The sequence below is a fragment of the Prionailurus bengalensis genome, chromosome A1 (assembly GCF_016509475.1).
Source record: "Prionailurus bengalensis isolate Pbe53 chromosome A1, Fcat_Pben_1.1_paternal_pri, whole genome shotgun sequence".
NCBI classification, from domain to species: Eukaryota; Metazoa; Chordata; class Mammalia; order Carnivora; family Felidae; genus Prionailurus; species Prionailurus bengalensis.
In genome coordinates this window covers 15,164,625-15,308,803 of record NC_057343.1, presented here as the reverse complement: position 1 = coordinate 15,308,803, position 144,179 = coordinate 15,164,625, and the positions used below count along the sequence as shown (strand labels likewise).

Genomic DNA, 144,179 nt, shown 5'->3' with positions numbered 1-144,179 from the left:
TCAGTTAAGCGTCTGACTCTTGATGTCAGCTCAGGTTTCATGAGTTCGAGCCCCACATAGGGCTCTGCACTGTGAGTGCAGAGCCTTCTTGAGATTTCTCCCCCTCTCTTTGCCCCTCCCCCGCTTGCACTCTCTCTGGCTTTCTCAAAAATAAATAATAAGTGGAAAACAAACAAACAAACAAAACCCACCAGAAACTAGTTCTTCTCCTTTACTTAGCTTTGGCCAAGCTTGCCCCCTGAAAACTGAGCCAACCAGGGCTTGAGGCAACCAAAGTAGAGACCAAGCCCCAGTTCCAGGCTGCTCCCTTGTCTGCCAAACCTGAGCACAGCCCCAACCACCCTCCAGGCTCTTCCTTAAGGTTCTTGAGAATCTGGTTATGAGCCCTCACAGGGGATTCATTCAAACAATTTGGTGCTTTGGCATCAAAGCTCAAAGCATCCATGTCAACCTTCCAGCATGCCAGTTGACAATTGGCTCCTAGACTCTGCTCTGGTCCTGCCCGATCTCTCATCTTGTTCTGGCATCTCCACACCCCAGCGGCTCCACCCCTCATGCCATGCTTGCCCCCAGCCTCACATAGACAGTCACCCAGCTGGCTGCCTCCACGTAGCTTATGAAAAGAAAGGAAAGGAAAGCTAACCAAAGAAAAGAGAAAACAGAAGAAGGGAGGACAGACTAATACAGAGCCCCAACATTCTTCAGAGTACTCTGTATCTTCGCAAGAGAGACAGGATGGAATTGAGGGCAGAGGAGAGGAATGTCAATAGTTGTTTGACTTATCCACCTGCACATCAGACATCTTAATAGAGAAGAACAAATACAGAGAAATAAAAAGCGTCCTGAGAAAAGTGGGGGGAAATTTTTTAAATTATTTTTTTAAAGACTTTACTTTTTATTATTTTTTAGTTTTTATTTTAGAGAGAGAGACAGCATGAGAAAGGGGCAGAGGCAGAGAGAGAATCCCAAGCAGGCTCCATGCTCAGAACAGAGTCTGATGCGAGGCTCAGTCCCATGAGCCATGAGATCATGACCTGAGCCGAAATCAAGAGTCAGACACTCAGCCTACTGAGCCACCCAGGTGCCCCTAAAAACGACTTTAATAAAGAGAATGAACTTGCATTTATAATTTAAACATTTAATTTCAATTTTTAATCCTCAAAATGACCCTTGGGGTAGGTGATAGTAAACCAATTTCATAAAAAAGGAAACTGAGTCTCAGAGTTGACTGAAGTCTGACTCAGCAATTTTCCTTCCAGTTTTCTATCCTGCTGTGAGATACATGTGCAGAAAGATGTATGCACGAGGATGTTAATGGCAACATTATTATATCAAAAAATTCAAAATAAATCTCCATATATAAGAAAGTGATTAACAGCATACTAAAGGTATTAATTAGTGGCATATCTTGGGGATACCATTTAGCTATATATTTTTTAATGCAGCAAATGTATTTGTAATAGGTAGAAAGCTCTTCAAGAGGCATATGGGTGGCTCAGTCAGTTAAGCATCCGACTCCTGATTTCAGCTCAGATCACAATCTCCTGGTTGGTGAGTTCAAGCCCCACATTGGGCTCTGCACTGACAGTCCAGAGCCTGTTTTGGGTTTCTCTCTCTCTCTCTCTCTCTCTCTCTCTCTCTCTCTCACCCTCTCTCTTGCCCCTCTGCCCTCACTCTCTCTCTCAAGATAAGTAAACTTAAAAAAAAAAAAAAAAGAAAGCTCTTCAAGTCATACTAAGTAAAAAAAGTTGCTGAACAATATGTTTAGTATGATTCCATTTATGTTAAAGATTTTTTCTTCATATATTTTTATCTGTACATATATGTATAGAGATGGTTATAAAAACTATGAAAGGACACACACCAAAACTTCAATATACAGGCAAAATGAAGAGCCTCCTTCACCCAACACCTCCCACATCACCTGAAGTTCTTTTTCTTTTCCCAGAGAAAGCCATTTCCTGTATATATTTCTTTATTGTTTGACTTTTTTTTCAATGAGAATATAGTCACAATTCCTTGTATAATTATTAAAACAAGTTTGTTTTTTAAAACCATATGATCCTGTGCAAATATATCATGCTGCTATGATATTAGTTTTGCACAGGAAACATCTGCTACTTTGCAAAAGCCTGAAAGTAAATTGGCCTTTCTTTTTTGCCTTTTTCTTATGTCAGCAGCAGCAAATTCCTACGGGACCCTTAGCAAAACAGATTACCCTTCACGCTTGCTTCTGACTGATGGAGAGACTTAGTATGCAGACTAGAGACATGGACAGAATTGCCGGGTCACCTGCAAGCAGTATTTAACATCTGTAGGCAATGTAAGGTCTCATTCCATGATGTCCTCAACAGCTGCTGGAAGGCCAAAATTATATTTAATGCAAGTCCGCCTCACCAGTCTAGACATAGGAAGGAACAGATGAGAGCGGGATCCTTAAGCAGCTCTCATATCCTGAGCTGAAATAAGTGACCATCAAAAGGCAGAGCTGAAGAAATACCAAAAGGACACATTGAAGTCATTAGCAGAACTAGCAGGAAGTAGAGTCTATATCTGCCTTAATACCATGAAGAAAACCTGTTCTTGTACAAATTTTAACGAATGCCAAAATTCTGTCTCTCATATGTTTCCCACTTGATTCCCCACAACTATGGCAAACAGCGTAGGCAGTGATGATATTTCCTCAGGGGAGGAAACTGAGACCCAGAAAGGAAAGGTGATTGACTTGAGAACCCAGTCAGTGAAGGGGGTGCAGCTTGTTGCCCCTCGTGTGATTTCTGGGCACAGCAGTTACGTGGCCTGGGAGGCAGAGCCCCCCTCCACACATCAGTTTCTGGCAGGCATTAAAGGAGCCGCAGGGTCCCTTTTCTGGCAGGTTCAGCAGGCTGCGAACATTCCTCCAGTCCTACTCAGCATTCTCTCAGTAACACCTCCGGTGTTGACATCTATAGACCAGGACAATTAAATATGGATGTCTGTGCAATCACAGACATAATATATCTTCCTGGTGAGCTAAATATATATACATATGTATAAATATAATATATATTTAATATTAAATATATAAATATATATTTGTTGTTTTTAAATAGGGCATGCTCTTAGACCTCTCTCTTTCTCTTTATGCCTTAGAAAAAGCCTCAAAAACCTTACTCAAAAAATATGAAGCCTCAAAAAATATGAAGTTATTTTTTAAGTCAAATTTTGTTTCCATATGGAAGCACAGCTTTTGATATAATACTATGTACCCTTAAATTAATAATAAAAGAACATCCAGAAAGATAGGCTGATGGCAGAATGCCAAAATTAACTTCAGAGAAATGCAAGCCAACTGACAAAAGGAATAGAGGGCAGCCGGGGAAGGACAGAAAACCAAACAGACATAGCAGATGGCATGAGAGCAGGTCTGCTTTTCTCAAGTAACCACCAGCTGTGCAGGCATGAGGTGCATGGAGGGGGACGATGAGTTCATTCACACAGCATGGGAGCCCCCTTTCTGGGTGGCCTGGTCTCACTGTCACCAACCAGGAAGATAGACACAATAAGGCTTTCGGAGTGCCGTGAGATCACACTTGTGGATGCAGCAAGAGCATTTTCCCCATTGTGCCTTCACTCTCATTTTCTACCCATGTGACCTTAGTTAAATCGCTTATTTTTTTGAACCTCTTCCTTATCTATACAAGGAAAGCATCACTCTGCCCGACTCACAGAGCTGTCTGAAAGATGCAAATGCTTTCTGCACATAAAGCACAACACAAACGAAAGATTCTGACTCGCACTAGCATTGCCCCGCGGATGAAAGAAAGATTAAATGAGTTTAATCAGGGTTAAACACACAGAACTAAGAGATAACCAGGAAGTTAGTCAGAAGGAAAGCTAAGGCTATTTAGGGAGCAAAAACAGGACAGGATAGTGATATGGATGGCTAGGGCACTTCTTATTTTAGTTTTATTTTACTATTTTACTCCTATGATACGAATGAAAGCAATATCAATTATTAAAGCTACAAATTGAGAGTCAAGCACTGCACAGGTGGTTTGTGTACCTCACTGTTAGTATGAGTCATGGCATGATAAACAATGCTGTTAAATAACAGATGACTCTTTTTACAACAAGTTAGTTATTTTTTCATTCAACAATTTTTTACTAAGGGCCTACCAAGCACTGGACCACTGCTAGGCTATAGTGGGATGAATACTGTGAAAAAAACAAAGTGGTGACAAAACAGTGCAGGGTGTTGGTAGAGGTCAGGGAAGGACATCTTCTTTTCATAAAAGTGGTCAGGGGAGGCTGCCTGGAAGAGGCAGCATTTGAGCAGAGAGTTGAAGAATGAAAATGAGCCTTTGCAGAACTGAGAGTGGAGCATTTCAAGCAGACAGAATGGCAAATTTAAAAGGGGAAAGGATAGGAAAGAACCTGACATAGATGAGAAACATAAAGGAGCCCAATGTGGCTGGAGTTTAGTTGCAGCATATAAGTTTAGTTGCATCTTGTAAGGCACGGTTTTGTGAGTACCTCGCAGATGCCATGAAAATTTAAACAGCAGACATACTGCACTATGAAAGAGGTAGAAATGCTTTGTCCCATCATGAACAATGGGGACCTGGGGATCTGTTCACCCACCCACAGAGAGGGACACATGATGAATGGGTTCATCTTGAGCACAGCACTCAACTATATCTACCGTAGCCCACATTTATCACTGTTAAAGGAGTTGATGTCCTGTATTTTCTGTGCAGATCAAAATAGCATCAATTGAAAAGACAAAGAGGACGCATCTTTCCTCCATTATTATAAGAGACTTGGAAGATACCTCTGGCCAATAAAATACTCTCCATTTACCGTAGTTTTGCATAAGGTGCCATTTTTACTTAATAAGATAGGAGAGTAATTGAATATAATTTAAAAAGAAGACCTTCAGAGGATTGCTGTGACAGGTTCTAAAAACACTTTGGAATTAAATCAGTCTATGAACAAATATTTAGTTTGTTTCTACTATACAATGCACTGTGGAAAACGCAAAGTAACAAAAGGCAAAGCTACTTCCCTTGAGGAATTTACAACTTACCTGTGGAGAAAAGTTGTATTGAAAATAGAAATTTAATAAGAAATTGTATGTCATGAAATACAATGAATGTTCTTTTGTATAGCTTAAACTGCTGTATGAGTCCAGAAAAAAAAAAAAAACACAACAACAACAATCATTTGGGGCTGATGTTAATCACATAAAGTTTCGTTATGCCCAGTGTATGGAAGATAATCAATAAATGCTTTGTTTGGATGAATAAGTGAGGCATATTTGAGTTTGGACTACAAGAATGTGTGGAAAATTAATTGGCAATGAGAAATAGAGGATCTCAAGGCAAGGGGACCAGCAAGATCTTATGCATGGGTGGGAATAAATATGACATATAGAGCGTCAATAGAGGTAGGCTGTGTGAAGAAAAATCATACCAGTTGACATAGGACCAGCAAAATTAAAACTTTGGATTTGACTCAAGAAGCTGTTCTAGGTTCCTGAGAAAGAGAGGAACATGCTGAAAACAATGTTTTAGGAAAATTACTCTCATAGTTGTATTCAAGGGAAAAGAAACAGAAGACAAAAAGTCCAGTTACAAATTACATAGACATTTTTAGAATAGCACAGTATAAAAAACAAATCCATAAATACCTAAAGTTATATATAAGTTAAAGACTTTGTACAGTGCATATATGATAATAGTAAGAGGATGAATGATGAGGTTATCAGAGCCTGTTGTTACACATTCGGAAGATCCAAGCTGTGCCTCTCTGAAATGCTCCCTTGCTGTTGCTCGCACATACACCTGCCATGTACATTCCTGCCTGAGGGCATTTACACCTACTGTTCCTTCTACCTGAACTGTTCTTTCCCAAACATCTGAAAGAGTGGCTCCTTCACTCCTTCATTCCTCTATTCAAATACCTCCTCAGGGGCGCCTGGGTGGCTCAGTCTGTTAAGCCTCTGGCTCTTGATTTTAGCTCAGGTCATGATCTCATAGTTCATGAGTTCGACCCCTGTGTTGGGCCCCGTGCTAACAGTGCTGAGCCTCCTTGGGATTCTCTCTCTTTCTCTCTCTCTCTCTCAAAATAAATAAACTTTAAAACAAACAAAAATAATTTTTTTAAAAAAGAAAAAACAACTATCACCTCCTCGGTGGGCCTTTCTAAACCACGCTATTAGAAACTGCAGCCATCCAGAACTCTCTACTTCCCCTCCTGCGTTATTCTACTTCAGAGCAGTTATTATCATCTCACATTTTATGTATTTTACTGATTTATTTGTTTATTGACTTTTCCCCCCAATTAGAATATTAAGTGAGGGACTTTTGTTTGTTTTGTTCATTGTTTTATCTCCAATATCTGGAACATTTATAGGAGTAAATATGTAAGTTTTTTCTTACTATTTAAATATCCTTAAAGATAATTGGCTTTCTAAATAAAAATAATAAGGAGGCACTGCAATGTTAATATATATAGTTTGAAAATGTATGACAACAATAGCACAAAATATAGGAGTGGAATAAAGGAAGTATGCTTTATTTTAAGTCTCTTACTATTGTGATAAGTCATATAATCTTACCTGAGGCTAAAATGTGACAAGTAAACTATGTGTACTATAGATTACAAGGCAACAACTAAAAAAAAAAAAAAAATTTAACAAAACAAAGAGTACCCACTATTAAGACATCAATGGAGGGGCACCTGGGTGGCTCAGTCTGCTAAGCGACCGACCTCGGCTCAGGTCATGATCTCGCGGTTCCTATGTTCAAGCCCTGCGTTGGGCTCTGTGCTGACAGCTCAGAGCCTGGAGCCTGCTTCAGATTCTGTGTCTCCCTCTCTCTGCCCCTCCCCCACTCACACTCTGTCTCTCTCTCCTTCAAATCTAAACATTAAATTTTTTTTTAACGTTTATTTATTTTTGGGACAGAGAGAGACAGAGCATGAACGGGGGAGGGGCAGAGAGAGAGGGAGACACAGAATCAGAAACAGGCTCCAGGCTCTGAGCCATCAGCCCAGAGCCTGACGCGGGGCTCGAACTCACGGACTGCGAGATCGTGACCTGGCTGAAGTCGGACGCTTAACCGACTGCGCCACCCAGGCGCCCCTAAATTTTTTTTTAAAAAGACAACAATGGAGAGAAAATGAAATAATAAAAAAATGCGTGCAACTAATCCAAAAAAGGGAAAAAAAAAGAGAAAAAAGGAAGCAAAAAACAGATAAGACAAATAGAAAATAAATAAACTGTTAGAGGCACTCCTAAACAAATCTATAATTACACTCAATGGAAATGGTCTGAACATCCCAACTAAGCTACCAAGATTACCAAAATAAAACAGCAAGACCTCACTATATGCTATCTATAAGAAAAACACTTTAAATATATAGACACAGACAAGTTAAGTAAAAGAATGTGAAAAGATATATTATTCTAATACTAACCAAATGAAATCTAGGGAGGCTACAGGAATATCAGATAAAGTAGATTTGAGAACAAAGAATATTATCAAAGATAAGGATCGTCTTTTCAGAAAAAATAAATGGTCAATTCATTAAGATGACATAAAAATCGTAAATGTTTATGCACCTAATAACAGAGCTCCAAAATACATGAACTGATATAACTGAAAGGAGAACTGAAAAAATTCAGTTACAGTTGGAGATGAAAGCAGCAAAACAAGAAAAAAATCAATAAAACCAAATGATTCTTCTGGAAGATCCATAAAATTGTTGAATGTTTAGCCAAAATGATCAGGAAAAAGGAGACACAAATTACTACAATAGGAGTAGGAATGGTGAAAAGAAAAAGAAAGAAAGAAAGAAAGAAAGAAAGAAAGAAAGAAAGAAAGAAAGAAAGAAAGAAAGAAAGAAATCAGGGGGAAAAAAACCCTCAGAAACACAGACACAAAAATTCTAAACAAAATTTAGCAAGTAAAATTCATTAAAAATCCATTATAACCAAGTGAGGTTTATTTTAACATTCAGAATCAATGTAATTCATATATTATTAACTAAAAAAAAAAAAGCATGTGCTTATCTCAGTAGATGCATATAAACCATTTGACAAAATTTAATAACCATTCCTGATAAAACTGTCAGGAAACTAAGAATAGAAAGGAATTTTCTCATCCTTATAAGGGGCATTTGTGAAAAATTTTAAACTAGTATCATACTTAATGGAGAAAAACTGAAAAATTTCCCCTTAAGATTAGGAACAAGACAAGAATTCTACTCTCATTACTTCTATTCAGTGGTGAACTGAAGGTTCTAGCCATTGAAATAACATGAGAAAAAGAAATAAAAGACATCAAGATTGGAAAGGAAGAATTAAACTACCTTGATTTGCAGAAATGTGACTATGCAGAAAACCTAATGGAGTGGCTAAAGACTGTTGCAGAATATAGGATCAATTTACAAAAAATAAATATATTTCTATTCTAGCAATGAATAATCCAAAATTGAAATAAAAAGTAAAAAGCTATTTACAATTTCATCAAAAAATATTAAAGATAAATCTGGCAAAAGATATGAATGACCTATCCACTGAAACCTACAAACTATTACTAGAAGAAAGTAAAGAGGACCCAAATATATGGAGTGACACTGTATCTGTGTATCAGGAAGCTAAAATTTAAGATGTAAATTCTTAATAATAATTATATATATTGATATATCAAGTTGATTGTTATATAGAGTCAACAAAATTATAATAAAAATCTCAGGAGGCTTTTTAAAAATAGAAATTGACACACTTTCTAAAATTCATGTGGAAATGCAAATGACTTAGAATAGGCATTGTTGAATAATCATTCAAACAACATTGAAAAAGAAAAGCAAAGTTGGAGAGCTAGCAATACATGATTTCAAGAATTGTTACAAAGCTACTATAATCAGAAAGCATGGTTTTGGCATAACAGGCAAATAAATCAATGAAACAGAATAGGGTCCAGAAATAAATCCACATATACATATACAATTGATTTTTTACAAAGTTTCAAAAGCAATGCAGTAGAGAAAGAATAGTCTTTCAACAAATGGTATGGGAAAATTGGATATCCAAATTAAAAAAGAAAAACAAGAACTTGGATCTGTACCTTGCACCATGTGGCAACTGACATAAAATGGGTTATAGACCTAAATGTGAAATCTAAAACTTGAAAATTTCTAGAAAATGCATAGGAGAAAATCTTTGCAACTTTAGGTTGGGCAAGGATTTCTAAGAACAATAAAAGCACAATCCATTAAAAACATTTAATTGAATTTTCTGTAAATTAAAAACTTCTGTTCCTCAAAATATACTTAAAAAATGAAAATTCATGCAACTAATAACTAAGATTAATTGTTGAAGAGCATATATCTGATAATGTACTTATATCCAGAATAAAGAACTCTCAAAACTTAACAGTAAGAAAACAACCCAGAAGAAATGGGAAAATGATCCAAACAGACATTTCACCAAAGATATACAAATGGCAAGTAAACACATGAAAAGGTACTCAACACCATCATCCATTAGGTAAATGCAAATTAAAGCGGCAATGAGATACCATTACACATTTATTAGAATGGCCAAAACTAAAAAGATTACACACATCAACTAAGGTGTTCAAGAGACTGGAACTCTCATCAACAGCAGGTAAAAAACAGATTGTCAGTTTCTTTGAAATGTAAACCTGTATCTACTATGTGATGTAGCTGTTCTAGTCCTAGGCTTTTACTCAAGAGAAATAAAAACATCTGTCCATCCAACAACTTGTACTTAAATGTTTATGGCTTCCTATGTAATAGTCAGGCACTGGAAAAAGCTCAGATGTCTATCAACAGGTGAACAGACAAACTATGGTATATCCATACCATATGGATATGCATTCCATATGGATACCAATGGAATACTGCTCTGCCATATAAATAAATTAATGCTTAATATATGTTACAACATTGATGAATCTAAAAAAAAGAAGCCAGACCCCCCCAAAAAAGGGGGGTGGGGGTTACCTACTTTATTACTCCATTTACATAAAGTTCTAAAAGATATAAAGTAACCCTTAGTTTATTAAACAGGTTAGTGGTGAACTGAAGACAGGCAAAGGAGATGATGGGAGGATTTGAAAGTTTACAAGGAAACTTCTATGGGTGATGGATATGTTCGTTATCTTAATTAGGTTATGTTTTCATGTGTGTATTCATATATCAGATTATCAAAATTATATGGTTAGGTATGGGTCATTTATTGTGTGCCAATTATACTTCAATAAAACTTCTTGTAAAAGTTGGTCCCTTAGTCACACTATCCACATTGCAGGCTCTCAGTAGTCACATGTAGCTGGTGGTTTCCAATGGGGCAGTGCTGATGTACAATATTTTCACTGCCACAGAAAGTTAATTTGGAGAGTGCTGCCCCTAAGGTCTTGGGAAGGGGCTTTCTGAAGACAGAATGGAAGCAGATAAAGAAGGGAACCTGAGAAGAGAGAACCCCATGCTGTGCAGCTTGGCAATCTTACAATGCAGCTGAGTAACTTGAGTTACCGTAAGTCAGCTTCAGGACTTCTGGTTCCTTCTATAATTTCTCAGAACTCACAAATCAGCATTTATAACAAATACTCTTGGTCTCTCAGTAGCTCAAAGTACAGCTATCACAACCACTGCAGAACTAGGCAAGAATTATTTGGGTAAAGTTCCATTACTTCAGAGATGGTGTGATGGATGCAGGAAGAAGAATGTGGGGTCCTAGATCTAAGGAGACAATTAAACTCCACAAATTGATAGTCTTAGAGGATAAAGCTTAAGGAAACACTGCTGTGATTAGCACTGTAAATGTATACTGGCAGGAAAACATTTACACACTTTGCCTAAACAAAATTCCCAAGTTTCCAAGACCTGGTGCCAGGTGGCATGTAGCAATAAACTGACATGCTGAGAGACCAGGAATAGCTCAGCCTTTCAATGTATAAGTGATAAATCTGGATTTCTGGGCTGCAGACTTATTTTGATATATAGTTTGCTTCCTCTCTTCAGTCCCTTGTACAGATTTACTTTCTGCTTGTCGGTATTTTTTTCCAGTTATACCCAACCCTGGAAAGTTTCACTGAAACATCACTACTTAAGGTCTTCCTGTTATCACCTGGGGTCTGAGAGGTGTAGAGTCACGTAAACTCATTTGTTTCCCCTCAGAGTGCAACCTTCTCCCTGAACACTAGCTCCTTTAGAACCCCCAAACCACTGCTGTTTACCTTCCCGTGGCTTCTTCTCAACCCAATCAACCCAAGAGCCAAATCACCAATCCTCTGAGAAAGAAAGGATAAGTTATACCTCTAGCTCTAATGTGTCCTTCTCTGAAAAAAATGCTCACTCTCATTAATCAACAGTAAACATATTTGGATGTGGGAAGTGATGTGGTGTATAAGGGACAAGTTGAAAGGGGGCAGACAAGAACGAGATAATTGTGATTTCTGTCCTAATTAACAGAGATAATAAACTTCAGAATTAAAGTTCTCAGGTTGACTTAAAGCTCTGAGTCATTAGATAAGAATTCAATTAAAGGATGAATTCTGTTCCTAAATTTAATGAAGAGATGGTGCTAGATTTTGCTACATTTCATTTCTTGGCGATGTGGACGTGAAAGAACGTGAATGTGTTCCTTGTCTCTTCAGAGTCCATTAGAATGCTAGAAACCTGCCTGCATACTAATGGGGAAGGGAGAAGGTTCTCTGACCCTGTCAACTGAGGTGAAAGCTTTCTCCCTAGTGGGGAGACATTAGGAAAACCTTAATGTATTTTTAACAAATAATTAAAAATTTTAATACTCCGAGTATTTCTGAATCTTCTTCCATTGAAAAGTAGATTCAAATTTTTACTTTGTGACTTGACTACTTTCAGCAATGGCAGTAAACGCATAATAATTTCTGAGGTGTCTGAGGTAAAAAGTTTTTTAAATATGTGTAACTAGCATTTATTGAATACTTATTGAGTGCTAGGCATTGTTCTAAACACTTTATTTTAATTTACTAAATTCTTACAGCTTTTCTTCTTCTTCTTCTTCTTCTTATTATTATTATTATTTTCATTTCAATAATGAGAAAACTGAGGCACAAAAGGTTAAATGACTTGTCCAAAATCACACAAATAGTGGGTGATAGAGCCAGGGTAAATTAAATTCTAGTTCTAGTTAATCTCTACTAAAAATCCAAAATTGACAAAAATTGGTATTAAGCTTTAGATATATTCTGAACCACTTGGAATATCACACCATTTCTCATGACTTATCTGAAGTCCAACTTTAAAAATCCAAGTAGTTTTTCTCCAAATACTTAAGAAAAAATGCACAATAGAGCCAAAGGTTTTTTCTCCCCCTCAGATATGGACATTACTTGCACTTAAAAATTTAAGAATGCAAATGATAAAAATATTGCATATTAAAAAGACTTCATTTTAGTTCAGAAAAAAACCATTGAGCATACAATAAAGACTAGAAATACGCTACAATGTTAATGAGTATATTAAGATTGTGTGACTATTGATAATTTCCCAGTGTTCTGAAATTAAAGTATATATTTAAATGCTTTCAGGACACTCTAAGTTTTTTAGAAATTTTTTACCTAAAACATTTTTTAAAAATCAGATATTAGTTGGAAAGAAGAGGAAATTTTTGACCAACAGAGTTGGAAAACAGTTGGAAAGAATTATAAAAAATCTTGGGAGCCCTCTCGATTCCCAGAGCTCTTCAGGAAAAATACAAACTCTTCCGTCTGTTTGTGTCAGAACTGAGACATTCTCTTCTAATACTACAGTTGTTTTCTAGTGGCTGTGGACATCAACCAGGGAGAGTCATTTTTAGCTTCCATTGGCTCATGCTAAAAGGCTGATGGAAACAGAGAAATTGCCCCACTGAAGAATAAATTTGGACCCCACTTTTTACTCACCATTTGTTCCACTGACATTAAGCTTCTCACAGTTCCCAAATAAACCATGCCCATCTTTCCTCAAAATACCATTTCTCTTCTCTCATATCCACCTTGAATTTTTCTCATCTTCAAAGCCCCCCTCATATGTCACCTTAACCTACGTGAAGTCTCTTCTGCCTGCTCAAGGCAAAGTTACTCAGATCCACATCTAGGAATCCTCCAGGTCCAAGATCCAGTCAAGATCCCAGGAGACAATATACCAGGGGGAAACAGAAAGTGTACAAAATAGTGGGAATCCAAATCTAGCAAGAGTAGAGAAATTGGGAGAAAATAGTCTCTAGAAACCAAGTAGTGGGAATGCTGAAGTCTATATTAGATAGTCCTAGGAGAATTGCAGAAGTTGTAGAACAAGGGGCCAACATGTCAATGGGAGCAGGAATAAGTGAAAAGAGAATGTCAATTCAATTCACACACACACACACACACACACACACACACACACACACCCTTACCATAGCATGACTGTTAGTTATTCAGACTCCAATGGATTGTGACTTGTTACTGACCTTAAAGCCAAGGCCTCTGATTCTTGTTGATTGGGTCCTTCCCTGAGCCCCTGGTACTGTGCCTGATATCTGAGTCTCTGGATCTTAACTTTGCTTTACTAAGTCAGAAAAGCTGCCCACACTTCGCTTAGAAAGTCTCCTTGGACTGGAGCTGGGCCTGGACCAACTTACTGTTTGAAGGATGCTTAGCCAGTCCCCCTCTGGACCACCCCTGACATTTTCCCCAGGGTCCTGGTTTATTCTTAAGAAAAAATAATACATAATGTCTGAAAGATTTCTATAAACCATGTGAAATAAATACATAAAGGAAATAAATCCAGAAGATTCCAAAAATATTTTTGAAGAAGTAAAAATATGTAATCCTCCAGTGACCAAGTTCTGTCACCATGACCAAAATATCTTGCCACTATTCTTGACTCTCCATCTGCTTTGCTATCATCTTTTCTTGAAGACAGTGTTGCAATAACTTACCAACTGGTCTTCCCACCTCCAGTTTGACCTTCTTCTGATCCAAGGGTCTAGTAATTCAGATACTTAAGAAGAAGAAAGAAGGAACACAAATGAATGACCAGAGCCGAGTATAATTACATATGCAAACAGTGCAAATGGGTTGGGGCCAAGGAGAAAGCACTTGTGCCATATATAAGGGACACCCACTCCTCAGCTACAGCTTATAGTTTTCTTCCAGAAATACAGGCCAGTCTTTCTAGAATACCCTATTAAACAAACAAACAAACAAAAAAGACCAAAAATTCAGATTTTCATGTAAAAAACAAATCTAAATGTTGACTGCCTCTCTTTTCTTGATGTAATAAATTCCTCCGTATGCCTGAAACTGTTTGAAGTTGAGTTTCTATCACAAGGAAACCAAGAGTCCTAATAGAGTTCTTTAATGAGCTGTTTACATGACTTCCTCCCAGGGTCACCTGGGTGGCGCAGTTAAGTGTCCAACTTTGGCTCAGGTCATGATCTTGCAGTTCGTGGGTTCAAGCCCCATGTCTGACTCTGCTGACAGCTCGAGCCTGGAGCCTGCTTTGGATTCTGTGTCTCCTTCTCTCTCTGCCCCTCCCCTGTTCATTCTCTGTCTCTATCTCTCAAAAATGAATAAACATTAAAATTTATGTGACTTCCTCCCAAACTCGAGGGCAAGTTAGTCACTTCTGTACCCCTGGTGCTGCACAGGGGCTGGCACCAAACTGGAATTTAATTATTTACAAATGAATGGAGAGATGCATAAATACATGCTCTCTGAAGACCTAAAAGCAGGGAATGAAAATTCCAAAATAATAGGCAGTAAGAGATTGATTCTTGAAATTGCAGAAAAAGCTTATAAACAGATACTTGTGTTTCTTATTCAGGCTCTAAGCTCTTTCAGGGAAGGAGGGCTCGCACCTAACTCCTTAAAGACTGCCATCTGTTTTGACCCCCTCGTGAGAATGGACAGTCAGCAAACCCAAAAGGTCAATGTGTTCAAGCAGAAGGAACACAAACTCACATTTCCTTAGGGTACACATTTACTCAGAGTAAACAGGCAGATAATGACTGAGTCTTTTTAGATCCAAGGACAAATCAAAGAAGCTTTAAGAAACAAAACAAAAAAGCTTTGAGGTTACTATTTTGAATAATGCCTTGGGTAATAAGAGGCAATTATCCACCTGAGCCATCGTCAGGGGCCACTTCCATGCCCTAAGTTGCTCTTCCACTTTGTTAACATTCATTTATTCATTGCCCACAAGGAAGTGCCTCTATATCGGATGACCCTGTACAGTTTTGACCTTGGACAGTTACCGCCAGACATACACAAACCCTTCCTCTGTGTGTGTAGACATAAATATCTTCTTCATTTCCTTCCCCAAGCCCCAGTTTCCTGCACCTGGCATACCAGAACAAATAGACAAGCACCTTTGGAAAGGTGCTGGCATACAGTTTGTTACAGTGGGAGGGCAGTTATCAATTATCTGGTTGAAACTTCAACTTTAAAATGATGAAACCAAGGTCCAGAGAGGATAGCATCCACCTAAGGTCCACAGCTAGTTAAATGGCTGTGCCTGACCCAGCCTGGCAGTTCTCGGTGTATAGTCACAAAACTGAAACTCTACACAGTTTTGCTGACCTTGAGGTATAAAATTGCCATTCCTCTAAAGGGCGTTAGATACATTAGCCAAATTGGAGCAGTTAATTTGCAAATGAGCAATTTTGGTTTTCAGATCTCGTTATGGGGGGGGGGGGGGGGAGACACAACTGAACCTTAAAACCAACTGGCCTTAAAACAGTCAAGTCACGAATTCTCTTTTTCCTGTATTCAATCCACACACTTCAGGACATTGCCCTGGGAGGTGGGAAGTCCCCCTGCTCTGCCTGGAGCTCAGAAGCACTCAGGACTGAGGCAATTCCTGCCTCAGCCTGCTGAACCTTGGGGGTGAGAAACAGAAGATTGTTTTCCAAGCTGAGATTATTTTTCAGCACACTGAGTAATAAGGACGGCTCCAGGGAGGCTTGGGAGAACTTTATGAAAGGTTTTGTTTGCATGAAACCCGGAATCATAAGGCACTGGAAAAGGCAGGGTTTCAAAGGCACTGTTTGCTGCTGCTGTCTGTATCGGCCACCTCCTTCTACAAATTTGGGGCATTTCATTTTCAAAGAGGTTATGAACACTTGCGATGTAAAATGGAAGCCAGGGAAATGCTATTGACTGCTAAGTCCTCAAGCTATTATTTCCGAAAAACAAGATTTCTGCTCGGCTACCCTGCTTGTCAGTGAATTCTCATCCATCAGTCTGCCATAATGCCTTTGGGGATGCCTGGGCGCCTTTGCAATAGGCAGGTACCTAAATCAATCCAGTCTAATGAGTGTCTGTCTTAAGTACAGAGACATCTGCAAAGACATATTCCTTCCTCATCTAAGCTGGCCGTTCACCAATGAGAAGAAAGCCTGCCATTCACCGTCACACCATAGGCAGGCCAGCCCTGCACAGTTTAATAAAGAAAGAAGGATCTTTTCCTCTATGTCCCATGTTGTGACCCACCTCATCTTCTATGCCCCCCTGTGGCCCTAAAACATGTGCTGACATATTTTATCAAATTTCAGGGACCCAAAGACTCAATGGCACCCCCATAATCTAACGTCTCCCCAGCTCTACTCCCACTAACCATACTAACATGTCTTTCCTATATGCTTTCTCTTTGAAGTAACTAATTAATCTGATCAACAAAACTGGTGTCTCCCAAACTTCGGTCATTTGTCAGCCATCCTCACAACTTTTGCATTGTCGGTGAACCACCTGCGCTGTGACTTACCTAACAGTTTTACTTAAATTCACTCACTTTTAAATGTAGATAATTGCTTTAAATTTAACCAGCTATATCTGTGACATTGCAGGTTTGATGCACTATTTATTTTAATGTATATTAGGAACAATATATATGTAGAACTTTTTTTTGTATGTGGAACTATTAAAATAAAAAATATTGAATAAGAAATCCCTTAGGATTTATGTACTTATCTGTATGTAGTTTCTAACAATATCAGTTTAAAAATTAGAATAAGAGGGACGTCTGGGTGGCTCAATTGGCTGAGCACCCAACGTTGCCTCAGATCATGATCTCGTGGGTTGTGAGCCCTGCATCGGGCTCTCTGCTGTCAGTGCAGAGCCAGCTTCAGTTCCTTGGTCTCTTTCTCTTTCTCTCTCTCTCTCTCTCTCTCTCTCCCTCCCTCTCTCTGTACCTCCCCTGTTTGTGCGCTGTTTCTCAAAAATAAATAAACTTAAATAAGAATAAGAAATAAAGCTATAAGTTTTTTGTTTTTGTTTTTTTAATGAAAAGATGATCACTATCCAGGGTTAAGCGGTGCTTCTCAGGTTGCAGTAAGTATCAGTGACCTGGACAGCTTGATGAAACACAGATTCCAAACACTCCCTAGAGAACCTGAGCGAGCAGCGGTGGACTGGGGCCCTTGGATTTGCATCTCTCACAGGTTCCCAGGTGATGGCCTTGCTTCTGGTCTGCAGATCTCACTTAGTGGTGTTGAGGGAAAATAAACTGAGAAAGCACCATCCATTTTTAGATTGTCTTGTGTAAAAATACTTGAGGTATAAAAAAAAATCTAGAAAAAAAAATTTTTTTAAAAAGAAAGAAAATATTTCCTACTCATTATGCATTTACTACAAGCATACCCTATCAAAACAGAACTTTATTAAAAAATTTAAGTTTATTTATTTTGAGAGAGAGAGAACACGTGAGTGTATGTGCTTGGGTGCACATGAGCAGGGGAGGGACAGAGAGAGAGAGAGAGAGAGAGAGAGAGAGAATCCCGAGCAGACTCCATGCTTAGCACAGAGCTGATGCTGGGCTTGATCCCACACAGATCATGACCTGAGCCGAAATCAAGAGTCAGACACTGAACCGACTGAGCCACCCAGGCACCGCACAGAATTTTTTTTTTACTTTTAATTTTGAAACAATTTCAAACTTAAATAATAGTTGAAAAGTGTAAAGAGCTCCTGAATAACCACCAAAAATCCCATTCAGATTTCTCCAGCTATCCCAATGACGTTGATAGCATCTGACAGCTGAAGGACCCAAAGTGGGATCACACATTGAATTCAGTTGCCACATTTCTATTTTCTTCTCAGTGACTCTGACCCTCCTCACTTCATGACCTACAAGGTTATATGTAGGTCATTTTGTAGAATGTCCTTCCATATGAGTCTGTCTGACATTTCCTCATGTTTTAACTTTGATTAATAGGTGAAGAAGGTTCTGTCAGGTATCCCCACTGTGAAGTTCTGTTTCTCCCTTAGTAACTATCTTTCATAGTAAGGCTGTAAGATTTTACCATACTTTCTATATCTATCTATATATATATATATATACACACACACATATATATATACATATATATGTATATATATGTATATATATATGTATATATATGTGTATATATATACATATATATATTTCAAAATATATATATTTTATTATATCTTGAAACTATAATAAAATCCCTTTCTCCATCCCCCTTGTGTCCACTAGCTTTAGCATCCTCAGCATTTCTTGCCTGAATTAATTATTATTATGATGGTTAACAAGTGGTGTTTCCTTAATTCTGTCATTCCTTTTATATTTATTAGTTGGCACTCTTCTGCAAAGAAGCTTTCTCTTTTTTCAGCCACTGACTTATATCAGTTTGAATTCATGTTTTCTTCTATTATTTAATGAATTATAATCCACTGCTGTCTTTACTTATTCTGATGCTGAGGTTGTCCCAGTTTTGACCAGAGGACTTCTTGACCTTCAGGAAGTCCTTTGTGTCTTTTCGACATAGCCCCATCATTCTGTGAGCATTTATTTCCTTAACTTTCTGGTACAAAAAGTTGCTCCAAGCTCTTGTTCTTTCCCCTGCCCAACTCTGGAGTCAGCCAATTCTTTAAGGAATGCTTCCTTTCAGTGTTTTAGTGGAGAGTGCTATTTAGAAACCAAAATGTGTCCATTGCTATGGGAGCATCATTGCTACCAGGTTCTTTCTTTGTGTATAGTTGTACTATTTAATTCTAGCCACTGCTCTGAACAGTATTCCAGTTACTACACAATATAGTTAGCTTTATGTAGGGAAATGTGTGGCTTTTGTTGGTATTTTTTTAGTATGGGTGTTGGCCAGATCTAGGAAATATAGGTACACACACACACACACACACACACACGTAAATACACACACATATACACATTTGTGTATACATATGATGTGTGTATATATGAGTATGTATATACACACACATCCATGAGTTCACACAGATACACCTGACTGAACACCACAGGGTTCATTCTAGCTCTCCTCCTTTCCATACTTGTACCTTCTCTAACAGTGATAAACCTGGCTCCAGTGTCACCAGTATATTTACTCATTTGTTTAATCCCCCTCATGTAGCCAGTCTCCTGATCCCACCAGGCTGCCTCTCCACAATGTTCTTGTGTAGACTCCAGCCCCGCAAGGCCCCCTATCCCCTAAAATACTCAGCCATGAGGGCTCCAGCCTCTGCCCAACAGCCTTCCCACCCTGCTTGAAAGGAAAAAAGGAAGAGAGGAAGGCCAAGAGGGAGGCAGAGAGGGAGGAAAAGAGCGAAAGAGGCAGGGAGAGCAAGGTAAAACTCAATTGCTCTCCCCTCCAACCAAATATCCAGCTGCTCCAGATGCTGGAATCGTCCTTGAGTCCTCTCTTCTTCTTGCACCACGTCTTCCCAAATGGATCTCGAGTCAGCCTACTTCGCACCATCTCCTATTCTCCCACCATCATCTGTCACCTGGATTGCTGAAAAACCCTCAAAAGTGATTTATCCACTTCATTTCTTGTTCTCCTGGAAGTATTCAGTTTTTGGTTTAGCTTCAAACATTAGGATTCCAAAAATGGATTAAATGTGCCAACAATAAGGAAGTTTAGTATCCTTGCCATGCTAGAAATAAATTTCTTTTCAATGGCGTATACTCTCCAATCAAATGTCTTTTCTCATGTCTGAATAGCAGAGTTAAACTCTTTTTACTATGTTCTCTTTTCAAGATCATGTTTCTTTCTATTTATATAGTCTCATGCAGTTAGGATAAGAACCTAAAAGTAATGGATCAAAACAATAATACAGCTCCCAAGATGCAACTGAAAATAATCTGTTCATAAAGTTAAGTGTGTATATCTGTTTTAACAAGCACATATTAAATATCGTAGAATGCAACCTTTGTTTCTTATGCTTAGGTTCTCTTATTCTTATTACTAACTTCTTGTTCATTCAGTCAAAGTAGTACAGTTATATTAAAAGAAAGGAGAAAGGATCATTTATCCAAATAGCAAAGATCTAACAGTTGAAGCTCCTTTCATCTTAGAGAGTGGTTTACAAGTGAGTGCTACTCTTTGGAATGAAATGGATGGCTAGCTTAGGTGGGTACAGTTTCCTGTACATGGACTTACAGTTTCCTTTCTCAGCACAATCTTCTTATTTTTAGTAAAACTCCAGAATGGCTTCCTTCCTCCTCGGAACAGTGTTGCAACATTTGCACTATTAGACTTGTCATCTTATGAGACAACCCTTCTCAGATAGTATTTATATCTGGCAGCACGATGATTGGGATCAGCGTGTAATTAGTTGTGCATATTAAACAGCTGTAATCACACATAGATTCTATTAACCTGGAAGGCTGCTGGGATGCTTACTATTTCAGAAGCCTAGAATAAAAAGAATGCACAGATGTCCCATTTTATTATCTCATTTTCAAAGATAACATTTTAAGTACTTTTAAAATGTGCTAGAAGCATAATTTGTGAAGTTAGATCAGTTTTGCTCTTATCCTGACTGAAATAAAAAAAATAAAAGAAAAAAAGAAGAAATTTGGAACTCCTGGAATACTGGGAGCTGTATATAATATAAACAAAATTCCTTACCACACATATCCCTTGCCTTGCCTCAAGATCTAAAAAGTTATTCAAGGGAAGAATAGAGCCTTTCCTGAGAGGGCATTTTAAATTTTGTCAAAATACCAAGTGCTCTTCAGTAGTTATGGCAGTGGCTTTCTTACCTCATGTAATTTCTCTGAACAGCCACATAGACCTTTATCACAGCTTTCAGTAGATATTAAACCGAGTCACTATAATCCCCTGATGTTTTGCCCTCCACAACATAATTGTACTGAATACTATGATCGTTATGTGTGTTAGCAGGTGGCCTCCTTTCAGATCAGGCTAGGACTTGAGTAGACAAAAATTTGAGCAGCCATCTATCCACTGCTGGGGTAGAACCTGGTAGAATCAGAAAAACCTTCTGGTATATACTGAGGATCAGAATCCTATGTCTCTAAGGATAAAATCTGCAACCTGGAGTCAAGAGGCAGACGATAGGCATAGACAGAGGAGACTGGACTACACACGTCTTTCCCTCTCTCATTTCGTGTAGATATGGAAACATATGATAACATCAGCTTTGACTCTAGAGCATCCAATCTATTCTCCACACTGCAGCCTGGATGAGGTTTCAAAACAGATGCAATCATGTCCATCCCCAGTTTAAAATTATTCACTGACTCTCCACTGTCCTCAGGACCAAACCCCTTATCATTGCTTAAAAGTATTTTACCACTTGACATGGCCTGTGTCACTGGCCTCAACTCTTACTTCTCCATTCCAGCCAAACAGAAAAACTCGGGGTTCATAAACCTAGCCAGGTAGGCTTTTTACCCAAATCATTCATGTCACCTGGAAATGCTTCCTACAATCCCATGTCTCTTGCTAGGATAACCCCTGTTTATCCTCCACATCTCAACTCTTCCTGACTCCCCAAGCCTGAGTTTGGGGCTTCTTCTCTGCACTCTGTATTTGTCCTTGTAAGAGCAAGGATCACATTGTATGTAATTCAGCCTGTTCAGTTTTCCATATCCTTGATGCATATCTCATCCTGCCGGTGTAGTCTAGCACTCTGCATTATGCACTCTGCACAATAGTAGCACATACCAGGTCCTTAGTCAGTGTTGACTGAACGAACGGAATGACTTCCAAACCCAAGAGCATGCCCACCAGTATCACCTGCAGTGATAAACATAATGCCCTATTCGTTTCCCATTCAAAATAGTCTAATCCCTCCATCAGAACGCTGATGTTGAATAAACAGTTTGCTGACCAACTTTCCAAAGTTTACCAAAACTGAAGAGATTTTCACCTGAAGCCTTGAACTCTCCCTTCTCCCCCTTCACTTATCCAAACTGTCTCTGACTTTAAAGGATTCTTAAAGCACTCTCTTCCCTGACTATTGACACCATATTACCTGCTCTCTTTCTTTCCAGTCTTCACAGGTCTTCATTCTGCATCTGTAACTTAGCTCTTTATGGTATCCTGTTGTTCTCATTGTTTTGTGTTTAGTTCATCTCCCAACTAAACTGCAATTCCTTAAGCACAGAGATCAGTTCTCATACTTCTTATTAAATGTATCAAGACTCTAGGATAACATCCACTAAAGTGGCTATTCTTATAACTCTTACTGTATAGTACTTTCTGTTGAAATTTATGTGTTGTTGCCTTTGAATCTTATCTATTTTCCCGTACTAAAGTCTAGATTTTTGATCTTCTGTGCCCTAGTCCATGTCTTATGGTTCTTTTGCCCTTAACATGGGTAATGTGTGTGTTATGCACACAAAATAAATGTTTGTAGTTGATGACAATGATGATGATGGTGTGTCTTCAATATATATTTGTTGATTATTTCGTTGATTTTCCATGGCAAATACATTTCCAGTTTGAGGAGAGAAAATGCATCTTTGTGCCCACTCATCTGATTAATGGAGCCCCAGGAGCCTGAAAATTTCATGTCCCATTTATCTTTCACATTTGAGCCTGAGCATCTCCATCTGGGAAGCCAGGGACCCTAGGGATGGTACCCTTCCTGATAAGTTGCTCCTTTGGGCAGAAGGAGCAACATTTCTACTGTGGAACATTTACCTGTAAAGAATTCTTTTGTAATGAAGAGCACATATTCTGCTTAATGCAAGTCTCGGCATAGCAGAAGGCAAGTCGTATTTAATTACCCCAGCTGCTGATGCTTCCTTGTAATTATTGTATTTATTTTGAGATTTACAGCTGTAACGAAGACATTAAGAAATGAAATCCTGGAACTCTGCTGCAGTCCCAAGATATTCAGGATTAAGTTTATGATTAATAATATTCACGCACTGACAGCCTAAGAAGATAAACACCATCATCACTCTATTGTTAGGTTATCTTGGGATCTAAAATTAGTTGTCCTACATTGATAATGAAAACTAGCAATCTTCCTCTTCCCATACTAAACACCTCACCTTCTCTAGATATATAAGCCCTTTTGTGGAGGAGACAAGCAGATGCAGGATGTGCTTACCCCACAGAACATGACAGCAATGACAACTGTATCCTTTATTGATGAAGGAGAATGTGCCCAGAAATCCTTAATTAGTATTAGTGTCAGTATATTATAATAGCAATATCTGTTCTGAAAATAATGTTGACATTTATCTATAGCACTGATAATTCTTTTACTTCTTTGATAATTATCCTATAATCATTAGGGACCTTGAAACCCGGGTTCCTGGTCATGCCTAAAGTGGAGAACAAATTGTACCTGATTCCTCCCTACTCCCCCCATCCCCCACCCATCAATCATGTAATACCAATAAAGACAGCAGCAAGTTATTCAGTATTCCAGTGTTGTGCTGTTCCAGAAGGGACCATTCACGCTGAACCATTAGTGTACAACATAGGATACTGTATAATGTGAATTGACCCCCTCAAATTGTGTACCATGGCAGATGCGAACATCTCTTTCCTCCAGGGAGGTGAGCCTCAAGCTGCTTACATTGTAATTCGGAACCAAACCTTGAAAATGTAAGCAGGATAAGGACTCCAAATTCTCCCTTTTTTCAAGTTAACAATTAAATTTCCCATGTTTTCTTGCTAGGTTTATGAGACTCAAAGCAACAGGAAGAGATCATAGAAAGATATAAAGAGATGACCTAAAACAATGATCAGTACTGGTCAGTGCAGTGATATTAATATACTGACGGTGACTGGTGGGAATGATGCATGCAGTATAAGTTCGTGCTTGTGTAGAAAGTCAAAGAAACCAGTGCTTGCCATGTACCTACGAAGTATCAGGCAGCTTAATGTATATTATCTTACTAAATGCTTAAAAGTACCCTGTAAGGAAGGCACAATTACCCCTATTTTAAAGCCAAGGAAACTGAGACTCCAAAAGTTTAAGGAACTGGGGTAAACTCTCAGAGCTTTTTCCACAACACACTGTCACCCTAGAAAACAGAGACGTTTCAAGGGGATCACGAGTATGCTGTATAACAGAGCTGCCAATGGCAACATAATGCAAGCCGCGTATGTAATTTTAATCTTTCCAGTAGTCCCATTTAAAAAATTAAAATTGGCTGGTGGTAATTTTTATATTTTATTTAACCCAGTATATCACAGACATTAGAATTTCACCATGTAAAACAATTACTGAGATTTTTTCATACTAAGACGTTAAAGTACAGTGTATATTTTACAGCTATAGCACATTTCTGTTTGGACCAGTGTACATTTCAAACTGAGACCACCTTTCGAGTGCTCAATAGACACATGTGGTTAGTGATTGCCATGCTGGACAATGCAGCTCAATAATGTGCATAGTCTGTTGCACAAAAGGAATATTAAACAACAATAATAATAAATGGTGAGAGGTTGTCTTTACCATGTTTTACTCGTTCATCCATCTCATATTGGCCGAGCACCTAGTGCACAGGCAACTGTAGGGGATAGATGGAAAACTAATCATGCTCGCAGGGAATTCAGAATCAAGCAGGAGAGATTGGAGAAGCAACAAATAAGAATAATTAGGGTGGGAAAGCTAAAAGTGCCACAAGAAAAGTGCAGATAGATAAAAGGCTGTGGAGCTTCAGCAGAGGGAGAGGCTCTTTCTAGCTGGGAGATCAAGGAAATTTTGGGTCATTTAAACTTAAAAAAAGAAAAAGATTGGTAGAGAGCAGGCACGCAGAGTTATAGAGAAGGGCACTCCAGGCAGAGGAAACAGCTTGAGCAAAGGCGTGGAGGTGGGTCAAGCATGGGGTATATATGAAAAATGGTGAAAAGTTCTGTCAGCTTAGAGCTTAAAATGAGTGAAGAGGAGGAAGAAGGGGAGAGCTTTGAGGAGTAGGCAGTGGGCAGTCATTACAGCTTATGAGCAAGAGACTGAAGTTTAATCCAGCAATACAGTATGTAATTTAGAACGGATACTGTAAGATGGTGAGGGGACTTCTGAAATCATCTGAGTGAGAGGTAGCAAAGCCATGAACTAGAAGGAGAATGAAAAAAAAGAAGGAGCCACAAGACGTACTATTAGAGGTTCCATGAGCAGGACTGGCAGCTGTGGAGAACGAGGAGGAAAGTCCAAGATGTCAGGGTACCTAGTGTAGTGCTGATACCAGTAACAACAGCAAACATGTGAAAAAGAAAACAGAGGACCAGGAGATTTGGGAGGAAAGATGGTGGTCCAGTTCGGGACATACTGAATTTTCATTGATAACCTTGTATTGGAGAGATAAATAAGTAAGTAATAAAGTATAGATACTTGTCTCCACAAATGCCACGTAGAAAATGAGCCAGTGTTGAGAGAAGTTGGAACGTTTAGTTCTCCACACTGTAACCTTGGCAAACAGCCTCACACCTCCGTGTCTCAGTCTCCTCAAATGTAAAATGGTGATGATAGAAACTCCCTCTTGGAGTTGAGTGACAACCCAATGAGCTGGCGCAGGTAAAATTTGAGGACAGAGCCTGGTCCAGAGTAAACACTCAAGAAATGCCAGGTATCATTACTATCATAACAATTTTTCCATTTGGGAGGTAAGTCAAGCCCCAGTGTACCTGTGTCAGTGAAGGTTTCCATCATTACTATGAGGAAGGCAGAATCAGCAAAAGCGTCTTAGGTGGGCTCAGGGCTAGGATTCCTGGTGCTCTCTCTGCTTTGTGGGCAATTCCAAAAGGCAGTTCTGCCTCTGTGGTAGAGGAGTCAGTGTTAATGTGGGAATCTCAGCGTCAAGAGCTGCAGTATACCCTAGAATATTAAGTGCTACATTTAGTGGTTTGGCGAGGCCAACTTGTACTAACTTGCAGAAGCCGATTGTAAAATTTCTGAGAATTTTTCTAGTTGTTTGTTGCCATTATTAAAAGTGAAATTATATAATCTTACAAATAAGTTAATAACATAAAAGTAAGGTAACAAATACCCAATACTCAGAATTTCTAATTATTTTACTATTATCTATGCTCTTGAGGTTCTTTTTACCTATTGTATATCTATTGGGTGGAAATACTACATAATGTTGTACTACTCCCCATCTCTTCCCAACATTCAGTGGTATCACATTAGCGTCTTGAAATCAGCCATAGTAGTAATTTTTATGCCACGGGACTGGCAAATGCTACAAATCAGGGCTTGAGTTACTCTTTTGTTGATGGACAAAACAAGGGAATGACAAACTATAGTTTATAAACCAAATCTAGCCCACTGCCTATTTTTGTATGACTTAAAAACTCCAAAAGGCTTTTATATTTTTAATAGTTGAAAAAAATCAAAAGAAGATTTCATGATATATAAAAATTACATTACATTCAAAGTTCAGTGTGCATAAATAGAGTTTGACCAGAATACAGCCACACTCATCTGTTCACATGCAGCCTGTGGCTGCTTTCAGACTGTGATGGCAGAGGGTCGTACAGATAGAGAGACAGTTAAAATAGAGACCTTCTGGCCTGTAAAACGTAAAATGTTACTCTCTGGTCCTTAGCAGAAAACGTTTTGGCCAATTCCTGGTTTGGACTTAAGAACATAGTAGAGAAAATTTAAATAATGCAGATCAAACTTTTTAAATGTATCATGTGTTTGGCTATTATATTGTGAATAAAAACATGAGGAAATAGTCTCCCAATATTCTTACAGTACTCAAAGTCATTGACAAACAAGTGAGTTCCAACATACACAGTTGTTGTTTTACTTAGTCTTACTCACTGACTTGAATGAAAACATCTACTAACATTCATGTAAGAACCATATCAGGTTGTCAGCTGCAACTATAGATTGGCTATAGATACAATAGTTTGGCAAAAATCAACAAAAGTATTCTGTAAGAATCAATTAACTATATGGGATTTACAACAAAAGGTATGTATTTTATTATTATTGATAAATTGTGTGCTACATATTCTTTACAGCAATATAATTGACAATAAACCTATGTACACAAATATAGTAAAACCTTGGATTGCGAGGAACTTGTTCTGTGAGTGTTCCGCAAGATGAGCAAATATTTCTAATAAATTTTAACTTGATAGACAAGCGATGTCTTGCAATGTGAGTAGTACATGACACTGAATATCCCATGATCACAACTGAGCCAATGGTTCCTATAATTCATTGCGATATACAGTGCTTTGGATTACAAGCATGTTTCTGGAACAAATTATGCTTGCAAGCCAAGTTTTTACTGTATAGGCATACTCTCCCACCCCCTCACTGAGCTAATTGTTAAACATTTAGTAGCATATCACTGGGTTAAGTCTTTTTCTCACCTCCTCACATTCTTACCTCCCCTAGGAAATAATGGGAAAATCCCAGCTGATTCAGTGAGCTGTAGCAATAGCAGTTTGGTATTCTACAGTGACAACAAGGCAGGAGTCTAGGGACAAGATAGGTCTAAAATGAAGATTGAATCATGGCTCCTCTGAGAGTCTTTAAGACTAGGCTTAACGGCAACCTATTATTCATACTTCACACAGATTTCCTGAACTGTACCCTTGACTTTGCATCAGGGCTTTGGCTTAAATTATTTTAATTTGGATTTTTTTTTTCATTCTTTATTCTCCTTTCTCCAAATTGGCCTACAATCCAGGCTTCCAGGACCCCTGAAACATGGAACTCTTTTGATGGTCTCCCAGGTGATTTAAAAGCTTAGACATCTTGGGACGCCTGGGAGGCTCAGTCAGTTAAGCGTCTGACTTCAGCCCAGGTCATAATCTTATGGTTCATGAGTTTGAGCCCCGTGTTGGGCTCTGTGCTGACAGCTCAGAGCCTGGAGCCTGCTTCGGATTCTGTCTCCCTCTCTCTCTGCCCCTCCCCCCTGTGTGCACACTCTCTCTCAAAACTAAATAAACATTAAAAAAATTGTAAAAAGAAAAAAAAAGCTTGGCATCTCTTAAATCTGCCTGATGGGGTGCTTCTTCCGTCTTTCTCTTACCTCAATCAAAGTTACATCGACTGAGACCCCAGGATCTCTCACTCAAATGAAACCTAGCCTCTGGACAAACATTAGGTAACAGACAACCAGAAGGATTTCAAGCAGCTCTCGTTCTCATTGCAAATTCCTCTAGCCACACAGTGAAAGAAGGGGAGTGCAGGACTCGGGAATTAATGCTCTCAGCATTTCTTCTGAGACCGAGGGTTGTTAGAGTCGCTCACAGAAAATAAATGACTTCTTTTTTTCTCGTAGGGCAGCTAATCCGGTATCAGAAATCAGGTGATAATATATTTATGTAAAGAGAAATAAATGGATTAAAGCTTTGGGTCGGTAGAGTTTTAAGAGAAGAACATATTGTCTTGTTATTTTCTAAAGTGAAGACAATGTGTGCTGCGCAAACACTGTTTGCTTCACCTGAATGTGCTTTCTGAGCACATGTGTTTCAGGCACCGAATCAATGCTTTTATGTAATCATTTTTAAATTGGAGAGCCAGTTTAAATTACAACCATAATCAAAATTAATGGCATAACGTGTTTTGAAACATGAGGTGTCTGAGAAAATTATCCCTCGACTTCACCATGGGACTGTGTTACCAATTGATTTTGAAACTACTCCGATGATCTCATGGTTATCTTGGGCTGTCATTGACTAGCATGTCACATCCCACCTTTCATCAGCTAACTATGCTCTTGCCAAATAATGTGAAGTCAAATCTGCTTATATTTTCTCAAACTAAGGAAATGCAGGGGGTGTGATGTTTTAAATTAAGCAAGATTGTTATTCTCATAAGGATAGAAGAACTTAAAAATAGTTGTACCAATCCAGAAAGCCTTTATTTGTATTTCACATATTAAAGTAGCTCTAAATCTTATATCCCATCCTTTTGGAAGTTTCAAATTGAGCAAATCGCTGTTTCACTTTTTCCTTCTCAAGGATGATGTGCAAAAAATAGCAGAAACGGTTTTTTTCAACATATTGTCCAAAGCAACACGATTTTGCTGTGATCTGTTTAATGAATTGTTGCCCTGAAATACTCCCCTAAGCTTATGAAATTCCTTCTCACAACTATTTAACTTATTAGAATGGAGGTCCATTTCATAGATGGCTGATGGTCACGATATTCAATGCGTTGTGTACAATAGCAGTAGCTAATGCTTGGGTTAGGGTTATGACCTTTACTACCTCACAGTAAGAATTTTGAGTAAAATAACACCAGTTAAATGACAAGATGGGCTCGTATATCAAGGCTTTGCTACATAGGATGAAAATGCATATCCACATGTGTATATATCTCTGTGCATTCATACATGCATAGTGTGCAAATCTGAATTCGACTTGTTCAAATACAACTCACTTTCCCCAAATTAAACAAAGCAAAAATAAATAAATAAAAGGCCACTCTGGGTATCATCTAGTGGTTTAAAGTCAGAGTTTCGCGCTTCCTTTTAAGCACCTGACATTTTCGTCTTGTTCTGGCAGGCCCATTTTTAGTTCCTCCCTCCTGTTTGGCCAGAAATGAAACCTTAACAACAAGCCACATTCTCCTGAAATCTGATTATAAAGCGCATCTGTGTGTTTTCTCAGCAGCAGGCAGGAGCTTCATATTGGGTTGTAGAAATCTACACAGCTGGAGCTAAACTGTAATTTTATTCAAACTCTGCATGAGAATTGGAGAATTATAGACATAGATCATAAATAGGCCTCTAGGAGAAGAGGTAAAAGATAAAAAGGCAAAAAAACACAGGCAGAGGGATACAGTATGGTCTTGGCTGCAAAGACTGAATGCAAGACTGCTTCCTATCAAAGTTCCTATCAGTGAGCCATACTGGAGTTCAGATTAACAAACACTGTGTTTACTATGTGCTGGCAGTGATTTAGCTCTGGTGATACCAAGATGAATGAGGAGGCATGGGCTCAGCCCTGAGGGAACTTAGAGTCAGTGGATTCATACACAAGGTGGAGAGCTAGTGGTGTACCAAATGCAACTGGGAAAGAGAGTTGGGGCACTCTGCCAGGGAAAGGATGGGATCAGAAAATGCCTCCTGAAGGAGATGATGCTGGAAATGTGCTGATGTATAATGAAAAGACCGTTGAACTTAGAACATGAAGGAGATGGTTTGAGCCTAGGCCTATTAATTTTTTTTTTTTTTTAATTTTAAAAAGAGGCTCCTGGGTGGCTCAGTCAGTTAAGCAACCGACTTCAGCTCAGGTCATGATCTCATGGTTCATGGGTTCGAGCCCTGTGCTAGGCTCTGTGCTGACAGCTCAGAACCTGGAGCATGCTTCAGATTCCATGTCTCCCTCTCACTTTGCATCTCCCCTGCTTGTGCGCTCTCTCTCTCTCTCTCTCTGTCTCTCTCTGTCTCTCTCTCTCAAAAATAAACTGAAAAAAAAAATTGAGTCCTAGATCTAATGTAGTCACACATTAGCTGTATGATCTGTCAGTAATCATAGTGGCTAACAGGTATCACCTCTACCTGTGTGCAGGCAGCCACTAAGCTACAGTCTTCACGTGTACCATCTACCTTGTGGGCAAGACCGAATTAGTTTCCTTCTCATTTGCAGATGAGGAAACTGCGTCCCAGAGACATGAAGTTAGTTGCTAATGGTCAAGGAATGAGTGGAGTGAGTGAATTTGAGCCACTTTTGTCAACTACCACCACAGACTCTAAACTCGCCAAGACTTGTTTTCTGTAAAATGGGGCTGATAATGACTGCCCTATTTACTGTTGCAAAGTCTTGTGAGGATCAAATGAGATAATATAATTGAAAGTGCTTTGGAAAGTGTGTATCCAATAAACATACAGATACTAATTCTTTTCCCAGCATTGAATTGCCATGTGCTGTTGCCTTGTCAGCACATGCAATGACTATCTTCCCCACCCCAGAGCTACGAAAGCTCAGTGTGATAGTGTAGCATGTTTAACACTTAGGAGGTGTACTAATTGTTGACTTCTCCAACCATGGGTCGCACATCCATAGATACAAACCAATCTTGCCTAGATACCTGGAGCTCATATTAGTCACAGGAACCATCACAAGGGGGGTTGCTCAAGGAGAAGACTTGCTGGAAGATTCCATATGAGGCCTATTAATCCACCATCTCTCTCAGACCCAAGCAAGGTGCTGTTCCAGGAGGAGGAGCTGGGAGTGCTCCTGGATGTGAACTTGATCTTTTTATGGTTCCTTTCTAGTTAAGCATCCTCCTAGAGGAGACAGTTGGGTATATAGTATTGTGATATGTCCAGATCTGGCAAGCTTGGCCTCTGAAGTTTAATGAGAGAAAGAAAGGGAAGGAGGAGAGAAAATCTTTGAGGGCCTCCCATTTGTAAATTTTTTTTTAACGTTTATTTATTTTTGAGACAGAGAGAGACAGAGCATGAACGGGGGAGGGTCAGAGAGAGGGAGACACAGAATCTGAAACAGGCTCCAGGCTCCGAGCTGTCAGCACAGAGCCCAACGCGGGGCTCGAACTCACGGACTGCGAGATCATGACCTGAGCTGCAGTCGGCCGCTCAACCGACTAAGCCACCCAGGCGCCCCGAGGGCCTCCCATTTGTAATCAGAGGTCTCACCCATGGTCCTTCACCCTCCATGGGTGTGGGACCGATGCCTCAGAACTGAGAAGTGGTAACTAGAGACTAAATGCTGACCTTTCTGCACATTCCTCAGAGTTATATTGCCACACGGAGGTCATTAAGCGGTCAGAGAAAGTGGGAAGGTGGCAGAGATGGCTCCATCTTCAAATTAAGTGTTTGTTCTAAGTGCAAGATAATCATATAGAAGGTAACTTTTTAAAAATCCCACTTTAAATGTATGTAAATCTTGGCTCACTGTTTATTTCCAGCAGATGTGTAACGGTGAAGTCTAAAGTTCACAGCAACCCTGGAGCAAAGAAGTTAAATGCAGCTATCAATTCTTGAAGGTTTCTAATCTACAAACAACAGCCAAACTTTATTCATCTCTGAGTATTTCTGAGTTGGTGCTATAGAACAGTGCTTCTCAAACTTTAAAGTGCATGTGAATCGCTCAGGTGTCTTATTAAAATGCAGGTTTAGGGGTACCTGGGTGGCTCCATCGATTAAGCTTCGACTCGGTTTCTGCTCAGGTCATGATATCACAGTTTCTTTTTTTTTTTTTTTTTTAATTTTTTTTCACGTTTATTTATTTTTGGGACAGAGAGAGACAGAGCATGAACGGGGGAGGGGCAGAGAGAGAGGGAGACACAGAACCGGAAACAGGCTCCAGGCTCTGAGCCATCAGCCCAGAGCCTGACGCGAGGCTCGAACTCACGGACCGCAAGATCGTGACCTGGCTGAAGTCGGACGCTTAACCGACTGCGCCACCCAGGCGCCCCCACAGTTTCGAGAGTTCAAGCCCTGCATCTGGCTCTGCACTGGCAGTGCAGAGCCTGCTTGGGATTCTGTCTCTTTCTCTCTCTGCCTCTCTGCCTCTCTCTCTCTCTCTGAACAAATAAACAAACCTTAAAATGCAGGTTTATATTCAGTACACCTTACAATTTTTAACAAACACCCAAACAATGCTGATGTTGTGACCCATGAGCTACACTTTGAGCAGCAAAGCTGTAAGGGATAGAAAGATAAAATAAAATAGATAAAATAGTATTTCTGCTTTTAAGGAGCTTGTATTTTGCCTCAAGCTGGACTAACCATATGATTGCTTAAAAGTATCATTGTAAAGCTTCTCAGATTACAGATCACTTATTTAATTGTGGGGAGGTACACATGTAAAATTTACTATGTTAACCATTCTTAAGTGTACAATTAGTGTTAACCATATTCACATTGTTGCCCAACCAATTTTTTCAGCTTTTTCTGTTGTAAGAAACTATATCCATTAAACAACTCCCTGTCTTCCCCCTTCCCCCCAGCCCCTGGCAGCCACCATTCTCCTTTCTGTTTCTATGATGTTGACTACTTAGATACCTCATAAAAGCAGAATCATGTAGTATTTGTCTTCTTGTGACTGGCTTATTTCACTTAGCATGATGTTCTCAAAGTTAATCCATGGCGTGGCATGTGTCAGAGTTTCCTTCCTTTTTCAGGCTGAATAATATCCCATTGTGTTTATAGACCACATTTTGTTTATCCTTTTATCCACTGATTGACATTTGTATTGCTTCCACCTCTTGCTACTACGAATAATGCTACCACCAATACACATGTATAAATAATTCTTCAGGATGCCGCCTTTTAGATAATTGTAAGGATCTTTGAATAATTTCCAAAACATAACGCCTGAAGGATTCTCTTATATGCAATACTAATAAGTGCTTTGGGGGCTCAATTCTTTTCAAAAAGCCAGCACCATGGAGTTATAAATTTTAGCATTCTATACTGTCAGATGTTAGAAACCAAAACTTTAGTTTCTCCTGAGTGCGATAATAAAATCTCTAAATGCCTAATAACCTAGTAGACATTCTTAAAGATTCCCCAAATCCCTCTTGCATTAATATTTAATATATGGTCACTAACTTGGTGATTTGCATTAACAGCATTCAATAGAATGCGTGCCCAGGGGAAGCAGAAGGCTGCTGTTTGCCTGGATTGGTCCTGCCCTAGGCCCCCGGGGCAATAACTATGATGGTGATTGGGTCCTTAATAACACCTGAAGGATTATTTTAATCCAGAAAAGTGAAATAATAAGAAAAGACTATGAAAGACTTACACAAATTAACACATAATTTAAACATATGTGTACAAATCAAATTATAAATAACATACAAATTAAAGTGTAGATGGCTTAATTATTAATTAATTGCCCTTTTCTCTAAGGCAGCATTTCCAATCGTGTTCCTTGAGATATTAGTGGCCTTTTTAACATGACAGGTTTGTGTAAAGAACGTTTTCTCTGGCCAAGTGCATCTGGGAAATACTGTCTATCCCCTCTTTTTGGGGGCCACCCAAAAGCAGACACCAAGGCAGGAGTAAATGTGCAAGAGATTTACTGGGCAAATTGTCTGGGAGACAAAAAGGGGATGGAGTTGGAGGAGGCCAGGGGAGCCTTCAGACCACAATGCAGGCCCCGTGAAGGAGAGAAGGGAGATAGGAGGGTTGGAAATGAAGAGACTCAGACTGTGGTGTGATGCTAAGAAAGTATTCAGAAGACTGTTAGGAGTCCTGGAGCCCAAGTCAGCAGTCAGAAGGATGCCAGATCTCTTTGTAATGATCTTCTGTTAGTATCCCTGCTGTGCCCAGTCATCGGGAGCAGCCAGAGGAAAGGGCAGCCTTCCCTGCAAACACAGCAAGGGATTGCAGAGCACAACAGCTGGACCCTGGGTCAGCTATGTTCCCCTCAAAAGGAGATGTGAGGGGTGCATTATCATGGCCAGGTAAAGACTGCGAGAATTCCAATAATAGAGAAATCATTTAAACTGTTTAACCACCAGGCTTATTTGACTGAAAAATGCCTCCCCACCACACACATGTTACGCTTCCCCTCCCAGCCTTCACGATCTTCTCCTCGAGGAGCATTAGGGTCCCCCGGAACACAGCCTGGGAAATAGTACACCAGGGTAACTATTCCATTCTTGTTCTGATTCTTCTGTTGTTCTTGCCTACCATCCTTGTCTGTAATAGTTCAAAATTCCATGCTTGAAGAGTAACCTTTTTGCTTTAATTGCAGTTCAGAATGCAGTTTTACTGCCCAGGCTGTTTCTGTTTCTAATTCCTAACTCTCAAATTCAACAGAGACTCTCCAGAAAGATGTTAACTGTTATAGCCCTTGGTATGTGTTCATCTAACCATTCTCTCTTCCCAGGTCAAAAAGTTAAGCTACTTTTTCCAGCCCCTGTGTCAGCAGAAATATGTGCAGTTCTAGCCTGAGGGTGGTTGAGTTCCTTTGTGTCTTCTCCGTGTTCTCTTACCCATGGATGCATCTGAAAGCAGGTTGCATCTGAAAGCATGGATGCATCTGAAAGCAGGTTGGCGGAGCTGAAAGATGGAAGCAACCTGGAGCCCTGAGTCCCTGTTTAAAGCAAGTACACAGACAAGCTGGCCAACTTGTTTTAAGCCACTGGAATTTGGGCCTTATTTGTTATTTCAGCAGAGCTTAGCCTAAGCTAACATAACAATCCATACAATACAGGATCCATAGGAAGATGTCGGTTCTGCAAAGCTTCTTTCAAAAACCTAAAAGCTTAGCTCTATGCTGTTATGGCAAGAAGGCCGTTCTCCACCTCCCAGGATTTAGGGAAGAGGTAATATCTTCCATGATGAATGAGCTCTAGAAGAATTTTCCTTATTGCCTAAAAGTCCCTTTGTCTGCACCTATTTCCTGCCCACCCACTATCCCCTACCCACCACCCTCGCTCCCTAATCTGAGCTCAGTACCTTTGCTTTGGCCTTAGCTACTGAAGTGCTCCATAAGCACAAACAATCTTGCATTCATCATTGTTTCTGGTGGGCCTTGATGGTGCTCCCCTATCATTCTGCCATAAAGCCAAAGTTTTTTTTTTTTTTTTTTAAGGGATCAAAGAATAAACCCTTCCATTAAAAGGGCTCTTCTTTATGCATTTCAAAAGCAAATATGATTTATGATAGATCACAGCACATGCAAAATAAAGCTGTTGTTGCTCATTAAATGGCAGCTCAGGAAGACCTCTTTTGACGGCAAAAATCTTCCCTGTAAGACAGATGGAGAAATATGTAAAGGCCAAAAAGATAGCAAAGCCCTAGATCTGTCTCTCAAAAAGCCACTGTATTCCCAGTTCTCATCTAAGAAATGCCTTTGTTTCAAGACCCTAATGAAAGTTTTCCCTTTATGTTCTAGTTTCTTATGTTACAATAAATGAAAGAATTATGAGGAGAATGAACTTTGTATGACAGTACATTGACGCCATCCACTCTTACCTTCTGTTGAAGCTTCTTCTTTTTTTTTTTTAATTTTTTAATGTTTATTTATTCTTGAGAGAGACAGACACAGAGAGAGAGACAGAGCATGAGCAGGAGAGGGACAGAGAGAGAGGGAGACAGAATCTGAAGCAGGCTCCAGGCTCTGAGCTGTCAGCACAGAGCCTGATGCGGGGCTCAAACCCACGAACCGTGAGGTCATGACCTGAGCTGAACTCAGACGCTTAACCAACTGAGGCACCCAGGTGCCCCACAACTTCTCCTTTTAAACTCATTTTATCCAAATGTACTTTGAAAGGTTTTATACTTCTCAGCAATATCACTTTATACTGGATTAAATTGAGGGCTAGTGACTTTCTATAAAAAGAATAATGCATTCATTCATTCAACAAAATATTATTGAATCTCTAGCATGAAGCCTGATGCTAGGAGTATAGGGATGAAATGTATACTCTAGGGGAAGATAGACAAGGGCAAACAGACAATTAATAGCCAGTGAGAGACACTTACCCTGAGGCTGATGGGGAGGTAAAGCCAAACACTGGTTCTGAAAAATCACCTCAGAGGTAGCCAAAAGGTTTTGGGAAGTGGGAAATGTTTTTCAAATAGAGAGTAGTCTGTGTGGGAGAATACGGGAAGGGAGAACATGGCCTATTCAGGGAACCACAAGTAACTTGGCAGGGTTAACTAAAGCAGAAGCTGTTAGTTAAGGGTGGGCAGGGTCTGGCTAATGAGGGGCGTACGTGCCCCCTATTTTATTCCAGTGGTGATGAGGCATTGAAGAATTAGATGCAAGAAAGAGATACCGTCAATTTTACTTTGGAAAACTCTGGAAATGGAAAAGGAAACTGAAGAGCCATTAGGAGGTTGCTACAGGGATGGGTGCATTTGAGAAATGACGGGGGCTCAGGTAAGGCAGTGACAGCAGGGGGATAAGGACAGAGATGGATGCAGGCATCGGGCACATAATCCCTATTAAGTTTTATTTCCGTGAGAAATTCTAGTGTGACGTATCATCTCAACTTTAGGCACCTTTTCCAGCCCTTTTCTTCCCCTAAATGTCAGAACTGCCACATCAAAGTGTTCATTCTAAACAGATATGTCAATCTTCCGACTTCCCTGGCTCTTGCTTTTAATGCTTGAGGAGGAAGGATAGGGTAAAGGCTGAAAAGAGATGCTATCCCATTATTGTAGAGGCCTAAATCCATATCACCCCTCTCTGTGGCCCTTGATCATCCTAAGATAGTGCCATTCTCAATGCAGTTCATGACCAGCCTTCATATTTCCTGCCCAAGTACCATCAAGTTTAAGACACATAAAAAAGTGAATTCTTGTTGGCATTTACTTTTTGAAGCATTACAAATTTACCACAGAACTGGGAAGAGTTTAAGATAATTGAATTTGGTGTTTCCCAAGAGGTGACATAGCACCCAGAATTTTAAGTGACTCACGTTCAGTAATTATATATTGAGATGCATATTAGACAATACGTAACTGGCGTATCACATCCATTATTAAGAAATGTTACTGTTCAGAAGTGGTTGGTTTAAAAGGTCAGTCATTTTAAAGGCCATATTCAGACTGGAGAGAAATAGTAAAAATGGATAAGTCACTCAAAATCAACAAAGACTCATCCAATCAAACTCTGAGTTCATGATGGGATTAACGTCAGGACCCTAAGTAAAATGCCCACAGGCAAGGACTGATTGTTTATCCACACTGAATGCCCTTCTCCCAGAGCTTACAGCTCAATTACAGTTCCCAGGCCTTTGCAGTAAGAATAGGTATGTTTTCTCCATGTTTCTATTCCCTCACCTGCTGAAAACAAGAATTCAGTGGGCAACTCCAGGGTAAGGATGGTCATGTGAAAACAAAGGCCCCCTTTTTCCTAATACACACTGGAGAGTGACATGAGAGAGAAACCCGTCATGTGATGAGCCACACAGGTTTGGGGTGGTTAAAGCAATCAATGCAGTCAACTTACCTAGTACCACCAGCATCACTCAGTTAATAGCCAAGTTGGAATTAGGACCCTGGTCTCCTAAGGGTCTTTGTGAAGGATAAATTCCTGGGTGAAAAGAGAAAGGCAGTACTGGCCTTTCACTGCATTTGTCTGTGTCTTAGTTTCAATTCTTATAAAAGAATGAGCTGCTGTTAATCACCAGAAGAGCAGAAAGCATATTTTTAGATGACAAAAGTTTGAAACAAGTTGTCCAAAGACTCACATACCCAACACCACAGATTGGTATCTGGTTGTAGTTCTCTCTCATTGTTAATTAAACTGAGGAGAGAAACCCCTTGCCAGTAGGTTAAGCTTAGTCTGATAAGCGGAAGCCAGCCCCATTCCCTCCATCTGGCATCTGTTCCAGACATTTCACTCACTGCTTATCTCCGGTTCAGTGTGGGACTGGCATAGCAGAGCAGGGACCCTGATAGCACTTTCCTTTTATTTTTGAGTCTGTAACTGCAGCATCAGCTGCTTGGAGAAACAAGGGGGTACAGAAGATACGCACAGCTCCTGCAGCTGGTGGTTCCAGAATCCAGGCTTCCACTGTGGGATTTGAATGTGGTAACAAACATGTCCCAACCCACTGCCTCCATGAACTGATTCAGGGCTTTATCAGAGTGAGTTCAGCTGTGTTCTGTTTTATGTACTATATATGCACTGTCCATGCAGTTAAAAGGAATTCCACAGGGCCTTGGGCACGTATATAACAACTGCAGATTCCCTGCTGAGATTGTGGCTTTTGGTATCCTCTTTCTCCCTTTGCCTACCAACCAGTGGGGGGAAGAGTTGGTTGTCTTTGAATGTGATGGTCCATGCACTGGGCATAAAAGATGGGAGGTTGGCATGGATGTTACATGGAGGATGCCTCTATAGGTAACTCTTGATGATGCAGGGAAAGAGCAATCGATGTGAAGATCAACCGTTGGGGAGGGTGGGAGGACATATAGGATGAAAAGTTAATAGGATTATGAATCAGTTGAGAATATATATGTATTTGTAGCGTGTGGCTGAAACTAAATAGTAACCAGCCAACATTCCACTGTGTTCACTGCAGTGTGTAAACAGCCACACCATTCATCTGGTTGATCAAGTTTAAAGGAGCAAATAAATTGATGCAAATAATAATATCTTGATTGATGTAAGCAGGAAACCTAGTCAGTGAAGGAGAGGAGTGAAGGGGAGGAGACAACTAAGGAGAAGCAAACATGTATAGCCTGGGTGAACACCTACCCCACAAGGTGACTAGGACCATGGGCCCAACTACCTGTCCCAGTAAGCTTCATCCTCATGACAGACATTCAATCCACAGATCCTGGTTTGACTTGTTTTAACTTCTCTGTGTTACCTATGATCTCCTTCCTATAGCCCCTTTCCCCCATGCCTTTCCCCGTGTGCCTCTTCGCATCATTACACTAGTTAATGGAGCATTGGCCATTCAGTTTTTTAAGAATACCATCAAGTCCACAATCACTAATAAAAGTCATTTATTATTTCTAAGGGAAAGTCCTCCCTGAAGTAAAACTTTAATGGCGGACCATAGGTTTTGCATGCTTGTCCTTGCAGGAGGCTAAATGGGGTCACAGCCATGAGCCCCAAGGAGTATGTCCCATCCCCTCAATCTGGACATAGGAAACAGAAAGCCTGAGAGTACCTAGGCAAGGGAATTCTCAGCCAAACAGTGTGGACTTCAATTTCAAGGTTTTAGTGCTACATCAGGTCTAGATGTTTTAACGCTCTCGTGGGGAAAGCTTACTGGAATGACAAAAACAACAGAGCAGCTTGGGTATATTCAATTTCTTTCTTTGGCTCCTGATAATGGGTGGGCAAATGTGGTTCCCATTATCCTTTCTCATGGCCCACTTCAACAAAGGCCCCTCAATTTGTGGGAAAGGCCTGAAGCCACAGGCCAAAGAGACCACAGAGACGGGTATGATACTCCCACATCCACAGCCCTGTCCCAACCAATTGCCTTCACTGGCTGGCAAGTAGCGGGTGGGGTGGGGCAGGGCAGGGAAAAAGATGTGGGAAAATCAAGAGAACAGAAAAACCATGGTATATTCATGTAACCTTCCACAATAGTATATAAATAACTAGGATTCTCCAGATAGTCTCCAAATACAGAGAAGCCTAAAACACTTATCACTGAAGGATATGCAAGATAGTCAACAATCATTAAATTTTAAAAGGAAACGTTATTGTTTATGCACACATTCTTATGAAGTATAAAAACCCTGTGTGACCAACACCAAATTCAGGGGAGAAAAAAGAATGGGATGAAAGGAGGGCCACTGAATGAAGGCTGCTATTCTCTCTCCGGCTGGCTGGGAGGGCCACAGGTGACAGTTGTATTCTAGTTTTTTTAAATAAAGTATTTCAGGGACACAAAAAAGTAATAAGACAAGCAAGTCAAAACTGAGAACCAGTTCTTTGCAATTGGCGGGTGTGTGTGTTGGGGGCTGGGAATGAGTGTGTGCAAATCGCTGGCAGCAAAGAACATAAGAATTATGGGTTCAGACCTCTATGTCCCTTAGTATGGTTTTGTGACCCAAAGTCAGGGTCAAATTTTGGACCCAGGTTAGCAACAAAATCCTCCTTTGCAAAATAATTCATAAGGAAGGACTATTTCTCAGGTCTCTTCTAGGTGAAGCAAAACATTCCAGAACAAGAATATCGCTAGCAAAAGAAAATGTTATTTTGTCAGGATTCCACATGGCCGCAGTTCGAGACAGGCAGGTTTCACAGGGAGTTGGTTGGCCCGTGTAAACTGGCAGAGGATGAGAGGAAGCTTCCCTGGCCAGGTCCCTCAAATCTTTAAGGCCCGAAAGGGACAAACACAGCACTTCTACCACGAAAGCCTTAGCCTGAATTAGCCTCCCCCACTGCCTCCTCAGGAGAGGGCAATATTATGGCTCACCTAATAGTGCATGTCTGTTACACTGCCAAGTCCACAGGGTAGTTGGAAGGTAAGCACATCTATGCAGTGAACAGAAAGGTGCCCAGTCATAAGTCAGGACGTGACATGACAGGGGCGCCCCGGTGGCTCAGTCAGTTGAGTGTCTGACTTAGGCTCAGGTCACGATCTCACGGTTCATGAGTTCGAGCCCCGCGTGGGGCTCTGTGCTGACAGCTGAGACTGGAGCCTGCTTCCGATTCAGTGTCTCCCTCTGTCTCTGCTGCTCCCCTGCTTACACTCTGTCTCTCTCTCAAAAATAAATAAAGATTTAAAAAAACTTTTTTTTAAAGAAAAAGAATGTGACATTACAAATTGCAGATTATAGAACATAAAAACAGAAAACTCGGTAGTGATATAGGTCCTGTATCCCCTTGGTGAAACTCATGGAAAATAATTCACAGAATACTTAGGGAAGTGTTGATTTCTTCAGTGGAACCAGAAATGGAGACACCTTGAGAATGTTTATCTGCAGAGGGAAAAAAAGGCAATGCTAAAAACTTTTTAGAGTTTGTGGGTACTTAAAACAAAAAAGTCTTCACAAAATTTGAAAATACGGCTGTATTTCTATACTAATAATTTCATTAGAGCTTGAAACTTAGTATTTGGAGTTAATTTCATCTACTACCATTTCACCAAAACTTATCTGGGTCTAATCTTCTCTATGTAAAGGGATCTAGAAAACACAAGTTTCCTGTCCTTCTTGCCTCCACAGAGCCATGGGGACTGAGCCCGGGGACAGGTCTAGAGACGGGGCACACAGCACAGAAAGCTCATGTGTGCCCGCGGCCTCCTGGTTTGACATTTACAAAAGTTACATTCAGTCCCCAGTAAGTACCACCCTGCATCGGGTCAAGTGTACTCTTGATTTTCCTTCCAATCTTTAAAACAAAGTTGCAACAAATGGATGTTTTGGCAGTTTTCCTCACCTTGCATACTATGTGAGTGCTGCTGCAAGGGGCCATATAGGACTGTGAATGAACTGTAGGATAATCGGAGCTATGGCAGAGCTTAGCACGGACATCTCCCCAGGGACAACTATGAGGGGTCAGCTTCATTGTTCTGAAGTCCCACCCTGTGGTGAAATTTGCTTTTTCCATCTCTCTGAGCATCTTCTAAGGCTGAAATATATGCTTTATGGGTGACTAAATCAAAACTACACACTGACATAACCTACAAAATGAGTGTCACATCCCTGGAGTAGAATTAAACGTAAATCACCCTTCAGAGGTACCTTGACCACACTCAGTCCTCAACTCACTGTCTTTACTCCATAGGGTCCAGGAGGGAAGCTGGAATAGATAGTGCCTGTTTATATCCCTGAGCTTGGGGTTCCTTCCTTTTCCCATTTATGGAGAGCGATGTGAAAAGTAAAGAGACAGGAAGGAAAAACCCTCGGGGTAGCCATTTACCAAACGTGAAAATCTCTGAATTCCTCAGAACACTTAATCCTAAGAGCAGGCCAGATTTATGAAACCAGCTTAGGAGAACCCTTGAAATAGAGAGGACATTTAGAATGCTCCCCACTAAAACTCCAGGCAAGTACATCAGCCATCCTAATTAGTAAATAAGTCTAACTCATGATCATAAGGCAAGTTCTTTGTTTATTCTTTAAAAAATGTTAGATGACAGTACAAGCTACCAAAGTCTAAGAAAACCTAAATACAATTACATTTTTAAAAATATGTCATCTATATTGTAGCAACACTAGTTGATCCAACCTGCAGAAACCTATAAAAGTTAAGACGAATTCTGTTGATCTGGAGATTAAGTTCTGAAAGTGCTTCAGTAGGAAACTTATTGCAGAGGGAGAACTGCGGGTGGTTCCATAAGAGACACGTGCATGTACCTGAAATGAGACCCAAAGGATTTCAGTGTTGTAAAATCTTGGGCCACAGAAAACTTTCAACAGTAATTGAACAGAAGTAGTTTCAACAGAAAGGAAGAAAGCTGTCCGACTGTATGTACTACAAGCTGACAAATTATACATCTGGACCTCTCTCAACTGATTTCCCCTGATTTAACATGCAAGCCTAGTACTAGAGATCCGACTTGTTCTATTTTTAATTCTGACATTCCTATAACCTATTAAAGCTTTAAATCAGTAAGCCCAGATAAGAAAATCTCAGAAACTTACTTTGAAGCCTTATACTTCTCCCTAATTGCTTGCTGAGGTCGATGGGGTATATCGAGGCATGCTTTATGTAGCTCACTCAGGCAAGGCACAATTTCATTTAATGAATAGCCTGTAAATGCAGCCAGGGTTTCTGGCTAATCAAGACAAAAGAAAAAACTGCATCATATAACTTCATAAGATTATCAGAAAGCTGAAGATAAAACTGTGAAATAAAGGAAATTGATCACTTAGGAAGTATCCACATTCATCTCAAAAGAAACTGTAATCCTCCTTCAGTGACTTTAGAAAAAAAATATTAGGAAGAACAGTCAGAGTTCTCAATTTGCTCGTATTATATTATTTATAATGCTCGGTTTGGGACAAGTTACTTTGACCTATTCCCTCATGAGCAGGATTTTTACTGGTCCCTAAAGAGCCTCTACTTACCAGACACCATATTTACATAGAATATGAAAGATTCTTAGTGAAAAGCAGGATAGTAAATAAGTATTCTAGAAAGTAAAAGTAGACACGCCACTTCTTTCAGCACAAAAGGAAGCCTTCAGAAGCAAATCAAGGGATCCATTTTCAATCTTGCCTCTTCTTGGACCGACAGGCAATACTAACTGCCCTGTTTCCTTGAAAACTTGCTACAACCTTCTGACCATTCTGAGTGGATCCAGGTTGTTTTACACAGAGGGGAAAAGTCAACAACTTTTGCTCACCTTGTGTGAGGGGGCATTGGGGTTTCCAGGCCTGCTTCTTTTCAATAAGCATGCCAACACCATCTCCTTGACTTCCTGCAATCTCTACTCCAAGTCACTGAGTCAAAGTCATAAAGGCTGACCTGTAAGACTCAGTGGCATATTGGAATCTGCTGGCAAGACAACCAGTTCCTTATTAAACCAACTCTCCCTCACTCTAAGCCTTGGGAGTTACTGAACAGATTTTTACATAGGCCTTGAATCTCATCTAGAAAGAAGTAGAATCTTACCCAGAAGTGCCTGTTCACAGTATAGTTTGCCAGGCAATATGCTGCTGCAGCTATCAATGAAGGAAGATATTTCAAGAATGGGTCAGCTTCAAGTAGACTCAGTTCTGCTACATACTAAGCACAAGAGAGAAAATCCCAGTGGAATTAGAAATGTGACTAAGGTTACACGTAAACCTAGAAATGTCAAGGGAAAAAAAATTGTCTTATCTCTGTTCATCCTGTATCTAATGATGAGCAGACAAAAACAGATGCTCAAAATTATTCACTTTATTAATTATTCAAGTTAATAATTGCTACGTCTGTCCATAACCGGAATAACATTTATGTTGTAGTAAATGTCAGTATACAAGTATTTGGTCCACTTGCACATTATATATGATAGATTAACTTATCTTATACTAGTACTACAGACTTATGCTAGTCAGGTAAAGTAGCACTGATCTGGCCACTAGTGTGGAAGAGTCTTTGGCCAATGGCAAAAACACAACCATATTGAAGCTATTAATTTGTCAGGCAAATGCATTCAGTTCAGAGGCTAGAACAGTACCTCTGAGAACTTGTTATATTAGAAGAAACACACTGTGAAACTTACACGTACCCATATTACTTTTTGCATAGCATATACATACCGGATATACTAGCTCATAGTATCGTGGTTAGAAAACAAGTTTTCTAAATCAATACTTCAGTGCCTTCAACTCAAATACTATAACCTCAGGTGACCAAATAATGCTTCATCACTTAATACGTCAGGATAAGATCAGAGCCAAATCAAACCACATTTACTTTGTTCCCATTCTGTAAACCTAAGAAGAGGTATTGCTCGCGTGTAGTCTGTATCCGACAAGGGAACAGCTTCCAAACTTGAATTTCTTTAAGAGTTGGGTGATTAGACAATCCATGCCTACCAAACGTGATCAACCATAATGTCTTGGAACCACAAATCATGGTCCTAAGATTAGCTCTCTTGAATTCCTAAAGAGTTTTTCTGTGCCCAAGACAAAGAACTAAAAAAGAAGGAAGAACTGAAGGATGATCAGGAAAGACTACTTTTTACTCTCCTTGGCTCCCAAGTTCCCGGAAGTCACGTGGCCTACCTTGGCCAAATTTTCAGTCCTGACGCACACTCCTTGTCTCCTTAAGTACTGGAGGAGAAACTGGTTAGTGGTGGGCACGGTCAGATCAAAAGCTAGGACTTTCAGGAGCAGGTGTTCCATCCTTAACAGTTGTCGTTTTGTGTAAGTGTCATCAGTTATATAGACAAACTCGTCTACTTCAGGTGGATATATTTCTTCATATTTCCTGTGAAAGGTAGAGAGTTTTTGGAAGTAAAGCTTGGAACCTGCATTCTCACCACCATGCCTCTTGTGTGGCCCTCGCAGACTTCTTTACTTTTTATCCAGATACCCACTTAAGTATCACTAAATGGTACTGGCCTGGAAAATATTAGGGCTTGGTGCCAGAACCAGAACATGAGTATTAATGTTGTACTTATCGCTAGGAATAGTAACAGAAACAATTTCTAACTGAGGATTTTAGGTTTTGGCCTCTGATAGGCTGAAAGATTCTGAATGACAGACACACAGATAAATTTGTCTTAATTCTAGAGACCTCACTCACTCATCTTGTGGGAAAGAATGTTATATTGAACACAATAGTTGAACAAAAATTCCTTAGAACTTAGGTCTTTAAAAAGATCATGTTCAGAATTCCCTAATGAATTAGCAAGTGAGGCTATGTATCCAAGAATAAAATAATGATATAATTTCATTATTACCAACTTTTGTTTTTGTTTCTGCTTTCTGTAGGGGAATTTTGGCAAGTTTCTAGGCATATTAAGTAGAATATCTGAGACAAAAAGATAGAAGAAACTACCATCCACCACAGGTCACTTAAAGGCAGCTCAGCCACAAGCCAGCTCTTTTTTGTACACAATGAGCTATTATTATGAATGACTGATAGTAACAGGAACAAGCTGAAATTGTAACCAAATAAACTGTGCTATTACCATTTGCTAGATCCTGAAGATGGCTTTTCTATAACCAAAATCTTCTATATAACCAAAATATTTTTGTATTAGAATGCAGTCAAAAGACCACCCTGCAAAAGTTAAATTGGATCTTGAATCTGAGCTGATGGCTGCCTCAGTCATGATACTGACCTTGTTGCTATAAATCTTAAATACCTGATTTGAAGAGTGAAAGTGTGTTAAGATTCAGTTTGTCAGTAAATACTGCAAAAAATGATGATACTTTATCAAGGAGGTATGAGTAAGCTTTAGTTATAAAGCACTGCATTTCCTCAATAAAAGGGAAACAGAATCAAGCGTTTTGACAGGCTGCAGTCTTACATTAAGCTGAAAGAACACTTACGAAGCCAGAAGAATAGCTGCCGTTCCCACAAGCTGCAATTTCCCTCTCAGAACAGACATGCACGAAAGAAACCTGTCCAGGAAGTTGACGGCCAGGTAGAGAGTCTCTGCTCGAAGCTTATACTCTTCGCCAACCTCAACCAGCCAGTCCACCAGAATTGTTCGCATGCCTTCTGTGATGTCTGGTTGCTTCCTCATGTAGTGTGCTTTGGGCCTGTGTCTTATCTGTGTGGAAAAAGAGTTTTGACACTTAAATCGTTTCCCTATCATAAAGATCACTCCACAGCACAGTTGCTATTTCAAAAAAGAATCTTGTGAGCAAAGGTTAAGAAGACACTGATCAAGAGCCAAAGAAATCTTTACTATGGAAAAAAGTATGTAATCCAATTGATAACAAATAACTTAAAGGAAAGGTGGAAATAGCAATATGGCTCATTACTAAGAGTGAAATACTTAATGTACAACCCCTCTGAATCATGGAGAAATAGTCCAGGTAATTGCTACTCGCTTCACAACTGTTATTTTTCATAGATCTTCCTATGTTTAGACGTCATAAGAATGCTCTTCACTAATGGTTATGGCCAAGAGTTTATAACTATCTTATTATTAAATGTTTTGGGTGCTGGAAATTGAAATAGAATTTGGAAAACTCACTTCAGCTTCTCTAAGGTACTGATGAATTTCTTCAGCATATTCAGTCACATTTATCACATCTGTACCAAAATCTGATGCATCTTCAGACTGGGAATGGAGAGATGAATCTACCAGCATAGGGGAAACTGGGGGTTCAACATTATCAGGTAAGACATTGAATTTAAAAATTCATTCCAACCACTAACCCTCCACAGGCAGTTGTGAAAATAAGTCATTACATCATGGATTTCTCCTGCTAGTTACATGCTATTGAATGCTGTAGGCAATTATGAACACGGAGTACCATAGGCCTTAGGTGAGTCAGATTACCTGTGCTAAAATCCAGCAGGAAGTGAAGGTCTGACTGGAGTGTGCTGGTATCTACCTCATACACATCCTCAAATGCCATCCCCTGTCTCCCTGTGCAGCTGTCTCCGTCCCCCTGCTCAGGCTCATCCATGTAGATATCAAATCCTTGCTTGGCTGGCACCTGGCCCCCGCAGTCAGCGAGCACTTTCTTTCCAGCTGGAGGGAAGACATTTTCTGATCCAGAGAAACACCTAATTGTTGTAATCCCCTAGAAGAGAGTTAAGTTTTTTGTCAGAGGTCACCCCAAAGATTGTATAGGTGATGTAAGCCTGTGTGACTCAAACCAGGAGGCTGGGAAGATGAAAGGAGGCTTAAATTGAAATATCTAGGTCTGCAATTTAATTTCAGAAAATGAAGCTTCGAAAGTATGACTTCTCCCTTATCTTTGTCTACATCTGACATTTGGGAAAAGAGCTACCTGTAATTTGTCATCTTCCTCACGTATTTATCAAAGAGGACTCAAGATTATAGAAAAAAGGGAAAGCATAGCTTTCCTCCAAAATGAAATAGGTATTACAAGGGGAGAAGGGGATTGTTAATTGCCTTTCATACTTGTAGCTTTATGGGATTTCGTAAGTACCAGCAAAGCTCTCACACACAGTCACTGAGTTCCTGTAGTCTTCCTCCTTAAATAGCTTTTAGTCAGTAAGCTCCTCTAAAGTTCCCATTTTATACCCTGTTATTTAGAAACATGATCATTTTAGAAACTCATACTACTAACTTCTCTTACAAAGCCATAGAATCTTTTGTATGACATAATGTAATGTAATTACCTCGGGGAAATCTATCTCTCAATCCCTTTTCTTTATCCCTGTAGCATTGCAGTGTACAAACCCTCCATGAACAAGCACGTTACCGTGAGTCATGCAGGAAGGCCTGAATGCAGCTGAACCAGGGTAGGTGGGCAAGGTTTGTGAATTTGAATTATATTTATGAAAATGTTAGGTCTAGCTACTGTATTAACATTTTATTGTTTATAATTAATCTTGGTGTTTCCTTTAGAGGCTACTTTCAAGTTAGTATGTGTTTTCCATAACTTTCCCTTATATCTAGCAAATTAAATATCTGGCTTATTTCTAGTAAGAAAAAAAAAAAAACTCCTTAAGATAGTACTAGAAAAGAAATAACGGAATATATAAAGGACCAAAATCATAAGTTACTAGAACCATGATTCCAAGTTACTACCAAGCTTGACTTTTGCTCAAAGATATATGTATGTGGGATGAGACATATATTCATTAAATAAATATTTACTGATCATCTACTATGTACCAGACACTCACTGTTCTAGGTGCCCAGAATTTAGCAGTGAACAAAATGTTCAAGAAGGTTTGCCCTCATGGAGTTCATATTCTAGCTCAGAGGGTAGGGAAAGATACTGGATAGTGTTAAGTGCTTTGGAGGAGAAGAACACAGTGAAAAGAGAGTCCTTGCCATTTTAAACAGTGTGATCATGCAAGGTCCTAATGAAGAGGACAGAGTTGAGTAAAGATATGAATGAGGTAAGGGAGTAAGTCACACAAATAGAGGGGGGAAGTGCATTCTGAGCAGAGGGAACAGCATGGGTAAATGCCTGGATGTTCAAGTATGTCTTAGAGACACAGCAAAGAGCAGACAAAGAGCAAAGAGCAGCAAAGGGCAGGGTGAGAAAGAGAGTAGTGTAGGTCACAAAGTCAGAAAGAAAAGAGAAGCCAGATCAGGTAGGCCTTACCACAGACCATTTAAGACTGTCTGCTACTCAGAGGTGGGAAGCCACTGGAGAAGCCACTGGGCAGAGGAGTGGTATCATCTGATTTGTTTTAATATGATCACCCTGGCTGTGTATATGTACAGAGAACAAGTAAGATGAGTAAGATGACCAGTTATGAAAGTTGCAAATTCTCAGTGAGACACAAGAGGGATCTGAACCAGCGTTAACAGCAGTAAAGATTAAGAGGTAAAGAGATTCCAGACATTTTAAAAAGGAGCCAATATTATTTTCCCAGAAAATCTGATGTGAGGTGGGAGAAAAAGAGTCAAAGATGACAAAGGTTTTGGGGCTGAATAATAGGAAGGATGGATATTCCATTTACTGAGATGAGGAAGACTTTTGGAACAGTTATTTGGGGCTAGGGTTAGTGTTTGGTTTTGCACAAATTTGAGACGTCTATTACATGGTCCAAGAGAAGATGTCAAGTAGGCTACTAAATACGTGAGCCTATAATATAGCTAAGAGGTCCAGACCAGAGATAAAAGTATACGTCATCAACAGATAGATGGTACTTAATGCTAACAGGCTTGAGAGATTGCTTAGGGAGTACATTGCAGATTCAGATCAAATACCAAGCCCTGAGTATTCTTTTAGAGATTGGATAAAGAAGAAACAGGATATTGAGGCTGAACAGCCAATGACCTACGTAGACAAGGAGAGAGTGGTGTTCCCCAGGCGGAGTGAGAAGAAATTACCTCAAGAAATAAAGAAAAATCAACTATGTCAAATGTTGCCAGATCAGTCAAGTAAGGACAGGACTAAGAACTGAGTCAAAAGAGAACAAGTGAACCTGATATCCTAATCCTCCTCCTGTTGGAGTTTATAGTCTAGCAGGATAGACAAACTCAAGAATTATTGCTATAAAATGGGTAGTCACTACAAAGAGCTGTGAAGTTGAAAGGTTAAGATGGAAAAAAATTACAGTATATTTGTATGCTTGAGTTTAACCGAGTAGACAAGACTAAGGAGAGAAAGATGAGTTGCTGGAATGACATCCTAGAAGAGGCAAGAGGGCATAAGGTATACTGCACATGTTGGGGAATGGGGGGGGAGTTCACCTTGCATAAGATCAGGGACACATAAGTCATACAGTAGGATGCAGATGGCAGGGCACACTTTTTGAAGTACTTTCGCCTAGCCTTATCCCATCCGGATTCTAACACCATCTCCAATGAACACAGCAAAGATTTTGCAGGATCGCCTCAGGCACAACCTATGTCATTCTGAACACCACTCTGATCTGGAGGAACCCCAGTTCCATAATTTATTTTGGTGCATCAATATTTCCTCTTAGCCCAGTGCTTAAATGGCTTTACGTATACTTAAAAGATTCAAACAGTTCCTAGAGCTATTTCCTTGATATTAGAAAAATAATAAAATAATTCACTATTTCTGGTTGGAAAGGGGACCAAAGTGATCTTTAACAAAATCAATGTCCCTATCGTCCAGATTCCAGGGCTGGAATACTCATGGGTATTTGTTGGTAAAACTGCAAGAAAAACCCACCTCCCACCATGATGTAATAGCCCTTCTCAACAACCAGCTTCCACAGCAGTTCTCAGTCATTACCTGGCCACAGGACCTCCTGTACTGTCCATTCTCAGTTAGCACCCCTAGCACTGTTCTTTGTGGGGGATCCTGGCCAAGCTGGGCTCTGGTTACCATCTGACAGCCATCAGGACCTCGAGACAGTGGAACTAGGGCTACTCCGCTTTTGGAGCCGCTGCAATGCATACCCTCGGTCTCCACAGGGTGCAGCTAGAGAAGCAGAAACAGACAAGCCAACGGTTAGTAACCTATTCCACCTTGGGCTCCAAAGCATGCAGTGAATATCTAGGAGGGAGAGCACTAAGATATATGATTTTCCCTACAATTATTAGGGCTGAAAAGAAAAGCGTGAGCCACGATGGAAGTGATCAAAGCTGCTTTGAAACAAAACAGTGATTTGAATCTCTCAAGGCTTTCTTCCAAGACCTGGTGTGACGGCTGGAGGGAGAGATTAATCCTGACAAACCTCCGAGCCAGGATACTAAACGCCACGTTAATCGGGAGTCTGAAACCACAAGCTCGAATCTTCGAGTCTTTCCCGACTGCTATGCTTATCTTATCCCGCACCACCCCCCACCTCCCTGCAAACAAAAGACCCAGGATACATCACTGCGGGAAATTACGTCCCCTTCCCAAATGACAAGCAGGGTTCTCCTCCGCGGCCCTCCTTCCACCAGATAGAAGGCCCCAAAACCTGCTTGGAACCCACAGAGGGCCTTGCTCTTCTCAGCTCTATATCTTTATATAAATCTCGAACAATTAGCAAGTGCACACGAGGATTGGGAATGAGGGGCCGCCGGAGGGGGCGGGGCGGGGGCGGGGAGGGGGCGGGAGGGACAGAGGTGTTAATAGATTCCAGCGGGGGCGCTGGCCTCCCAGCGGCGGCGGCCCGGGCGCTCAGCGCTAATTACTTTCAACCCCCCCCCCTCCCCCGCGTCTGTTGAATCGGCCAATCAGCGGCGCTCCCGGGCCCCGCGGGGGCCGCTTCCATGCCAACCGCAGCGGGCGTGCGCGCTGTGGGGCCGCATCGCCATGACGACCTCCTCACCTGACACGCTTCGGGCGGACGCGCCGCGACCCCTGAGCGTTCAGAGCCGGGCGGGGCCAACGGGCGGTGGTCCCCAGCTGCCCCAGCACCGCCCTGCCCGGGCGTGCTAGGGCAGGCGGTCGCGGTCTGTACACGCGCCCCTTCGGGCCAGCGCCCCCGGCCTGGGAGGGAGGAAGGCGGCCCACCCCGCGATGGCCAGGGCTTTGGAAGGGACTGTTTCCGTGAACCCGTTCTTCCAACAGCCGCTAACTCCTCCCGCTAACGTCTTTTCCCCGGCCCGCTCCTGAGAACCTTGGCTCGGGAGAGCGACGCGGGGCCCTCGGGGCTGCGCAGGCTGCGGCGCCCTGACCGCGCCCGCCCGAGGGCGCGGCTCGCTCCCAGTCCCCGGCTCACACACCTACGCTTCCTCCTAGAGAGAGGCCGGGAAGCAGCGGGCTGGCCCCAGGTTTCAGCCGGGGCCTCCAGTCCATGGTGGCGGCTTGCCTTCGGTCATTTTGGATCCTCGTGCACCAGAGGCCGCACCTGGCCGGCTCGGTTCCGGTGCATGAGACCCGGCAGGGCGAGAGAGATGGGGGTTTTAGGTTCGCAAGTGGTGTTCGCAGTCCCCTTTAGAGGTGTTCCCAGTCGGGTTCCGGCAGGCACTGCGTGAAGCGGGTCTAGGAACAGCGAACTAGCGGCCCAGGAAGAGGAAGGAACACAGGTGGCAGCACTGGGGCCTGGGACGTTGAGAGAGCCTCGGAAGTGGGGGCTAGGCAGGTGGCCTGGGCACGTGGGAAGAGAAATCCCTGAACTGGAAGCCCATGGCCAGGTAGTGAGAAAGCAGAGGACCTTACATGGGGAGAAGGGGGCCTGGCCACGCAGGAAGGGAGGAGAGGGTCCTTGAACCCGGGGAGCTCTGGCACCCAGCAGAGGTGACTGGCGACTGGCAAAACAGGTAAAATAACCTTAAACTTTATTATTATTTTATAAAAATGCGTGTACACCCAAACACGTATTGCATAGTGTTACTGCTTTCGTCTTGTTTTGTTTTTATTTTAAACACACGTCCCAAATTTCTAAAGCAGACCCCTAAAGGCCATTTAAATGACCACTTTAGGAAATGGTTAATTACGGCTTCCTCCTTATTTTGAATGGAAATGATGGTTAATCTTACCAAAAAAAAAAAAAATCTTTTAAGTGGTTTTCATTAGCGAGCTGGGTATGCATTATTTTAATAGGAAAATTGAAGTATTCTACCGAAAGTGCCGCCGAAAGCATTTTATCCAGTCAGCTGTGGAGGAAGTTGGAAAGCATCTTGGAAATCCGTGCAAAAGGAGCACGGAAACTGCCCTTGCTTAGTATGAAACTAGTTTTAATCACGTTTATCACCCACTCTCCATTGGGAGGCAGCAATCCCCTCGAACCCTGGAATTCCTATGTCTTTGAAAATGAAGGCAAAGCAGGATCCCTGGTAACCTCTTGATTGTGGCAATGGACGAGTCAGATGCAAGCAGAGACCAAATGGTCCACTTTGCAAGGTGCCTCTACCTGGTGGAGGAAAAGAGCCTTTCTGCCCTCTTGGGGACACTGTCGTGACTTCTGGGGACACTGAAGGCCTCATACGATAAATTCTGTCTGGGGGGGAGTAGTTGGTAGCAAGTCTTGCCTAGAACGATGGTTGCTTTGGTAGATTCAAGAGTTCCCTGCACTCATGTGACCTGACCTTAGGTATGCCCCTTCTAGTTTCTTAGACAGAATTGACCGAAAAACCTCATTCCTTGCCTTTCTTCCTAAACAAAGGAGCCAGGGCAGTGTTTGTTCTGGCAGCCTGTGGTTTTGATCCTCTCTTCTGATTGGAGCTTGAGCAGGGAAAGGGTAGTGCTAGGCTCTTTCAGAGGCAGCTCTTTGAAGTTGGGTATACCCCTGACCTTAATCTAGTCAGGACAAGAAGACAGGCTACTAAGGTGTCTAGTGTCTCTTAGCTGTCCTGGGTCTGAAAACTGCCGTTAGATAAAGAAAATAACTTGTAACAAGGTGGAATCCTCGAATTATTTTCATAATCCTTTCCCCCTACCTTTTCTCACGTGAGTAGCTGCAGCCTAATTCTGCCTTAATACATATGAAATATTATTATCATTACATCTTACCATCCTCTCTTTCCACTTTGATAAACTTGGCAAAGGGAAGTGACACGTGGCTTATGATTTTATTGTGCTGCCTTAGAATTACATATTAAATCACGGTAGTCTTCTGGTCAGATCTTGAATTGGGGAATAATTTAGATGAACTGATATTTATATATATTTTTTATGTGTAGGCATATAAATCCAAACATTTGTATAACTTGTGCGATATTATGGCTTTCTTGACCTAAATCTTCAGTAAGTATTTGAACAAGTAATGATTTATGGCATAAAAAACAAACAGCTGATAAATAAGAGCACAATTTTCATTAAAAATTTAAACAAACAACTTGGCCTTGTAATTTAGACAAATAGCAGAGAGAATAGAACAGACTTTCTCACAAATTATATGGTTTTTGTGAGCTGCGTAGTTACAATTTTGCTGTTATAGCAAAATCAGAATTAGAACTCAAAGTTAAGTCAATTTTAAATGTCTGCATGTTTTACATGAACTATATATTTGTTAATGTATTGAGAAGTGAACCGTACATTTAACTGTAAATACATCTTTAATGTCTAAAAGACTTGGGGAAACTTACATACTGATACCACGCTTTTCTTAGCTTAAAAATTAGCTGGTCAGCATTTCTGCCTGGTATTCAGTACTCAGCTAGTTTTGACATGGGATTAATTTCCATAATAAGGATGACAGCTGAATTCTTCACTAGGAATTTTGGAAACCCAACAGTCCTTTTAAAATCAATTCCTCTCCCCTCCAAATTACAATCTTTTCTGTTTGTCAGCAATTACCTTGCATTTCAGAAGCTGTTATTCTATTACATTTACTCATGGTAGCTAGTAATTAACCTCCTGTTCAAACATTTCAGTTTTCATTAATTTGTATGAAATCAAGTTGATTTTCTGCATAGGGCTGAAAAATATATGAAAAAGTAGAAGAGCCTTTTTTTTTTTTTTAAGGACAGATGTCCTTTCAGAGACATATGTTGCCTATTCATAGACCTACCTTTGCCATGATACATTTAATTTCACAATATGGCTATAATAGTGAGGTGAGGGACAGATGTTGGGGCTGGTGGGCAATTTGTGACCTTTTAGCCCACATCATTCCGGGGAAGATGACCAAAGGGTCAAGGAAGCCCAGTTTGAGAAGTAGTCCAAAATGTATAACCTTAGGAAGCAGGCATCCTTGGATGGTGCAAAGTGGAGCCCTTCATACATAACAGGTGAGGTGAATTTTCCTTAAAATTTGTGAAGTTGCTTTCTCTGAGGGAAAATAGTTTGGATACACGAGACTAGCCAAAGTCTACTATTCATTCACTCCTTTTACAAATATTTTTTGAGCATCCATTTTATACCAGGCAGTAACTGGGTATGGAACAGCAATTAAAAATGATACCTGCCCTCAAAGAGCTTTTTGTTCCAGGCAGAGAGATGGTAAACAGGTAGTTATGGTGAAGCATAATTAGTGTTTATTTCACCGTGGGGGACATAGATATATAAACAGGGAGCGTTTGGAGCTTAGAGAAAAGGAATAAAACATGCTGTAGAGATTTGGAAACAGCATCCAGATCTGACAATAAAGATGATTAAAGTAAAAAAAAAAAAAAATGGCAGGGCAGATGGTATAGTCTACATATATCCTAGAAAGGGGGAGCCCAAAGAACAAGAATTTTCAGCTGTGTTTATCCAGTACCTTCCAAAGGAGAGCAATAAACTGTGATGTCCAAAAATAGCCCATAAGTATGTCTCTACTGGCTCTGGGACAGACTCCACAGTAACTATCTCATGAAGAAATCAACCTCCCAAGAACTTGGGTAAGAGGAAGAAGGTTCTAGTGACTTTAGTTACCAAGACCCAGTCCCTAATAATGTGCTCAACTAGAGGTACACAATTAAAATCAGATACCTCTGACTGCAGAGTTGAGTTCTCAGGGAGTAGCCTCTCCAAAATTCTACACCAAGGGAAAAATAAGTTTCAATGGGATGATGGAGCCATTGTAGTTTAAATAATTTTTTAAAGTTTTGAGTTGCCAGATCTTTGCTGAAAATCTCTTATTAGAGGAAGTCAAGAACTTGGATTTTACACAATCTTTCATAGGTCTAAAATTCATTTCACAACTCATGTTAATATGAAGTCATTGCATCCTTAAAATTAACTGTCATTTACTGGTTATATCCTTTCCATTAATCCTATTTGTACCAGTTTTTCTTTGCAAATCAATTGTACCATCAATTTTGTGACACAGTAGATTCCTTAAAATAGTTTTCCTGTGTTTCACATTTGTCTCTAATTATCTCAGTCCCTAATTTGAAAGTGTTATAGAATTTCCATGTAAGCTGCCTGTGTCTTATTGTCTAAATACTGTATCTGAGGACAGGCTCATTCTGTGTTAACGTCAGCAGCCATTAATATTATCTGCCTATTAATATTTTTGTTCATTCAATCCTATTGTCAGTAAATCACAGAATATTTGTAAAATTTGTTTTGCACTGCCTCAGTCCTTTTATTGCTCATCTATAGTAGTATCAACCGTAGTCACAGCAAATGACATTAGTTCCCTTTCTAAACTTAGATTCTTAGCAGTGCACCTGGGTGGCTCAGTTGGTTGAGCTTCCAGCTCTTGGTTTCAGATCATGAACCTTACAGTTCATGAGTTCAAGCCCTGCATTGGGCTCTGTGCTGACCCTGTGGAGCCTGCTTGGAATTCTCTCTCTCCCTCTATCTCTCTGTCCCTCTCCTGCTCATGTATGCAGGTGTGTGTGCACTCTCTCTCTCAAAATAAGTAAAAACTTTATAAAAAATTACAAACTTAGATTGTTAGAAAAACAAAATTTTCCATGCTAAAGACAAAAAAGAAAAAATCCAAACTTTGCCGTAGAACTATTATGCCATTTTGATTACAATCAGAACTATTTAGCCTAAAGAATTTTTATAGTCCTCACTTGTGAAAATTCTATCTGGATAGAAGAAATCTCAAATTCATATAACTTTTCCTATAGCAACAATGAGTCATAAAGTTGTCTGCATGTATGTGTATGTGTTCTGTTTTAGGCATTTGATATATTTTCTGACTAAATGAGGCAGCTTAGTTATTTGTTCATATTGCCAAAATTGTTTTATTATCATTGATGAACCTTTTCTCTAGTCAGCAGTCAAAACCACTGTATCCATCTGAAGTGCATTGTGTTCTGTATATGAAGAGCCTTAGCTAAACAAACCCTAGGATTATAAAAGGCCCTTGTCACTGCTGTCCTTCCATCTATCTGACCCTTATGTTGCAGAGTAACATCACCTAGACATGTAACCTCCCATCTCTGATTCCTCTTTCCCCCTGGAGTTCCCTTGCTTTCTTCCTCTTTGGGGTGGTGGCCCCAAGCCACTGAAGGTTTCATAGTTGGAGAGACTTTCCCATCCACCCCTCTCCCTTCCCCATGCAAACCTCTCAAATGGAGCTCATTGTGTGCTATTGCCACCGTGTGGTCATATCTTTTCCCTTGATGAATTCCTGAATCCCTGATCCTACAGATCATGTAAGTGTACAAGAGGAGAAACACATTCATTGCTTTAAATTGCTTTCACAAGGCTGTATGGGTTTTTTTTTTCTCTTAATTTTAGTAAATTCAGAATTTGGCACTCGTTGAAAAATATTCTTAGACCTGGCAAGCTAGAAGAATACTTGGAGGTCATGTCATTAAACCCTGACCTATATAGGTGAGGACACTTGGGTTCAGACTTCTCTTTTCTCAATAAAAAAAAAAAAGTCATTATTAAAGAGAGAAATTATCATGGCATGTTACAGGATCATACCAACAGTACTCTCCAATAAAACTCTGCAATGATAGAAATGTTCTGTATCTGCACTGTCCAGTATAGTGATCAGTGGCCAGATGTAGCTATTGAGCATTTGATACGCCAATGCAACTGAAGAACTGCATTTTTAATTTAATTTACATAGTCACATGTAGCTATTGGTCAAGGCAGGATAAAATAGTGGTTGGGAACAGTCATAGTGCATTAATAGACATCATGGACAGTTTCATTCTACAGTATGCAAATGTGAGTGTTTTTCTTGACTAACTTCCTCCTAAGTTATACTTCTTCTATAAATTATTCTTACATTTCATAATTTGGGGTAAAATGCACCGATAATTAATGATATGAAAGCATGTATTCATTGTAGGTTCTTTGAGAGACATTGAGTTCATGCAGTTCATAAAGAAGACCCATTTATAAATGAACAAGGAGAGTTTATCCAGAAATTACATGTTCCTTGTCAAAATGAAATGCTTATGCTTTTCCCTGGTCAGACAATTGTCTAGAGATAGAACCAGAACAAACTGAAAGATCAAGTTGGATTCTGTTAATCTGGTGAACTAATCAAATATTCACCATTTAATTTTATAGATGTAAGTATACTTAGATTTGCTGGATGCTGGCCTTGTATAACAGTTAATATAAATTGAAGCTTCATTTTTGTTACTCAAGTTGTATGTTGAATTTTGTGAGCAAATCCATACTCTCCTTCCCTAATTTAAGAATTCACCTTTCTGGGGCACTTGGGTGGCTCATTTGGTTAAGTAGCCAACTCTTGATTTCCACTCAGGTCACGATCTCACCATTTGTGAGCTGGAGCTCCACTTCGGGCTCTGCACTGACAGTGCGGAGCCTGCTTCAGATTCTCTCTATCCCTCTCTCTCTGCCCATCTCTGGCTTGTACTTTCTCTCTCTCTCTCTCAAAATAAATAAATAAACTTAAAAACAAAATTCACCTGTCAGACTGATCCCAGTGTTTGTGAAATCTTCATCCCTCCACCAATACTTCATCAGCACCCAAGACCTGTCCTTATTGGGATCCATATTTTTGTTTGTTTGTTTCTTCCTGACTGAGGAGACACTTAGAATGCACTTCTGCTTTCCAGAACATATGTAGTTGATGTATGCAGCATTGTGTTCACAGTTCTGCTTCTTGAGGTTACTGTAAACAAATAATTTTTATTATGAGTTTCCTTGATTGAAGGGTTGCTTTTTGATAGATTCCATAGTGATTCCCCTCATATATTAACTTACTTGATAAAGCAAGAACACTATAGTGATTAAGAATTCTAGAGATGTGCTAGGGATACATTAGGAACGTTGTTAACATGATAAGTTTTTCGGGTAGAACTTTTCTGGCAGAAATCTTTATAATTACAATGAATATAGAAGATATATAGTTACAGTTATGAGTTTCTTTGGATTTCAAATCCAAGAGAATTCATTTAGAACAAATTATAAATTTTTATTGAAGATGGCAGAAACAGTTGCTAAAAAGAAGAGAAACAGAGAGTTTGTAATTCAGGCTACAGGGAGAGAAAGGAAGCTGGTAAGCTAAAGAGATCAGTCTAACAGTGTGCTGCTATGCCAATTCTTTGGGGAGATAATCCAGAAACTTATTTACCCAATTAATGAAAACAAGTTCAGATAAACAGTGATGAAGTCATGTGTACTTTATAAATGGGATTTGAAAATGAGAGAATAGTGTGAGCAATTTCTGAGGTGATGAAAATAATACTTTCTTTGTTTCTGTTTGCTGGCTTTGAATCCACAGGTAGTATGTTATCCCACTAGAGTTGAACCATTTTTTTTAATTTTTTTTTTAACATTTATTTTATTTTTGAGACAGAGACAGAGCATGAATGGGGAGGGTCAGAGAGAGGGAGACACAAAATCTGAAGCAGGCTCCAGGCTCCGAGCTGTCAGCACAGAGCCCGACGTGGGGCTTGAACTCAAGGACCATGAGATCATGACCTCAGCCGAAGTCGGACGCTTAACCGACCGAGCCACCCAGGCGCCCCAGATGAACCATTTTTAAGTTGTCTTTGTTTTGTAAAAAGCTAGCTTCTGATCCTTTTACTAAAGGAATACAGAAAAAAATAGTTTTGTTGGTAAGTCAAGAGGAATAGCCAATATGAAAACTTGTCAAATCCTGATTAAGATTTCTATTGATTTCAAGCAAAGATCAAGGCAATAGGGAGAAACACTCCATGATAATTGAAAACCATAGAGAGAAATAAAGGAGGGAAGCTTCTGAAGCTAGGAGGAACAGAGCCGGGCGTGTTCTCCAAATATACGCAACACACAGGGTGCAATGCTCTGCCTTCCTGCTGATGTTAATAAACTTTAGTCTGTTCAGGATTAACCAACCATCTGTCAGTTCAACAACAGCAATGCTTTCTGTGAAATGAGTAAAATGGAAATTCCAACACATAAGAGTGAATTAATAATCTGTAGTAATGTATTCTAAGAGTATTTCAGGATAGAACTGATTTAAGATATTTGTTTAAATTTTAAGTCATTAATCAAAAAGACTTAATCATTTTTTTTCCTATAAACTATATAGGGCCTATTCATTTTTCACTTTGAAATTACACTTTTGGGGAGAGAACCTGAGTTATATACAATCAAAATTGCATACCACTTCTTTTATATATATATATATATATATATATATATATATACACATATATATAAAATATATATAATATATTATATAATAATATATTATATATATTCAATAATATATATATTATTTCTAGACTTTAATATATATATTAAATATATATATTAAATAGGAATTATTTTGCTGGGGGGCACCTCATTGACTCAGTCAGTTAAACATCTGCTCTTGATGTTGACTCAGGTCATGATCTCATGGTTAGTGAGTTCGAGCCCCTTACTGGGCTCCATACTGACAGTGTGGAGCCTACTTGGTATTCTCTCTCTTTCCCTCTCTCTCTGGCCCTCCCACACATGTGCACACCCTCTCTCTCCCTCTCTCTCAAAATAAATAAACTTTTAAAAAGGAATTATTTTGCTGATACTACTGGTTTTCAGAAATAAAATAGGCATAAATCCCCCCAAAATTCTGATTTCCATGGTGCCTATAAATTAGCCTCAAATCTGGCTTCTACTACTGTCTTTGATTTGTTTAATCTATATGTAGAACTTTTTAAAAGCTTAGATGAATCTATTCTTATACCTTGCCATGATAAGTTTAGTCGCAATTTATAAATTGATTATTTTGTTGTAGTTGTTAGGAACAAAATAATAAATAGTACCAAACACTTTGGTTTACATTTTTATATCCTATTTTTAAAAATTAACCTGATATTTATTTTTGTTGGGCATCTGTATAAGTAGTTTTTAGAACTTATTTATTTATTTAAAGTAGTCTCTGTACCCAATGTGGGGCTTGAACTCACAAACCTAAGATCAACATGCTATACTGACTGAGCCAGCAAGGCACCCCTTTAGGACACATTTAGAATAAAAGTCAAATAATGATTGCTATTTTCTCTCTAACAACCTGTCAGACCTTTCCTATGGTTCAACTATAAGTAGGCAGAGTTTGGATTCATGGAGAGGCTCTTGACTGAGAATCAGAACTACATAAAGCTATACGGTTTTATTGTCCCTTCCTTTTTGTGTATTTGTTCTGTGGCTTTTCAGCAAACATTTATCAGGCACCTAATATGTGCTAGGAATGATCTTAGGTATTGTGAATGTGACAGTACCCAAGAAAGACATAGATTCCTGTTCTCACAAAATTTTCAATTTACTTCCTGGTTTTTTTTTCCTAATTGTGGCTGTGGATCAATCCTACCAACTTTTAAAATTCCATATTACACTCTAGATTTAGAACAGTGACATTTGGGGGCTCCTGGGTGGCTCAGTTGGTTAAGTGTCCAATTCTTGATTTCGGCTCAGGTCATGATCTCACAGTCATGTAGCCTGCTTGGGATTCTTTCTCCCTTTCCCTCTGCTCCTCCCTGTCTTGTGCTCTCTCTCTCAAAATAAATACATAAACTTAAAAAAAAAAAAGTGACATTTTGCTCTTGCACAAGGGCCCAAGCTCATCCCTCTGGAGCACATTTGGTTGCCAAGACCATGAGCATCTTGGTGATGCCTAACGTGACAGGGTATGGCAGTGACTTCACTCTGAATCCACTCCCAGAGGGGGTCACCCACCCAGAAGCCACATCTACAGGTCTTCTCATCCCTGCCTCAGTCAGTTAAGAAACCATCTCTAGATCTAAGGTCTCTCTGGCCAGAATTAGCCAGGGATATTTAGAGACATGATAGAGCTGCCCATTCCCGTGCTGTAACCAGAATTTTAGGGTACCTCTGTGCTCTGTGAGAACAGGACTCGCTAAGGTTCTATTGGGGGCCCCTCACCTCTCATCACCCTGCGTTCTCTAGCAGCCTCAGGCCGTAACTTTCTGCTGCCTGCTGCCTGATCTTCCTATAGTGCTTAGAATGCCTTGTGGTAAAACTTAGAATGCTTTTTTGCAGTATCACAAATATATATTTTTTAACTTTATGAGGATGTTATTTTTTCCTTCATCAATCTGAAATTATGCATTTAAAAAATTCATTCAACATTACTGAGCTGCTACTTGGTGCCAGGAGCGGTTACAGAACAAGGATAGCAGAGTAATATAGAATCGGCAAAGTTCTTCCCATCAAAGACTTTATTTCCTATTGGGGGAAACAAAAACAAAGAGATAAATATATAATGAGAACGAGTGATAAATGCTAGGAAGAAAATCTAAAGCAGGGTAAGAGGTGAAAAAGTCAAAGGAGAACCCACCCTTTACAAGGCAGTCTGGGAAGACTTCTGATCAGGTGACATGTGAACAGAGATCTGAATAAAGAGACAGTAAACCCCATGGCTGTCTGGAAAGAGCTCTAGGCAGAGGAACCAGCAGGTACAAAGACCGTCAGAGGGAATTTGACACGTGTGTTAGTTTGCTGTGGCTGCCATAACAAAGTCCCACAGGCTGGGTGGCTTAAACAACGGAAACTCATTCTCTCACTGTTCAGGAGGCTGCAAGTCTGAGATCAAGGTGCTGGGAGGTTTGGTTTCTCCTGAGGCCTTTCTCCTTGGCTTGCAGATGGCCACCTTCTCCCGGTGTCCTCACATGGCCTTTTCTCTGTGTGTGCACTCCTGTTGTCTCTCCCTCTTGTGAGACTATATGGTTAGATTACAGCTTCATCTTTATCACCATGTTGAACCTTAATTACCTTGCTATAGGCCCTATCTCCAAATGTGGTCACAATATGGGGTAGGGCTTCCACATGTGAATTTTAGGGGGACACAATTAAGTCCATACAGGGTTAGGGTTTCCACATAGGGGGACACGGTTCTGCCCGTACAGAGTGAGAAACAGTGATGTCAGAAAAAATTACGTATCAGCATTGCATTCAAAAAAGGATATATGATTTATTATAACTCATATTCATGTGTTTATTCAGGAATTTTTTTATTAAGCATTCACTCTATGTGAGATACCACGTTTAGGACTGGGAGCTAGAGTCTTGAACATGAAGAATTTGCTGGGGAGCAGGAGCTGTGATACCCACACACCGAGCCACAAGACACATCAGATAAATGTGGCTTACAGTAGGAAAAGACTTTGCCAGTTTTTAATTTGATGCCTTTAACCTTGCTTTTATTTTGTTTTCTTTCTTACATTGCTTTTTTTCATTGATTATTATTCTTTACTTACACCCATAGAAGAATAGAAAGAGTTTTATTTTTCCCGATAAAGAACAACTTTCAAAAGAAAGACATTTTATGTTGTTGTGGGTTTTTTGTTGTTGTTGTTATTTATTTAATTTTTTTTAATGTTTATGTATTTTTAAAATTTTTTTTAATGTTTACTTATTTTTGAGAGGGAGAGAGACAGAGTGTGAGCGTGGGAGGGGCAGAGAGAGAGAGGGAGACAGAATCCGAAGCAGGCTCCAGGCTCAGAGCTGTCAGCCCAGAGCCCGACATGGGACTTGAACTCACAAACTGCAAGATCATGAACTGAATCAAAGTCGGACACTCAACCGACTGAGCCACCCAGGTGCCCCTTTAATGTTTATTTTTGAGAGACAGAGTGCAAGCAGAAGAGGGGCAGAGAGAGAGAGAGGGAGACAAAGAATCAGAAGCAGGCTCCAGGCTCCCAGCTGTCAGCACAGAGCCTGATGCGGGGCTGAGATCATGACCTGAGCTGAAGTTGGGTGCTCAACCGACAGTGCTACCCAGGCACCCCTATTTATTTTTATTTAAAAAAATTTTTTTAATGTATGTTTATTTTTGAGAGAGAGCAGAAGCAAGGGAGGGGCAGAGAGAGAAGGAGACACAGAATCCAAACCAGGCTCCAGGCTGAGCTGTCAGCACAGAGCCCGATGTGGGGCTCAAACTCATGAACCATGAGATTATGACCTGAGCTGAAGTTGGACTCTCACCTGACTGAGCCACCCAGGTTCCCCAAAGACATTTTATTTTGATCCCTAGAGCCTTTAACAGAAATTTTATCTCCTTGATACTTTTTAAAAAATATTTATTTATTTTGAGAGAGAGAGTCTGTTAGCAGGGGAGGGCCAGAGGGAGAGCGAGAGAGAATCTTAAGCAGGCTTCCATGCTCAGTGCGGAGGCTGACATGGGGCTCCATGCCATGACCCTGGGATCATGACCTGAGCCGAAACCAAGAGTTGGCTGCTCAACTGACTAAGCCACCCAGGCAGCCCAACAAATACAATATTTTTAAATATTAGCACTCGTTAATTTATTATCTCTGAGTCCAAATCCATAAATAACACCTAGTCTGTGTTTTTGCTAAATAGATTTCATCTTACTTTGTATCATTGTGTGAGCACTAATACATATTTTTATGGAGTAAATGCATTATCAATATGATTAATCTTTGAACACAAGCAGTATAGTACCATACATATAAAGGCCCATTCAACATAGAGTCCACTGAAGTAATTCAGTAGGTCTAATTTAGACTGTCCCAACAAGTAGCACAAAAAATTGTAGGACCCTTGGTAGAGAAAGCTCTCTTCTCAGTCTGTGAGATGATAAGAGCCCAACAGTGGATGCTCCTGGCCATGTTCAGAGCTGGAAAGGCCCAGATCCAGCACTCGCCATCTTCTGTTGGAAAAGAGCTAGGGCTTACACGTCTGTGCAAAGTCAGGTAAAAACATAATTTCTTCCATGTAGACTGACATCTTTCTTACATTGAATTAAATAACTTGTTATGCTTTTTATGCATTTAAATATTTGTTCTGTATCTATTATAATGAAATTAAGGAAAAATATTGTTATTTTTCATTGTACTGTTAGATTTTTTTTTTTTATGTATACCTTTTGTCTCATAGGTAGTGGTTATGTCTAATGTTTCATTTGTCCAATACTTGGATTCTTGAGATGTCAGGCCATCACTAATGCACCATTATTCTATTTGGTTATTTTCCATGGTGCCCAGAATGTTAGGAAGAGCTGAAGCTCAGCCCTCTGTGAACCGATAAAAGCAGTTACTTATTTCTAAAAATGGAAGGATGTGTGTTTCCTATTGTGGTTAAATATGACTGTTGACTCACTAATAGGGTTTTCACTTAGAAATTCTATACAATACTTTATTATTCAAAATAAGTAGACAACATTATTTCTTTGAGATGAATAAATTGAAAGTGAATACCTGTTTTGAATTAGAATGATTTTAAGATCAGGTCAGATTAAGATCTGTTCAAAATGAGGAGGTGTTGGGGGCACCTGGATGGCTCAGTCGGTTAAGCATCCTACTCTTGATTTCAGCTCGAATCATGATCTTGCCATTCATGAGATCATGGCCTGCATAGGGCTTCTTGCTGCCTTGTGCTGGCAGCACAGAGCCTGCTTGAGATTCTGTCTCTCCCTCTCTCTCTGCCCCTCTCCAACTTGCTCACTCACGCTCTCTCTCAAAACAAATAAATAAACATTAAAAAAATGGGGAAGTGTTGGTCAAAGGGTACAAAGTTTCAGTTATACAAAATGAATAAATTCTAGACCTCTGCTGTACACTATTGTGCTTATATAGCTAACAATACTTACTGTATTCTTAAATATTTGCTGTGAGGGTACATCTTAGGTTAAGTGTTATTACCACCAAAAAAAAGAAAAAAGAAGAAGAAAAAAAGGAGGAAATTTTTGGAGGTAATAGATATGTTTTGATGTTGATGGTGGTGATGGTTTCACTGTTTATACTTATTCCCAAATTAATCAAGTTATATACATTAAATATATAAACATTTTTGTATGTTAATTATACCTCAATCACGTGGTTATTTTTCTTTATTGGTCTCCTTTCCCTATTATAGAAGGAATGTGAATTAGTATGATACTAATACTAATAATTAGTATTAGTAATTAAATAGTATTTCAGGATTAATTAGGTTTGAAGCTTTGTCTTCCCAACTATTCTGAATCAGTTTTCTTCTGATATTCTGCTGGTACAGTTTGTTGAAGTACATCACCTGTTTGGTCTCACTGATAGACTCAGTGCTCACAGTACTATTTAATTCTGTTATTATTCAACCAGTATGTAAGGATTACATGACCTTTATGAATATTATATATTTATCTTTCAAGCCTTAGGTGGCTGAATCTTTACCTTATGGGAATATGTACTCCTCAACAATGAAAATATTGAAAAGGTGATTGAAGTTTAATAAAGCTGCCAAGTCAATGAGATTGATCTCTTTAGAGATAATTCCCTTGCGAGATTGTAGAAATGATATAAAATTCAGAAAATGTACAGCCAAGATCATACAAAAGTAAGACAATGCTGAGGGATCTTCTATAAAGAAAAGACTAATATCTGAGTGCTAATCTAGCTATGAGGTCTTAGTTGACCTCCAGATATCTGAACAGCAGGGAACTAGAGCTTTATTTTTATAGTTGTTGTTGTTGTTATTATTATTGCATAGAGTCTGTTTGTTAATAAGCACCCTGAAAATCTACATGCGTTTCAGCTTTCATGTTTACAGAGAAGGAGCTTTTCACCATGGCATGTTAGGATTCCCCACAATTCCCTGGCAAGTTCTACAAATACTGAAATAGAGAAGTTGCTTCAAGGGACTCTAGTTTCCCTTTGGTGCACATGCATGAGTTAGTGGTTCCCCAAAGTAAATCTAAACTAGATATCCTTAGGAGATTTTGTTGGTTAATCAATCTACTGCTGGACTCTATCCTCAAAAATGAACTCCTGCTGAGGGCTATAATCTCTACCAAAATACTTAACATGAAAAGTGGCTGAGAAAAGTGGCTGATTTATTCCCACTTAATAGCAATCTGAAAAAAAAAAAGTGTTAGTATCTAAAAAGTGGCAGGCACTTCACCAATCTATTAAAAAGAATGGAACTTGTATGAAACACCACAGATTAGATAGAAATCAGGCAGAGCTTGTATTAAATGGCCTTTAAGAGACAGGCAGTTCCTTTTTAGTGGAATTTTTTTCAAAGAACCGTGTTGACTTCATATGGTTTAAACTATAGTTTTTCTGTGGGTTACTCTCAATGTACACCTATATACTCATGTGTCAGAGCCTATTTCCTTTAACAATATATAAAAATATACATTTTTTAGGGTGTTAATTGAACATGTCAATCTAATATTTATATTAAATTTTTTTTTTATTTTTTTTTAAATTTTTTTTTTCAACATTTATTTATTTTTGGGACAGAGAGAGACAGAGCATGAACGGGGGAGGGGCAGAGAGAGAGGGAGACACAGAATCGGAAACAGGCTCCAGGCTCTGAGCCATCAGCCCAGAGCCCGACGCGGGGCTCGAACTCACGGACTGCGAGATCGTGACCTGGTTGAAGTCGGACGCTTAACCGACTGCGCCACCCAGGCGCCCCGTAAATTTTTTTAATGTTTATTTATTTTTGAAAGAGACAGAGACAGAGCGTGAGTGGGGGAGGGGCAGAGAAAGAGGGAGACAGGATCTGAACCAGGCTCCAGGCTCTGAGCTGTCAACACAGTGCACGACGGGGGCTTGAACTCATGAGCCGTGAGATCATGACCTGAGCCGAAGTCGGATGCTTAACCAACTGGGCCACCCAGGTGCTCCAGCCTAATGATATTAATTAGTATCAAATTGCTGTATTAGCCTTATGGCTGTCCTACTAGGATAAAAACTGTATCTGTGTAGGATATATTTTATCCTAAAATTCGACTCTTCTCAGAATTTCATTACACAAATCAACTTTCATTATACATCAATTTATATTTTTGTTCTCTAATAAAAAAATGCTAATAAGAAAATTGTAACCAGACTTGATATGATTTACTAATAATAATTCCTCATTTTTTTTTTTTACATAATAATGTGAAAAGGTCCAGGAGCTATGTCCATTGCCAAAGACCTTAGTTCTTTTTAGTGAAATGGCACTGCAAAAACTATTCCCACACAAAAACATCTCTAAACATAGTAAAAAGAGTCTTAGGTTTTAATGACTGTTCTGGAATAAGAAAGAAGTAAAGTAAAGCCTAAGTAAAGCAGAGTTAGAATCAAGGCCCTGGCAAATAATTGGTGCACTCAAAAGACTGTACCCTCATTAAAATAGCAAGGTAAAAGAAAAATTTTGCCCTGGGAAAAGGGAGAAAACCAGGAGACTTTGTATTTTAATTCCTGCTATAGGTAGAAAAGTAAAGTAAAAACTGGAACCTCTTATGTGAGAATTTTGAACTATGACCCTTTTACTTGGATATGTTGTTCAAATTATACTGACTACAGGGGCGCCTGGGTGGCGCAGTCGGTTAAGCGTCCGACTTCAGCCAGGTCACGATCTCACGGTCCGTGAGTTCAAGCCCCGCGTCGGGCTCTGGGCTGATGGCTCAGAGCCTGGAGCCTGTTTCCGATTCTGTGTCTCCCTCTCTCTCTGCCCCTCCCCCGTTCATGCTCTGTCTCTCTCTGTCCCAAAAATAAATAAACGTTGAAAAAAAAAATTTTTTAAACAAATTATACTGACTACAGCATCTAGGAAACACCAAAATGTAAAGGAGTATCAGGTTGGTAGTGTCTGAGAGCACCTGACAGAATCAAATACACGTCCTCTATGGAGAAGTATACCCTCAACACAGAACTCAGGATTTTCCAAATCAGCCAAATATGAGCTCCCAATATGAAATGGTAATTCACATGAGGAAATAAGCCACCATTGACAAAAGTCATCAGAAACAAAAAGTCTGAATAAAACATGAAAGGATTTCAGATACTGAAATTATCACATGGATAATATAAATACACAGGCCAGCTGTCAATTTCATTGTGGTTGCTTTAAAGGTATCAAAAATATGAATAAATAATAAAAAGCTTCTGCACAGTGAAAGAAACAGTCAGCAAAACTAAAAGGCAACCAACAGAATGGGAGAAGATATTTGCAAATACCATATCAGGTAAAGGGTTAGTATCCAAAATCTATAAAGAACTTACCAAACTCAACACCCAAAACCCAAATAATCCAGTGAAGAAATGGGCCAAAGACATGAATAGACACTTCTCCAAGGAAGACATCCAAATGGCCAACCGACACATGAAAAAATGCTCAACATCACTCATCATCAGGAAAATACAAATCAAAACCACAATGAGATACCACCTTACACCTGTCAGAATGGCTAACATTAACAACTCAGGCAACAACAGATGTTGGTGAGGATGCAGAGAAAGAGGATCTCTTTTGCATTATTGGTGGCAATGCAAGCTGGTGCAGCCACTCTGGAAAACAGTGTAGAGGGTCCTCAAAAAACTAAAAATAGAACTACCCTACAACCCAGCAATTGCACTACTAGGCATTTATCCACGGGATACAGGTGTGCTGTTGTGAAGGGACACATGCACCCCCATGTTTATAGCAGCACTGTCAACAATAGCCAAAGTATGGAAAGAGCCCACATGCCCATCGATGGATGAATGGATAAAGAAAATGTGGTATAGACATACAATGGAGTATTACTCGGCAATGAAAAAGAATGAAATCTTGCCATTTGCAACTACGTGGATGGAACTAGAGGGTATTATGCTAGGTGAAATTAGTTAGAGAAAGACAAAAATCATATGATTTCACTCATATGAGGACTTTATGAGAAAAACAGATGAACATAAGGGAAGGGAAACAAAAATAATATAAAAACAGGGAGGAGGACAAAACAGAAGAGACTCATAAATATGGAGAACAAACTGAGGGTTGCTGGAGGGGTTATGGGAGAGGGGGATGGGCTAAATGGGTAAGGGGCACTAAGGAATCTACTCCTGAAATCATTGTTTCACTATATGCTAACTAATTTGGATGTAAGGTTTTAAAAATAAAAAATAAAAAACAAAAAAAACAAACAAGTAAAGAATAGCAGTATTATAAATGATTAGAAAGTTTTAGAAAAGAACCAAATATAACTTCTAAAAGTTAAAAATATTATTGATAGAAGCAACCTAAGTGTTTATTAATGGATGAAGTCAGACAAAGATAAATAGTCATACAATACTCTTACAAATGTGTGATCTCCCTTCTATGTGGAATTTAAAACTAACAAACCAACCCCGAACTCCTAGATACAGAGAACAGATCGGTAGTTGCCAGAGGCAGGGATGTGGGTAAGGGTGGAGGGTGGGCAAAAAGGGTGACTGCGGTCATAATGCACAAAATTTAGGTTATAAATCCTGAGATGTAATGTACAACATAGTGACTATAGTTAATGATACTGTATTGTATATTTGGAAGTTGCTAACACAGTTGAAAGTTCTCATCACAAGAAAATAATATCAATTCTGTAGATGGGTTAAGCAGAATAGTCATAGCTGAAGAGAGATATATTGAATTCAAAGATAGAACGGAAGAAATTGCACATAGCACAAAGAGACAGAAAATGTGAAAGAGATACAAGAATCATAGAGGATAAAATATGAAAATCTAATATAACTTGGAGTTCCTGAAAGAAAGAATAGGGCAGAGACAATATTCCAAAATACCAGAGACCACTGAATTGTTCACTTTAAAATGGTTAATTTTATTATATGGATTTCACCTCAATAAGTTATTTTAATATGTATTTCTTAACATATATATATATAATTATCTTTTACATAAGGAATTTAATATATTTGATATATATCTTAATGTGTATGTGTATATATTTCTAGGATGGATTAAATGCAGGCATCCACCTTCAGATTCAGTAATCCCAAGTAAGGCAAGTAAAAAGAAATGTACAGTTAGAGAAAAAACAGATGATCTCTGAAGCACTGACAATCAACTGACTTCTTAAAGTAATAATGGAAGTCAGAATAGTGGGAAAAATCTAATATCCTCAAGATGTTGAGCAACAGTAACATCAAAGTAGGATAATTTATCTGGCTATACTGTGATTCAAGAATGTGAGCAAGGGGCGCCTGGGTGGCTCAGTCGGTTGAGTGTCCGACTTTGGCTCAGGTCACGATCTCACAGTCAGTGGGTTCAGGTCCCGCATCAGGCTGTGTGCTGACAGCTCAGAGCCTGGAGCCTGCTTCGGGTTCTGTGTCTCCCTCTCTTTCTGCTCCTCTCCCACTCACTCTCTGTCTCTCTCTGTCTCTCAAAGATGAATAAATAGAATATTAACAGTCACAAAAAAGGGATGAACTCATGCCATTTGAGGCAACATGGATGGAAGTACAGGGTATAATGCTAACTGAAATAAGTCAAACAGAGAGACAAACACCATTATTTCATTCATATGTGGAATCTTAAGGAAAAACGAATAAATGAACAAAAAGCAGAATTGTGGATAAATATCCACAATTATAACATAATTGGGGAGATAAAAATGGTAGGGTTATCAGAGCCTTCAATCTACTTCAAAAATTGCTTCTCCATCATATTTATTTCTCTAGTCAGGGGAATTTTCCAATATTTGAGCAGTTCTTGACTTCATCTTTCAAAGATTTTAACATGTAACCTCCCTCTTTCTCCTTTTTTCTCCTCTCTCCTTTCAGTGCTGTAGACTGGAAATGTATAGATTTAGGACCTCTGTTCGTGTTTTCAGCAAATATTCATTGAGGGCTTGCTATATGCCAGGGACTGTTTCAGGCAGGAATGATCCAAAACATCTTGCTGTCCAGACATATGTATGAATAAGAACATGAAATACAATGCTAAAGATGCTGTGATAGAAATATTCAGATCAAAGAAGGAATGACTGATTCTGAAACTTGAGGAGACTGAAAAGACTTCATAGAAAAAGTATTTCCAGGTCAGCAGGGGAAATCAAGGGCATCCCAGGCAGAAGTATGCATGTGTGTGCAGGGGGGATTGGTGTGAAATCATATGACACGTCACGGGAACCTCGGAAAAGTTTCACACGGCCTTAGCTTGAAAAAAGGAAGGGTTGAGTCCATAGCAAAAGATAAGACTGGAGAGAAAGGCAGAGGTCAGCCCATGAAGCACTTGTCTACCACCCTAAGCAGTTTAGGCTTTAGTGCATGGACAACAGGAAATCATTGAAGGGTTTTTAAGCTGGGAAGTTACATAGTTTGCCTTTAAGATATCATGTGCTATTGGTGTGGTCGGTAAACCATAAGTGGAGATTTACAGTTGAACATCAAGATATATAGCCCATCTGTAAAGCAATACAAGAAAACATCTAAAAAATGAAGGTAAGGTCAGAAGATATGACCATCTAAGATGAAAACCAGAGAATTAACAAAATGCTGATGAGGTCAGCCAACCTCAGAATACTTTAAACTATGCATCGGGTAGATAAGCTTAGTAGAGATGTAACATAATATATCCAGGAGACCAAAGAGGCCCTCAACTACTTGAGATACTAGCAGGTTAGCGAGGAGGATCCGACATACGGATGAGTATGTCTCCAGAGTTACGAAGAGCTCATTCATCATTGGTCAGTAACTCCCTGCCTTTGTTACATCTCTGTGGTTAGCGTCTGATTCACTCTTCGGAGCAGATACCAGGACACAGCGCCCTGAGCAAATGGCAGGTACCAAATTATTCTGCCAGCTATTGCTCCCATTATAAACATTTTCCAGGTTTATTAGTTTCTTTTTTGGTTTGAATAAATCAACCCTTCAGAATTTCATCAATCTCAAACAAACCAGGAATATTTATTTTTCTGAGCCTAACAAAGCTGAGGACTATGAATTTATCCAAGATAATGCTCATTTGCCAGAAAGTTTCTCCTTGGCAATGTCTCTATTGCAATAATAGGTATGATATCTAAATGTCCTTTAAAAAAAAAAAACCCACCTATCTCCCTCTTAGCTCCTCCAGGCTATATATCCAACTATGCAACAGGGAGTGGTAGACCTCTGAATTTTATTCCTGGAGTATTGTGCTTAAGTTTTGATTCACTGAACAGCTAGTTGCCTTTTACCCCATGAACCAATGGTAACGTTTTATAACTCACTAAAAGATTTTTAAATATTTTGAATTTATGGGTTTTGGACCTGAGGGCTTCAAAACAAAATAGAACCAGGTTTATCTTAACAATTTCTGTTCATTGGCAATGGTGTGGAATTCTGTACATTAGCATTCCATAGATTTTAACAAAATGTTTATGAAGCAGTTTTAAAATTTCCATTGACTCATACGTTCAAACAAATTAATGCTTTAAAAAACTTTTTTTTTTTAATTTCAGAGAGCATATGAGCAAGGGAGAGGGGCAGGGGAGAGAGAGAGAGAGAGAGAGAGAGAGAGAGAGAGAGAGAGAGAGAAAGAGAGAATCCTAAGCAGGCTCCACACTCAGCTCGGAGCCCAATGTACAGCTTGATCCTATGACCCTGGGATCATGAACTGAACCAAAATCAGGAGTTAGACCCTCAATCAACTAAGCCACCCATGCACCCCTAATGTTTACTTTTAAACACCCTCAGATTTGTCATACTATAACAAAAAACAGATTTTAAAAATAATTGGAAGCATGTCAAACACCATCAATCAAGTTCCCAAAAGAAGTTGTAACCTTTGTGTGTAATTATGTTTTCATTAACTAAATTTACATTTTTTAAAAGTTTGTTTTGAGAGGGAAAGAGTGCTTTTGCACACACAAGCATGAGCTGGGGAGGGGCAGAGAGAAGGAGAGAGAGAATCCCAAGCAGGGTCTGTGCAGTCAGCACAGGGGGGCTCAGTCTCATGAAGCGTGAGATCTTGACCCGAGCTGAAGTCAAGAGTTCCACACTTAACCAACTGAGCCACCCAGGCACACCTACATTTCTTTTCAGTTACAAGATATATATGGTACCAATTAATTATTGGCTTCAGACTGTACCTAAATCTTGTCACCTTTTAAAGTTGTTATGAGCGGGGCACCTGGGTGGCTCAGTCGGTTAAGCATCTGACTTCAGCTCAGGTCATGATCTCACGGTTCATGAGTTCAAGCCCCGCGTCGGGCTCTGTGCTGACAGCGAGCCTGGAGCCTGCTTCGGATTCTGTGTCTCCCCCTCTCTCTGCCCCTCCCCCACTCATGCTCTGTCTCTCTCTCTCTCAAAAATAAATATTTTAAAAATTAAAAAAAATAAAGTTGTTATGAGCATGATATTCTGTAAAAAAAATACTTGAATAATTATTATACTAGCGTTTCATCCAAAAATAATTACTAACTTGCTATAACATTCTTTTTTTTCCCCTTGTTTCGCAGCTATAGTATCAATTGGCAAATACCAGCTGTACAGTTGATCTGTACCTCACTGAACTTTTAGTTCTTTCTCCAACCCACATCCCATTCTCAACTCTCACTCGCTTACCTCCATGTCCCTTTGTTCCATTCTGTTGTATCCACCCTCGTATTTCCAAACTGAATCAACTGCTGCTGATTTTAGAATTGTTGGCAAAGTGTGGCAGTGAGAATAAAAATTTGTTCTGGGATATCTGAACACGTGGGTGAGGTAGAAACCAAAGGATATTTTCCTGCCCCAAGCACATCTTATTGCCTCGTAGATTTCTCACTCGCCCCTCATACCATGACTCCCCCATGGGACAGGGCTTGGTTGTAAAGAATCAGCTGATCTGAGTGCAAGCAATATGCAGTTCCATGCATACCTGCAGCTGCAGGTGTATACTGAGCCCTACCTTCTGTGCAGCTTGCCCCAGCATTATGGGCTATGAGTTGCAAGGTTCTCTTTTTCAGATCAAGCATAGACACCCTCTCACCCAATCTTATGCTTTTGTTAAAACATAAAAGTTTTAGGAGAGTCTCCAGCTGAGAAGGAATACCTCCTTTCCTAACAACATGAGTGAATCTAAAGGGCATTATGCTAAGTGAAATTAGCCAGACAGAGAAAGACAAATTCTGTATGATTTCACTTAAATGTGAAATCTAAAAAAAAGAAAAAGTTGAACTCATAAAAACAGAATGGTAGAAGAGTTGGGGAGATGCTGGTCAAAGGTACAAGCCCTCAGTTATAACATGAATGAGCTCTAAGGATCTAATGTACAGCGTGGTGATTAGTTAATAGTATTGTGTTGTGTACGTGAACTTTGCTAAGAGAATAGACCTTAAGCATTCTCAGCAAAAAAGTAAATTAAAAATTTAAAAAGTAGCTTTATATAACTTGGTATATATGTTAACCTAATTGTTAACCTCATTTCACAAAATATGTCAAATACTGACATTATATTGTACACTTTACATATATACAGTTTAATTGCCAATTATACCTCAGTAAGATGAAAAAAATCACTGATGCAGACTCTTCTTGTTGGGGTGAGATTTCCATAGATACACAAAGCTAGGGATGGCATAAATATTAATATGGGTATCATCCTTCCAGAGTTCACAAAATACATTTATTTTTTCTCCATTTGAGAGGTTTGCAGAAGTTAAATAACTGACTGAGGTTGCTCTGTGTGGTAGGCAAAGTAATGGTGTCCTGAGGATGTCCACACCCTAATCCCTGGCACCTGTGAACGTTACCATACATGGTAAAAGGGACTTCATAAATGTATTTAAGGTAAAGACCTTGAGATGGACGGATGATTCTGGATTATCTGGGTGAGCCCGATGGAATCACCAGGGTCCTTATAAGAGAGAGCAGTAGAAGATTCCATGAGAGAAGAAAAAGATTGGAGTGATGGTAGGGAATGGTTATGAGCCAAGGAATGTGGGAGCCCCTAGAAGCTGGAAGAGGAAAGGAATGGACTGTCCTCTGGAGGGTCCACAAGGCACCAGCCTTGTGGGCAGTTTGATTATATCCCTGCAAGGCTCATTTTGGGCTTTTGAGCTCCAGAACTGTGAGAGAATAAAGGTGTATTTTAAGACACTAAATTTTTGGTAATTTGTTAGAGCAGCAACACGATTACTAATGAAACCAGAAAATGCTCGCTTTCAGTGTTTTCAGTGCCAGGGTAGGCTTGATATGCTTGTTACTCAGCACTCATAGTACTTGTGCTGTTAGGGTCTTGCTGAAATTTTTCAAAATTCCACATCACCAGGTAGGCGTTATATCAAGTCCAAGTCTTCTCTTAAAGAGGAAGCAAGAAGTCTTTGTAAATTATATGGTTTAGAAATTTTCTTTCCAAATTATAGCTACAAAGGGAAATTTCTGCTTTTTTCAGTTGCCCGCATAGGCAATCTCTTTGGGCTTGGACAATTTTTTAATTATTCCTTGAGTAATTATCTTTATCATATTAAGGATGACTATAATTTCATAGAAACTATTTTTTTAAAAGTTCTCAAATGGAATGGACTTAGTAGATCCTAAAAGTATCCTGCAACTCTAAAATCTTATTTCCAGCAGGGATTGTCCTGTTTTACACAGTTTCACTGAAAGTATAAACACCAAAATATAGTCTATATTATAGTTTCTAACCAATGGTCCCATTTTGCCTTCAGTAAATCCTAAGATGATAATGATAGATTTGCCTTTCAGCAAAATCTCTTCAGCCAATTTGCAATTTATATGGCAGAGACTAAAAGAAAATTGATTTTTTTTCTACAAGGAAGATTGTAAAGCTAATTTCTCTAATGCTTTATGATTCGCATAAGCCAAACTTAAAAGATTATACATATTCAAATTTCAGAATTCTAGTGATTACTTAGGTTTCCTGAAAGAGTTTCAGAAAGAGAAAAAAGGAGCAGTCTGTCCTATTTCGGGGCAGACAAGTGTTATTACAGTTTAAAGAAGGTGTTGGTTTTTTTTTGTTCACAAGACTTCACCCATGGATATTGTTTTGTGTAGATGTGGGAAATTGTGTCAGGAGTAAGAGAAACCATCTAAGAAGAAGAAATAGGACTGTTTGGGCTGAAGATAGGTTTTCCATTGTGTATGTCCTTGTTGGCCAGCCTCGCACAACTTCCAGAGCAGTCAAGTTTTAGGAGTGCCTGGGATCAATAAACTCCAAAAGTAGAAAGAAGAGAAAGACAAACGCAGACTCACCCTCATATGTTTGCCACTATAATCAGTTCCTAGAACAGTGCTTGACACATGGTAGACACTAAAAAGTATTTTTAGAATCCGTGTATGAGTGAATAAATATAAAAGGAGTCGTGGGGCACCTGTGTGGCTCAGTTGGTTAAGCATCCAACTCTTCAGCTCAGCTCAGCTCAGGTCATGATCTCATGGTTCCTGGGATCGAGCCCCACATTGGGCTCTGTGCTGACAGCATGAAGCCTGCTTGAGATTCTCTCTCTCCCTCTCTCTCTCTCTCTCTCTCTCTCTGCCCCTCCCCCACACTCTTTCTCTCAAAATAAATATAACTAATTAATTAATTAATTGAATAAAAGTGGTTGCTTCCCTGAGTGTCTTTCTAGTAACTACTGACATGTCCAAATGGCATTAAATTTATTTACTCCTAGTGGAATCCCCATTACTCTACACAAATATTTAAGATGGTAGAGGGTATAGGATACTTTGTCAAGAATACTTTCATTATACAAAGATTTTCCTCAGAGAGTAATGCCTTCTCCAACTGAACATATAACAATTTGTTGTTCTTAAGTAATGAAGAATTCTGTTATGGTTGGATATGTTTCATAACAACTAGTTGTTTTTGAGTCTGTATTGCAGACTCGATGGTCTAAGTGGGGAGAGAACAGAACACTTGGATCCAGCAGTTTCTATCCCTGAAATAGAGACATGTCACCAGAATGGGGATGTAGTCATCTCTAAGCCAGTATGTATCATGTAATGTCCTTCATCATAAGTGAACTGAGATTTTTGACTGGCATTTGATATAGATGAATATGGTAAATACATAACTTCCTCCTAAATCGTAAGTATCGATTTTCCACAAAAGTCTAAATCTATTCAAAAGAAGAGCGTGCTACTAGAAGCAGTGCCTCCAGCCTGACTTCACAAATGTGGCACATGTGTACTGGGACCTGGGGACAGGAATAAGGCAGAGGAAGTATGTGGCAAATGCATCTGTTCTGTCAGCCCTCAAACAAACAGCAGAGTTGAGCCCCTGCAGGAAAGAATCTAAGCCAGAGGGTGAGAGTAGAGCATGATATACAGTCTCCTAATCACAGGTGGAGGGACGGTTAAAGGCATAAATGGAGGGTGCAAGTCACAGGCAAGGTAACCTTCCAGGGAGCTGGGGAAAGCCAGATGCGGAGGGAGGGAGCATGACTAGTCAGGCAGCTATGGGCTCAATTGTGATTCTGGCACAAGCATGGTCAGGGTGGCTATGTAGAATGCAGGACACAGGCAGGGAAATTGGTTAGGAACAAATAAGGAGCAAATATTGGGAAGGGCATTTTAGGTTTAGAAATGGCAAGCTGAGGGGCGCCTGGGTGGCGCAGTCGGTTAAGCGTCCGACTTCAGCCAGGTCACGATCTCGCGGTCCGTGAGTTCGAGCCCCGCGTCAGGCTCTGGGCTGATGGCTCAGAGCCTGGAGCCTGTTTCTGATTCTGTGTCTCCCTCTCTCTCTGCCCCCCCCCCCCCGTTCATGCTCTGTCTCTCTCTGTCCCAAAAATAAATAAAAACGTTAAAAAAAAAAAAAAAGAAATGGCAAGCTGATTTATAGGAAGACAGTCCAAGTTGACCTTAGTTTTGTAATTTTTTAAAAAATTGTGATAAAACAAGCATAACGTAAAGTTTACCATTTTAACTATTTTTTAAGTTTATTTTGAGGTGGGGTGCAGAGTGTGTGAGAGAGAGAGAGAGAGAGGGAGAGAATCCCAAGCAGGCTCCACACTGTCAGTGCAGAGCCCAACATGGGGCCTGAACTCACGAACTGCGAGATCATCACCTGAGCCAAAGCCAAGAGTCAGAGGCTTAACCGACTAAGCCACCCAGGCCCCCCCTAATTATTAAGTATATAAGTCAGTGTCATTAAGAGCATTCACAATCATTTGACACCAAAAGCAAAGGCAACAAAAGCAAAAATAAACTATTGGGACTACATCAAGCTAAAAAGCTTCTGCACAGCAAAGGAAACCATCAACAAAATGAAAAAGCAACCTATTGAATCGGAGAAAATATCTTCAAATCATATATCTGATAAGGTGTTAATATCCAAAATATATAAAGAACTCCTACAACTCAATCGCAAAAGAAAAGTCTGATTAAAAATTGGCAGAAGATCTGAATAGGCATTAATAAGACATACAATAACAGCCAATGGATATGTGAAAAGGTGCTCAACATCACAATTCATCAGGAAAATGCAAGTCAAAATCAGTGAGAGATGACCTTACACCTGTTAGAATGGCTATAATCAGAAAGACAAGAAATAATAAGTGTTGGAGAGGATGCGAAGAAAAGGGAATCCTTGTGCACTGTTGGTGGGAATGTAAATTGGTGTAGCACTATGGAAAGCAGTGTGGGTTTTCCTCAAAAAATTAAAAATAGAAACATGCGATCCAGCAATTCCACTTCTGAGTATTTATCTGAAGAAAACAAAAACACTAATTCAAAAAGACATATGCATCCCTGTGTTCATTGGAGCATTATTTACAATAGCCAAGATATGGAAGGAACCTGAATCCATTGATGGATAAATCCCACACCCTCAACCACAAGCTCTTGCCCAGACACACAGAATACCTTACCTTCTCCAAGCTCGGAGTCTGAAACAAAGCCTGACATTTGCAGTAACGTGAGGCCTCCTGTGATGAGCTGTGGGGAAGCAAACAAACAAACTGAATTTAAAGTGAACCTGCCACAGAGAATGGTAGAGTTGTTAAATTCTAAACTTCCACACCAGTTGTCTGGTAAAAGGATCCACATGCACTTGTAGAATAAAGAGATACTTCTTTAGAGAGAATGCGTGGATTGACATATGAGCACAGCAGGCTATTTTGTATACTGTGGTAAGTCTCCTTTTCAAAATCCACTCTTTCACAAAAGCAATAAATGCCAGAATTATTATTTAAAAGAAAAAAAAAAAGAATATTTCCCTCTGAGGATACAGCCCCTCAGGAAGGCAGTCTTAGCAGCAGCAAAAAGGTGATTTTGAACTGCAGAGGGAGCCTGGCTCTAAATGTATCTTCCCTGCCTTCTCAACAGTGCCTCAATTTCCCTTTAGCGTAGGGTCTCCATTTCTCTTCGGAGCAAAGCTGAAAGATTTGACACAAATCTCAAGTCACACTTCATATGATACTAGTCTTCTGTCCTTGGACGACTAGCAGAGTGGTCTGGTGGAGCAGGAAGAGGAAGAGTAGGAAACGCTCAGTGGCAGGTGGCAGAGAAACAGTCCTGGAAGTAGACTGAGCAGGAAAGTCAAACTAATTGACCACTTGGCTCTGGGTTGTCACCGCCAGTCGTCCCTTTAAACAAGCCCACAGTGCCCCCTGCAGGGAGGAGAGCAGAGGTTTGGTTGGTTTTGTTTTAGGTTCTTTCCCTGTTAGGTACCATTTTGGTAGAAACAAGATAGATAAGAAGTTGAAGAATATGAATTGTCTCCATCTACCAGATTAATGAGAGTTTAGCTCTCCCAGCTTGAACCTGAGCTCACAAAGCTTGTGGTCAACAGAATCAGTACACCTGGGAATGACAATCTTTCTGTCGGACAAACAGAAGTCATTTAAAGTTTAATCTTGCAGGGATACCTGGGTGGCTCAGTCAGTTAAGTGTCAGACTTGATTTCTGCTCAGGTCATGATCTCAGTGTCATGAGATAGGGCCCCGCATGGGGCTCCGCCCTGAGCATAGAGTCTGCTTGGGATTGTCACTCCACCTCTCTTTCTCCCCCTTCCTCCTCCTTCTCTTCTCCCCCTCTTTAAAGGTTAATCTTAGAGGAAAACATGACCCCTGTCCCTTCACCTTAGTAGATATATCTTGTAATCTTTATGACTTTTATGATTTTTAATTCTCTGTATGCTTAGTTTTAAATGATTATAATTATATGTATACTAAACTTCATTTAATATTTTATCAATCTACTTTTTTATTTTTTTAATTTTTTTTTTAACGTTTATTTATTTTTGAGAGAGGGAGAGACAGAGCATGAACAGGGGAGGGGCAGAGAGAGAGGGAGACACAGAATCTGAAACAGGCTCCGGGCTCTGAGCTGTCAGCACAGAGCCTGACGCAGGGCTCGAACTCACGGACTGTGAGATCATGACCTGAGCTGAAGTCAGACGCTTAACCAACCAAGCCACCCAGGCACCTCTTATCAATCTACTTTTTAATGTTTCAATGGCAGGGCGCCTGGGTGGCTCAGTTGGTTAAGCATCTAACTTTCGCTCAGGTCATGATCTCACGGTTCATGAGTTTGAGCCCCACATTGGACTCTCTGCTGTCAGCTCAGAGCCTCCTTGTAATTCTCTATCTCCCTCTCTCTCTGCCCTTCCCCACTTGCTCTCTCTCTCTCTGTCTCTCAAAAATAAATACACATAAAAAAGTTTTTTTTTTAATTTATAATACTTCAATGGCCACATAAGTCTGTTACGTTGATGGTTAATAATTTACTTCATCATATTCATGTTTTGTGTGTGTGCCTTGATGCTTTGGCCAGTATCTAAGCTAAATGATGTGTACAAATGACCTATTTGTTTCCCTTGAATTAACTCTTTGGGATAATAGGCATATGACACATGGCAGACATGTAGATTCTGGAGGAAGAAAGATTTGAATTCAGAACCTGACTTCTCCACATTTAGGCAATGTGCCCATGGGAATGTTAATCTCTCTGAAGCTCAGATGTCTCTCCTTTATAATGAGGCTAGTAAGAATTCAATGACAAGACACAAGTATTGCATCTAATATGTGATCACGTTGTGGTAGTAGCATAATGAAGGACAGCTTCTGTGTTGCAGCAAAAGTTAAGTAGGATGCCTTTCCTGGTCCTCCACTTCCAAAACCCGGTCCAGTAATACGGTTAACACAATGCCTATCCAGTTGTCTTCATTTCTCTTCCACTTAAAGAGGGTGTATTTTTAATTCCTGGAATAGAAGCCCGGGTATCTACCACAGTAAGAGCACAGAGGAAGAGTTCTACCTACCTCTACCTCTATCTGCCACAGAGGAAGAGTTCGGTGTTAGAACCTGGAGGGACAGTTTTAGAGCATTGACACAGGAGAGATCCTGGAACATACAGGAAAATCAGAGAGTGGAGAAGGGCTTTCAGAAGTTGTTGCCCCAGATTATGACTTCTATCCCTCTAATGTTCTTCAGTGAATAAAGAATGTAAACACTGTAGAATTTATGGTTGCTGAATTCTGCCTTTGGAATGTGACTTTACTCTGCAAATAAGCAATATGGATCCCTAGATAGATAAGAATTAAGCCATCATCATCATTATTATTATGATCACGTATTTATTCATAGACTTGAGATTATAGTATGATGGGTGAAATCATTTTCACGACTAATAACATTTTCCTATTTGGAAAGGATGTTCTGGTTTACATTGATCTGATTACCTTTCAAAAGATAGTACTAAGTTCTTCCCCTAGTCTTATGTACCAGGGGCTCCGGCTGGTTGATGTATGTTGGTCATTAAGTATCCTCTCTCTGGAAAACAGTGTGGAGGCTCCTCAAAAAATTCAAAATAGACCTACCCTATGACCCAGCAATAGCACTGCTAGGAATTTACCCAAGGGATACAGGATGGCTGATGCATAGGGGCACTTGTACCCCAATGTTTACAGCAGCATTTTCAACAATAGCCACGTTATGGAAAGAGTCTAAATGTCCATCAACTGATGAATGGATAAAGAAATTGTGGTTTATATACACAGTGGAATACTACGTGGCAATGAGAAAGAATGAAATATGGCCTTTTGTAGCAACGTGGATGGAACTGGAGAGTGCTATGCTAAGTGAAATAAGTCATACAGAGAAAGACAGATACCATATGTTTTTACTCTTATGTGGATCCTGAGAAACTTAACAGAAGACCATGGGGGAGGGGAAGGAAAAAAACAGAGAGAGGGAGGGAGCCAAATCATAAGACTCTTAAAAACTGAGAATAAACTGAGGGTTGATGGGGACGTGGGAGGGAGGGGAAAGGGGGTGATGGGCATTGAGGAGGGCACCTGTTGGGATGAGCACTGGGGGTTGTATGGAAACCAGTTTGACAATAACTTTCATATAAAAAAATAAGTTTCCTCTCTAGAAAACTGAGTATATCTGAGCTTGCTGGTGATGGGATTCCCTTAATCTTTGGGGGGAAGGCAATCTTCTGGAGAATGATTTTTTTTGTTTTTTGGTTTTGATTTTGTTTTTGTGAGAAGCAAAAAGGCAAGGCGAGGATTTAACAGCTGTTCTTTTCCCCAGACACTTCCCCTGGCCCCTCTGGCAGGCATATCAGGGGGCAGGGTTGGGGAGGGGCAACTGGTAATGTTTATTGTCTCAGCAACTCCACAGTTAGTGTATACAACTACATCACAAATCGCAAAAACTCTAATCTAGATTTAACAAGCTGATGAGAACCAGGAGTTTCAGCCTTGAAGGGATTCAATTCTTAGAGGCTCCTCAGAGAACTTCTGTTTTCAGAGTTCAAAAAGAAGATCTGCTACCTTCTTGACATGAATACCTAATGAAATGCTAAAAACAATATCTGTATTAGCTCAGGGTTACAATTAAATGGAAAGAAAAATTTAGAATAACAAAAACCATGATGCAGACCTGTTCACAAGAGTCATAAAACATTACCAGCTCTGTAAATAAGTTATTCCCCTGGCCAGAGTAAATAATTAGGAAGTATCTATCTTTGTATTATAAATAGCAGTAGAAATGAGAACATTCACAATTAAAAAAGGAATGGCCACTCCAGTACCTCAGCCTAATTAAAGGCTAAAAAATATATAAGACATTTAGAAAAAGAAATGCTTAGGTCGCCACTAATCTATACTGATAAACGTCATGGAGTAATACTATAGCTTCTGCCCACAGTAATAATTCACAACACAGCCACTAGAGTCAGGGCAATGTTTTGAATAAGTTTTGTGTGACTTTAGAATCTCTTTAGTAAAATATGATAGGGGCGCCTGGGTGGCTCAGTCGGTTAAGTGGTTGACTTTGGCTCAGGTCATGATCTCGCGGTCTGTGAGTTCTAGCCCCGCGTCGGGCTCTGTGCTGATGGCTCAGAGCCTGCAGCCTGTTTCAGATTCTGTGTCTCCCTCTCTCTGACCCTCCCCTGTTCATGCTCTGTCTCTCCCTGTCTCAAAAATAAATAAATGTTAAAAAAAATATGATAGCTGTTTCTGGAAATGTGAAGTGTCAAAAGTGTCATTGAGTGAGTAGCTTTCAAAAATTAAGTATTTGAGGGACACCTGGGTGGCTCAGTCAGTTAAGTGTCCGACTCCAGCTCAGGTCATGATTTCAGAGCCCAAGAGTTTGAGCCCTGCATCAGGCTCTGTGCTGACAACTCAGAGTCTGGAGCCTGCTTTGGATTCTGTGTCTCCCTCTCTCTCTGCCCCTCCCCTGCTCACACTCTGTCTCTCTGAAATGAATAAATGTAAAAAAAAAAGTTTTTAAATTAAGTATTTGATGTATTTAAGCCTTTTGAAAGGGAAGCTTAAGGGGCACTTGGCTGGCTCTTTCAGAAGAGCATGTGCCTCTTGATCTCGGGATCATGAGTTCAAGTCCCATGTTGGGTGCAGAGATTACATAAACAAAAAAACAAACCTAAAAATAAAAACAAATAAAGGGAAACTTTAGGTTCTATTGCATAGATGAAATTTGGTAGAAAGTTCTAATTCAGAAGTATTTGGTGAAAAGAAGTTTTGAATTCTTCTCAACATCACTCATCATCAGGGAAATAAAAACCAAAACCACAATGAAATACCACCTCACACCTGTCACAATGGTTAAAATGAACAGCTCAGGAGACAACAGATGTTGGCAAAGATGTGGAGAAAGGGGAACCCTTTGCACTCTTGGTGGGAATGCAAACTGGTGCAGCCACTCTGGAAAACAGTATGAAGGTTCCTCAAAAGACTAAAAATAGAACTACCCTACAATCCAGCAATTGCACTACCAGGTGTTTTTCCAAAGGATCCAAAAATGCTGATTTGAAGGGATATCTGCACCCAATGTTTATAGCAGCACTATCAACAATAGCCAAATTATGGAAAGGGCCCAAATGTCCATCAACTGATGAATGGATAAAGAAGATGTGGTATACACACACACAGACACACACACACACACACACACACACACACACACACACACTGGAATATTACTCAGTGGTCAAAAAAGAATGAAATCTTGCCATTTGCAACAACATGGATGGAACTGGAGTGTATTATGCTAAGTGAAGTAAGTCAGAGAAAGACAAACATAGGATTTCACGCGTGTGTAGAATTTAAGAAACATGAACATAAGGGAAGGGAAGCAAAAATAATATGAAAACAGAGAGGGAGATAAACCATAAGAGACTCTTAAATACAGAAAACAAACTGAGGATTGCTGGAGGGGTGTTGGGTGGGCAGAATGGGTGATGGGCATTAAGGAGGGCACTTGTTGGGATGAGCACTGGTTATTGTATGTAAGTGATGAATCACTGAATTCTGTTCCTGAAATCATTACTACACTATATGTTAACTACGTTGGATTTAAATTAAAAAAAAAAAGGAGTTGGAATTCTTGAGATGGAGGGCAATGGCTAGGATAGTGAGGGCCAAAGCATCGTAACCCTTATTCTTACCCTTACACACACACATACACACACACCACATGCTAAAAATATACATGTAAGTTTTAAAATATGTCATAACAAGCATGAATGGAAAGGAAATGCCTTAGTACCTGGGAGGTCCATTGGGTAGGCAGAATTTGGAAGGGCTGGGATGAGTGACTGGCTTTGGCAAGGTTATCTGCAAGTAAAGCTTGGATCTGCTTAGCACTGGGTGAAATTACTCGACCCTGTGCACTCACCACCAACAACAGTTCTCAGCTTCATCTGCCCCCACTGGCCTTCTCCAGACTCACTCCTCTTGCTGCCAAATGCCAAGACTCTCTTTATAGGCAATAAAGAGAAGTGGGGAGGAGGGGCAGGTAAGTGAGGAGTGGACCTGGCTTTATCATCTTGAAAGAGGGCCACTAATGAGGTACCTGGTTGACTCAGTTGGTAGAGCATGCAACTCTTGATCTTGGGGTTGTGAGTTTGAACCCCATGTTGGGGGTACAGTTTACTTTAAAAAAATAAAGAGGGCTGCTAAATAAGTCTCTAGAATTATGTATTGTGTAAATGCTGGCACTCTAACAAGATGTCAGTCAGTCTTGATTTCTCATATTGGCAGATGAAAAGAGAATAGGGTATGTACCTATACCTCTAGAGTAAGGTATCAGCCTTTTAAGAAATTAAGTCATATAAATACCTTTAAAAACTTATGGTTTTTATTTCATATTAAATATAATATACTTTCTTCCCCTTTATTGCTATACCACAAACTTCTAGAGTAACTTATTCTTTAGACCCTTCTTAGAAGACAGGGACCTGTGAACACATTGATTATAAAGAAGCATTAATTGACAAGCATTTCCTGTAGTTGGGGGTATAAAGCTCTTTCTTTCTTTCTTTCTTTCTTTCTTTCTTTCTTTCTTTCTTTCTTTCTTTAATGTTTACTTATTTTTGAGAGAGAGAGAGAGAGAGGCAGATAGAACACAAACAGGGAAGGGGCAGAGAGAGAGGGAGACACAGAATCTGAAGCAGGCTCCAGGCTCTGAGCTGTCAGCACAGAGCCCAACACAGGGCTTGAACCCACAAACCACGAGATCATGACCTGAGCTGAAGTTGGACACTTAACCAACTGAGCCACCCAGGCATCCCTATGAAGCTATTTCTATGTTACTAAGGACTATCTATCCACAAATACCACAAAATAAAAGTTACAAACAGAATCCTTCCACAATCTTAAGCTCATATCCTGCTTAAAGCAAAGATGGAAACTTGGTAGAACAGACACGACACCGCATCCCTAAGCACGTTAGCTAAGTGCGCTTCAAACATTCTGCCTCACTACCCTGACTTGAGTGGCCTCTCATTCATGCATTTATTTTGTGTTCTGGGCAGCACCAAACTTTTGGCAGAGTTTTGGACCACAGTGGCCGAAGGATTAAGGAGGGATATGCGCTAGAGGTAGTTGTTAATCTGCTGCAAAAATAAAACAAAGGACAATGTCATGCTAGGTATTAAAATGCAAGTTTTACAGTGGCTTGAATTCCTTTTAAGGAAATAGTCAAATGAACAGAGAAATCAATAGGCAATCGCAATCGATTAGGAATAGGCGGAAAGTGCTTCCACAAGAAGAAAAACACCATTATCCTCAGGACTTGCTGACACAAGCCTTACAAAGGAGAAACTGTTGCCTGAGGCACATGATGACTTTAAGGATTTGAAGAGAACAGAAGCTGGGGATAGGTCTGCTAAATTCATAGGAATTCTGCTAAAAAAATACAGTAGTTTTCAAAGTGTGGTCCTGGACCAGCAGCATCAGTATCACTTGGAACTTTTTAAAAACATTAACCCCTGGGTCTGCTTTACCTACCAAATTCAGTAGGTGATTCTAATGCCTGCTAAAGTTTGGGAAGCACTGAGTTTTGTTTCGGTTGGGCTTTCACTTCCGTGCCGCATCATGGGGTGTGTGTTTGTGTTTAAAATTTTGCATTAGACTATAAACCTTTACATTTTTGCTTGTTTTATTCCAGGGATGTTAGTGACGGAATAATAAACACAAAGTGGAGTCAATAAATTACAAGAAGTAATTAAAATGATAGAAAAAGGCCAACAGAAAACTAGGCAAATAGTTGGTTTTTTTTTTTTAAATATTCTTTTCCTCAACAGTCAAGTGTGAGCCACTTGAAATTTTCTTGATTTAAAAATCGTATTTGTTTCACTTGGAAGGAACCTTAGGAACATCGGTTACTCCCTTCTCATTTTACAGATGAGGAGACTGATGGGGTAATACTGACATGCCCAGATTAAACAGAAATTCACCATACCGGTCCTAAGGTAGACACATTACAGATAAAAGTCTAAATTGAGTAGATATTCTTGATTTGGAGGGAAAATAAAATGTTTGCCCACGTTTTATAAAAGTAAATGGGTCATTTAACTGTCTTCCCCGTCTCCTGGCTGCTGCCAGAGGCTGGTGGCTTAGACTCCTATCATGAGAGGAACACAGACTCTCTCTCAGGAGGCCGAGGCTCAGCAGAGCAGACCGTGACCCCAGCTGCAAGGCTGCCTTTGCCAGAGGAATGAAAGACTCTTTTCACGCCCTGCTTCTTCCTGCCCCCACGCCAGGCACAGCACCAGCAACAGCCCCACCTTCCTTCTGCGAATGCATTCTTCAATTCTAGAAGGAAATCGTAAGTGACTTGCCCAGGAAAGATTGCTCGTGAGTGAGTAAAGGAACAAACATTATTATAATTACTAATCACTATTATTTACTTATGCACTATATCGCTCCTTCTTCCAGAAGGTATTTAAGGGAGCACTTTGTTTTTGTTTTTGTTTTTGTTTTCAACGTTTATTTATTTTTGGGACAGAGAGAGACAGAGCATGAACGGGGGAGGGGCAGAGAGAGAGGGAGACACAGAATCGGAAACAGGCTCCAGGCTCTGAGCCATCAGCCCAGAGCCTGACGCGGGGCTCGAACCCACGGACCGCGAGATCGTGACCTGGCTGAAGTCGGACGCTTAACCGACTGCGCCACCCAGGCGCCCCCAGACTATTTAGTTTAATAATGAAAGAATACTGGTTCAATTTTGGATATGCTAAGTGTGAAGCACCGATAAAATATTCAGTGGGTGTCCATAAATAGGCCATGAAATGGTTAGGAATAGAGCTCAAGAGAGAGAGGTAGGGCTATCAATTTGGGAATTACCCGAATACAAGACTGTTAACATCACAATTATGAATGACAAGGTTCAGGGACAGTGTGAAGAACGAAAGCTGACTAGGGCTCGGGACAGAATCCTGGGGGACACCAGCTTTTAACAATCAGATTGTGATGGTGATTACATGAATCTATAAATTTCATAGTCATGTATACTCGCCTTCTTCAAATAAAGATTGCATGTAAAAACTGGTGAAATCCAAACTTAAGACTTGTAGTTTACTGTACCAGTGTAAATTTCCTGTTTTTGATAACATAAGATGGTTTTGCAAGATGTTATCCTTGAGGAAAGCTGGGTGAAGGGTGCATGAGTCGACTATTTTTGCACCTTTTTCTGTTGGTTTCAAAATAAAAAGTTAAAAATCCAAACAAGGCTGCAGCATTCAGACAGGGCTGATAATTTAGAATAAGATATTGTATGCTGATATTATTTTTATGGCTCTTTTGAGCAGTGATCTAATTCCAAGCTAATTTCAAAAGAATGCAGCCAACTGTGCAAGCTAAAACAACTGGGACATTCCTGCTATAATCTGTCTCCGGTCAATAAAAACCCTGAATCTTTATAGGAAAAAAAAAAAAACAAACAATCAGGCAGAGGCAGAGAAGACTAGATGGGAAAAGTTCTGAGAAGGGGTGAACCAAGAGGAAGCAGCTCAACATTTCTCTGTGCCACTGGGGATCGAAGAGAGCGAGAAATGCCTATTCAGTCCAACACCCAATTTGTTCACAGACACTAAGAAAATGAATTCTATTTCATTTCATATACTTCCACAGAAAAACTAATAAATGAAAAATAAAATGAGCTAGATTTTTTTCATTGTCTATTGCTTTCAGGATAAATGAAATCATTAATAATTTTTAGATATTTCCTCTTCTCCTAGATCCTAGGGGATATAAGGACTGTTTGAAATGATTTGGTTCCGTGCTACTCAAAATTTGGTCTGTGGGCCAGCAACATTGGCATCCCCTGGGAATTTGCCAGAAATATGGAATGTCAGGCCCCACCCCAGACCTACTGAAGATGAATCTGTATTTTTCCAAGTATTCAGAGGATATGTATGCACTTTAACAAATGCAAAGGCCTGGTCTTGCCAGTCCTGCCTTTCCATCACATTCATTATCACCAACAGAAAATTAATAAAGAGGACAATTACCACCAGCACTTGGGAAAATAACCTCACATAACCAAAAAGATCCATAGGGTAAGATACTAATTTTTTTAATTCTCTATGAACAAAATGTCATTTAAAAAATCTTCCTCTTCCACATTATGGTCTGTTTTCTTCTGCTGCTTTTGGGTTAGTAGCTGAGACGCAGCAGGCTATGGGGCCTTCTCAGTCACCACACAACCCCTGTGGTGGGTGAGCTTAGTAGAGGGAAGGGCCCGTGCTTGTGGCCCCTACAGCTTCCCCCTGGCTAAGGCTGCAAACTTTCTCTTCACTGTAGTGTGGAGATTGTCTAAGAGGAGCTGGAGCTCAGGATGAGCCTGACAGCAGAGAGGAAGTAGGGGATATGCATCCTAAGGTATGTCTCTATCTGACAGCAATGCTTTCTTCAGGGTGTGATATCAGAATTCATGTTTTATTCAATAACTGAGTCACTAGTGGACAGGTTGTTTAACAGAGATGTAGTGAATACATTGCACTCAGTTATGACCTGTGAGATCTGAGTTCTTTGATATATTTGTTTCTTCTTCCATGATGCATGGCTAATATTTGCCACATGTCCAGTGTGAGGGCTGGAATGGTAATAAATGCTCGCCTAAAATGCAAGGTCATAGGGACTGCACGATGTAGTATCTGCACAAGGATGCTGACAACCGTGAAGTCTCACAAGAGCCTAATATATATATATATATATATGTTTATCATTGATGGTCACGATAGCAAGAGTTGATCTTAAAACCAAAGAGCAGGGGCGCCTGGGTGGCGCAGTCGGTTAAGCGTCTGACTTCAGCCAGGTCACGATCTCGCAGTCCGTGAGTTCAAGCCCCGCGTCAGGCTCTGGGCTGATGGCTCGGAGCCTGGAGCCCGTTTCCGATTCTGTGTCTCCCTCTCTCTCTGCCCCTCCCCCGTTCATGCTCTGTCTCTCTCTGTCCCAAAAATAAATAAACGTTGAAAAAAAAAATTAAAAAAAAAAAAAAACCAAAGAGCAAAAATATCCATCATAAATACATCTGTTATAATTAGTAAAGCTTGGTTATAAGAATGTTGTAATATAATTTGAAAAGTAAGCAGTAGCAATAAAAAGTAAGTGTCCACTTTTGATTTTCCATCAGAATGAAAAGAGGGCTTTTAAAGAATGCAGGGATTTTTAAAATAACTATGGTAGTTAATGTTCCCTGAGATTTATGAACTATGTGCTCTTTATGATCTATTAGTGGAACCATGTGGAAGTGCTTGTATCAGCATTTTAATATGGTTCCATCTAATATTTGCACTACGGTAAATTTGAAAAATGGATGGGTAATTTGCTTTGGTGGTGCTTTTGTTTGAAGACTTTATGGGTTCTATGATTCAGAACTTTGTTGTTGTCTTTGTTAGAGAATTCAGAAATACCACCCTTAAAAGACAAATTCTTTTGGCCATTTGAGGTTCTGTTTAGTGCATTTTGTTCCCCGAATTTTGAAGTAATACAGATAGCATGCATTATTCAGAAGATTGGAATAGAAACACATATACTTTGATTTGCTTCCAGTTGGAACCCATTACATTATATCAACGTTGAAATTGATATAAGACAACATTACTACGTTAATGTGCAATATCGTTACACTGAATTTTAGCTCCATGGTAGTATGGCTGTGCCTAATGTAAGTATTGGAGAAAGACAGCAACTCCCATGACATTTTTGGGCAGAGTAATCTAATTATTACAGATTTCCAAGTAGTTACTGAACTTTTACAGCTTCCCTGGCATCTCAAAAAGGTCTTTGTCCACGGAGGTACTAAAGGACTACAGAGGATAGGAAAGTGTCACTTTGGGTTGAAAGTGATGACTACGCTAACACACCAATGTAAATATTGGTATGAACATTCAGAACTTAAAGGTAGCGGGAGGAGGTGGGGGACAAAAAATTCTTACTATTTTATGCAAAAAAACTTTTATTTAACAAGTTGACTCACTTGCCTTTGTGGTGCAACATACTTCTTCAGAGATTTTCACGGATCTATAAATCAGAGGGTGATACCCATAGGGTGGTTCTGAGAGTGATGTGAGGTAATACGGACACAAAGTGCCTAGCATAATGCTCAGTTCTTGGAAGGTACTAAACAATTGTTAGTTCGCTTTCCCTTTCTTTTCCCATATGTGCAACCCTCTCCAGTGCCTCCCATCTCAGTAAATAGCACCTGGAGACAAGTTCAGTTGCTTAACCTCAAATCTGAAAGATACCCTAACACCTCCCTCTCTCCTCCTCACTCCCCAACTTCAGGGAACTTATTAGGGTAGCTCTCAGACTAATAATTCTGGGCTGCAGATTCAGTTTTACATGTTATTTTAATGGCGATAGAGGAATTTTCTCCAAAGATAAAAAAATTAAATACTGGTAGAAATGTATACGTGTATATCATTTTAAAATCACCCAAGTGATTGCAGGGTAAAATAGCTCCCATTTATTCAGCATCTGCTATGTTCAAAGTGTATTTTTAAAATTTAACAACCTCTTAAATAGTACTTACAACGTGCCAGGCACATTTAATTTAATGGAAACAATTTTTATCCTAAGCATTTTACACATACCGACTCATGAAGTAGTTTAATCATTACCTTGTTTTACCAGTGAGAAAATGGTGGCACAGATGGATAAAGTAAATTCCCCCAAGATCACAGAGGTGATCAGTGGCGGACTGAGATTTTGAACTCAGGCAGCTGGTTTCAAGATCTGTGCTCTTGACCACTCCGGTCAGCTGCTTCTTATAAGGTACAGAGCATTGCATATATTATCTTACTTCATCGTTAGCATAGTCTTATGAAGTAGCTATTGTTATCCCGATTACACAAAGGTGAGAACAAAGCATTGAAGGTAAATTGCCCAAAATTATGTAGGCAGTAGGTATGACTGCTAGGATTCAAACATGAGTTCATTAGATAGATCATGATTCTAAGTATATATTTGTTTTTAGCGCTAAACCAAAGAAACCAGCAAATTTGTAGTCTTGGCGAAATTTTCTCTGTCCTAGGATGTTTCAGATTCTTCCAAATTATGTTACTTTTTGGGAACTGGATAACCAATCCTAAGGTACTGTGTTACAGTGGAAAATGCTAAGGTTTTTAAAGTCAAAAACTCCAGTTTAAACTATAGTTCTACTACTTACTAGTTGTGAGATTTTGATCATGTTACTTAATGTTAATGTTAACAAACCTCATTCTGTATGATTTTTTTGGGGGGGGGGGATTCAAAGGTAATATATGGAAACTATAATATATGACTGTATACTGAGCATATGGTAATTGTTATTCAATAAAACATTAATTTTGACAAAATAGCAATTCTGAAAACAATCTTTGGGAATCTTGGCTTTGGTAGGTATTTGCTGTGTTGTTTAGAATATATTAAACTTCCTAAGCTTCCATTTCTTCATCTGACGATAGCCTCCTTATTGGTTTATTGGGGGGTAAAATAAGATGAGGGAGGTAAGATGGCCAGCAGAGGACCTTCTGTACAGTGGGCTTCAAAAAATTGATATTACTATGGCCCCATATTTGACTTTTTAGAAAATTTGATGGAAACTGTTTTCATCTGAAAGAGTTAAATTCCAAAGCCCTTACTTAATATATTCTGATGGAGTAATTTATAGACTCTGAGAGTAGGCTTAATACATATGTAGTTTCTGTGGGCTGTTTAAAACTGGGTATTGTTAGCATTTTAATTTCTATCACTTCAGAACTGCATAGAAAGAACCCCACTGTTACAAGCAAGGCTTGAAACTAAATACAGTTCAGTGATGCTTAGCTATGCTGTGATCTGACACCATAGGGACTTGTCTATAGGTAAATTAAAGAACTTATTTATTTATTTATTTTTGGATGGCAGAACTCGTTCCTTTATTTTATTTATTATTTTAAGATTTTATTTTTAACTGATCTCTGTACCCAATGTGGGCTCAAACTTACAACCCTGAGATCAAGAGTCATAGGCTCTACTGACTGAGCCAGCCAGGCACACAGGTATTCTCATCTTCCAATTCTGTCCTGAATGTGATTTTTTTAATAGCCAATAGCGGTTTTTGTTGGCAAGAACAATATCAATTGTTCCAGACAGCATGTAAGAAAAAATGGATAAATTCAAATTTATCTGATTTCTAAAAAATTTTTTTTTTCAACGTTTATTTATTTTTGGGACAGAGAGAGACAGAGCATGAACGGGGGAGGGGCAGAGAGAGAGGGAGACACAGAATCGGAAACAGGCTCCAGGCTCTGAGCCATCAGCCCAGAGCCCGACGCGGGGCTCGAACTCACGGACCGCGAGATCGTGACCTGGCTGAAGTCGGACGCTTAACCGACTGCGCCACCCAGGCGCCCCATGATTTCTCATCTTCATATATTAATCATGGCATCAAGTCTTTGCAGTTATATTAGGTTGACGAATGTTTGAATTTAATTTTTTTATATTTATTTAAAAAATTTTTAATGTTTATTTTGAGAGAGAGAGTGTGAGCAGGGGAGGGGCAGAGAGAGAGGGAGACATAGAATCCAAAGCAGGCTCTAGACTCTGAGAGGTCAGTGCAGAGCCAGATATGGTGCTGCGACGCATGAATGGTGAGATCATGATCTGAGCCAGAGTCAGACGCTAAACCGACTAAGGCACCCAGGCACCCCTATTTTTTAAATTTCTGTAATGTTTATTTATTTATTTTGAGAGAGAGAGAGAGCACATGAGCAGAGATGGGCAGAGAGAGGGAGACAGAGAGAATCCCAAGCAGAGTCAGTGCTGAGTCTGATGTGGGTCTTGAACTCCCGAACCATGAGATCATGAGCTGAGCTGAAACCAAGAATTGGACCCTTAACTGACTGAGCCACCCAGGTGCCACCCAGGTGCCCCAGATGAATGCTTTTTAAAGTTTGTGTTGCTTTAGGAAAAGGGACTTTATTTTTAAAGAAACAACATCAATTAGACTACAAACTGGCAAAAAGGACCTAGAAACATAAACTGTTCAGGAAATAAATATTATTGAACAATGAAGAAAGAGTTTCTGGAAAGAATTGCTTGAAAATTTTAACTATGAAAATGTAACCTTTGGTGTACTTTTACAGTCTCACAAAATAGCAGGCTTTTCTTTCTTTCTTTCTTTCTTTTTATTTCATAAACAGTATCTTTGCTTATGAATTCTCTGTGAACTGATGCATTCAAATCTTTGTTTTGTTGAATATTGTGTTCCTTGTCATCTGCTATCATATTAAGTTTATTGGGCAATCAGGCTGGGATGAGATAGTTCCAAGAATTGAGAGTGCTGAAGATGGAACTCCTAGACCTAGATCTTTCAATTGATATTGCCTGAATATGGCCAGAAAAGTGCTGGTTGTTCTGCAGTGGGAATCCCTCCAAGACCATCAGGATATCCAAAAATGAATCCCTGGTGTTCAGTGGATTTTACCAGCAGTTCATCACACATTTTTCTTTCTGGCCTCCTTAATAAGTGACATACTCAAGAAGGGGAAAGGGCTAGTGTCTAACTGGTATTACAGTCAACCAGTACTAAAGATACCTTCTTCTCTTTATTCTTACAATCCCTAATTGCACAAAACTTGAAAAACCTTTACAAGTATACATGAAATACTTAAATATAGCCACATTTTAATAAGGTTGCAAATGCAGCTGCTTTGGTGTTTTATCAAGGGGTTCTTTCACATTCCACTTACAGTTTCTTCTATAAAAAGACAAGTGGTGTTGGGGTGCCTGGGTGGCTCAGTTGGTTAAGCGTCCAACTTTGGCTCTGGCCATGGTCTCACGGTTGGTGGGCTCAAGCCCGGCATCGGGCTCTCTGCTGTCAGTGTGTGGCCGGCTTTGGATCCTCTGTCTTTCTCTCTCTGTCTGCCCCTTCCCCACTGACACTCGCTCTCAAAATTAATAAACATTAAAAAAAAAAAAAGACAAGCAGTGTTTAACAGAAGTTCAAACTCCAGTATATTCTTGGTGGTTTCTGACAAAAGACATTGACATTTTCCTTGAGCTCCATCTCTACCTTTTGTAAAAAATCTGATGCTCTCTTTGAGATGTTCAAAAATTCCCAAAGGATTTACAGTCTCAAGGACACATCTGTATCTGGGCCTTTCCTTTCCCTAATTCAGTTCATTGATCCTCTCCTCATCATTCACACACTTGTCTTGTTCTGAACCATGTAAACAAGATGGGTATTGGGCCTCTTTTCTAAATCCCTCACCAAAACAAAACAAAAACAAAACACAAAGAATTTTTTGAAAACTACACTGAAGCATTCAGGAAATTGTAGGTCTCTTACAGTAGCAAAAACCACCACAAATGCAAACTCAGGAAACTGTTTTCTTCTGAGTCCTTTATCAATCTACCATGTTGGTTGGCTTTTCCTCCCTTCTAAGTTTTCAGTGCCCCTCATTCCCCATTCCACCTGTTTCCAATCTTGACTTTTTCCTTCCTTCCTTCCTTCCTTCTTCCTTCCTTCCTTCCTTCCTTCCTTCCTTCCTTCCTTCGTTCCTGAAGCCCCATTAGAAATGAGCACCCCTTGGCTCATTTCTAATGTAGTAACAGTATTAAAAATGTTGTAGGTGTTTTTTCATTTATTTTCTCTTATTTGCCTATGTCCTTGGGGATTCACCCTGACTCTAAGTGACTTACCAAGATTTCCTTAAAGCAACACAATTGCTGTAAGAATAATTTGGGGGGCACCTAGGTGGCTCAGTCAGTTGAGCATCCAACTCTTAATATCAGTTCAGATCATGATCTCATGTTTTGTGAGTTCCAGGCCCATGGAATCATGCTTGGGATTCTCAGGGTCGAGGGACTGAGCCCTACGTTAAGCACTTAAGCACTCTCCCCTGCTTAAGCACTCTCTCTAAAATTAAAAGAAGAAGAAGAAGAAGAAGAAGAAGAAGAAGAAGAAGAAGAAGAAGAATTATTATTTTGGTGTCTAGTGTTAAACTTTACCCAACCATCTTGTTATGCATATTAAGTGTATAGAAAATGAGGTACTTGTTTGCAACAACGTGGATAGAACTCAAGTGTATTATGCTAAGTGAAATGAGTCAGTCAGAGAAAAGACAAATATCATGACTTCACTCATATGTGGAATTTAAGATACAAAACAGATGAACATAAGGGCAGGGAAGCAAAAATAATATAAAAACAAGGAGGGGGACAAAACATAAGAGACTCTTAAATATAGAGAACAAACTGAGGGTTGCTGAAGGGGGGATGGATTTAACGGGCAAGGGGAATTAAGGAAGACACTTGTTGGGATGAGCACTGAGTGTTATATGTAGGGGATGAATCACTGGAATCTACTCCTGAAATCATTATTGCACTATATACTAACTAACTTGGATGTAAATTTAAAAAAAGAAAAAGAAAATGAGGTAGTTTACTGAACCAGCCGTTAGCCTCTTTATAATATAAAAAACATCAATTTGGCAAGAATGAAGCCAAATCAGTCTAGTAAGAAATATTAAAGGAATTGTTTTTCATACTTTAATAGATGTTTTTTAAGGGTATATATATTTGCTAAGGAACAGATAAAATATTTTATATGGAAATATAGAACTTATAAAGCCTACATATGTATCTACAAATCTGAATAAGAAATTACTTTTATCTATTTATTACTCAGTTTTTAAAATGCTACATTTGTCCATCATCCACTATTTGGTCTGCCAGGGGAAAATTATACTGTACTAAGAACATCACAATTATTGACCTTTGGTCAAATTCATGCTTTTCATATGCAAAAAAATTAAGGAAGAAAAGTTGAATGAGGTCATGCAGTGAAGACCTAGCATCATGTAGAATTTTTATTTTTATTCATTTATTTAAAAATTTTTTAATGTTTATTTACTTTTGAGAGACCAAGACAGAGTGTGAGCAGGGGAGGGGCAGAGAAAGAGGGAGACACAGAATCTGAAGCAAGCTCCAGGCTCTGAACTGTCAGCACAGAGCCTGATGTGGGGCTCAAACTCGTGAACTGTGAGATGATGACCTGCGCCAAAGTTGGACGGTCAACCAACTGACCCACTCAAGGTCCCCTAGAACTTTTAGAATAGTATTATCACATTAGCCTTAAACAAAATGTACTTTCCGGGACTTTTATTTTATACCAAGTCGTTCTGTTGAGTTCAACATGAGCTGGGAGCAATTAGGTAATATCACCAGTGATAACCTAGATTAGTTCATTTTGTTTATGTGGAGTTTCTCAGCCTTTACATACATAAATATTGAAATTAGAATAGGATTGAAGCTGAATTCTGTCCCATTCTAGAAATAAATGATAATCATCTGGAAGTATACTAATTAACTGGAAAAAAAAGTCCCCGTCACTACTTTAAGATGCATTTCCAATAAATATATACTCTTTGTTCAATAAATATTTATCCACACTTAAAATATATATAAATACAAATATAATAATCCCTCTACCCAGGAGGTATTTTTCAAACTGCTTTAAATATAATATGTATACACCATTTATGGTGTTCACTAATTTTAAATGTACAATTCAATGGATTTCATTATATTTACAGAACTATACAACCATCATCACAATCTAATTTTAGAACATTTCTATCACCCTAAAAAGAAAACCTTGTGTCCATTTACAGTCAATTCTAATTACCAACCCCAGCCTTAGGCAACCACCAGTCTACTTTCTGTCTTTGTATATTTGCCATTTAAAAAAATTCACAAAAATACAATCATGCAATATATGTTCATATCTGGCTTCTCTCACTGAGGTTCATCCATGTGCAGCATTTTTGGGACTGAACAATATTCCATTGTATGGATATACCACATACTCAAAAATCCATTCATGCTTGATATATGTTTAGGTTATTTTTACTTTTTGGCCATTTTAAATGTTGCTGTGAACATTTCGGTCAAGTATACCTGTACACTTTGTATGTGTGTATAGCTATTTATATTATTGTTTGTATTATATGTGTTCTATTTCCAGAATAACACAGGATACAGCATCAGTTCTATCTCAATTTTAACATTTATAGATATGAAAACTGAGAGACTCTATGCACCTAAACTAAATAAACAGAAGTGGAAGTTTTATAACAAGAGCATCACTTGATTTTTTTGAACCAAGAGAAATGACAACATGTACACAATTTCATCTCTCATGGGAATTGCAGGTCATATAGTAAATCTATAAATGACTTTTTAAGATGCAAATTGTTTACCAAAATATGGCTGCATCATTTTACATTGGTACCAGTAGTACATGAGAGTTTGAATTTCTCTACATCCTTGTCAATACTTGTTAGTATCTATCTTTTTTATTATAGACATTCTAGAGGATAAATAATGACATGTTGTATTTTTGATTTCCATTTTTCTAAAGATTAATTGCATTGAACATATTTTCATGTGCTTTCTGGGCATTTGTATATTTTTGGAGAAATGTCTATTCAAATCCTATGCCCATTTTAAAACTGTGCCTTATTTGTTGAGTTATAATAGTTCTTTATATATTCTAAATACAAATCAGATATAATAATTTGCGAATCATTTCTCATTGTCTATGTGTTGTTATTTTCAATTTCTTGATGGCGTCATTTGAAAAGCAAAATATTTTAATTTTGATGAAATACAACTTATCAATTGTTTTTTATTCGTTATATTTTGGGGGTTGTAACTAAGAAATCCTTGCTTCAGGGGTGCCTGGGTGGCTCCGTTGGTTAAGCATCAAACTCTTGATTTAGGCTCAGGTCATGTTCTCATGGTTCATGAGAATCAAGCCACACATCCAGCTGCGCACTAACAGCCAGAGCCTACTTGAGATTCTGTCTCTCCCTCTCTCTCTGCTCCTCCCCCGCTCACGCATACACATGCTGTCTCTCTCTCTCAAAATAAATAAACTTAAAAAAAAAAGAAATCATTGTTTCATCCAAGTTTATGAAGATTTACTCATGTTTTCTTCTAAGAGTTTTACAGTTTTAGTTCTTACATTTAGGTCTTTGATCCATTTTATGTTAATTTTTTAGTATGTTGTGAGGTAGGGGTCCAAATTCTCCTTTTTGAATGAATTTCCTATTGTTCCATTTGTTGAAAATAATACTTCTTTCCCATTGAATATATTTGAGATTTATTGAAAATCCGTTAACTGTGAATGGGCTTATTTATGGGTTATTAATTCTATTTCATTGTTCAATTCTATCCCACATATGTCTGTTCTTGTGCCAATACTAAACTGAAATGATTATTGCAACTTTGTAGTAAATTTGGTTATCAGGAAACATATGAGGGGGAGCTAAGATGTCAGTGTAGTAGGAGGACTCTAGGCTTGCCTTGACCCTCGAACACAGCTAGGTAACTATCAAATCATTCTGAATGCCCAACAATGACCTGAGGACTGACAGAACAAAGTGCACAACCAGAAGGAGAGAAGAAGCCACATAGAGGAAGGCAGGAAGTGTGGAGATGTGGTTTCAGAGAGAAATGGATCGCAGAAAGAAAAATCTCAAACAACATGAACTTACACCTAAAGAAGCTAGAAAAAGAACAACAAACAAAGCCTAAAGCCAGCAGAAGAAGAACTTATTATTTCCATAATAAAGATTAGAGCAAAAATGCATGATATAGAAATGAAAAGAAAAGAACAGATCAATGAAACCGGGAGATGTTTCCTTGAAAAAATTAATAAAATTGATAACCCCCCTAGCCAGATTTATCAAAAAGAAAAAGGACTCAAATAAATAAAATCACAAATGAGAGAGGAAAAATAACAACCAACACCACAAAAATACAATTATAGGAGAATATTGGGAAAAATTATATCCCAACAAATCATACAATCTGGAAGAAATGGATACATTCCTATAAACTGTCAAAACTGAAACAAGAAGAAATAGAAAACGAAGAGACTGATAACCAGCAAAGAAACTGAATAAGTAATCAAAAATTTCCCAATACACAAAAGTCCAGGGCCAGGTGGCTTCATGGGGGTAGGTCTGAAAGATATTTAAAAAAAAAATTGTAATGTTTATTTATTTTTGAAGGAGAGAGAGAACAGAATGTGAGTGGGGGAGGGGCAGAGAAAGGGAGACACAGAATCTGAAGCAGGCTCCAGTCTCTGAGCTGTCAGCACAGAGCCCAGTGCAGGGCTCGAACACACAAACTGCAAGATCATGACCTGAGCTGAAGTCAGTCACTTAACTGACTGAGCCACCCAGGCATCCCAGGTCTACCAGATATTTAAAGAAGAGTTAATACCTATCATTCTCAAACTATTCCAAAAAATAGATATGGAAAGAAAGCTTCCAAAATCATTCTATGAGGCCAGCATTATTTTGATTCCAGAATCAAAGATTCCACTAAAAGAGAGAACTACAGGCCAATATCTTTGAACATGGATGCAAAAATTTTCAACAAAATACTGCCAAATCAGATACAACAGTACAGTAAAAGAATCATTCACCGCAATCAAGTGGGATTCATTCCTGAGCTGCAAGAGTGGTTCAATATTCACAAATCAATCAATGTGATATACTACCTTAATAAAAGAAAGGATAAGAACCATATGATCCTTTCAATAGATTCAGAAAAATAATCTGACAAAGTACAGATCCATTCATGATAAAAACTCTCAACAAAGTAGGGATAGAGGGAACATATGTCAATATAATAAAGGCCATATACAAAAACTCACAGCTAATATCATCTTCACTGGGGAAACACTGAGAGCTTTTCCTCTACAGTCAGGAACAAGACAAAGATGTCCACTCTCACCACTGTTATTTAACATAGTACTGGAAGTCCTTGCCTCAGCAATCAGACAATAACAACAAAAAAAGGTATCTAAACAGACAAGGAAGAAGTCAAGCTTTCACTATTTGCAGATGACATGATACTCTGTATAGAAAACCCCAAAGACTCCATCAAAAAATTTCCAGAACTGGGGCGCCTGGGTGGCGCAGTCGGTTAAGCGTCCGACTTCAGCCAGGTCACGATCTCGCGGTCCGTGAGTTCGAGCCCTGCGTCGGGCTCTGGGCTGATGGCTCAGAGCCTGGAGCCTGTTTCCGATTCTGTGTCTCCCTCTCTCTCTGCCCCTCCCCTGTTCATGCTGTCTCTCTCTGTCCCCCAAAAAATAAATAAACGTTGAAAAAAAAAATTAAGAAAAAAAAAATTTCCAGAACTGATACACAAATTCAGTAAGGTTGCAGGATACAAAATCAATGTCCAGAAATCTGTTGCATCTCTATATGCCAATAATGAAGCAGCTGAAAGAAAATTCAAGGAATCAATCCCATTTACAGCTGCACCAAAAAGTTGTAAGATACCTAAGAATAAACTTAACCAAAGAGGTAAAAGATCTGTATTCTGATAACTATAAAACACTGATGAGAGAAATTGAAGATGATACAGAGAAATCAAAAATATTCTGTGCTCGTGCATGGGAAGAACAAACATTGTTAAAATATCCATACCCAAAACAATCCACACGCTTAATGCAATCCTTATTAAAATACCACCACGATTTTTCACAGAACTAGAACAAAAAATCCTAAAATTTGTATGGAACCACAAAAGACCCCAAATAGCCAAAGCAATATTGAAAAAGAAAAGCTGGATACACCACTATTCTGGACTTAAAAGCTAGAGTGATGAAGGCAGTATGGTATTGGCACAAAAACAGACACATAGGTCAATGGAACAGAAAAGAAAACCCAGAAATAGACCCACAACTACATGGTCAAGTAATCTTTGACTAAGCGGGAAAGAATATCCAATGGGAAAAAGAGTTTCTTCAACAAATGGTGTTGGTAAAACTGAACAGCAACATGCAAAAGAATGAAACTGGACCACTTTTTTACACCATACACAAAAATTAATTCAAAATGGATGAAAGACCTAAATGTGAGATAGGAAACCATCAAAGTCCTAGAGGAGAATACAGGCAGTAACCTTTCTGACATCAACCATAGCAACTTCTTACTGGATATGTCTCCTGACGCAAAGGAAACAAAAGCAAAAATGAACTATCAGGACTTCATCAATAAAAAGCTTCTGCACAGTGAAAGAAACAATCAACAAAAGTAAAAGGCAACCTTTGAAATGGGAGAAGATATTGTAAATGGCATAGTTGATAAAGGGTTAATACTCAAAATATATAAAGAACTTATAAAACTGAACAGCCCAAAACCAAATAATCCAGTTTTTAAAAATGGGCAGAAGACACGAATAGACATTTTTCCAAAGAAGACCTATAGATGGCTAACAGACACATGAAAAGATGTTAAACCTCACTCATCATTAGGGAAATACAAATAAAAACTATAGTGAGATATCATCTCACACCAGTCAGAATGGCTAAAATTAACAACACAGAAAACAACAGGTGTTGGTGAGGATGTGGAGAAAGGGGAACCCTCTTACACTGTTGGTAGGAATGCAAACTAGTTTAGCCACTCTGGAAAACAGTATGGAGGTTTAAGAAGTTAAAAATAGAACTACCCTATGATCTAGCAATTACACTACTAGGTATTTACAGAAAGGATATAAAAATACTAATTTGAAGGGATTCATGCACCCCAATGTTTATGTTTATAGCAGCATTATCAACAATAGCCAAATTATGGAAAGAGCCCAAATGTCCATTATCTTATGGATGAATAAATAAAATATGAGATATTATATATACATATATATATATACACACATATATTATACACACACATATACACATATATTATATATATATACACACATATGTATATATATGATGGAATATTAGTCATAAAAAAGAATGAAATCTTGCCATTTGCAACAACACGGATAGAGCTAGAAAGTATTATGCTAAGTGAAATGTCAGAGAAAGACAAATACTATATGATTTCACTCATATGTGGGATTTAAGAAACAGATGAACATATAAAAAAGGAGGGGGGCAAACCAGGAAACAGACTCTTAACTATAGAGAACAAACTGAAGGTTACTGGAGGGGAGGTTGGTAGGGGAAGAGGGGATGGGTTAAATGGGTGATGGGTTTAAGGAAGCCACTTGTAGTGATGAGCCCTGGGTGTTGTATGTAAGTGATGAATCACTAAATTCTACATCTAAAACTAATATTACACTGTATGTATGTTAACTAACTGTATGTTAACTAACTGGAATTTAAATAAAAACTTGAAGAACAAATAAAAGAAGCAAAGCACAAATCAAAAACCAAAAAAAAAATAAGGGTAAATCCTCCACTTTTGTTCGTCTTTTTCAAGATTGTTTTGTCTATTCTGGCTCCTTTGCATTTCCATATGAGTTAGGATTAGTTTGCCAATTTCTGCACAATAATTGTCTGGGATTTGGGTAGGGGTTATCTTCTGTCTATAGATTAGTTTGGGGAATATTGCCATTATAACAATATAAAATCTTGCAGTCTATGAATGTAGGATGTCTTTCCATTTATTTAGGTCTTCTATAAACCCTCTTAGCAATGTTTTGTAGTTTTTGGTGTACAAGTCTTGCACTTATTTTGTTAAATTTATTCCAAAGTATTTTGCTCTTGATAATATTGTCAATGAAATTCTTAATTTCATATTTGGAGCATTCATTGCTAGTGTTTAGAAATACTATTGAGTTCTGTATGCTGATCTTTTATCCTGCAACCTTGATGTACTTGATTAGTTTTAGTTGCTTTGTAGTATATTTTAGGGTTTTTATATGTAACGATCTTGTATATTTTCACATTTTTAAACACTTTAACCTTTACGACTATTGCAAAATTATAAAATTAGATTTAAATGGGGTGCCTGGGTGGCTCAGTTGGTTGAATGACCGACTTTTTTTTTTTTTAAGTTTATTTTTTATTTTGAGAGAGAGAGAGAGAGAGAGAGAGACAGTGCCAGCAGGGTAGGGAGGCAGGGAGACAGAATCCGAAGCAGCCTCCTCACTATCAGCACAGGGCCTGATGCTGGGCTCGAACTCAGAAACGTTGAGATCATGACCTGAGCTGCAACCAGGAGTCGGACACTTACTGAGCCACTCAGGCACCCCAAGTGTCTGACTCTTGATTTCAGCTCAGGTCATGGTCCTGAGGTTGTTTGGGCTTCTGCACCGAGCCTGTCTGGGTTCTCTCTCTCTCCCTCTGCCCCTCTCTTCCCTCCCCTCACCCATTCTCTGTCTTTCTCAAAAAATTAAAATAGAAAATACTTTCCTTTGAAAAAATAAAATTAGATTTAAATTTATGTACTTATTTATGATGCAGAGAAGTGTAATAGATGATCAATAAAAGACTTTCCAGAAGAAAGAGATACTATATTGAGAGAAAATTTTATGAGGAAATATGGAGATAACAGTTTCAGGAAGAAAAGGAATGATGTAAAATTTCCCATTAAAGAGAAGCTTGTTAATGCGGTTTTAAAAATTGGTGAACGATATCAAATTACCTGGTATTTGAGTTTCACTGGCTACATTTAAAACTGTTACATGTTACAGTTTTATTTAAAAATGTCAATTTACAGTAAAACAATTTGCATCTTTTGCAACTGTTTAGGATGAAAATTTTTATGGTCCATATAAAAAGAGGGAGAAGGTACACAGTCACATTTTTTCCAGAATTCTTTGAAGATGTGTACACACAAAATCCTTTAAACCATCGTATTAATGTGTATCTTCCTAACAGGTTTTTCTCTTTGGGATGACTGTTACCTTTCTTCAATTTGGGGAACCTCCCAAATGGCCCCTAATTTAAAAGCCTCACCCAGTGGTCATCCAACAGTCCTCTAATTTTGACTGAGGTAAAGAATACATTTATTGGGGCGCCTGGGTGGCGCAGTCGGTTAAGCGTCCGACTTCAGCCAGGTCACGATCTCGCGGTCCGGGAGTTCGAGCCCCGCGTCAGGCTCTGGGCTGATGGCTCGGAGCCTGGAGCCTGTTTCCGATTCTGTGTCTCCCTCTCTCTCTGCCCCTCCCCCGTTCATGCTCTGTCTCTCTCTGTCCCAAAAATAAATAAAAACGTGGAAAAAAAATTAAAAAAAAAAAAAAAAGAATACATTTATTTGGAGGTGAGTCACTGCCATGCCTAAACAAGTCACTAGCTGTAAAGGCTAAGGGCATCATACATGCAGTTTTTTAAAGGCAGGCCGATTGAAGAGTTTAAAATCTGGCGTCCACACTATTTTACTAATTTTAAGGAGGTCTTGAAGAAAGGTAAGGTATGTTCACTTTACCGTTCCCCTTTTAGCCTCTCACAGTCGTAAGAAGTGTTAGCACCGTTGCTCTGTATCCTGATGTGTCAGGAATTTAACATTTTGTACCATACTGCTAGATTACACACCCCGAGACTTTTACCACGTAGCGTACGTGGACTTTGGGAGGCAACGGTCTTAGAATACAGGAGCCACAAAGCTCCAGAAGAGCGGAGAGAATCGGCCTTTGTTCTCGCACGTGCACCGCGCGCAGGGCTCCCTCTAGCCAAGACTTCCGTCCCTGCCCACCACTCTCTCCTAGCCTCTCCGGCAGCCTTGGGTCCGCGGAGGCGGGGGGCGGGGGAGGCAGAAGATATTGCGCAAGCGCGGGGGTTGTCGACGTGGCCGCGGAGACCCGGGTCGGGGGTCCGCGGCGAGGGGCTGGTTCACGTAGTTCTCTGGGGCCTTCCGCCCTCGCCCCTTGTCTCCCCACAGAGTTTCGCCTTGACTCCGGGGTTCGAAGGTGACTGACGTCTCCGCACACACCATTTAGAAGGTCAGGGTGGGTAGGACTTAGGCCGGGCGGGCCGGGGAGGGGGGCGGGGAGAGAGGCGCCCGAGTGGGCGTCACGTGAAAACCTACCCGCAGTGCCCTGATGCGGGAGCGAGAGCGGACGGGCGGGGCGGCGCGGCCGCGTGACGTGGCGCGCTCTGGAGCGCGCGACTTGGAATGCTTTGTGAGTTCCGTCGTGCGGTCGCGCGCGCGCTAGTGCGAAGCGCGAAGAACCTCGGGACCGGTCCCGGCCGGGCACTTCGCCGCCGCGCCGCGTCTGAGGGAGCAGGCCTCAGGCCTGCGGCAGCCGGGCGGGGAGCTCTTCGGGTGGCGCCCGAGCGCCCGAGATCTGGAAGGCACAGGTGGGGCGGCGGCCGGCGGAGAAGGATTCGCCCTCGCGCGGACCCCCCAAGGCGGGCTGGTGGCGTGAGCGCCCCGGGCCCCGCGGGCTGACGGGGCTGGGGGGAGGGGCAGGACAGAGAAGGCCCGGACCCCCTCGTCCAAGTAGGAGATGCAACTTTCGTTGAAGGGACCAATTTCTAGAGAAAAGTTTGAGAAGTTGTTCACTTAGCCCCCATATCATACATATGTATGGAGCCTGCGAGTTCGGCGCTTCCTGCGCCCTCAGCGCTGCCTCCCACCCCCTCCCCTTTGGTCGTCGTCCTCCGGGAATGTCTCTTTTGACCCTTCTTGCTGCCTCATTCCGCTCTGTTTACTTGGCTTCGAAAATGGTTGTGCCTGTTCGCCCTTACCCAGCACTTAGGCTTCGTGAAAGTTCGGTAGTCTTTGTTTACAAAATGTCAGCAACCAACAGCAGTTGTAATGGGAATGGAGAGCGCAGGATTTTGCTCTTTGGAATACATTTGTTCATGTTCATTGGAGGTTGGGCACCGCAGAGGATCTCTCTGACCTAATTTCTGTGCCTGGAAAGTTTTTCTTGGAATGTGCACTGTTTCGTGACGGGGCATTATTGCGTTACCGTAGGGTTGGCCCAGTTTTCCACTAGTGGATTGCTTTACTCCCACTTGAGGATCCTCGAAACTTTAACTTTGTTGTCGTGTCATTTTAATGGGTTGGCGTTCGAGATTGCTGTTGCCTCTGAAATCCTGCTTTAAATAGTTCAGAATTCAACGGTTTTTCTTCAAAATGTCCAAAAGCAAAACCGAGAAAAAATATAGTAAGGTCCCCGGTTACGAATCGAGCTATTTTTTAATTGCTCTCCATTGCAGTATCAAACTTCATTCGGTGTTTTTATAGGAAACCTGTTATAAACAGGAAGCTTTTATGTGGGTTCTTTCTCACCTGTGGGGCCTTGTGGACCATCATTTATATATTTCTCCTGACGAGAATGGGATGGGATGGTTTTGGAGGGCGTTGCATACAGGTAAAGTTCCCCCTCCTTTTTTGGTATAAGGCCAGATAGGTGGGTAGTAGAGCAACGTCTGTATTAAAGACTACTTGTAATGTTGACCTTTACCTTGATCGTTACTGCTTTTAGGGTTTATGGGATTGAACTAAGTTGTTAGTTGTTTGATTCAGAATTTCACCTTTTCTCCTGAGATTTTTTTAAAGCTTACACACATGCACCACACATTGTACTTACTTTGTTAGAATGTTAAAAAAAAAAAATGCACTGCTTGTATCTGGAACCAGGTTTCGGTTTTAAGACGATTATACTGTTTTATTAAATACTACAGATTGACATTTTGAAGACTTTCTGTTCCAAACTTTAAAAATTAAAATAAATGAAATCATGCAATAATGCGTTTCATTTTTTCAAGCCTTTAATAAACTTTTAATTGCGATTAGGGATATGACAGGCATTTTGTAATTCTTTTTCTTTTTTAGATTAAGTTTGTTTTGAGAGAGTGCTTGTGCATGTGATAGAGGAAGAGAGAATCCCATGCATGCTCTGTGCTGTCAGGGCAAGCCCATCTTGGGGCTCTGTCTCAAGAACTGTGAGATCATGACCTGAGCCGGAGTCTGTAGTCTTACACTTAACTGACCCAACCCAGGCACCCCATAACAGACACTAGAAAAAATAAAAATACTATTCTGCAGTTGCTACCCCTGTGAAGTGCATTTTCTCAGAGACTACGGAGAATATAACATCCTGGGATAAATCCCAAATTGAAAATACAGTATTTTAGCGCACAGTTTTCCTTTCCGTGCAGAGAGTCCAATTACATTTCACCTGATCGATTTCCAGGCGTTTTTCCTTGCTAAACTTCTCCCCCTCCCCCTCCCCCAAGATGGAGGTGCCAGCAAGGAATGCTATTCAGCTGTAGACCCCTGGACACCATCCCCCCCCCCACCCCCCATGCCTTGCCTTCCCTCTCAGTAGCCAGCCCATTTCTTCCAGAGACACATTATTTCAGGAAATCTTTCAGCACACTATGTAAAATAAGCTTTGAAATGAAGGTATGCACAAGATAAGGCGTTGAAAGGCTATTTATTTAAAAAAAATGTTTTTAACGTTTATTTTATTTTTGAGACAGAGAGAGACAGAGCATGAACAGGGGAGGGGCAGAGCGAGAGGGAGACACAGAATCTGAAACAGGCTCCAGGCTCTGAGCTATCAGCACAGAGCCCAATGCAGGGCTTGAACTCACGGACTGTGAGATCATGACCTGAGCTGAAGTCAGACGCTTAACCGACTAAGCCACCCATGCTCCCCTTCATAGGCTATTTAAATACTCTTTGGGGCGCCTGGGTGGCTAAGTCGGTTAAGTGGCCGATTGCGGCTCAGGTCATGATCTCACACTCCATGAGTTCGAGCCCCGCGTCAGGCTCTGTGCTGACAGGTCAGAGCCTGGAGCCTGTTTCAGATTCTGTGCCTCCTTCTCTCTCTGACCCTCCCCTGTTCATGCTCTGTCTCTGTCTCAAAAATAAATAAACATTAAAAAAAAAATTTAAATACTCTTTGGGGGACACCTGGGTGGCTTGGTCGGTTGAGCCTCCGACTTGTGTTCAGGTCATGATCTCATGGTTCGGTGAGTAAGAGCCCACATGGGACTGACTCCCTGTTGTCCCTCCCATGCAGAGCCCTCCTGCAGAGCCCTCTTCCATGCAGATCCACTGTCTCTCTGCCCCTCCCCCCACTAGCTCCTCCTGTCAAAAATAAACATTAAAAAATATATGCTTGTGAAGTACCTGTTCACGTCATTTTCTCATTAACAAGAATGAGAGGTTATGCCTTTTTAATCTTGTTAATTTTTTTATTATTTTTTTAATGTTTATTTTTTGAGAGAGCGTGAGCGGGGGAGGAGCAGAGAGAGATGGAGACAGGATCTCAAGTGGGCTCTGCTGACAGCAGAGAGCCCAACGTGGCGCTCGAACTCACGAACCATGAGATCATGATCTGAGGCAAAGTTGTACACTTAACCCACTGAGCCACCCAGGCGCCCCTTGTTAGAGTTATTTTAATGGAGTTTTGGGAGGGAATAGAACTAACCACATGTGAGTAACTTGACACCTTTAAATGGAAGCAGGTAACTTTAAAGATTTATCCAGATATTTTTTTCTCATTTTTCTCCTCTCTAATGTGTGTTTCAACCTCATTTTTAATTAGTTGGCTAAAATCTGGATCTGTATTATAGTACATTTTAGAATGAAGCTCTTTGGTTCTAACGTTAGATACGTGATAGGAAACTTTTATATAAGAAACTGGAACAAGAAAATTATTCACTAGATATATTCTTGTTCTCTTCTGTTTTTAATTAAAAAGTTATTTAGAGGGGCACTTGGGTGGCTCAGTCAGTTGGGCATCCGACTTTGGCTCAGGTCATGATCTCATGGTTCCTGAGTTTGAGCTCTGCATCAGGCTCTGTGCTGAGAGCTCAGAGCCTGGAGCCTGCTTCAGATTCTGTGTCTTCCTCTCTCTCTGCCTCTCGCCTCTGTCTCTCTCTGTCTCTCCAAAATGTTAAAAAAATTTTTTTAATGAAAAGATATTTAGGAACGAGCATTATTTATCTATTCAACAAATACATATTGAGTGCATTCTCTATGTCAGATCTAATACTAGGCTTAGGGAGTACAATAGTGAACAAGACAGACCAACAAAGCTCCTGTCTTCTTGAAATATCTTTAGGTAGGAGAAATTGATAATCAGTAAACAAATAGTTAAATTAGATAATTGAAGATAATATTTTCTGTTTGGCAGAAATGGAGCAAGAACCACAAAATGGAGAACCTTCTGAAATTAAGATCATCAAGGAAGCATACACAAAGGCGTTTTTATTTGTTAATAAAGGACTGAATACAGATGAATTAGGTCAGAAGGAAGAAGCAAAGAACTACTATAAGCAAGGAATAGGACACCTGCTCAGGGGAATCAGCATTTCATCCACAGAGCCTGAACACACTGGTCCTGGTTGGGAATCTGCTAGACAGATGCAACAGAAAATGAAAGAAACACTACAGAATGTACGTACCAGATTGGAAATTCTGGAGAAGGGTCTTGCCACTTCTCTACGGAATGATCTCCAGGAGGTGCCCAAGTTATATCCAGAATTTCCGCCTAAAGACATACCTGAAAAGTCACCAGAGCCTCACTCCTTTAGTTCACTTTCTCAGCACACTGAAGTAAATGGAAGCACTTCAACAACAAGTCCAGGGTTGGTTTCTGCATCTAGTTCTTTATCCTTACCATCTCAGAGTCATCCAGCAGAAGCACCTCCTGCTTATACTCCTCAGGCTGCTGAGGGTCATTATACTGTATCCTATGGGACAGAATCTGGGGAATTTTCATCAGTTGGAGAAGACTTTTATAGGAATCATTCTCAACCACCTCCTCTTGAGACCTTAGGGCTAGATGCAGATGAGTTGATTTTGATACCAAATGGAGTACAGATTTTTTTTGTAAATCCTGCAGGGGAGGTTAGTGCACCTTCGTATCCAGGGTATCTTCGAATTGTGAGGTTCTTGGATAATTCTCTTGATACAGTTCTAAACCGTCCTCCTGGGTTTCTTCAGGTAAGCCAATGAAAGGTGTAAACATAATCTGAAATATGTATGAAATACATTATTTTTGTTTGTCAATATTATGTATCCAGGAGAATAAATGTAAAAGATCTTTCTGGTTCTTTTTAATATATTGTATGAAATTTATGACCCTTAAAGATACAAGCTTGTGTTTTACTTTTAAAATTATGATGACAGGACCTGAGGGGTATCAAAACATTCATCCTTAAAATTTGAATTCTTTCTTTTCTTTTTCTGAGAGACCGTATGGGAAGGGGCAGAGGGAGAGAGAGAATCTTAAGCATGCTCTGTGCCCAGTGCAGAGAGCCCTATGTGGGGCTTGATCTCAGGATTGTGAGATCACGACCTGAGCTGAAATAAATAATCGGGACACTTAAAACTGACTGAGCCACTCAGGTACCCATAAAATTTCAATTTTTTATTGAAGAAGAAACCTAATAACTTCAATTTCAGAAGAGATTTATGTAACTCATGTGGATGTGTAAATTTCCACAATATTGTCAAGCCCCATCTGAGCAGTTGATCTGGGCTAGACGCAGCCCAGTATATAGAACAGTGGTTCCCAACCCCACCCCCCAACCCAAGGACATTTTGGGAACGTCTAGAGACATTTTTGGTTGTCACAACTGCTATTGTTGTGCTACTGCTCCTGGTAGATAGTAGGTAGAGGCTGGGGGACTGCTAAACATCTACACAGTATTGCTTCTGTCAATAAAAAAATTAGCTAACTCAAAACATTAATCATGCACAGGTTGAGAAACCTTGGTCTAGAAGTAGAGACTCTGATGATAATTTAAGATGCATTTTAACATTCCAAGCAGATAAATTTACCAGGATGCTCTTTGTCAAAGAGTAGAGACTGGTGCTCTAAATACAGGATGTTAGGGCATTGTTATAGAATTAATGAAGTATTCTGAAGGTGCTGTTCCAATAACAATGTATTTTTAAAAGATTGGACATTGGTACAAAATGAGGACTCCATTTACATTGGGTATAACAAAGGAGTTTGCTTAGAAGGGAGATGACTGTTTGAGCAAAGCAGGTCCTATTGTCCAGAGTCCAGATGATGTGGTTGGTTTAGTTGTGGCACTAGTTACCTAGATTTCATTTCCTTTGGTTAGGATAAAATTAACAAATGAGACATTTAAATTGGAATATTAAGAGTGCATGTGAGAGAGTGCATGCAAGTGGGAGAGGGGCAGAGAGGGGGAGAGAGCGAGTCCCAAGCACGTTCTGTGCTGTCAGTGCAAAGCCTGATGTGAGCCCCCATGAGGTATGAAATATTGACCCGAGCCAAAACCAAGCATTGAACGCTCAACCAACTGAGCCCAGTTTTAGTTTTAGTTGTTTTTTTTTTAATTTTTGTTTTTAATGTTTATTTTTTACAGTGAGAGAGCGTGAGTGGGGGAGAGGCAGAGAGAGAGAGAGGGAGACAGAATCTGAAACAGGCTCCAGGCTCTGAGCTGTCAGCACAGAGCCTGACATGGGGCTCAAACTCATGAACAGTGAGATCATGACCTAAGCTGAAGTCAGACGCTTAACCAACTGAGCTACCCAGGCGCTCCCCTGGTTTTAGTTGTAATATACCTTTTAAACCTATTACATTTATTCCATTAATTAGAACTTAGACATAAGTTGCCCCCTGAAAGTGAATCTGGGTGAATCTGGGTGAAATCAGCCTGTGGTGGATGAGCCTTCCAGTTCTTAATGATCTACCCTGAGAAAGGTCTATAAGGTTTTATTTCAGAATAATAATTGAAAGGGGATACTCCCTTTCAATCAAGGTGTCCAGAATGTAATTAATCTTAGAGAAATCATGACATTGTAAAATAAAACTTTCCCAAACTTTAGTTATGTAAGTATAATCTTTACAACTTTTTTGTCAATTTCATATCTCTGCTATAACTTTCCTAATATTTGAATTTAAATGTCTCATTTGTTAATTTTATCCTAACCAATAACAGCTGTGAAGTTGAGAGAAAGATGTATTTTTTTGTTAATATATATTAAAATACATTACTACTCAAATAGTCTGTATATTACTTAAATTTATTTCATATACTATTCATGGCAATATATCATACTTTGGAAAATGCGCTAATCAATTTTGTGACTTCTCTAAAGTTTGACTTTTGTAAAAGTTGGAAAGTGGCATTTGAGATGACTAAAAAAGACAGTCTATAAAAGAAGAATTTGAAAATGTTTTTTAAGCACTTTCCAAGAAAGAATCAGACTTGGATTCTTTGATCCCTGCAGGTTTATATTCTGTTGGTCAGAAATGATGGCAGTATACCAGAATTTTTCATTAAAAAAAATTTTTTTTAATGTGTACTTATTTTTGAGAGAGGCAGAGTGTGAGTGGGGTGGGGCAGAGAGAGAGGGAGACACAGAATCCGAAGCAGGCTCCAGGCTCTGAGCTGTCAGCACAGATCCTGATGCAGGGCTCGAACTCAGGAACCACAAGATCATGACCTGAGCCAAAGTTGGACGCTTAACCGACTGAGCCATACAGGCGCCCCGAGAATTTTTCATTTTTTGTATGAAATCTTCCATGCTCTTTGATTCATATTTACTATACAATATTTTGATAATAGATTGTTCTTCCCAGTTTCTTATTATTAGGAAGACCATGTGTCCTGAGTGAGCAACACAATTATATTCTCCTTGCTCAAAGAATGTAATCTCAATGGAAATGAATTCATTTGGATATCATGATTTAAGCTTAGTCTTTTCTGAATTTAGATCTCCAGAAAGTAAGCTTAAGTCTTCTTCTTTTTCATTTTTTTTTAATATTTGTGTATTTTTTAGAGAGAGAGACAGAGCGTGAGCCAGGGAGGGACAGAGGGAGAGTGAGATACAGAATCAGAAGTAGGCTCCAGGCTGTCACCACAGAGCCCGATGCGGGGCTCAAACTCACAAACTGCGAGATTGTGACCTGAGCCGGTCAGATGCCCAAATGACTAAGCCACCCAGGAGCCCCTAAGTCTTTTTTTTTTTTTTTCAATGTTTACTTGAAAGAGAACATGTATGTGAGGAGGGGAGGGACAGGGAGAGAGAGAATCCCAAGCAGGCTCTGCCCCCTCAGTGCAGAGCCTAATGGGGAGCTCAATCCCATGAACCATGAGATCATGACCTACGACGAAATCCAGAGTCTGATACTCAATCTAGCGCCACCCATGTGCCTCATCCAGTGAGCTTAAGTCTTAGCATATGGACAATCTGATGATATTGCTGGGCAGCTTTGTGTCATTTTGATTGAACTTAATAATAGAAGGTAACTCCATAAACATAACTTCATATTCTATTCTAGCTATGTCATGTCAATTTCTAAAAAAAAAAAAAAAATTATTCAATATTATGAATTCTGGGTATTTAATTAAAGTAATTGTCTGGCTTCTCTGGTGCCAGATCTGTGTTTAAATCCTAGCTCTACTTTTTTAGTTGACTCTGAGCAACTTAATTAACCTCTCTATGCCTCAGTTTTGTACATGAAATGATAATAACTAACTTCATGGAATTGTTGTGAGAATTAATTAAATCAGTAATTATATGTACTTGAAAACAGTTTGATTTTATGTATTTCCACAAAGGGATGTCTAATTTGAATAATATGGTTTTACTTTACTTTGACCATTATTTATTTAAAACTAGACTCATCATTGGTTAATAGTGAGCTATTTAAGGTCACTAATTTCAACACTGTATAATTAGTGGAGCCATAGCATTTTTAGGACAGTTCTTGTGAGTGGTATGCACAAAGATCATACTAGCAAATAGCTAATTTTTAGTGGAGAATCATTGGTTCTGTAAAGCTTTGTAAAATGCATTTAGAACTTGGAAATGTTTATTTTCTGGTATAACAATTCTAAAACTTCAGTGAAAACCTAGTTCTTTCGATTAATTTTTTTTAAACTAATTCCTTCAGGTTTGTGACTGGTTGTATCCTCTAGTTCCTGATAGATCTCCAGTTCTTAAATGTACTGTGGGAGCCTACATGTTTCCTGATACCATGTTACAAGCGTCAGGATGCTTTGTGGGGGTTGTCTTGTCTTCTGAATTACCAGAAGATGATAGAGAACTCTTCGAGGATTTATTAAGACAGATGTCTGACCTTCGGCTTCAGGTAATGTATGATCATCTTTAGGATGAAAATCTGCTTTAACATAAGCAACTTTTGCTTTTAGAGAAATTGTAATAGGCTGTAATGTAATCAGAGTTAGGAGACTGAGAATATATAATTTGTGTGTTCACAAATACTAGTTGGAAATTGGTTAGAAGTAATGATTAAGATTGTGAGCTCTGGGTTTGAATTTGAGCTCTTCCACTTAATAGCTGTTTAACTCAACTTATTGATCTTCTTTTTAGTTTCCTTATCATAAAATGGAAATAATATCATCTGCTTTATTGGGCCATGGTGAAGATTTAAAGTTAATGTTGTCTTATATCAGTGCTGGCAAGTGGTAGTGTTCTGTGAATGTTAACTCTTGTTATCATCACTGTGTTCCTGCTCAGTTGGAAAAATAGGTTAAGGGGACTAAATGGTGAAGTGAAGGTAATTTTGGCATTAGCATATGGGCTAAGTTGGACATTTTAGGGGTATGATTGGCATTTTGAGGAAGAAACAGGTTTTATTTGAGGGAATTATCTTTGTTCTCATGATAAGTGAAACCAAATAAAGAGAAAATAAAGTATGTTTTAAAATATGGTTGGTCATCCTGTGAATTTTCCTTATTTGAGCCTGTTTTTTTTGCCTGCATGTTGATCTGTTATGGGGAGATAAAATAAAGTATTAAGGAGAGGCTTTCTTTAGTTGTTCTTGCTCATCCTGATGTAGGACAAGAGGGGAAAACTATTTTTGTTGTGAATATTGACAGTTTTCTGAAGTTGAAGGAGATTCACAGCATAATTGTATAATCTTTTATTTTCTAGTCAGTGTGTATTTAGAATCCATTGTTTAGGTATTAGATGGTGGGTGGGAAGACAGAATAAGACACTATAAAGATATGTAACAACTCCTATTCTCTTGTACTTACAGTGGCTGAGTAACCACAGTACAGTATGATAGGTGATGAAATAAAAGTATACACACAGTTCAGGAAGGAGATCAGGGAGGATTTCACAAAATGGTTTCCCTTGAGTTCAGTCTCGAAAGCTTTGTTACTCTTTTTGTCAGGAATTCGAATACTCTTTCAATTCATACCTATATTGAAAAGATCACAGATGATAGGAATAGGCTACCGGCTAAACCAAAGGTCAGAATCATCTGTAGCATTAGGTTACATGAACTGCATATGAGAATGATCTGGTGGTCAATATATACTTTAGCATAGCCAATACTAAACATTTAAGGTATATTAACAAAACATGTGACCCCCCCCCCCCGACAGAAATGTGTGTAGCCTTAGTGTGCTCATAGAGAGTAGTTTATAGACAGAAACATGACCAAGTGGATAGGTGTTCAAGTCTTAGCTTTGCCATTTACTTAGCTGAACGAAGTGACATTTTTAATTATTTCAGACCTATTTATAGAGCAGTTACTCCCTTCACCCCTACATTCATTGGACATATATTACTGGGCTTTAGGAAAGAAATTAAACCGACTTCTAGGTTACATGTTTACTTTCCTCTGGTGTTATTTTTTGGTTGCACGTCATTTTTATTTTATTTTTTTAAAATATTTTTTAATGTTTAATTTTGAGAGAGAGAACACGTGGGGGAGGGGCAGAGAGAGAGGGAGACACAGAATCTGAATCAGGCTTCAGGCTCTGGGCTGTCAGCACAGAGCCTGATGCGGGGCTTGAACCCACGAACTGTCAGATCATGACATGAGCTGAAGTCAGATGCTTAACCAACTGAGCCACTCAGGCACCCCTAGTTGCATGTCATTTTTAGTTTGCTCTATTGTCCCAGAACTCCCAACTGTAAACAAAAGTTAGTTATTAGCTATAATTTTGACTTGTTTTTACTTTTAAGTATTTATTCAGTAAGGTATATGCAAGCAAAATACCTGTAGTTTTTAGTAAAAAAAAACCAAAAAACACAAAATCAGTTTTCCAATAATGCGGAGTGGTTAAACAGACATGAGTTTATTGCCTTTATTTATTTATTTTTTAAGTTTGCTTATTTTTTGAGAGAGAGAGAGAGAGAGAGCGAGCAGGGGAGGGACAGAGAAAGAGAGAGAGAATCCCAAGTAGGTTCCGTACTATCAGCACATGGCCTGATACAGGGCTCAAACTCATGAACCATGAGATCATGACCTCAAACAAAATCAAGAGTTGGACAGTTAACAGACTGAGCCACCCAGGTGCCCCTTGTTCATTGCTTTAAACTCACTTAGTCTTATATTTATCTGTTTCCTAAAACTTACAATTTGTTAATTTAATTAAATTCAAATGTAGCTACATCTGATTTAATGATAACTTACCCTAATAACTGCTGTAAGTTTATCTTTTATGCTTTGTCTTTGGAAATTTGCTTTAGTCCATATGCTACAAACTAAAGAACTCAAAGGGTTGAGGTTTGGATGATGAGATAAAACAAAATTATAGAAGAAAGACAAGTAAAAGTGGTCATATTTAGACTGTCAAACACTGATAGTTGAACAAGTACATTATTAGAGCATAGCTAAAAGGACAGTCATTTGAGAAAATTTGAATTTGAGCTTAGTCCTTTACCCCTTAGGCCAACTGGAACCGGGCAGAAGGAGAAAATGAATTCCAAATCCCTGGAAGAGCAAGATGTTCCTCTGACCAGTTGAAAGAAGCCAGTGGCACTGATGTGAGACAGTTGGGTCCTTCATTGGACCAAGACAATAAGGACGTGCGTCATAAAGGAAAACGGGGGAAAAAAGTAAGTAAAAAAACAATAAGGTATGTGTGTGAGTTCTATTCAAATGATACCTTTCACCTGGTGAAATAAATAAGTAGATCTTATTCTTGTTTACTAAAGCAGAGCGACTTGCAGTCATAAAATGATCACTGGTAAAAATTATTAGAATCAGCTTTAATATTTTCCTTTACAGTGTTTGTGACTTAAACTGTTTTATAGCATATTCTGTGTTTTGTGGGATAGATTTTTTTTCAAGTATCTGAAAGATTTTTTGTATTTACATTAATGCATTTTTTTGTTTTGTTTTGTGGTGTTCTCCACTTTCCTGTATATACCAAGGTCTTGGGGCTAGGTATGCTTTTCCTTACACTACCATTTTTATTCAGTCTTGTTTCTTTATGGATTGTCATCAGGAAAGAGAATGGATTTTTAAAAATATGTTTAGTAGGTTTTTTTTTCATCTCATGAGTATATATTCTCTAAATGGTAAATTGGGAATACAGTTCAGTAAGTGTTTAGTGCCAGAATGCTGAGCATAGTGGAAAAGTTAAATTTCTTATCCTAAGGAATTTAATATCTAGTGAGGAGGACAGATTAACAAAGAGATAATTTCCCTATCCAGTGTGATCATTAGATGAAGGTACATAGAAGGCTAGATTGCATCACCTAACGTACAACCTAGTCTCACAGATAAGTATGGGCATATGGTAGTGTGGGAAACTGTAAGGAAGGCTCTCCTGAGAGGGCATTATGGCTAAGATGAGTTCTGAAGAATGAAGCAAGAGCTGGCCATACAAATAGCAGATTGAAGGGGATTCTGGGCAGAAGTAGTAATATAAGCAAATATATGAAGAAAGAAAATCGCATTGTGAGTATTGAATTACAGTTTTGTATCCTTCATTGTTGTATTCCGCATTGTAAGTGCTCAATAATTACCTGTGGGATTAATGCATACCACTTGAATGTTCTACATTTATTTGTAGTTTATGTTGAATATCTTAGACCAGCTTATGAAGACATTGGGAGTCCAAGATGGTTCAAAGAAATATACTTACTTAAAAAATTTGTATAAGTTAATGCACAAAAAGAAATCCAAAAGGTAGAAACGATACTTAGGGAAAAGTAAGTCTGCCTCCCTGGCCCTCAGCCACCTAGCTCCCTGCTCTAAGACACATTGCTGCTAGCTTCTTATTACTCTTGCTTATTACTTTTATGCATTTTCAAACATATATACATACACATTTATTTTGTGTGTGTGTGTATATATGTATACACACATATACGTAATTGTTAATACAAATGACAGTATGTGAGACATAACTTTTGCTTCTTGCTTTTTTACTTAACAGTATATTTGGAAATTTTCCACATTGTTGAAAACTTCCATTTTTAAAACAATTTGTTGACTAAAAAGAAATCAAATTATGTAAACAGATATATACTTTGAAAAGCTTTACTCCCACCTTTGTCCATACCATTTTCCCTGCTGCTGTAGGTAATCACTGTTTATCAGGATCTTGTATTTCTTCCCCAGGTTTCTTGAGGCAGATGAAAGAAAGTAAAAACTGTTAGATTTCTCTTTCACAAAAGGTAACATCATAGAGTGTTCTCTATTTTATTTTTTTATCTGATAATAAATTCTGGGAATCTTTCAATGTTAATAAATGGAGAACCTTCTCAATCTTTTTTATAGTTACCTCATATTTCGTTCTATGAGTTTTCATAGTTTTCTTTAACCAATCTTTTATTGAGGAATATTTGGATGATTCCAGGTTTTTGCTATTAGAAGCAGTGCTTCAATGAATAACTTTTAGATCCATTGATTCATACATTGCAGGTAATTCATAAGGTAAATTCTTAGAAGTGGGACTACTGAGTCAATAGATAAATGCATTTGTAATTTTGATAGATTTCTTTAAATAATTTTTTTAAGTTTATTTTGAGATAGAGTGTGAGCAGGGGAGGGGCAGAGAGAGAGCAAGAGAGAGCATGAATCCCAAGCAGGGTTAGCGCAGAGCCTGACATGGGTCGAACTCACAAAATTGTGAGATCATGACTTGAGCCGAAATTATGAGTCAGATGCTTAACCAGCTGAGCCACCCAAGCCACCCCTAATTTTGATAGATTTTGCTAATTTCCCCTCCCCAAGGACTGTACTCTTCAGCACTCCCACCAGCAGTGTAGGAGACCCATTTCCTCATAGCCTCATCCACAGAGAAGCTGATCAGTCTTTCTGTATTTTGGCAGTCTGATAGATGAGAAATGGTGTATTGGAATATCTTAATTTGTATTGATTTTATTATGAATGATGTGTATATGCTCAAGGATTCCTTGAATTTTGTTTTCTGTGTGTTGTCTGTTCTTGTACTTTGTCCACTTTTTATGACTGGGTCACTAGTCTTCTCAATTTCCAGGAGCTCTTTATATATTAGGAGATTGGCCCATTATCAGAGATAGAAATTGTAAATATTTTGTTCCGTTTGTCTTTAGGTTTTACTTATGAATGGCTTCCCCCTGCCCATAGAAGTTTTTGTTTTGTTTTTAATGTTCTATATTTTAAGTAAAGTTCTCTTAGTTCTCTTAAGCAGTTTTATTTTCAAATTATTTTATATTATGAGGTCTGAGTTAGCTTGCTGTTAAGTTCTTAGAATGAGTACATTGAGCTTTGACAATTTGACTGTTGGCCCTAGCTCACATAACAGCTATTAAATTAGCAAAATACAGGTATTTCTATGTTCCCCATTTCCATTCAGATGGAGTAGATTTTTCTGTGTTTATATATTTTTACTTGCTTTACTTGATTTTTATCAAAACCAATTTATTTGGATGTATCCTTACCGATTGAGTCATTTAACAAATCTTTTAAATCTTACTGAGTACACCATGTGCATACTCTTATTAAGGGGTTGATAGCTATATAAAGGAACCCCGTAATCTCATCAATTTAAATATGAGTTGATAAATGCTCTATTGGAGATATGTTGGTATTTAAACCTTATTTACCAGTGAGACCTTACATAAGATCAGTATAGTTTTCAGTTTCATGGCAGTTATATTGTGTATAAAATGTACTGATAGCTATGTTGGGTGGAAATAATCTTATTAATTATAACTAGTGTTTGTTGGCTTAATATTTTATTAAATACTGCTTATCATTTTTCCCCTTAGTATTTTACTGTTTTACATTTTGAAATATTTTTACTATTTAGACCAAAGATACTCCAAGTGAAGAAGTTAATCTGAGTCACATTGTACCCTATGAGCCAGGTTCAGAAGACAAAGCAAAGGAATTACCCGAATGGAGTGAGAAAGTGGCTCAAAATATTTTGTCAGGTATTACAGTAATGCTAACTTTTCCCCCATATAATGTGAAATGTTTGGAATCCATAAGTGACTACTTAGAAAGGTAATTTTGTATTTTGGTTCTAAATGATCATTTTATAAATACCTGAAAGGAACTAGTCTCTTAGAACATCACATATTATCCTATAGGTATAAGTTTCTTCTTGCTTTTTTTCTGTTTCACTTTTGGGAAAATTGATAGTGAAAAACTTCAGGAATCCCCAAACTCCTAGGACAACTCTGAACATAAAATTAGTTATTCTCCTTTCCTCTTTGAAATTCTCCCTTAATCGTTTTCTTTTCTCCCCTTCCCTCTTCCTCCAAAAAATGATAAGATATTCATCCATCTTTGGAAGCAAACCAGCACTCCCTAACCACATAGCAGTGGAGGTATTAAAGATCTGAGGATTACAGCCAAGCTTTTTGGGATGTAGGCCCTACTATTTAATTTTGGCTAGAAAGGGCATCAGATCAATTATTTTATAATTTTTTATAGGCATATATATATATATATATATATATATATATATATATATTTAAAGGCCTATATATATGTATATATTTGTATATATTTAATATATACATGTGTTTATATATACGTTAGATATATATAAATATATTTATGTATTTATTTATATATTTATTTTTGGGAGAAAGAGAGTGCAGGGGAGGGGCAGAGAGAAAGGGAAACAGAGACTCCCAAGCAGGCTCAGCTAGTCAGTGCAGAGCTGATTTGGGGCTCGAACTCACAAACCGTGAGATCATGACCTGAGCCTAAATCAAAAGTCAGACACTTAAGTGACTGAGTCACCCAGGTGCCCCAGATCAGTTATTTTAAAACCAGAATTATCATTACTGACATAGATCTTTTCACTTTTAGTGGTTAACATTTTAGCTTTTCAACTATAGTAGCTCTCAGATTTAGACATTCTAATTTGTTTTTAAAAAACATTACCAGTCACTAGTTAGCCAAATTCATGACCCTGTAAAGGCATCTTGACCAGTCATTTAAAAGACTGTCAATACAGACTTCCATGTCTGTACTAAAACCCCATTAAAATAATAAAGGTGTCTAAAGCAGAAAAAACCTTCAACATGAAAAGCCAACAAGCTAAAATAAGGGAAAATTAATTAGCTAGGAGCTAACAAAATATTTTGCCTGGTGTCAGAGAGCTGCTAGAGGTAAGAAAAGACAGCCAGAATTTTCAATTACAACTTTTAACAGTTAAAATTGATCCTTGAAAAAGATTTTCAAAGAAGTTATAAAGAAAACCTTCACTCTTACTACCCTGCCCCATAACTTTACAGGTTGCTAGGCTATTAGGTCAGTATTCAGAAAACTTGCCTATATTCACACATAGGTAGATAACTAATTTCAAAGGTTATAAACTTTTTAAAATTTATACCACTATTTATAGTAAATAGTAAGTAGTTCTATTTACTATTGCTGTGTGACAAACCATTCCAAACTTAATGGCATGAAACAACAATTTGTTTATGCTTAAGATAACTGTGGACCAGGTATTCCAGAAGGTCACAGCAGAGATTGCTTAGATCTGCTCTATGAGGTCAGGACCTTAGCTAGGAAGACTGAAAGGCTGACTAGTGACTCAGTATCTGGGGTCTGGAATCATCCAAAGGCTCCTTCACTCACAAATCTGGCATCTGGATTGGAAGAGCTCAGAATCTAGGACTGCCAAATAGAGTGCCTAGACATGGTCTCCATGTGGTTTAACTTCTTCACAGCTTAGCAGCCTTAAGCCAGTTTGGCTTCTACATGGTAGCTCAGGGTTCGAAGCATATATGATATAGCAAACAGCTAGAGGTTGTCTTCCTGACATATTCTTGGAAATTTCTAGTATCACTCATCACAAGAAAGTAACAAACCTGCTCAAATTGAAGGGATTGTAACAGAGACCCCACTTCTCAATGGGAGGAATGTCAAGGTCATGTTAAAAGAACATGTAGAACAGGAAATACTATTTTGACCATCTTTGGAAAGTATAGCATGTCACAGAGTCTTAGACCTCCAAAGATTTCACACACTGATTCTATTCAGAGAGGTAGAGCATCCTTAGTATCAGCTAATTCTGGGCAGAGATCTCTTTAGAGATTTCAGAAAAACTCTCAGCAGTGCATCATTTGAGAATGAGCAAAAACTACATTATGGTAACGCAAAGAGGCCTACTTTACTGCTTGGGACTTCGGCAGGTATTTGTAACACTTTTCATCTTATTCCCTCAGAATTCTAGAAATATCTCTAATAGTTGGTTACATTAAAACTAACTGCCAATCAGAGTATATATCTCTTTATGTGCTTTTTAGTAGATAGAATGAAAACCCACCACCTCACCAAATACTTAAAAGTATAAGTAGCAAAGAGGTGCAGAAAATACCCAAGATTTATTCCAGAGGAAAATAATCTGATCTGTCAAGCAACTATTTCTTCCTGACTTGTGCAGGCTCTATACAAAGATAAGTAATCAGGGATCTAAATTGAGCTCAGTCAGTTTAGCCCATGATTGATTCCTGTCCACTGTCAGAAAATCAGTTAAGATCAGTAAAAGCTACAGCCTTAGGTTTTATGAATATAAAAGGTGAAAAAATATGAACTGCTTAAAAATTATCTGTGTAGAATATTGGCTTGAGGAGCCTAGAATTACTTTTAAGAAGGCAACTGCCAAACATCTTAGATGGAGTAGAGTTTAGTAAGCTAATTTGGAAGGAGGTAGAGGATATATGACAATGGGCTGATTAGAGCCTCCCTCCATTATGTTAGATTTGAGTGAGATCATTTTAAGTCATCTGCCAACTTCTCATTTATTCAGCATTCATTGCCTGCTGTATCTCAACATTAAATGGGTGCAAATAATGTGAACGTGGATAGAATAAATTTATATCTGGCACTACACATGCCATTTAAAAGATCTTAGTAGCTACCAATAAAGTATTAATTTCTTGATCTTCTGTTGCAGTCTTTTCAGTTTTAACACATTATCTCTGTTATGTGCTCTTCCATGGTGATAGCTTCTTTATAATTTGATCTAGTGTTTCTCTTTATCAGTCCTGTGACTTTTCATTTATCTCATTTCCATTTATTCTTCTCAGTCATCAATGGACTCTGTCCCTCTTGCTTGTTTCATTGCGGGAGTATAGAGCTTTCCTTTTTCATTATCATTTGTTTTATGATTTCTCAGTCTTCAAGTTCAGTTGGTTTTTTTACTTCTTGTATCTTTTCACCTTGTGAGTTAACTTTAAAAATACACGTTTTTGTTTTTTGGTTTTTGGTTTTTGGTTTTTGGTTTTTGGTTTTTTTTGGTTTGGTTTGTTTTTTAATAGAGGTCTTTAATCTCTTTATTGTTATGGGAACTCTTGGCTGAAAGCTTTTTCCCTGGGTTGAGACCTTGTCCTTCCCCAGGGGTAGGATGGTGGGGGTAGGGTTTGAGTCAGATGGATGTGTTGACTAAAACAAAAACAGAAGTACCACAATTTTTTTAATCAATCACCACTTTACTTTTCATTGTCAGCCTTTTTAAACAAACAGGATTTTCACATGACATTGGGTGCCTGCTCACTCATAGGCGAAAGTAATTATGTAAAAGCTATGCCACAGACCTTGGTACAATATACTTAAGTATTTTATATGTCCAAGCTCATTGTTCCAGGGTATAGCCAAAAAGGAAATATTTAAAATTGTAAGCTCTCCAAGGCAGGGTAACACTTTATTCTTCCTCTCAGGGGCAACTATTCTCTTTGTATATTTTTTCTTGCTTTTCCCATTTCATTCCCACTTCTCCTTTCCCTGCATGTGTGCAGGGCCTTTTCGCTAGAGCAGTCTGTACTGTGCTGCTTTCTCTCTCTTTTTTCATTCATTCTGCAGGAAGCATTGAGCCAAAGCAAAGTGCTAGGGCCTGTTCTCATGACAAATGTCTAAACCATCTAGGCTTCCCAAGTTTTCTTCTTACATCTTTTCTTCTCATGAATTTTTTTGAGTATTCTTTTGTCTTTGTTCTTCAGGTTTATGATATAAGCTAAAAGGTGCTGAGATCGTGGGGTTTGGGTTTGAGGGAGGAACAGGTCCCCTTGCCTTATGCCTTTAGTCTAAAGCAAGCAAAGAGTTCTTCTGCCTTGGTGTTTGAGATATAGGTGTATTGGTTTCCAGCTTGCATTACTTGCGTCTAAACCCCTCAGCACTTCATGGACGAAAAGTGGTACCTGGACTAAGGCAAGAAGAACAAGGATACCTGGGTTCTCAAGCCAAATACCATCTTAATGGTACCAACTCAAAATTAGTTCCTAACAATAGTAATAGTGTGGTCAGTGACATGGAGAGATACCTACAAGTTATAGTGGCAGCATAGAGTAATATAGAGCTCTGTTATTGAGTGATCTATGGCCTAAGTACTGAAAGATGAATTTACTTAGAAAAGATGTGTATTCCAGGCAGAAAATTATAAGTATAAAGTTGGCTTGAAAGTTAATGGCATCTTTGGGATCTAAACATTGAATTCCTTGTTTTGTTTTGTTTTGTTTTTTTCGTGTTGGTAAGTTATTAAAGGGTTTACAGGTATAATCAACTCTAATTGTGCAATTTTAAATTTTCCTATAAAAAGGTGCTTCCTGGGTGAGCTGGGGTTTGGTCAAAGGTGCTGAATTTACTGGAAAAGCAATCCAGAAAGGCGCTTCTAAACTCCGTGAACGGATTCAACCAGAAGAAAAACCAGTGGAAGTTAGTCCAGCTGTGACCAAGGGACTTTATATAGCAAAGCAGGCTACAGGAGGAGCAGCAAAAGTCAGTCAGTTCCTGGGTAAAGTAACTTTGGAAGACTTTCCTTTCAGTTAAATTAAAAATGGTCTCTTAATCTGGGTTAATCTAAATGCACATTTATGTGGTTTAACCTTAAGAGTAAAGGATTAGGATGAAGCTGTTTCACCTTGCTGTTCATCGTGGGATCTGTAGCAGCATCAACCTGAGAGCCTTAGAAATACTAAGGCTCAAATACATTAGAAATACTGATACCCAAATATATTTCAGGTACTTGGCACACATTACCAATTCAGCATCTGAATTTTTACAAGATTCCTAGGTGATTTTTATTTGTATATTAAAGTTTGAGAAACATTGGTTAAAGGGTTGTTTTGATGGGTCGGAGAGGGAAGTGTCTGTACCTTTGAAAAGGAATGGCTCTGAATGTATTGGCTATCCTTGAATATGATACATTCTTTTAAGGACAGCTCACTGTGTCATAGCTGAGGGTCAAGTGGAGGGATGTATTATTTCAGTTAAGCAGATTCAGTGATTCTGGTGTTCGTCTTCCCAAGCAATATGCTTTTCGTTCCTGTTCCTTTGAGAATCATAGCCTTAAAGTTTGGTATTTTGAGATGGTCAAATCACCCCTTAATAGGTTATGATTAAATTTAGTAAGATTATCTTCTTGGGATTCAATATTCAATATTCTTTTGAATCAGATTATGGTTTTATTTTTTTTATAGATTTAAATACCTTATTACTATTTCAGTAAGGTATTTGTTGATAGAACATAGAAACATAGCTGAAAAACATGAAAGGTGGACCTATAGCTCTTACACTGCAGCAGTCTCTGTTTTCTTTTAAGCAAATTGCCATAAAGAACATTATATTTAAGAGGCAAGGTTATAATCCTTCAGCTCTGCAAACATGTCTTTAAACCAGATAATAGCCTTTGTTTAAAACTAGCCAGGCCTTGTTCTCATCCTTATATAGAAATGGTAAATTATGCAGTAAAACAATGTTAGATGCTCATATAAGAATTTTGCTAACTAAGAATGGTAGAATCAAGGGAAACATTTTTTAAGTGTTTCTTTTCTTTTTATGGTTATATTAGTTGATGGAGTTTGCACTGTAGCAAATTGTGTTGGAAAGGAACTAGCTCCACACGTCAAGAAGCATGGAAGCAAACTTGTTCCAGAATCTCTTAAAAAAGACAGAAATGGGAAGTCCCCTCTGGATGGTGCTATGGTCGTAGCAGCAAGTAGTGTTCAAGGTAACAATAGGCCAGAAATTTAACTAGGAAGGTCCATTTCTTTAGCTATCATTTTACTTACTTTTAAATATATTTGCAGGATTTTCAACTGTCTGGCAGGGATTGGAATGTGCAGCTAAATGTATTGTTAACAATGTTTCAGCAGAAACTGTACAAACTGTCAGATACAAGTAAGTTGACTTTTATAATTTTAATGACTAAAAACTCTTACAGCATTTGTAAAAATTCAGGACAGTTAAAATGATTATGTCATTGAGTAGCTGCTAAAACAAAATTTTTTTCACTGTTTTTCTTAATAATATTTTTAGCAAATTAATAGAATTACTATGACTTTGCCTCCTATTACTAATGGTTATATCTCTTCATCATTAATGCAGAGAATATTTTTAATTAAAAAAAAAAAGCCTGGAGTTTCTGTATACCTTATCAACTACATGTTTTGTTTTTGTTTTTGTTTTTTTTAGTAAATTTTGGTACTTTTTGGTTAAAAAATTTTTTTTAAAGTTTATTTATTTCGAGAGAGAGAGAGCATGGGAGGGGCAGAGAGGGAGGAAGAGAGAATCCCAAGTAGGCTCCACACTGTCAGCACACAGCCCAATGCAGGGCTTGAACCCAGGAACTATGAGATCATGACTTGAGCCCAAATCAAGAGTTGGGCACTTAACCGACTAAACCATGCAGGTGCCCCTACTGCCCCTACTGCATGTTCTTGATGGGTGACGTTTGCCTTTAGTTTTGATGGGAAAAACTTGAATTATAATTAAACTATTATACCTTGTTAATATTAGCCTCTTCTGTTTACAAAGAATGTTAAATTCTGTCACATCTTATTTGACTCTACCACTGTTCATTTTTATTAGAATGGACAGATGGTATGTCATCCATTTCATATATTAACAAGTGGACAAACAAAAAATGAATGATCTAAGCTGATCTGATAACTATTTTAAAGTGGACTTAAAACAGGTCTTCTGATTTGAGGTCTTTATTCTTTATAAGTCCTAGGGCAATCAAGGTCTAAAAACTAAAGATAATATGAAGGACCTGAGTTGCTTTCTTAGCTTTGCATGAGTTTAAAGCCTAATATTAAATTTTTATTTAGAAAGAAAAAAGTAATATTAGTGGTGTTCTCAAATCTCAGTTATTTGTGTTAATTACCCACTCACAACATTTGAGTTCATACTTCTGTATCAGATAGTGTGTTTGGTGCTTTTCAGTATATGTTATTTAATCTTTAACACTATCATCTCCATTTTTACAGATGAGGAAGCCAAAGTGTAGAGCTGTTAAACTTTGTTAAAGATTATACCCCTAGTAAGTGGTAGAGCTGGGATGTAAGCCAGGTGTCTTTGTGTCATGCAGTATGAAACAACAGTGGTGGACCAACCCTGCCCTTGTTGGGACATCTGTGCAACTTCAGTATCTAGAGTTACTTTCCAGCACTATCTGTCATACATTTAGATTCTCTTCCACCATAGTAAATTACCTTTGACTTAGAAAAAACTAACTTAATTTCTCCTGAGTTGATTTGATCTCCATTTGGGGCATGCATACCTTTGAATCAAAGCAACATGACACATCATCTTACAGTTTCAATTTGACTAAAAGATTTGGCAAAGAAGATCCAGAAAAGATCAGTAATTCTTGTGGTGGAAATATAAAACCCAAGTCTTCAGTCTTATCTTTTGCTACTTATACCATTGATCTCTAATGCTCTTTGTGTTACGGCTTTGAGGTTACTTTGGTGGATCAGTCGTAATTAGAATAACAGTTTCTTGTTGCAAGAGCAGAAGAAAGTCAGAAGTGCCTTTTAGGCCAAAAGTGAATTCGTTTTAGATTATCAGTATCATTTGTTAGCAGAGATAATTAGGCAGTCATGTTAGAAACATGTTAGTCATGTTAGGAAATGCTTCATTGGATTTGTCCATTTCCTACTTTAATGAAAAAAAAAAAGGTTACCTAAGTACGATTAAGTGGAGCCTTATTAAAGGTTAGGGATTCACATAACTATCAAAGTTTTGGTGTAGGTTTTGTATTTTTTGTCCTTAGTGAGGAGAACTTAATATGATGAGAAGGATATTTTAACAGTGACTCTGAGCTCATTTATTTCTATTATGGTACATATTGCTATTCTTTTTATCCTTTCCTCCAAAGATTCACGGAATGAAAAAACAGGTGAGAATTTAGTTAAGTAGGTTTGTATTTTTTTTTTAATAATATGTTTTTTTTTTAATTTTTAACATTTATTTATTTTTGAGACAGAGCATGAGTGGGGGAGGGGCAGAGAGCGAGGGAGACACAGAAACCAAAGCAGGCTCCAGGCTCTGAGCTGTCAGCACAGAGACTGACGTGGGGCTTGAACTCATGAACTGCGAGATCATGACTGGAGCTGAAGTTGGACACTCAACCGACCGAGCCACCCACGTGCCCCAGTAGGTTTGTATTTCTAACTATAAGACTACTTTGGTCTTAGCAGTAATTTAATTAGAAACTGGAAAAGATGAAGGGTGCCTGGGTAGCTCAGTCGGTTAAGCGCCGACTGCAGCTCAGATCGTGATCTCATAGTTCATGAGTTCAAGCCCCATGTTGGGCTCTGTGCTGACAGCTCAGAGCCTGGAGCCTGCTTCCCATCCTATGTCTCCTCTCTCTGCCCCTCCCCCACTCACACTCTGTCTCTCTCTCTCTCAAAAATAAAATAAACATTAAAAAAAATTTTTTTTAAAGAAAAAAAAAAGAAACTTGGAAAGATGGAGAGGGGCAAGGGGATACAAAGGGTTTTGTAATACTTATAAATAATCTTGCCCAGAAGAAGAAAAGTTGTCTTTTAAGAGAAGAAACTGCAGGTATGAAACTAATAATAACTTAGTGATATTTATCACTGAAGAAAAGAAAGAGCTAGTTCTTAAATTTACTTCTCATTTATGTAAATTTACATTTATGAGTATAAATGTAATTTATATTTTTATATTTATAAATTTACTTTTATTTACATTTGTTTGCACTTTGAAAAAGTATTTGATGAGTAAGCATTTGTGTTTTTCTCCAATCCAACTGATGATTGCATAATATAGAAAATTTATATTCTTTTTGCCTATGATAAATTATTCTCCCAGCTTGTTTTAAATCTGCCATGATTACATGCATTATGACAAGAAGAAAAACAAACTATGTATAAACTTCCGTATCTGATTTCTGGTGTTACAAGCCAACATAGAGGATTATCTTTTAATTTAAGCATATTTAAAAGAAGATTGTGGGATGCCTGGGTGGCTTAGTGGGTTAAGTGTCTGACTTGATTTCAGCCCAGGTCATCCCTCACAGTTGTGAAATTGAGCCCTGCTTTGGGCTCTGCCCTGAGTGTGGCACCTGCTTAGGATTCTCTCTCTCTCAAAATAAATAAACATTTAAAAATAAGTAAATTAAAGCAGATTATGTTGGAGAAGTATATTATTTATACTTTTGATGGTTTTGATTATGATTTGGGACTGTGTTCACTGATGATGAGTGGTTTACTTAAGGATCTGTATAATTAATTATACTCTTAAATTTTTAGGTAAATGTGTGGGAACTATTCATTAATACTTTTATTTTTGTCAGTTACATTAATGCTTTTGTCTTACTTTAGATTTAGGAACATCAAGACTTACAGGAACAATGAAAAGCAATAAGTAACTTCAAACCTGTTATATATAATTGCAGTATAACATTTAGTAAATAATTCATCACTCTTCTACATAGCTTCTAAATTTCACCTTTAAGTTTCTTTTTTTCCATTTTAAATTGTTTAGAGGATGAGGCACCTGGCTGGCTCAGTTGAAAGAGTGTGCAACTCTTTGAGCCCCATGTTGAGTATAGAGGTTACTTAAAAAAAAAAAAAAAACTAAAAACCCTTGTTTAGAGGAAAATCATATAACATCAGTTAGATCCATTTTTGTTTTCCCCGCATTAAAACTTTATCTTACAATACATATTTGTGAAGAATAAGCTTAGTAAAATTGTTCTTCTATGAGGAATTTACTCTTTTCAGGTACCATATTTTATTGGTTTGTTTAGTGAATTTTAATTAAAATTGCCTTTGGATGAAGGGGCAAATTCAAATTTATTGAAGGCAATTCCTTGGGCAGATGTCATAGTACCCAAAACCAGTCTATATAACATCTGCTCAGGAATTATTTAAGTATTTAAGGTCAGTCTTCTTTTTTCCTTGTGGTAACTGTATAAATATTTAAACATTATTATTGTGTCTTTCACTTACTTTTTTCTAACTACTCCCAGTTCGTTTAAGAATTCTCTATATAGTATGGTTTCCAGATACTTCATTCATCATTGTTCTTCTCAAAATACGGAACCCAGAATTGAATGAAGTATTTCACATTTGCTGTGACCAGCTAGAATACCATGAGATTTGGTCATACTTAGCATTTGGCATACATGGCACACAAGACAAAGACTATCTGTTTAGTAGCTGTTACTCGATTAACCCATATCAAACTTGTGTTTTTTTAAAAAATGAAACTTTTATTTAAAATTTGGGCCTTCCTCTTATTTGGGGGGCAGTTGATATTTGTACCTAAAATTAAGAACTTTATATTTGTGCTTAATTTCATCTGTTGATCTTGATCCATTATTAAGTCCTTTAGTTTGGCTTCAGATTTAGTGTATGTCATATTGGCCAGGTTTCCATTTTATGTTATTTGTAGATTTGAAAGACTTGTCTTTTTAATGTCTTAGATATTTTCCTTAAATTTTCATGGGTAAAGTCCAGTCACATGCTTACTGTAGCCTGTCCTGATTGATCTTGCTCTAAGATATGCTTATTAAGATTGGTGGGTTAGATGTCTCCAAATCTTAACAGTATTCTCATTTAGCTCACCTTTCAGTTTTATCAAACTTCTTCTCAGGGCTGTTGTCTTCCACATCCATTTATTCTAGAGTTTTACTCTATGTTCTATCCTTTTCTACTCTTCATAGATATTACCTATACTGTGTCCATACAACCTCTCAACCTCTCAAATCTATGTTTTTTGATTAACTTTTATTGTAATCTTTAGGCTTCATAAGTCGCAACTATACAGCACTACAGCTATTCATTCACCAAGTGCTGTTGTTTCTTATATTTACCTTTCATCTCCAGCCTCATTGCCACTACTGTAGAATAGACCCTCATTGTTTCTCATCCATCACACAGCTTGTTTCCTAACTGGTTCCTCTGTCTGTCTCTGACACCCTTACAATTCACAATGCAACCTGAGTTAGATTTTTCTAAAATGTAATTTTGGTTATGCCATTCCCATTGGTTTCAAGATAAAGTTTAAATTCCTCAGCTTCACCTTAAACATCCTTTAGAAATTGGCCACAATCCACCTATCTTTGATGGGTACACTAAGAAGAAGCTATTTCTATTTAAAATATTTAAGATTAATATTTTCAAGAATAGTTTTGAAGGTTGCATGTGAATTGAATTTTAGGAAGATTTGTTTGAAATTTGTTATGACTGAAATTTTGTTACAATTAGTGAAATCTAGAATCACCACCACTGTGCTGTCTTTGTAGACATTACTGAGTGTGCTGGAGAAATTTCTGAGAAGTCTCATTCAAACTGTATTAAGTCTCATTGACTTATTTAGAGCATTCTTTGTATTCATTTTTATTGCTCTTTAATATAAAATCTAATAAGCTGTAATTAAAGTTAACTTTTTAAAAAGTAAGAAATCAAAAATAAACATTGTCTTTTTATCAGAGATAGACTTTCTAGTTTTTAACAGTGTAGTTTGAATTTACAATGTAGTCCAAATAAAGGAAAGAACTGAGCAGTTACTTATAAAGGAAGAGAAAAATAGATGCCTGCCAGGAATACTGGTTTTAAGGCATATTGGGAAGCAGAGATGATAGGGTGAGGATATATTAAAGGAAATAAACAGAACTGCTTAAAAGCCATTTTATAAGGTCTTTAAAAATAATTATACATTTAGTATTGTGGAATTTTCAAAGTGCTTTAAACCTACAAATCTCATTTTATGAGATGAAAGAAAAAAATTAATGAAATGTAAAGAAGTTGAGACCTCATCAAGGTCATATGGCTAGTTTTTGGCACAGTTGGTATTAGAATCTAGTTCTTTGACTGCTAGTTTGATACTTCTCCCCAAATTAACAGGAATTCTTGCTGAAATGGAGATAGCATGGAGAAACAAGCAAAACATCAGGGTACCAACACAGACTCTTTTTAGCACATTATTACTAATAATGTAGCCTTTAGAATTGTGTTATATATAAAAATATTGTGAATGGGGCACCTGGGTGGTTCAGTCAATCAAGCGTCAGACTCTGGCTCAGGTTATAATCTCACGGTTTGTGGATTCGAGCCCCGCATGGTGCTGATAACTCAGCCTGGAGCCTGTTTCAGATTCTGTGTCTCTCTCTGCCCCTCCCTTGCTTGTGCTCACTCACTTTCTCTCTCTCTCAGAAATAAATAAACGTTAAAAAAAATTCTTTTTTAAATACTGTGAGTGCAGTTAGAGGTATCAAACTGCAACATTAGAATAGGGAAGTGGAAGTTCATGAATCTGGAGGATTTCCTGTATTCATAAACACTAATATGGCCAAATTCTTAGTCACACAGTCCTAGAAGAGAGCCCTAAGAGAAACCTGCTCAACCAAGAGTTATGGTCACTCTTCCAATTCTTCCACCCCTTTCTTCTCATTTAACCATAACCATAACCATTGCCACTTGGTATTTGTGGGGGCTTGATTGACAGTGAGAAAGCTCCATGTCTTCTGCAACATCAGCAAGTACTATGGAATGCTGAAGGGTTGCAATAGAGACCAGCAGAAAGCAGCTAAGAAGCTTTGATGTCTGGTAACTGGTGATAAGTCCCCAGTCAAGAGTGATATGGATGTAAGGTTTGGCACATTATAAGTTCTGCCATTCTCTGACTCTAATTATTAAAATTAGGCTAAGGATATAATGGAATCCTCATTCAGGAACTAAGATTCACATTATTCGCCCTGAGGTTGAAAAAAAAAAAAACCAAGCATGAACAAGCTAGTAGGATCACAAACCACTATTCCAGGCCAAACTTACAGTAATACAGAACTTGTTAATTCAGAGGGCAGATCCAGTGTTAGTATAAAATGTCCAGATACAGGTCACAAAGCACATATGAAACTTGAGGGCATCCTGAAGACAATTGTAAAATGTTGCCCTCTTGTTGTTGCTTGTTTAGGCAGTTCTCTGCTAAGCAAGGAGAACTATAAAAACCTGGTACTTTAAAAAGGAAAAGAGAAAATACAGTGGGATAACTTTCAGTATCCTTGTATAGGTCCTCAACTTGTGTTTTCTCATAGAAATGATATTAAACACATATATCGATAATTGTCAATAATACTATTTTGTATAGTGCCTGTATAATCTCCCAAGCATTTTGCTGTATGTTTGATGCTAAAGAAACTCTCAGATAGATAGGGCAGGAATTACTCATTTATTTATTTAACAAATATTGAATGTCGGTTTTCTCAATGCATAGGATATGTTAATACAGCAGAGTACTTTTATGATAATAGTGTTTATATTCTAGCAAGACAGACAATAAGCAAACCAAAACAAAGAGAGTAAATAAGTTCTAGAGTATGTAGCAGGTGATAAGTTGTAGAATAAGGAAGAGCAGCTTAAGGGATGCCTGGGTAGCTCAGTTGGCTAAGTGTCTAACTTCGATTTCAGCTCAGGTCATGATCTCACAGTTTGTGAGATCGAGCCCAGCGTTGGCTCTGTGCTGAACATGGAATCTGCTTGGGCTTCTCTCTCTCTCCCTCTCTCTGCTCCTCCCCTGCTTGTGTGTGCCTGTTCAGTCTCTTAAAATAAATAAACATTTAAAAAAATGAGGGAGGAGCTTTAGGGGGGATTGATTGGCCGTGGGGTGGAGCATGTGGGGTAAGGCAGTTGAAATCGGCGGGATAGTTAGAATACAATACTTATCTGACTTGAAAGAAGGTGAAGCAGTTAGACATGTGAGTACCTGGTATGAGAATAGTTTAGGCAAATATCAGCCAGTACAAAGGTCATAAAGTGGCACATGTATGCTTGATGGTTCAAAGAATAGCAAAAAGGCCAGTGAGTGCAGCAGAGTGGAGTGGAGTGGAGTGAGGGAGAAAGTGTTATACAATCTTTGCTTAAAGACAATCTCAGATTCTGATAGTTTAAAGACGTTACCAAAGTCTGGTTAACATGGAACTCAAAACCATTTATAGTGACTGTCGATTCTTTGTGTCCTATAGTTGTTTTCACTGAAAGTTCTCCTCTATTTTCAGAAGGGGTGGATTAAAAAAAAATGACTAACAACCTTTATTATAACTTACATTTTTAAAAACTTACTTATTTTGGGTAAGAGCATGTACAAGTGGGGATGGGACAGTGAGGGGGTTAGAGAGAGGGAGAGAGGGAGAGAGAAAGAAAGAATCCCAAACAGACTCCACACAGTGCAGAGCCTAACACGGGGCTCAAACTCCTGAACTGTGGGATCATGACCTGAGCTGAAATCAAGAGTTGGACACTTAACTGACTGAGCCACCCAGGTACCCTGATTATAATCTACATTTTATTCTTCATCATAAACAGTCTTTATTACATTAATCTCAGCTAGCTTGATTTTATTTTCATACAGTTTTTGCTAAAGGAGAAATAATAGCTTTGGCACAGTTTGATTTTATTTTTTACTTTAAGTTATTAAATTGAAAAAAAAAATTGAAACCAAATCTTTGATTTTGCTTTTAGGAATAACATACTAATCATGTGACTTATGTAATACTAAATAAGAAGGTCTTAATTTAAATTTATAATGTCATTACACTTCTTTCTAATCTTTTAAAGATACGGGCATACTGCAGGAGAAGCTACACATGATGCAGTAGATTCTGCCATCAATGTTGGTGTAACTGCCTATAATATTGACAACATTGGTATCAAAGCAATGGTGAAGAAAACAGCAAAACAAACAGGACAAACCCTCCTTGAAGACTATAAAATAGTTGATAATTCTAAGGGGGGACATCAAGAAGGAAGAGCAAATGTAAACATGAAAAGGGAGAAAGGTGAGCAGACAGAGGAACGAGAGAAGAATGAGGCAAAGAAGAAAGAAAAATGATGGAAGTGCTGTGAATCACCTATACCAAAGCCTTACAAGGTGGATGCATTTTTTTTTAATAGGCGAATGTGGAATTCCCCACAGATTAACCAGTATTTTAAAAATGTATTCATTCCTACAAAGTGACTGTTTCATAAGCTTTATAGCATGTATTCTACTTAAAAGGAAAGAATCTGTATTCTTGCATCTGGCTTTTACAAATACAGGATTATATAGTCTCAGTTAGTTTATTTTTCCTAAATGTGGCTAAAATATTTTTGCAGTTAAAATAAGACTAATAAAACATTTGCTTTAATAAACCTCATTAAACCTAATGTTAAGCTATTTTTGTATTTGCCGTCTTTCATAAAGCAAGGTAGGAAATTATATATTTACATAAAATTTCTCATTTAGTAACCTTAGCTTGAGTTGTACTTGGAAAGACCAACTTAAAATATTATCTCCTGGTTTTGCACTAATTGTGGATTTTTTTTTTTTTTAGGTGCTTGTCAAAATTTTCAGTGTGTAAGCTAGACACAAAAACTGTAATCCTAAACTAAAAAAACTCTCAGATAATATTTAAAAGATTTTTTCAATACAGGGACTAGGCTAATCATGAAAAATAAAATGAGGTTCTATAAAATTATTTGGTAGCTTGTATCTTTGTTAGGAAGTGGGATGGCCTTTTTGATTTAGAATGAATGCAAAGATTTTTAAGTCTTCTGGATTTAGACTGGTGTTGATCTACTAGGAACTTAGGAAATTTTGGTGTATGATTTGTGTTAAAATATGAAGTGATATCATGAGCTTAATAGGACAAAGTTGCTTTAAGAAATCATTTTACCATATCCACTTTAAGTTATTCCAAGAGGCTAAAATTTTATAAAAATACAAGCAGGATTCTTTGGATGGTAAATATATTTTTAGTTTGGGATTTAGTCATTGGAATTTTATATGTTAGAAAGCCAATAAATTGTTAGAAAATGTTCTGTTCATAGTCATGGTAAAGAATGTGAAGGCTTTAGACTTAACCCATGGCAAGTAGGTTTAACAGTTTCCACTCTGGCAGAAGACCGGACACCTACAGACCTATAAGGTACAAATATATAAATAAGTACCTAACGGCATTTTATTTTTGTCTACAGATTTAAAATGATTGGTACTGGTGTTCATAACTATTGTCCATTCTAATATTTCTAAACATCTAATGGCTACTTAGTTTATTAGATTTTATTTGAAACTGTCTTAAAAAATGTGCTTTGTGAATAAACTTTCTGAATTGCTTGTCCTCAAATGTGTTCACAGGGTTGTATTTCGGGAACACATAGAATTGATGGATCCTTTCCCTAAGGCCAAGGATAATGTACTACTTATTAAAGTGGAAATAAAAATGAGTTGGCATATAGCTTCCAGTTAGTCTCTGCCTTAAGTTTGAGAAGTGGGATGACAATTAGTGGAGCCTAAAGATTACAAAGTTCACTTAGACCAGAGGTCAGAAAAATCGGATTTGTGTTGTCCATTTTCCTTTATTCCGTTCTGCTTACTTGGTTGTGGGTTGCTTTTTCATATTAATGGCTAGACAGACAAAATCTTCATAAGTATAGCTTCTATATTAGAGTTTTCCAGAGAAACAGAATAGGGGAGATAAATACATGTGTGTGTGTGTGTGTGTGTGTGTGTGTGTGTGTGTGTGTGTGTGAGAGAGAGAGAGAGAGAGAGAGAGACAGAGTATAAAGAGATTTATTACAAGGAATTGACTCATGAAATTATGGAGGCTGCAAATTCCCAAGATAGCCCTTCAGTGAGCTGGAGACTTAGGAGATCTAATGTGTTGTTTCAGTCCAAGTCTGAAGGCCTGAGAACCAGGTGAGCTGATGGTGTACGTTCCATTCTGAAAGCCTGTAGGCTCAAAACTCAAAAAGAGCCCATTTCAGTCTGAGTATAAAGGCCAGAAAACTAAGGATTTAAACCAAGTTCAACTAAATCAAGTTCCTTCTTAGCCTTTTTGTTCTGTTCAGGTCTGTTGATTGGATGAGGTCCATTGTCTTTGGGAGGGCAATCTGATTTATTAGGTCTACTGATGGAAATGTTAATCTCATCCAGGAACACTCTCACAGATACATCCAGAATAATACTTGGCCAAGTGTGTGTACATCTTGTGGCCCAGTTAAACTGACAAAATTAACCATCACAGCTGCTTTGTAGTCCTGTTTTCACTGTATAGAGGCCCTTACCTAGTAGCTCTGCTTTGCTGTTTAGTATTCATAAGATACACCATATGAAAAACAACAGTTCTCAATATTTACTGCTACCAGGGTTTTTCCTCATTTTGCCTCAACAGACTGTCCCTTCCTCATGCTGTATAGGGTAGTTTTCTGGGAGTACGTCAAGGCACCAACTGTCTAGAAATAATGATAGCTAACATTTATGTAGTGCTTACTGTGAGCCATTAATGTTCTAAGTGCTCTTATATACATTAACTCATTTTAACCTCACAACATTCCTATGAGTTACATACTATTACAATTTCATTTTATAGAATCGGAAACTGAGATAGAGATCAAAGAGGTTCTTGAGAAAGATCCAAAAGTATGAAAAAGGTTCTACACTAACCTCAAAAAGGAGAGACCTACATGGAGTGATAGGCCAGACATCTTTCTTAAACTGAGGTAGATAGGAAAGGACAAATGGCCTTTATAGATATTCTCTGACTCCAGCTGCTTAACACTAGTTGTTTTTATTTTATTTTAAATTACAGTTCCACTCTCTTGAAACTTGGTAGAAAATTGCCCAAGTTATTACCAAACAGATCATTAGTCTTCGGTTTTGGTGATAGTGTGAGCTTGTCTTTTTCTCTGCCTTCATGGGTATTTTAGGCCAAGCTAAGAAAAGTGAAGCTTAGGGGTTGTTAGCCAGAAATCCTTTTATATTTCACTTTTTAGGTAAGCCTGAGTAAAGCTCTGCACAAACAGAAACTAGTTCTCTGGTCTGTTCTTGCCAAATTCAAGACTTCCTATTGTTTTCACCATTTTGTATTTAGCAACAGAAATACTTAGAACATTATATTTCTCAATAGCTTTGTTTTCAAAATTTTTTTCTATTCACAATATATTTTCAAGATACAGAAAGATGAATTAAAAATTATAGGAACATCAATGAGGTGGGAAAAAAAACTCCAGGTAATATCTTCAAATGTATTCTATGTAAAAAGTTGTCACAAGTGAAGAAACTGATCACCCTGGAGAAGCTATTCATTGGAGGAAACAGTAACTAATGAAAAGTGTTCTTTGTACACATACACACACCAATCTATTTTGTTCAAAATTGGAAGCCAGCTGAAGAGCAAATTGTTAGAGTGTGCTATTAAAGAACCAAGATCTCTGTGATAAGGGACAGGGTCCCAGCATTTGCAGGTTTAAGAAGCTTCATAGACAATATCCCTGGTTAACAAAACATTGTTATTTAGAGAGTATCTGAGTTGGGACCTAAAAGAATGAGGTTTTGGTATGCGGTAGTTTTGTTAATTTAAGTTTTCTGAGTTAAAGCCACTCTGATGACAGGATTCAGAGTATAGCTGTGGAAGTGGAGTGGAGATTAAAGTGATGAGAGTTGCAAGTTGAAGGTCAAGGTGTGGGCAAGACTTCCAGTGGAAAGACCACTTTGATGTCAAAGTCAGACAATGGATGACTGTGAAGTCTTTGAGAAGTGAGGAATAGATGGTGTTACATCAGGAAGGAATGCCCATTTATAACTGCACCAAAATCAAAATACCTAGGAAAACACTTCACCAGGAAGGTAAAAGGTCTGTATTCTGAAAACCATATAACACTGAAAGAAATTGAAAACACAAATGGAAAGATACTCCATGCCCGTGGATTGGAAAAACAAATACTGTTAATATGTCCATACTGTCCAAAGCAATCTACAGATTTAATGCAATCACTATCAAAATACCAACAACATTTTTGACAGAACTAGAATAATTCTAAAGTTTGTATGGAAACGCAAGACCTTAGCTAGCCAAGCCATCTTAAAAAAAACAAAACTGGAGGCATCACAGTCCTAGATTTTAAGATGTATTACAAAGCTATAGTAATCAAAATACTATGGTACTGATGCAAAAACAGACACTTAATGGGACAGAACAGCCCAGAAATAAACTCATGATTACATTTCACAAAAGAAGCAAGAATATGCAATGGGGAAAAGACAGTCTGTTCAACAAATAGTGGTGGGAAAATTGGACAGCTACATGTGAAAGGATGAAACTGGACCACTTCCTTATATCATACACAAAAATAAGCTCAAAATATATTATAAAGATCTAAATGTAAGATCTGAGGGGCACCTGGATGGCTCAGTGGGTTAAGCATCTGACTTCAGCTCCGGTCCTGATCTCGCGGTTCATGAGTTCCAGCCTCACACCGGGCTCTGTGCTGACAGCTCAGAGCTTGGAGCCTGCTTCAGATTCTGTCTTCCTCTCTCTGCCCCTCTTCTGCTCACGCTCTTTCTTTCAAAAATAAAAATAAAACTTTAAAATAAATAAAACTTTAAATAAACTTTTAAGAAACTTTAAAAAAACATTTTTTTTTCAACGTTTATTTATTTTTGGGACAGAGACAGAGCATGAACGGGAGAGGGGCAGAGAGAGAGGGAGACACAGAATCGGAAACAGGCTCCAGGCTCTGAGCCATCAGCCCAGAGCCTGACGCGGGGCTCGAACTCACGGACCGCGAGATCGTGACCTGGCTGAAGTCGGACGCTTAACTGACTGCGCCACCCAGGCGCCCCAAAAAAACATTTCTTAAAAGAAATACGACCTGAAACCATAAAAGCCCTATTACATCAAAATAAGCAGTACGGCAAAAGAAACAGTCAACAAAGTTAAAGGTCAGTTTATGGAATGGGAGAAGATATTTGCAAATGACATATCTGACAAAGGGTTAGTATCCAAAATCTATAAAGAACTTATAAAACTCAACACCCAAAAACACAAATTTTCCAATTTATGGGTTTTTTTTTTAATGCTTATTTTTGAGAGAGAGAGGGAGGCACAGAATCTGAAGCAGGCTCGAGGCTCTGAGCTGTCAGCACAGAGCCCAACATGGGGCTCGAAGTCACAAATCGTGAGATCATGACCTGAGCCAAAGTCAGAGGCTTAACCTACTGAGCCACCCAAGCGCCACTAAATTTTCCAATTTAAAAATGAGCAGAAGATATGAACAGATATTTCTCCAAAGAAGATAACAAAAATGGCCAAGATGAGATATCACCTCACACCTGTCTGAATGGCTAAAATCAAAAAACACAAGTACAGCAAGGATATGGGAAAAGGGAACCCTCATGGATTGTTGGTAGGAATGAAAACTGGTATAGCCACTGTGGACCACAGCATAGAGATTCCTCAAAAAACTAAAAATAGGGGCGCCTGGGTGGCTCAGTCGGTTAAGCGTCCGACTTCAGCCCAGGTCATGAACTCACGGTTCGTGAGTTCAAGCCCCGCGTCGGGCTCTGTGCTGACAGCTCAGAGCCTGGAGCCTGCTTTGGATTCTGTGTCTCCCTCTCTCTCTGTCCCTCCCCTGCTCATGCTCTGTCTCTTTCTCTGTCAAATTTAAAATAAATAAACATTAAAAAAAACTAAAAATAGAACCACCATATGATCCAATAATTCTACTACTGGGTATTGACCCAAAGAATGCAAAAATGCTAATTTGAAAAGATATATGCACCCCCATGTTTATTGCAGCATTATTTACAATAGCCAAATTATGGAAGCAGCCCAAGTGTCCATTGATAGATGAATGAAGATGTATATATATACAATGCAGAAGTACTCAGCCATAAAAAATAATGAAATCTTGCCATTTGCAACATGGATGGATCTAGAGGGTATAACGCTAAGTGAAATAAGTCAGAGAAAGACAAATACCATCATATGTGGAATTTAAGAAACAAATGAGCAAAGAAGAAAACAAAGAACAGACTTTTAAGTATAAAGAACAAACTGATGGTTACCAGAGGGAAGGTAGGTGGGGGGATGGGTAAAATAGATGAAGGGGATTAAGAGCACACTGTGATAAGCACTAGTAATGTATATAATTGTTGAATCACTATATTGTACACCTGAAACTAATATAACACCATATGCTAACTTTACTGGAATTAAAATTGAAATTAAAAACAATTTAAAAGCCATGCATATCAGAGAAGTGAGGGTTTTTTTGTAATTAAAAAAAATTTTTTTAATACAATTTATTATCAAGTTGGCTAACATACAGTGTATACAGTGTGTCCTTGGTTTTGGGGGTAGATTCCCATGATTCATCACTTACATACAACACCCAGTGCTCATCCCAACAAGTGCCCTTCTCAATGCCCATCTCCCATTTTCCCCTCTCCCCGCCACCCCCATCAACCCTCAGTTTGTTCTCTGTATTTAAGAGCCTCTTATGGTTTGCCTCCCTCCCTCTCTGTAACTGTTTTTCCCCCTTCCCTTCCCCCATGGTCTTCTGTTAAGTTTCTCAAGTTCCACATATGAGTGAAAACATATTTCACTTAGCATAATACCCTCCGGTTCCATCCACGTTGCTGCAAATGGCAGGATTTCATTCTTTCACATTACCAAGAGAAATATATATTTATAATATGATGGACATTTAGGTTCTTTCCATAATTTGGCTGTTGTTGAACGTGCTGCTATAAACATTGGGGTACATGTGCCCCTATGAATCAGCACCAGAGGCGTGAGTTTTTACATGAAGATGGAAGAGTAGTGATCTGGAAGTAGCATTACAGGTGGAGAGAATTCTTGCTCCTCCTGACCCAAAGAAGCAGGGGGTTCTACAAAGAAACCAGAGAACAAAAACATCAATTCATGGCTTTTGATATTTCAAAAGCTATTGTTTAGG

The 144,179-nt window shown here is 38.9% G+C and overlaps 2 protein-coding genes across 11 annotated transcripts; one reads left to right on the top strand and one right to left on the bottom strand.

The window, feature by feature from the left end:
• Positions 1-42,677: 42,677 nt before the first annotated feature.
• Positions 42,678-52,434, bottom strand: CCNA1 (cyclin A1). 5 transcript variants are annotated; one of them, XM_043576990.1, is made up of 9 exons: positions 52,320-52,434; positions 50,896-51,084; positions 47,538-47,784; positions 47,229-47,353; positions 46,576-46,799; positions 45,301-45,505; positions 44,204-44,317; positions 43,231-43,364; positions 42,678-42,942 (listed from the first exon to the last, which is right to left on the bottom strand). In XM_043576990.1, the coding sequence occupies exons 2-9, from the start codon at positions 51,058-51,060 to the stop codon at positions 42,891-42,893; spliced, it is 1,266 nt and encodes a 421-aa protein (XP_043432925.1). In that variant the 5' UTR covers positions 51,061-51,084; positions 52,320-52,434; the 3' UTR covers positions 42,678-42,890. The 5 variants fall into 5 exon arrangements, with proteins under 5 accessions (XP_043432925.1, XP_043432952.1, XP_043432959.1 ...); XM_043577017.1 differs by lacking the exon at positions 52,320-52,434 and adding an exon at positions 51,923-52,152; XM_043577024.1 differs by lacking the exon at positions 52,320-52,434 and adding an exon at positions 51,584-51,693.
• A 256-nt stretch (positions 52,435-52,690) lies between these two features.
• On the top strand, positions 52,691-138,676 carry SPART (spartin). Of its 6 annotated transcripts, none has more exons than XM_043576962.1 (10): positions 107,061-107,341; positions 111,142-111,953; positions 115,888-116,085; positions 118,644-118,811; positions 122,000-122,123; positions 126,746-126,940; positions 127,997-128,155; positions 128,235-128,325; positions 137,019-137,331; positions 138,577-138,676. In XM_043576962.1, the coding sequence occupies exons 2-9, from the start codon at positions 111,144-111,146 to the stop codon at positions 137,290-137,292; spliced, it is 2,019 nt and encodes a 672-aa protein (XP_043432897.1). In that variant the 5' UTR covers positions 107,061-107,341; positions 111,142-111,143; the 3' UTR covers positions 137,293-137,331; positions 138,577-138,676. The 6 variants fall into 6 exon arrangements, with proteins under 6 accessions (XP_043432906.1, XP_043432882.1, XP_043432888.1 ...); XM_043576978.1 differs by lacking the exon at positions 138,577-138,676 and adding an exon at positions 131,781-131,823 and having other exon boundaries at positions 107,178-107,341; positions 137,019-137,212; XM_043576971.1 differs by lacking the exon at positions 107,061-107,341 and adding an exon at positions 52,691-52,856 and having other exon boundaries at positions 137,019-138,676.
• Positions 138,677-144,179: the final 5,503 nt, after the last annotated feature.

Coding starts and splice junctions, on each gene's coding strand:
- CCNA1 (XM_043576990.1), bottom strand. CDS start 51,060: ATGCATTGCAGCGGCTCCAAAAGCGGAGTAGCCCTAGTTCCACTGTCT. Junction 46,800..47,228: donor AGTACCTTAGAGAAGCTGAA/GTGAGTTTTCCA, acceptor TTTTCCACACAG/ATAAGACACAGGCCCAAAGC. Junction 42,943..43,230: donor GAGAAGTATAAGGCTTCAAA/GTAAGTTTCTGA, acceptor GTCTCATTTCAG/GTACATGCACGTGTCTCTTA.
- SPART (XM_043576971.1), top strand. CDS start 111,144: ATGGAGCAAGAACCACAAAATGGAGAACCTTCTGAAATTAAGATCATC. Junction 111,954..115,887: donor GTCCTCCTGGGTTTCTTCAG/GTAAGCCAATGA, acceptor TAATTCCTTCAG/GTTTGTGACTGGTTGTATCC. Junction 126,941..127,996: donor AAAAGTCAGTCAGTTCCTGG/GTAAAGTAACTT, acceptor TGGTTATATTAG/TTGATGGAGTTTGCACTGTA.